The following is a 112,408-nucleotide window of genomic DNA, read 5'->3' on the forward strand; positions in this document are numbered from 1 at the left end:
ATCTCCTTATTTGATATGGTTAGAAATTATGTCATAAAATTGTGAACCAGTTTGGTATAACACATAAAAGCTTCAACAAACTTTCCGGAAACTGAAACTTGCGAAAGCCGAGCGTAAATATTCAAAGAGTTCACAACATGACAACGTTATTCGTGAAATAATGTGATATTTTGAGTTGCCTACATTTGTAATCATATACAACTATTAAAGTTTAGTAATGAAATTCATTTTTATCAATTAGAAACTGACATCCTGGGCACGTTAGTTTCTCCCGGTTGTTTGTGTGGGTTCATGTTGCTCAATTATAGTTCAGTTTGTTTATTGTTTGTCTGCACGTCGTTAATCCATTAGACCTGGTATTCCTCCTGCAATTCTTTAACTTTTTATGTTTTTTTTAATATATATTCTCCCCTTCAAACGATTCAGTGCAATCTTTATTGTGAATGTCTATTATACTTGACCGATTGAGATAGGTCTTACTTTATTTAGTTTCATCGAGTATCGTGCAATATTTTATGATAGTTATATCTTGATGTGCAGCCCTGTCCACCTGAAGTGATTTTTACAGATTCAGTTCTCTTTAGGCTGCTGTAGTAGCCTGAACAAATAATGTTATTCATGCTTGTGCAGATGTCTTTCCGAAATCAGATACTATAGTTGTTGCTTGGACTTTTTTGTTTTTTCTGGATTTTCTGTACATATTGAACTACTGTTTGGCTGATAACTATACAATGAGGAGTTATAAAAAAGTTAAATAACAAACTCCTAGGAATTCCTTATCAAATGGAAAAATCAAAATCTAAAACACATCAAACGAATGGAAAACAACTTTCATATTCCTAAAGTGGTACAGACATTTCCTTATATAGAAAATAGCGGTTTAAACCTGGTTTTATAGCTAGCTAAACCTATCATTTGTATGACAATTGCATATAAACTGAGTTGGCGATACCGTTTTCTTATGACTTTCTTGTCGCAGAATAAGAATATTGGACATAGGAAAAATCAAGTAATTTGTTCTTGCATGTTATTTGCAGCAAAAGGGATATTTGTGACGGTCCGACACATTATTTTTAATACTAGTATTTGTTTAAAAGTTGTCTACTATTTATTGGTGTTTTTTTTTCTGTCAAAAATTATGAACGAAACCTTTACATGTATATCTCTTACTTTACTACCTCTTTGTTCAACTGATCAAATTATTTTAAGCTGATATATAGATAGATAAAAGATAGATGAATTCTTTGAAAAAATCCAAACCTATACCTTGCATTGAACAATATACAAACAATGTGCGATAATCTAATGTGGCACGTATTTTAATCTTAGAAAAGGGAAGGTATATCAAGTTTCTGTATACTAATATTGTTTCTATTGTGACCATATTTATTTTATCATTTACGCCGCGTTACTCGTTCAATGATAACTGCCGAAAGGAGTGGCTGATTTTGTATGCTAATATACAAACCCACCACTTCTGTTTGTGCCTGTCCCTAGTCAGGATCCTGCAATTCAATGTTTTTGTTTTTGACTGTATATCACATTATTTTTTCGTTTATTCATTTGGTGCATATATCAGGCCGTTATTTTTCCATCTCGTTTGAATTGTTAAACATGTGTGATTTCATGGTCTTTCCGCGCATATTGTGTGGAATGAGTTTTACTCATTGTTAAAGACAGTAGTGTGACCTATAGTTGTTAACTTTTATGTGATTTGATCTGTGGTGGCGAAAGGTCTCATTGGCAATCACACAACATCTTCACATTCTTTTAATGTATACCAATCAACAGAAATTGAAACACAATCACAGTTTGTCAAAATGTTTTAAATAAGGGCTGCTCATTCATTTTCTTGAGGTTCATATTTCCAAACATTGCAAAACATATATGTAGTGAACATTTAATCGCTCATGAAATGTTTCACTGAAGCGTTTGAAAACAGACAAACGGGTATGCGATTGTGGAATCAGCGCGGACTGGTCGTTTTATGTCTTGTCTTACGATGGGGTAACATCGACACAGAACAATGATTGAACCAGGATCTTTGGCTCTGACATGTATTGTGCATATATCGTAGTTTTACAAAGACATTCTACTTCTTTAACAAGCGTATGCAATTTCAAGGCTACAGTATCGCATATTTTAATCTTACATATACATTACAATCTGAAATTTTTACATGTTAAATTATTGATATCACCTACGAAGCTTGATACCGAACGAGGCGAGGCCAGCATTTCGTGACCTAACATATGAATTATTTGTTTTACCGATAGTGGTAATATTACACTAAAAACTGACATATTTTTTTCATCTAAGTTTTGTCATAAAATTATCACTCGGATATATTGCAAAATACTAGTAATTGCGTCGAAATATTCAGTTATATGATACAAAATCTGCTAAGACCCTTGATCGATATTCGAATGTAGTCTGTGACCTGGGTAGATAAAAAAAAGTTATGTTAACGGTATGCTGTGTTGCATGTTCCTATGCATAGATGTTTATAAATAGGCCCCGAAACTACAAATCACGCATATATGTCCTATGTGCATATGATATCGAAGTGCATGTACGTAATATTGAAGGCCAGAAGATATATAAACTTTTGAACAATTAAACGGGTCAATGACCGATTAAGCGTTTGATTAATTTTCACAGTTGAAGTTATTTAGTTTTAAGACATATAACAGAAAATTAATAATATGCAAACTGAACCCCACTTATAATAACAGTAACATATATTGGCCATGTTCTTTCTTTATTTTATTTTTTTGGGGGGGGGGGGGGGGGGGTATGTTTAACTTTGTCAGTTAGAAACCAAAATACACATGAAATCATGAATTTAAACGGTACAAAATTGAAATTGCACTGCACCAAATGTGCATTTCGACAATTATGTCTCTTCAGACAGTGGTGCTCGAGGCCAAAACATTTGAAAATTAAGAACCTACTACATACTTTGAAGAGATAATCAGCCAAAAGGACCTAAAGTGTAGACAAAACAGTACATGTGAGAAAAATTGGTTAATCAAGGTGCTACGAGCTCATGTAACTGATCCATGCCATGAGAAGCTGGTCTTCAAGTTATTTATCTTCCAAACGAACTTTCTTCTTCATCTTTCCCCACATAAGTTGTCTGACGCAGTTCTAAGAAACTGCAATCCCAAACGTACAAGATAAGATTTTTTTTAAAGATTTTTAGATAAGAATTGTAACAATCTAATCAAAAACCCCCAAAAAGGGCATCAATTTACAACATACAATATTATGCACAATCTGATTGTAATATATAAGTGAGTTTACACCATTCAATAGGGGTGCACGAATGGTATTTAGTTTTCAGTGGCATTATATTTTACTGCATTTTGGGTTTAAAATGTTTAACTGGGGTTTTTGGCTCAAACATGGAAGACTTATATATCATTAGTGGTTATAATTGTATATCGACCTTGATATGTTTATTATGTCGACTAAGTCTGTATGCACCCATTACAAATATTCTTTATATTACTGTTCACTCTCTCCTACAATGTTCTTTCTCAATTTGGTCTTTCCCTCGATGTAAACAAAGGTTTCAAGAATGAAAATTATTTAATGCGAAAAATACATATAAAGGTCGAGGTGTACAGGACACAAAAATTCTCTAAAAATACCGAAAATACGATCCCTTTATTGTAAATGACTTTATGTAGACCATTGCATAAATATATTTACAGCTAACAATTTGTATTGCACAAACATATTTACAGCTGACAATCCTAATATCATTTGTTATCATTGAGAACAGTGAACTTGAAAACAACAGCTCATCATTATTAATATAATACAAGATATGGTATCTTGACAGGATAACTGTTATCTACATATTTCACTAATCTTTCATAATCTGCTTTTAACAAACTTACATAACCTATAAAAAGGTCCTCTTTTGAACCCTTGTTTATTAAAACCAACATTATCCCTTACTGTTTGTCTGGAAATGAGATTTTTCCCTAGTTACTAAGTACTTGAAAAAGTTTTACTAATTTGCATATCTGACCCATATATGGGATCATTAGATAACTTCAATCATCATTTATCCAAACATTACATAATGAAGGATCATTTTAGCAGTGTAATTTTATCTTTTCAGGAGTTATAAAGAATCTTAATTATTATAGGGAGCTCTCCCCCCCCCCTCATTTTAATGTGTGTGTTTTTAGTAATGACACTGTCAGTGGTTGTCTTTACTCATATCTTCGTGTTTTATACGGTTAACTTAATGTTTTTGACTGTAGGGTGGAACTTGTATCAACAATTCAGGACATAATGTTGTTGATGTGCTTAGCTGTTTTCTGGAGGTCTTTTCTGATTTTCTTTTTTTTTTTTGTTGTTGTATGAACACCTATACATTTGGCATTTGCAAATATAAGTAATGTTGTTTTTTTTTTAGAATTGAGTATCTGATGATCGTGCATATCTATCAAAAATTTATTAAACTTTAGATATTTTCTTGTACAGTGATTAATATGGCTTGGAAGACAAACATGGGTATGCTGTAAGAAGATCATACAAATAATGCTTTCAAACTTTAAAATGTGTTGTTTTTTTTAAACCTATAGAGTGGGGCGCCCATATTCGCCGTTTTATGATTTTGAGGTGTAAAAACTTCAAAGGATAGCTGAAATGGAAGACATATACCGGTAAATGATATTATATAACAAATATGATTATTTTTTTTAAACTAAGACAAAATTGCGGCACCTACTGGAAAAGACCGAAAAACGGACAACGATTTTCGGCCAATTTCATGAAGAAAAAACACAAATTCAAAGAAGTATTTCAAAGTAATTCTTTGACTGTATGCCCCTAAATTTCAGTTCTTAACACCTTTTAAATGTCTGCTATTCATCTGTAATAAAATTGATTTGATCAATGTTGTTAAAAGCTGCGGTTATTTGATTTTAAATAGATGTGTAAAACGGCGTATATGTGTCCCCCATTGACAAAAAATCAGGAAATTTCAAACACCCTTCAAACTAACTTTTCAGATGATTATATTCAAACAAACACGTTTTCAAGCTTAAGAATATTTTGCATTTGAAGTTATCTTCATGTAGAAATATCAGTATACTTCAAAAACATTTAGACCTGAACAGAAACTGTAAAAAACATGAAAAGATGTGGTGAAAATGAGCACCCCACTCCAGTATGCCATCTTTTTCAAAAAAGAATATCACAAAAATTCAGAAAAATTCATCTTATGATAGATAAAATTCCCCAGCAATCAAGGTACCACTCACACCACATCTTCCTATATCTATGTCTTGATGACCTTAGCTAAAAAAATAAGTATCCCTCATATCTGAACAAAGGTATGCATCAGAGATATCTGCATAAAGGTTGAATGTATTAGTGATATCTCCTCGTAGGATACATGTATCAGATATCTCTGGTACCAATATTCTAAGGTATAGTTTGCCATGGTGTAACTGACAATCTATGAGGGCAATATAGATGCTAAATCATCAACAAAGTACCCCCCCTCCCCCCCCAAAAAAAAACAACAAAAAAAACCAAAAAAAACACAAAACCCAAAAAACAAACTTTAAAATCAAGATTACCGGATATCACTCCTAAACAAGGATTATAATTCTTGGCCTGAAAAAAAACCCCAACCAAAGTACTTCCATGATTACATTTGCTTCTTCATAGCTTATTTACTACTGAACCATGTATGGCATTTATTCAAGATTTTTCTTTACATAAAAATAGCCCTTTTCCAGATTTACCTTTATCAGTTACTCTCAAAGTTTCTAAATCTATCAAATGAAATTAAGAGAAGTTATAATTTATGTCAGTACCATAGAACTGACTAATAAGCTGATGATATCCCAGAGGACTATCAGTCCACCAGAAGCAGTTTAGACCAGTTCTAATAAAGGAAAATAACACTTTAAGAATTACAAATGTATGTTACACTCTAAGCACTTTCTGGATAAACCTTCATCAGGAATGCTCTTACCAAAACAACTTAAAGCCAAGGATGTATGAGTATTTATATATACTTTTGGAGCTGACCTAAAAGGGACCTTAAAAGCTCAGTCAATTTCATCAAATTCATCAAAAGACTAGGTAAACTTTTCTGATGGAGTTGAGCTTTAACTGCAGCAATAAATATAAATTGTTTCACCTTATCATGTTCTCATAAATTCAAGTCAATTTCTGAAGATTTCAAGTTTCACATTTGACTCCTGAAATAAAGTAAAATCACAGACATGACAGACATTTTGACTGTAAGGAGGTGTGGTTTGATTGCCAATGAAACAATTAACATAAAAACAAGACACAACACATCAAAAATAAGAGTACAGGTAGTTACTGAAAGATAGTTTGAAACCAATTACAAATAATAAACAATTCCTTTTCTCCCACACATAAGAAACTAGAGGCTCTCAAGAGCCTGTATCGCTCACCTGACTCTATTCGGTTTTTGAAATCATATAAAATCATTGGCTACTAAGTAAAAACACTTGGTCAGCACCTCATAAGGAACATTTATGCTATTTTTGGTTTCATTCCATTCAGTGGTTCTCTAAAAGAAGTCATTTGTATGCATTTACCATAGGGTCCTATGTTAAACTAAGTCCCATGCTGGCAGCAATCTTGGATGATGGATCGGCTACAAAGTAACAACACTTGGTCAGCACCTCATAAGGAACATTCATGCTATTTTTGGTTTCATTCCATTCAGTGATTCTCTAAAAGAAGTCATTTGTATGCATTTACCATAGGGTCCTATGTTAAACTAAGTCCCATGCTAGCGGCAATCTTGGATGATGGATCGGCTACAAAGTAACAACACTTGGTCAGCACCTCATAAGGAAAATTCATGCTATGTTTAATTTCATTCCATTCAGTGGTTCTCTAGAAGAAGTCGTTTGTATGCATTTCCTATAAGGTCCTATGTTAAACTAAGTCCCCCGCCGGCAACCAACTAGGATGATGGATCGGCTACAAAGTAACAACACTTGGTCAGCACCTCATAAGGAACATTCATGCTATGTTTGGTTTCATTCCATTAAGTGGTTCTCTTAAAGAAGTCATTTGTATGCATTTCCCATAAGGTCCTATGTTAAACTAAGTCCCCCGCTAGCGACCATTTTGGATGATGGATCGGCTACAAAGTAACAACACTTGGTCAGCACCTCATAAGGAACATTCATGCTATGTTTGGTTTCATTCAATTTAGTGGTTCTCTAGAAGAAGTTCAAAATGTAAAAAGTTAACGACGACAACGATATGCCACAGACGCCAAGTGATGAGAAAATAAACAGCTGCGCCATGAGCACATGATACGCCCGACATCTTGTATGGAAGTTTTATGCAATAATCATAAATAGTTTCTGAGAAAGTTTTAAACAATAACCATATATTGTTTTTGAGACACGGTGGGACATGTGAAACCCCCCCCCAACCCTGTTTTTTTTTAAAACTAAATATCACTAAACTAAAATTTTGAATCAAAACCAAAAAGTATACAGATCTTTAGATTAATATAACAAAGAAGTGTGTAAAGTTTTAAGCAATAATCATAAATTATTTTTGAGATACGGCGTGACATGTAAAAAAACCTCCCCTGTTTAACAAAATACTCAATAACTCAAAAATGAAATTTTGAATCATCACCAAAAAGTATACAGATCTTCAGATTAATATAAAAAAGACATGTGTAAAGTTTTAAGCAATAATAATAAATCATAGTTGAGATATGGTGCGACATGTAAAAAAGCCCTCCCCCTTTTTACAAAATACTCAATAACTCAAAAATGAAATTTTGAATCATCACCAAAAAGTATACAGATCTTCAAATTAATATAACAAAGACATGTGTAAAGTTTTAAGCAATAATCATAAATCGTTTTTGAGATATGGTGCGACATGTAAAAAAAACCCTCCCCCTTTTTTACAAAATACTTAATAACTCAAAAATAAAATTTTGAATCATCACCAAAAAGTATACAAATATTAAGATTAATATAACTAAGAAGTGTTAAAAGTTTTAAGCCATAATCAAGAATTGTTTTTTGAGATACGGTGCGACATGTGAAAAAAAACACCCCCCTGTTTTAGTTACAAAGTGCTGTAACTCAAAAAGTTTTAATCTTATTTTCACCAAAAAGTATACAGATCATTTGACCATCATAAGAAACAATTATGTAAAGTTTCATGAAATTTGGATAAGTCGTTCTCAAGTTACCGTGCAACATGTTTGCGCCGGACAGACAGACGGACGGATGGCGGACATTTGTATACCATAATACGTTCTGTCAAAATTTACGTCCCGTCAAAATTTTGACAGGCATATAAAAAGGGCCAAGTGAGCTAAAAATCAAGGACTTTAACTCTTGAAATGACTGAAAAACAAATGACTGTCTATCAAAGAATACAAAGTGATGGCAACAGGCTATTTGGCTAAAATAGACAGTATAGGAGACAGACTATGTCTAAAAAGAATAATTAAATCTCTATTAAGCATAGGGTATTTTATTATAATTTGTTTGTAATTCATTTTTGGTTATCACAGCAGGTCATGAATTTCTTTAAAACGCCATGGATCTTTATGTCATCTTATGCCTTTGGCTACCTTCAAAAATAAAGTAAGTAGTTTCAGTGAAGTTATGTAAAGCTCCATAACAAAAATAATAAAATTTGTATCTTTTCACTTAAAAACTAAGGCTAAGATATTTGATACCATTTGTCAGATTTAAGAATCATGTGCATAACTTTAAGTTTGAATTATCTAAGATTTTACACCACTTTAAAATATTAACACTGTAATTTTTTCTTTTCCTGTTGGTTATCAAGCTATATGTGAATTCTGGGATTTCCCTTAGATGCATTTATTTTTTGAGGATCAATGAGTACAAATTAAGTCAATCTTATAATCTATTAGTATTAGAAGATGTGGATTTTGTGGTTCATTCCAGCAAAACTTTCAGTTATTGTCAAGATGAGAAGGTTTATCCTTTGTATGTTGTCACATACATATCCACTCTGTACCCTCTTTTCTCAACCAATTAAAACTATAATTATAAAATTAAAGCATAACAATATAAGGTCACCGCTGTTAAAATAAGAACAAGTTATGTATGTGCTTACTTGTGTTTCTTCCTCACAAATGTTACCATTAGGTACTGTTTGTTTACGTTTGTAGGTTCTCCTGTGTTTACTGTCTATTTCTGTCAGGTACCAGGTACCAGGGAACAAATGGTCTGTAGACTGAACTGGTGTGTAGGGAGCTGTTAGTAATAAATCACTAAATTATTACAAATATACAATCATTAACCAAAGCTCTTTTCAGAAACTTTTCCAGGAATCATGATTTTTGATACTTAGAAATTTGAAGCAGATTGTTTCCCTTGTTTTGCAGTAGAACTGCTTCACTGCAATACAAAGTTACAACAGAATATCATCCAATATTTTTCACTATTTTTTCATTACTAGTAATATTGCTAATGACTGCATGCCTGCACAGAAAAAAATTTAACAAGGGGATAATGTTCATTTAGTGGCATAATATCTTAACCATTGAACAATATTTTAATCTTTTTAGAGGAGCTGGAAATGAGCATTGAGGTATAGAAATAAACCATGGGGAAGGAATATTACTACAGGCAATGGGTCCTATCATATTTGTGTGAATTCCTAAAATCCATTATAAAAATAGATACATTGTTTTTTTTTTTGCTTTTTAATGAGGTGTTAGTTTGAATATGCTTTGGAATCTTAAGCTTCTCTTGTTAACAATGAATTTGACCAAAATGGTCTTTATTATACAAATGGAAGGACTGCCTCCATAACTTAAAGTGTTTGTGGTTAATTTTTCTAGATTACTGAAGAGTGTTATAGTACAACTACATCAGAGAAAAAAAAAGAGCAGTAAAATTTATTTAAATTACAGAAAACTGAAGGACGTTGTTCTGATGTAACATTTGTCAACATGTTGAAGAAAGCTTTTTATTTTTACCCGCTGTCATAAAAATCTGAAAACAACTGTGCTAATGTGTGTGCATGTGATTTTTACTAGAGGCTCTAAAGAGCCTGTGTCGCTCACCTTGGTCTATGTGAATAATAAACAAAGGAAGCAGATTGAAAATTGACTACAAAGGTCAATAACTCCTACAGGGGTCAATTGACCATTTCGGTCATGTTGACTTATTTGTAGATCTTACTTTACTGAACATTATTGCTGTTTACAGTTTACCTTTAACTATAATAATATTCAATATAATAACCAAAATCAGCAAAATTTCCTTAAAATTACCAATTCAGGGGCAGCAACCCAAAAACAGGTTGTCTAATTCATCTGAAAATTTCAGGGCAGATAGATCTTCACCTGATAAACAATTTAACACCCTGTCAGATTTGCTCTAAATGCTTTGGTTTTTGAGTTATAAGCCAAAAACTGCATTTTACCCCTATGTTGTGTTTTTAGACATGGTAGCCATCTTGGTTGGTTTGCCGGGTCACCGGACACAATTTTTAAACTAGATACCCCAATGATGATTGTGGCCAAGTAACAAATAATTTGGCCCAGCAGTAACAGAGGAGAAGATTTTTCTAAAAGATAACTAAGATTTACGAAAAATGGTTAAAAATTGACTATAAAGGGCAATAACTCCTAAAGTGGTCAACTGACCATTTTGGTCATGCTGACTTATTTGTAGATCTTACTTTGCTGAACATTATTGCTGTTTACAGTTTATCTCTATCTAAAATAATATTCAAGATAATAACCAAAAACAACATAATTTCCTTTAAATTACCAATTCAGGGGCAGCAACCTAACAACGGAATGTCAGATTCATCTGAAAATTTCAGGGCAGATAGATCTTAACCTGATTAACAATATTACCCTGTCAGATTTGCTCTAAATGCTTTGGTTTTTGAGTTATAAGCCAAAACTGCATTTTACCCCTATGTTCTATTTAAAGCCATGGCAGCCATCTTGGTTAGTTGGCGGGGTCACCGGACACAATTTTTAAACTAGATACCCCAATGATGGTTGTGGCCAAGTTTGGTTAAATTTGGCCAAGTAGTTTCAGAGGTGAAGATTTTTGTAAAAGTTAACGCCGGACGCCGGACGACGCCAGACGCCGGACGACGCCAGACGCAGGCCCGGGACGCCAAGTAATGAGAAAAGCTCACTTGGCCCTGTGGGCCAGGTGAGCTAAAAATGGGTTACTAATGAATAACATACATATTGGGGTAGGAGAGGTCCTGATTCGGAAATCCCAGACTTAAAAACATGAAATCACGAGGTCACGATTTAAAAAAAACCCAACCCACCAAAGACCATCCAGACATTTAAAAAAAAGAATTTCTGAAATACCGAGCTTAAAACACCCGATCCTTGAGTCCTGATAAAGGTCCTTCCCCCATCATACATTTATTTAATGAAAAGGTCACCATTTGGTCAACTCTCCAAAAATAATTTCAGTGACACTATCTGTTGATATGCTCAATGTATTATATTAATTAATAGTACATGTAAATAAAACAACTTTTTGTGAAGTGTTTACTTTCTGAAACTGGGGGAAACCATCTTTCGTATATCTACTGATAACTAGATAGGTCAATATAGGTGTGTTTATCCACCTTCATAAAAGGTTACAAGCTAGGCTGTAACTATATTTTGTTGAAGGCTTTAGGAAAAATTAAATATGATAAAAGTCAATGACTAATATGTAAAATAAATCTATTTAAATGTTTACTTCAAAAGTGTATATATGCCTGAAGTGTTATCAAGCACTTGATCCTAATATCCTTTCAAATATAGGTGGAACATCTCAAAGAACATTTTATGCCAAAAAAAGAAACTTTATGGATTTTTCTTGACTTATTGATGATAAAAACAAAAAGATGAATTCAGGAAAATATGGTGTTACTTTTAACAGTTTATCTCTCCATGTCTAATATAGACTTTTTGTGCTGATGCAGCATAAAGCAATCACCAATCAATCATAGTTTATCTTAAGGGCATACAATTCAGTTACAGGGGGAGGTAATGACGTTGCTAACGTAAAATGTTATTTTCGCGACGTCAAATGGCGACTTATCGGGAAAAGATGCATTTTTCGACTGATTTTTATCATTCAAACTGATTTAATTTGAAAATGAGTTCATGGACCCCTATTTTTTAAAACAGTAATTAGTTTCATTTTCACTGGGGTAAAGCTGATGACCGTAACTGCATTCACGGTCATCCCAAGATGACGGACGAAAAATTAGGTCAGTTTCTGTATTGTCTGTTAAAGTGTTTCTATATCATTTTCTTTACAAATCATACATTGAAACGATGTAAATTTATAAAAGAATCACTTGGAAATCACTAATTACTTCCGAGAAATGTGCATGAAACGGGAAATTCGATTTGAAAAAATCTTTAAGATGACCGTAAATCATTATCAAAATATTTTCAAGATGACCGTAACATAAAACAAGGATGACCGTGATTGGTAAAAAGATGACTGTAACTTGTAAAGGATGACCGTAATTTGTAAAGACTGACTGTAATTTATGTAGGACGACCGTAACTTTTATAGAATGACCATCAATTCTAAGAAATATCCGTATTGTATTCAAAGCTTTTTTGTTGAGTTTGTCGATCTCAATTCGGACTCGGTTAACGGATATAAATATGTTTCATACATTTCTTTTTTTAAACTATAATATAATTGGCCATATTTTGGATTTATGACAATGATAGTTAATTTGCATATTTCTCGTTAACAATGAAATATTTATTGAAAACGACGTTAAAATTTTAACACAAATTGACAGCGATACGACGAAAATTTGAAGAAATATGAATTTGTCCCTAGTACACGGATGCCTCATCTACACTATCATTTTCTATGTTTTGTGGACTGTGAAAATGGGATAAAACTGTTATTTGGCATTATAATTAAAAAGATCATACCATAGGTAAATTGTGTACTAAGTTTCAATTTTATTTAACTCTAAGCTGGACAAACGGACAAACAAACAGACCAACGGACGAACATCTGCACAGACAAGAAAAACTTAATGCCAATAAATGGAGCATTAAAAACATTAATAATACATACGAATATTTGGTAATCGAGTCCATGTGTATGGTTTCAGAGGAAGCATATCAAAATCTTAATTTGTCTTGATATATGCAGGCGGAGACACTTTTGAAATAGAACAAAAGAATGGAAGCTCTTTGTTTTTTGAGAAAGCGATAAATGTTTACTGTAATGTTTGATATAGTAACAAAATTTTAAAAAGTTAATAGAAACAAATAAAAAGACAATTTTCTTCTCAATTACGAAGTGTTTTATTTTAAAAACACCATTTGCATAAGTTTTCAATGTATCTATTACATAGTAATGCAAAACAATAAAATATCAAGTCGACGACATGTGTATCTATAAATTGGATGTAGAAAATGCATAATCTGATTTATTTTTATTTTTTTACCACGGACGGAGAACATATCAATATTTTAGTTCAAAAATGTTCATGTCTGCCCTTCCATTTTGTGAATCATGAAAAAATTCCCCAAAATAGGTAACGATTGTATCGGAAAGAGAAAGTCGAGTGCACCTTTTTATGTTAGGGCATGTTTGGTGTATATTTTGTCTTACAAAGCAAGAGTATTTGATATAGCATCTCACTTCATATTCTATCATTTTTATATATCAAAGCTACAGGTTGATTTTATAACGTCAAAAAATCACAGTACGAAAAGATGAAATATATCGGTCAAGTGAAATACCTATCTAATGAATCACAAAAACAGAGTAGGTGTGTTCGAATAGCTATTTTTTTCTAAACGTACTTGACGTCAGTCTTTTAATTTGGATGATGAAAATGGATATCTTCGAAAAAATATGACTTTCTTGTGTGTGATAACTAGGGTTTATAATCTTCAACAACTGAAAATGTTTAGTCGACCCTTCCACAGCACGAAATATTTAATTAGAATTTTTTTAAATGCTTAAGAATTTTTCAAAATTCCACCTGACATCCGAACAGACAATATTTTTAAGTTGAATCAATGCAGACAAGATCATTAACTGATGCTCATTAGCTAGTAGATACATTTGTCTTTTAAGATATAACTGATATATAACGATCGATCGCAATGGTACTATCATATGTATAAATTTATCAGTTTTCAAGAGTAAAATTGGCAGAGCGTCATCCCTACAATGGCTTCCATTTCTACGATTGTGAGCATGAACTGGCGTAATGGGGAGACAATTTTGAAGAAGTAGAATCCTGACTCACGGTATGAATAACATTTCTGTGTATATACAAATTGACAACGTTCCGCCTTGTGATACGCTATTCGTACTTGTAGTTGTAAGACTATTTTAAGGATCTACTTTGCTGGAGCTTACCTTCACTAGTTTAGTCGTATAATGTTTTCTAAATATTTCTGTTATTTTATTTGCACGACAAAATGGAAGACTATATAATATCAATGGGTTTACATGCATTGAAATTTTAAAAAATATGTATTTATTATATGTCATAAAAAGGAATCCCAGAAATAAAAAAAATCTTCTGTCGAGCAGTTGGAGGCTGTGCACCGCATTTTTTTTCATTATACTTGTGAGGTGTCAATTTATCGCGCTTTTGTAGCATGTCATTTTGTAAAGTCATTTTAAAACTTAAACCCTCTACTGTAAAAAAGATACATATTATGGTAATCTTTGCATTTGAAGCACGACTTATTTTCTTCTACCTATAGGATAATACTCTCATATTAATATGTTTATACCAACACGATTAATCATTTGATACAAAAAGGTTGTTATATAAATACGGATGTTTCTTAGAATTGAGGGTCATCCTTTAAAAGTTATGGTCATCATTTACAAATTACGGTAATCTTAAAAGTAATTACGGTCACCCTTGTTATGAAACGCTGATTCTGTTACGGTCATCTCGATTGTGATTTACAGTCATCTGAGCGATTTTTTCAAATCGAATTTCCCGTTGCATGCACATTTCTCGGAAGTAATTAGTGATTTCCGAGTGATTCTTTTATAAATTTACATCGTTTCAATGTATGATATGTAATGAAAATGATATAGAAACACTTAAACAGATAATACAGAAACTGACCTAATTTTTCGTCCGACATCTTGGGATGACCGTGAATGCAGTTCCGGTAATCAGCTTTACCCCAGTGATTTTGCAAGGAGAGTATGTGAGCCAAATTTTATAAAACTGTTAATAGCGAAAAAAAAAAATTTTTGATAAACATACAGCAAAAATTGACGTTTTTTCCTCTATTCATGAACATTAGGTAAATATGAATAATTCCTGAATAAAAATTGCATAATTTGTAATGATACTTATAAAATACAGAAATTACCGATTATTTAACAAAAAACAATTTGTGTTTATCTTTTAAAACAAAAAAGTTATGCCTTTCTTTCGAAAAAGAAAATATGGACACAAATCTGAGTTTTGAGCAAATATACCAAATTTCGACCTCATTTTATTCAAAAAGTAGCAGATGAAGGTACATTTTTTATTATATATTTGATTTAATCAGGTCAAAAATAGCCTATATGCAAATTTTCAGTAATTTGTAAATACAGGTTCAAAACTGTATCGTATGCCCTTAAACAAAGATTGTGTTACACTCAATTTCATTGAGAGTGTAGCTTAATAAGCGGGAATATCTTTGGTAAGCTTGCTTGCTAGCTGAACCGTGAAGTCATTATTAGGTAAGGTATACTACCCTCCTTTCGAAGTAACCTAGTCCTACAGACAGATAGATTGGTTATCAGTCGGACTAGTCTACTCTAAGGAGGGTAGTTTACATAACCTAATAATGACTTAACGGTTCAGCTAGCAAGCAAGCTAACCAAAGATATTACTTTTAGCTATACACTCAATGAAATTGGCTGTAAGGGTTCTAAGGATCCTTTGTCTTGTCTGTCTACTGGTGAATCCAGTATATCAGTGTAAAGTTGATATTTTGATTTCATATAAATTTTTATTAAGGTTATAAATGTTGTTGCATTAGGATTTCATTTCATTATTTTGAACTATTTTGTTTATAACCAAAGTCTGTATCTAATAATTTGCTTCCATAAAAACTTAGTTAATGTATATTTAATACAGATAAATGAAGAAATTGAAAATACTCTGGATTCTGTCTTCTACTATTAAAAAGCTTCCGTCCCAGAGTAATACAAATTCCATGAAGGTTTGACTAAGTTTTAGATGTCTGAAAAACTTAATAATTTTGCTTCAGACATTACTTCTTAAAGTTATATGTCTAAATAAAATAACCAGACTGTATCTAAATGCCAACTGCAAAGAAAGACTAAGTCTTTCTATCAGTAAATTATGGATATTAAAAATGTGTAAGTGTTCTGTGGAACCCAGTGTCTAACCTATTTTTGTTGGTAGTTGCAGGCTCATCAAAAATGAGGAAAAAATTTGATAAAAATATTCCTTTTAATACTATCTTTTGATTGTAAGAAGCTTCTGTCCAAGTTTGGTAAAAATTCAGGAATCTAACAAATGATTTAAAATGTTTAACTGCTCTGTTTGTAATACAAACTGGAAGAAAAATTAAGTCCATTAATAAGTAAAACGTTGAAAACCAGGAACAACATTTGTACAAAGTTTCCTGCTAGATACTAGCTTTTGATCACAAACAAGCTTCTGTCCATGTTTGGTACAAATCCAGGCTAGTCTAAGAAAGTTATTAAATTTTAAACTCTTTTAACCACAGAGTGAATTTCCTGGCAGAAAAGTCAATTTATAAGTAAACTATGGAATTTTTTTTTTTTTTTTTTTACAAAATTTACTTCTGCACATTGTCTTATGATCATAAAAAAGCCTCTGTCCAAGTCTGGTAGAAACCCAGGTAACTTTAAGAAAGTAATTAATTTTTTAAAACTTTAACCATAGGGTAAATATTTGTGGACGCCACTGCTGACAATAAATGTAGGCTCAACAAAAATCAAACTATTGCTCCCTATGCTGCCCTTTGATGATCATTAAAAGATTTCTGTCTAAATTTCATAATATTCCATAAATGTTTGACAAATTTATTGACGTCTGAAAAAACTTTAACTTTTAGAGCAAAGAATGAAGCGGTCATCTACTTTTTAGTTTTCAAGGCTTTTTAACATAATTCACAATCTTTTTTACCCAACCTACACATTTCCGGTCATAAAAGTGACAGGATGATTGACTACTACATGTATCAAAACAACCCCTACTTCAATACTTTTTAATTTTAATCAAGGCTAATTAGTTGTTGGACAGCTGAAATCTGTAAAACAGGTAAACTATTTTCAGTACCTGTCATCGGGATTGTATAAATTGATCGGTCTATTCAAAGTTATTTTATTACATTTCAGCAGTAGCTAATTGATTTATTCTCAAAGATTAAAAATATTGTAAATACGTTTATAAACATGATTCTATGAAAAATTTAAAAAGGTTTTGAATGAAAAAGCGTTAGAACTACATTGTACAAACTAGAACATGTGTGCGCATGTGCTCAGGTGGGAAATTTAATTATGCATCCTACATTTCTTCAAAAATGCTTAAATTATCATTGATATCTGTATCTAACATTCTATTAAGTATTTTGTCCAAGAAATAAGGTGGAAAGAGCTTCTCCACTCAGTCGTGCTTTGTAAACATACACAGATTTTATCCATTTTTGGTCCATGTTTTACCATTGTCAAGTCAACATCCGGTATAAGGAAAATGTGATTTTAAAAAGGAAAGTAAAGTTTATGACAACCTCATTTTGCACAAATAAAGAGTCTAAGGCAGATATGAGCACGCTGATGTGCACACTTCGAATGATGCACTACCAATTAACAGTTAACTCCAGAACATCAAATTCATATCAAAGTAAAGTTTAATGTCCTTTTTTTATATATTTAATGTCAATCCTTGGGATGTCCATCTGATTACCATAATTGCCTTTTGTGACTTCGTCTTAAGGGCTTAAAATCGGGATCAGATATAAAATGTCCGGCTGGCTCAAATATGTTTTGGAAGCCCTACTACAGACTAAACCTAAATAATAATGCACTGACAGAAATTTATATCACTATGTCTCACTCTCAAGACAACAGACTTGACAATCAGGTACAAATTATAAATGATGAAAATTTAAAACAAATATTTTATGCTTTAATACCTGAATTATGAGTTTCTTCTCGCAATTTCATCATCTGTGAAAAGGTTTCTGGTGAACATTTTGTCCTTTTTTCCAGATAGGATTTTACATGAGAAACATTGTCTTTTAATTGTTGTAATGCAGATATCATTTTGTCCTCCTTTGTAAAATGAAGAGAAAACATGGCTGATGCTAGACCAGATCCATATGAAAATAAAACAATCCTCTTTCCTTGTAATTCTTCCAGTGTATGACTGCAAAAAATAAACAATTAAGACATTGATCAATTTATTTTGTGTATCTTGTGAAGTACAAAAGGGAAATAACTCCAAAAACTATCAGATCCACATGAAAAATTTGTAAAAACACAACTACATCTTATGATTATTGACTTATTCTATTATTCTATTTGTTTCATTTATTTCTAATGTAGACTACCGCAGACTTTTGTCAAAGGAGTTTGTTAACTAACTCATAATTTTGAGGAACAAAAATCTGAATCTTTTCAAAAGCACAATGTTGTGAAGTCTAATTTAAATGTGTTTCAGTTTAAAATAAAATGTGATGTCTTTGAGACATCATAAATGAAGGTTACTTTCATTATAAATGTATTTTTTCTCCTCAGAATTCTGCAAATTTTATGATTGTTTTCTGAAAAATTAACATTATTGCAATCCTTTCCCTGTGAATATTCTTATACATGATACCAGATTCTTCATTTTCAACCAAAATATAAAAAGGGCAAAGGTAGTGCCACATATGAAATCAGGAAAAAGGATTCAAAAGGTTCACAAATTTCAAGAAAAACAAGAATGTGTCCATAGTACACTTTTGCTCCACTGTCACTATAATTTTTTATGTTAAGTGGACATTGAAATTGGAGTATAAACTCTAATTTTGCATTAAAATTAGAAAGATCATATCATAGGGAACATGTATACTAAGTTTCAAGTTGATTGGACTTCAACTTCATCAAAAATTACCTTGACCAAAAACTTTAACCTGAATCGGGACAGACAGACCGACAGATGGACGAACAGATAAACGAACAGACGGATGCACAGACCAGAAAACATAATGCCCCTATCCTATCGTAGGTGGGGCATAATAAAGAAAATGGAATTTAATCATGTTTAAGGCTAATAATCTTTTCTTTTCCCCATTAATAGATAATGTTACATTTATAATTCAATATACAAATAAAAACTATCAAATGAAAAGAAAAAATTTATAAAAAAAGAAATTCAACAATTGATGAAATGTTTTAATTGTCAGATTTGAATTGTCAGTTGATGAGGAAAATATGTTGATTGATGATATAAATCATGCATGCAGTAAGCCACCAACAGATTAATCATTTAAAGATGGAAGTTAGCAGAGAGTGTAAGTTAACAATCCTGGAAACACTTAAAATCAGATTTAAAGTCTACATGGAACTACTATATTCTGAATTATGACAACACATGTACTCTATGGAATAAGTCATAGGACTTTAATAATTTGGTACACCTTTCCCTGATTGAGACCTACTGAATAAGACTTATTCCTGGTTTTGTACTAACATGAGCAAGACAACAGGTGCCACATGTGAAGCAGGATTAGCTTTCCTCTCCAGAGCACCTTAGAAAGAAGTATTATTTAGGTGGAGTTTGTTTTGATCAGTCTGTAGTTATATGTTGTGTTTTGTGTACCGTACTGTTGTTTGTCTGTCATTTTCTTTTTTAGCCATGGTGTTTGTCACTTTATTTTTCGACTTTGATGAGTTTGAATGTCTCTTTAGTAGATCTTTTGACTCTCTTTTTAAATATCATAAGAGATTATTTTCTCTATAATATATCTATCAAAATACTGAATTTTTCTAAAATATATATTGCCAAATCAGAATGTGAATGAAACAATTTTTTAAAGAAAAAGATCTGTTGGTTAACCCTTTCCTCCATTGAATTTTTTTTTTGGCATACTTGATTCGCATAGGATTTTTCAATATAATGCTGTAAATGTGCTTTAAAGTATTAATGCATTGCAAAAAACAAATATTTCATCAAATAAATTAAAGTCGGATATTCCTATAATATTCCTTTTCATATTGGATACAAATTTTATTAAGTCTATTGCAGACACTTTGTAGTCAAAGCGTTTTAACTGAGGTACTACACAAGCGTCAAAAGGCGTCATTATGGAGTAAAGGGGGTGGCGTCAATAGGCGTCACTATGGAGGAAAGGGAGGAATATACTAAAACATGCATACAAATACATATAAAAACTCAATACCTTAAAATATAGGACACCAGTCCTCCATACACTGAGGATGTGTACATGTTTCCTACTTGGTTTGCCAGCAATAAGGATGGTTTTGTTTTCTTCTCAAACAAGTCTTGACTAGATGACATAAAATCTTTCTCCAAGTCTTTATTAAATATAGAGTTTTCAGGGGTTACATCTCTGTGAAAAGAAATAATAATTTTCATGAAATTTATATCTTTTGATTTTTTTTTATACACACATGACTTTTTGTATTGTGTCTTTTTTCATGTGAAGGATATTTCACTTTCATTAATACAAACTAATGATTCCACTGATTGCATGTCAAAATGAATGGGCATTCAGGTTTGCAGTAGCTGAATGAATTTAAATATAACGTATCCTGTTTTCACAGTACTCACAATGTGATAATTTTTTGCATTTTAGAACGTGAGATGGAAAATAAACACTACATATATTTAGTATATACATTGTAAGCAGGGACAAGTCATGCAATGAGGATAATCCATCTGTGTAAATACATATTTCATTATAAATATAACCTTCAGCAGAATTTTATTTTTACACTTTTCCTTCTAATAAAACACTTTGTGAAGCTTCTACCATACCGACACAAATGTATATTTTCTGATTTCTAAGAGGAAATAACACATTGCAATGTGCACCCAATAGACATACATTTATGCCAAAACTGTTATCAATAGCATTACAAATGCTGACAAAGGTAAAACATACAAGACACCTGCTAAAAGCTGTACAAGCATTTCAAATTAATAAAGAGGTGTAACCTCATACTCACAATAGAGAAATCCTTACCCTAAAACAAATCTTACTGTACAGTTTGATTTAAATTATAAGCATACCCAATTCTTTAAGTTATAATTTCATATACCAGGACTTACCAATGGGGTTAAGCTCTATTATAATTTCCTTATTTCTTATTTCATGAATTTAAAATTAGTGTATCATGCTTTCACTATATCATTTTGTCCTATCCTGCTAATACAATTGTTAAAATATAAATCCCATTTTTATCCCCTGTAAAAAAAACCAAATGGGTAGCAGAAAAGTTGCAAATTGGAACCACAAATAAAGAGCACTTTTGCAGTCATATAATATTTTTGCAGTCAAAAATAACAATTAATTATGGTGTATAATTGCTTCATTGCACAACTAGCAAATCTAAACAAGCAACCTTTGTGATAATTCATAATTACCTATATTTTTCAAGGCCATAATATCTGTTTGTAAAATCTGGATCAGGGTCATCCCAAAAGTCATTTAACATCAGTCTGGCAAAGGACTTCTGCACAAGTTTACAGTATGGAGAATGAAATATAAAACTATCAATGGAATCCACTAAACTTTTATTGTCTAAAATAGAAAATACATAAACTTTTGTTAATGTTTTGAGACAACCAACAATACAAATCACTGAGACTTTTCAAAGGACACAATATAACATTCAAATAGTAGCATTAGCATGATTAACAATGGCACCTTACTCTAAAGTTTACAAACAACATTTCTAAACTTGATTATATTTTGACATAAAAATATCCTGTATATAAAAATAAGATGTGGTATGAATGCCAATGAGACAACTCTCCACTAGATACCAAATGACATAGAAGTAAGACTATTTTCATTTTCTTTTACATCAAATCATAGAAAAGTAGAAACTGAATTGATGTTTTAAATTAAATAAAATATGTAATAAAGAAGCATTGCAATTAAAACTCAAAATTTCTTTAGTGATTTATTAGTACGTCCAATATCAAAATACACCAAAATTGCACTTGTGCAACTTGCATTACAGCTGTCAGTTGAAAAGTTTTGCAAAAATAAATACACACATTTTTTTAGAATCTCCAATTTCATCTTGTGCAATTGATTACATAGGCTTTAATCAATGGGAGAAGATGTGAGATTTGCAAAACTGGACCTAAAATGATTTAACATGTAACAGTTGTGGAACAAAATTCAAAAGGATTTCAAATCTTTATCAAAGAATAAATAAAACATTAATAATTGCAATAAGAGTAAACATTTATTCTATCTGTGAAAATATTCATATTGAACTTTTTATAATTCTTCAGAAAAATCAACGTGAAATAAATGTCTTAAAATCAAGGGATAATACTCATATCTTGAGGCAGAGTATTTATTTGGATTATTTACTTTTATTGAAAAAGGGACATTATCATCCCTCATTAAAAAAAATTATTCATAAGGTGATATGTATAACCCTAAGGTTCTCTACTGTTACATTGTAATATGATTTAGTGTTAGTGAAATGTACCATATTCATACTTATATACATAGCACTTACCACTAATGCCCATTTTCTTTGCTTTAGACTTATACATATGATAACATTTGTCTAAAGCATTAACATAACATTGTACAGATAACTTCCCGTCCACAACAGGATATTCTGATGAAAGGTCTGGTTTGTAGAAATCATACGCATGCTGCATGTATATACTTCTTACTCCTGAAAAAATATACTGTAGTTAGTAATTAGAACAGATTCAAATTAAAATGCAGATCTATACACATCTTAGGAAATGATAATCCACAAAAAAAATCTGCATTTCGATTACATTGTATCAATCTTAATTATCTCCCCTTCATGATGTCGAGCTTGAATTATGTTGGTGACATCTGCCATTGGTATACTACCTCTATGTAAAGGTTTTTTTAAATCAATAAAAATTTATAGAGAGACAGCTGGTCTAGGTTATTTCATCATACTCAAGATAAGGGAATCAGTGTTCTAGCTAAGGCTAAAGGGACAAGTGTGCAAAGTTTTAAAATGAAGGGTATACTTCAGCACAAGTTTGTGTCAGAATTTGAACAACTTGATTATGTTTGTAGACAAAACATTAAAAGAATGGAATTATTGAATTTAATTTTAGTGGAACAAAAGTATGTAATGTTGTTTCTAATTCTTACTTTATTTATCCCTCTCCTAACCTGTTGATAATATTTATTTACTCTTAATATTTAATTAATTTTCACTTCTGTCCAATTCGTCTGAAAATTTCAGGGCATATATATATTGAATTGAATAACAATTTAACCTTGTCAGATTTGCACTAAATGCTTTGGTTTCAGAGTTATAAGCCAAAGTCTACATTTTACCATTATGTTCTGTTTTTAGCCATGGCGGCCATCTTGGTTGGTTGGCTGGGTCACCGCACACATGTTTTAAACTAGATACCCTAATAATGATTGTGGCTAAGTTTGGTTAAATTTAGCTCAATAGTTTCAGAGGAGAAGATTTTTGTAAAAGATTACAAAAATTTACAAACAAGAGTGCACACGCTGAAATGTCTCGCCTTCTTTACTAATCATTGATATTATGTTGATAGTCCTAAGTATAAAGCTTTATTCAAAACTGTCACATAAACTTAATATTAACCAAGATAACTTAACAAAGACCAATGAACCATGAAAATGAGGTCAAGGTCAGATGAACCATGCCAGGCAGACATGTACAGCTAACAATGCTTCCATACAACAAATATAGTTGACCTATTACTTATAGTTTAAGAAAAATAGACCAAAACACAAAAACTTAACTATGAGCAATGAACCGTGAAAATGAGGTTGAGGTCAAATAAAACCCGCACGACTGACATATAGATCATTTAATATTTCCATACACCAAATATAGTTGACCTATGGCCTATAGTATTAGATTAAAAGACCCAAACTCAAAAACTTAACTTTGACCACTCAACCATGAAAATGAGATCAAGGTCAGATGACACCTACCAGTTGGACATGTACACCTTACAGTCCTTCCTTACACCGAATATACTAGCCCTATTGCTTATAGTATCTGAGATATGGACTTGACCACCAAAACTTAACCTTGTTCACTGAGCCATGAAATGAGGTCGAGGTCAAAGTGAAAACTGTCTAACTCCTTAAGAGGTCATCTGACCATTTTGGTCATTGACTTATTTTGTAGATTTTACTTTGCTGAACATTATTGCTGTTTACAGTTTATCTCTATCTATAATAATATTCAAGATAATAACCAAAAGCGGCAAAATTTTCTTCAAATTACCAATTCAGGGGCAACAACCCAACAACTAGTTGTCCAATTTATCTGAAAATTTTAGAGCAGATGGATCTCGACTTGATAAACAATTTTACCCCCATGTCAGATTTTCTCTAAATGCTATTGTTTATAAACAAACCGAAATATGTGTTACTATATGTGGTTCAGGTTTTTATTTTTTTAGATTTTTTTGTGTCTATCGCAAATTATAAAACAATTGCATTAATACTACAGTTTGTAGTTGAAAAAACATCCTTAACTTCCTTCACAATTTAAAATACTGATACCTCTATGAAACACCAGAGGAGCATTTGGTCCCAAAAGCATAGCTACTGCACCAGCACCACCTGTGCATCTAGCATTTCCTGTGGCATAAACTGCAATATCACCTGCTACAACCATGGCATAACGACCTAAAATAATAATAATCTTAAGCCTCAGAATAATACTACTGTAATTATATAAGTACATGTATATCACAAATATCTAATTTTGACTTCTTTTCCTTATCTTGAAGAAACTTCAATAATCATTGGTTGTAAATATAATATAACAGGTCTTCAAAAAACATTTTTTTTTCTAATATTTCTTTGGTGAGTACGGTACATGTAATTAGAACCTTAAATAATTTTACATTGGAAAGCCTGACAGACAATACATGTAATAATAAATAGTACAGAATATTCTGTGTATTAGGGAGAAATTAAATCAAAGTGATAATGAATTCCAATGTGCTTAATTATGAAAATAGAAGAAGAATAAAGGGCTGTGCTTTAGCGCATGATACACCCGTTGCTCTTTTAACAGGGTTGGCAAAGTATTACCCGCCCGGGAATTCCCGGGTGGGAAAACCCGGGTTTTCCCGGGCTGGGCAATTCTCCCAGAAATTGGTAATAGTGGGCAATACTGGGCAATATGATTTTCTATGCTTATTTTAACACTAAATAGTAAAGACTTGGTACAGTTTCATAATATAACAGCTAAATATATACTTTTTATACAGATAACCATTGACAGTCATTTCTAGAAGATTGAAATGTCAATTTCATTCTCTTCTCTATTAATTCTATATGTAGGCAGAACAGAAGATTTGTACATTTAAAGATACCTTTTTAATTACCAAGCATTGTTTTAATAATCCAAACCTTGAAACATGCATTTTATTGCAGTGTTTAAGTGACTTGTTAATTTTATTTGTCATACATTCATATACATGTATTGCTAAATAAACACCCTAAGGGGTCATGCCAATAAAACTTATAGAATTATAAGGGCTGATTATTGTTACATAAACAAATTTGTGTTCTAATCTAAATAATTATTAATTAGTGACATTATTTAAATGTTATTTTTCTTACATGTAATTGTTAATTCTTAATAGGAGTTATATTTATTTGAAAAAAAAATTGTTTTTGCTTTATATTTGCAGTTTGCCAATCTAGACAAAGGCTAAACAAACAAAATAGGGTGTAAATATCTTATTAAAAGTATTAAATTTGTGTTTATCACTGGGTCCTCTTTAAAATTCAGACAAGTATTTGATATTACCCAGTATTGCCCAGTATTACCCACTAAAACCCGGTAAAACCCGGGTTTTCCCAGTATTTCCCACTGGGCTGGGCAATACTCATAAAACCCGGGTTTTTGCCAACCCTGTCTTTTAACTTGTCTTTTATGCTTTAAATGAATTTATATGATCAACTAGAAATAGTGTGAGCCCTGTCAAATACCCCCCCCCCCAAATAATAAATAAAAATGCACAAAGAAAATGGCACTATTAAGGTCAATAGATATAAACAATTTATCAAAGTTGCATAAAATTTTGTGAAAGTGTTAGTTATTGTCTCAAAATTGGAAAATCACCCCTTTTTTAAGCATAAAAATTCATAACACAGAAATGTAAAATCTGTAATTTATAAAAATTGAAAGGGAGCTTACATCAATAGATATAAACAATTCACTAAAGTTTCATGGAAATTGGTGAAAGTGTTTTTGAGTTATTGACCGAAGTGTGGACGACAGACAGATGGACTGACAGACGGACGGACGGACGGACAGACGGACGGACGGACGGACGGACGGACGACGGTATACAATAATACGCCCCGTCTAAAAAATGACGGGCGTATAAAAAATCAATCCAATTTCCATCTGTTCAATGATATGATAAATGGTGACAATTTTACAGAGCATATCTTATACTTATAAGCAATCAATAAGCATGAATTGAAAACATAATAATAAAACACCATTGAAACTTCTTTTTTGATGATTGGATCTCTGTCTTTACATGCAGTGTACATGGTTGATGATATAATAATCCTAATACTACATGTACTTTACATGTATATTATAAATGTGTAACTCAAAACATCAAATTGCAGCATTTTAATAACATGCTCAGGTATATTTGTCATGTTCATTTTAATAAACAAATACATATTTCTCTAATTCTATGGTAATATATCCCTTTCCAAACCAATTGTATAAAAAAAGTTAATCAACGTGTGGTTGCAAGTGATCTCAGAAGATGATTGGCTGAGTCAAAGGGTCATAACCTTTCTCAGCACCCTGAATTGATCAAATTGTTCTAACAGGTGTTAATGAAACTGACAACTTCATGGAAAGTAAAAGGCAATCGAAGGGGATTTTGGTTTAGAAAAGAAGAAATTTTTTCTTTTAATCATTAGAGTAACAGATTATTACATAGCAACACATGGATTATAGGATTTATCCAATTTTGATAGTTAAATTATAAATTTTAAAGTCCTCGTCGAGGCTCGGACTTTATCATCCTTCCCTATGCCTATATCACCCTCCTTGACGCTCAGTAATTCTCGTATCAAGACTTCAAAATGAGACCAGGCATTATCAGCAACGTAACAATGCGAAAGGAGACGTTATCATGCTTGCTTTCGTCAAGCGTAAAACTGTCTTAGGGAGAGAAAAAAAGACCATTAATAGAAAGATAAACAGATAACCAGGTTTTCTATGTATAGATATTGTAAAATATCAGCTGCTCAACACAATGTGAAACTTATTAGCTCGTTCGCTACGCTCACTCACCAAAAAGGTTCACATTGTGGCTCGCGGTTGATATTTTACGATATCAATGTGTAGAAAACCCAATAATCTATACATCTCGATTGGATAAGTCTGATAATCCTTTTGAATCAATGTGATAACCTACATGTATATTTATATAATTTAAAGTTTTTTTAATTTTGACACAAATGTATCAGGTTTATATAAAGGTTAATACCCCTTATAAATGAACTTCTGCCAAAAAGAGGCCGTTGTAATTAGCAAATACATTTATGTATAGTAATACAACAAACTTATTCATCCATAAAGGGTATTGGCAATACTGCTCTATAAACTGTTTCAGTTAAAAGACATTATTATATAGCATACTGTACCAAAAATTTAAAGCTTATCTTTTTTCCCATTATATCTAATAAATAATTACATTTAAAATTGTATATTGAGTTCGTAATCAGATTTTAATTTGTACAAAATATGTTGTTTAAAAGGCTTATAACTGGTGGTAATACATATACATGTACTAGTCAGCCAGATGGTTTCCTGTAAGTTTTTATTGTGGATTTAGCAAGGGTTTTTCTATAGCAGTTTGTCAAAATTTTTGACCAGTTTGCCCCATTAACAAATATTATCATTTTCAACAGAATTTTGAATGTACTGCAAAAGATGGGAAGAATCACTTATATTAAATTCAGAGCAAATATCTTATGTCAGTTGGCGTTATTTTGCTATATTTACATCTCATATACATGTACATGTAATACATTGTACAAATGTACATGTACATGCTAGGAAATTAAAATTACCCAAGACAATTTTAAAATATTCAAAGTTTAAAAAAAGAGTCTATAGCTACTACTAGTTATCATATATATATTTACCATCCCATGAACTGGATTCTATCCAGTTGATAGCATTAAAAAGAGCTGAAGTTCCTCCAAAACAAGCATTTGTTGTATCTATGCCTTCAATGTCATGATTCCCACTCGTTTCAAACAACTGCATTAATACTGTTTTAACACTTTTAGATTTATCAATAATGGTCTCTGTACCAACCTCCAGACGTCCAATGTCATTGTAGGAAATATTGTTCTTTTCAATTAAGGTCTGAACAACTGTAAGACAGAGTGAGTTGATATCTTCCCTGTCTGAACAGAACCCCATCTTGGACTGTCCAAGTCCAATTGTGTATTTTCCTGTTGATGCACCATCAAAAGTCTCCAGTTCCGACTGGTCCACATATTGGGAAGGGAAATACACTTCTATGGCGACTATTCCTACATCTTTAGGCCAATTGTTCTGATCCATTCTCAAAGTTATATGTTAAAGATTTGACCTCAAATTAACTTTTCATGTACTTAAACATCTTTCAAAACTTTTCTGAAATAGGAATTATTTGTTCAATTAAACAAAATTGAATAAATTTTATGTTTACATAAAAATATGAATTTATGACCATTATAACTTAAAATAAAAACAGCAAAGAATCTTACAATGAAAAATTTAATCAATTCAGAAAAGTCCTTTAACTAAAAATCTGAGATAAAAAATGAGATAATACAGATACACTTTATATATTTCATATTTTTTAGAATGTAACAATAAAGTTAAAGGACAATTTTCCTACTGAAATGTAAACTTAACAACTAAATTACTGTAAATTCAGAAATTTTTGTGTGCATTTATTATTGTGATTTTGTCATTTAATATGGACTAAAATACAATTTTAATTTTTTGCGATATTGAGAAAATCCTGTTTAATTCATATACAAAATTATAAAATGGGAGTTTTAATTATTGCAATTATAACCCTGTCACATTTTTCGCAATAATAAATACATCGCAATAATTTCTGAATTTATAGTATCTGGATGAAAACCTGTTGAGTTGAAACTTTACCAAGTGTGGCTAAAATAATCAAGCCCTACATGTACTTCATGCACATGTGTGTAGTTTTTTTTGCTTGTCTTTTTTTCTTCATATGACAAGTAGGTTCGTAGTTGTTGATAAGTAAATGTATATTGTTTGTTCAGGTGTTATACAGTTCTCTTAAATCCTGTTATTGTATTATTTTGTAAATATCATTAGATAATAATAAACAGGATAAATTATTTCTGTTAACATTGTGTAACTTATCCTTTTTTAAGTTTACTCTTTAAATGTTCACAACAATAACAATATTTTTTCATTTAAATACAAATCTGTTGATTAATCCAGATTTGTACAAATGTATTGTTATCAAACATTGCACATAAACTAAATACACTTAAACAGACATTTACAATGCACATATAAAATGTTAAAATATAAGTACACTCCTGCAGTTAAATCATTTATAAGCATTATGAATTACTGTTAATTAAGAAATTTTGTGTGCATTACTGCAAATTTTTAAAAATGGACAACATATAGTCAAAATTGCAAGATAAAATATTGTGCTTTCAGGAAAAGCTGTGAGGTATATATAAACATGTAGATATATTTATCCAATATTTGATGCATGCTAAAAACCTCGCCGCAATTTCTACCTACTTCATTATGCTTAAATAAAACGGGTGAAAAGTTGTTTATCATCATGAATCAAATAATATGAATTAGAAACAACCCCATTACCCTCCACATATTTAATTTCTAAAATTAATTTTATTATAAATCAGGCTGTTGTTGTTGTTTTTGTTGTTTCATATATCAGATACATGTACATGAGGTAAAATCTTACTAGCCCAAAGTACTTTCACAACTTAGTCAGACATCCCATTTACAAAGTAGCACGTCACAACTAAGCTCACATATTCCCATTTTAATGTGTTTTAGGGTTAATTTTGACAAACTATAGAAACATTTGATGTCATTTCAGTGACCTTGTGCTCATTTTTTAATCAAACAATCAGTTCAAACACATATGAATCTATTGAGGGGTAAAAAAAGATACCAAGACCATTGCAAACAAACATTAATCTATAACCTGTTATCTTTAGTTTTCTGAAAACCCTCCAATGTCGGTCATGGTCTATACAAGGAAATCACTAGATCAGTTGATGTTCAAGGTGAAGCTAATTTGTCATTTCAAATATTCATGCAAGCTGTTTTTTTAATTTTATTTTTAAATAACACCAATTTTACTACAACATTTATAGTAAATATTTGACACTACACTTTTATATCTATATGAAGGACTCCTTTTAAATGCATGTAAAAATGATGTAATTACTAATTACATGGATCTACATTAACATTTCAGTATCCAAATTCCAGTAATAATATCTGAGTAATAAACTTAAAATTAAATGTGACTGCTTTTGTCGACTTCACCTCAATAGTCAAGTCAATTCATGTGATATGTTTTTGATACAATATGATGCCAAATCATTCTTACCGATAAATAACACGCTAAAAGGATCAAATTCTCTTTACCTGTGTTATTTTTGGACTTTTAAAATAAACATCCACGAGGTTAAAATTGAACCCGGAAGTAAACATAATAATATACTATACTGTTTGTATACGGATATGGCAACGAAAACAGTACACCAGTCAAACAGCCCTTTTTACGATGATTGGTTTATGACCGGTCACGTGTATCAAAATTCCAATAAAATAAAATACTTTGTGTATAACAAATCATATAATTTGTGTATAAGGGAGCTACCATTTGATTTTTATGGGGGGGCTAGGATGAAAAATTTTGTCCTGCTTTTTTTTTTAAGTTGTAATCTCTGTCCTGCCTTTTTATTTTTTACTCTATTCGGTCCTGCCTTTTTTTTTAATAGTTTATCCTGACTTTTTTTACACAAATTGTCATCCTGCCTTTTTTTTTACCAAGTTGCTCATCCTGCCTTTTTTTTTTACTCAAAACTCCTGTCCTTCCTATTTTTTTCAAATTTCATCCTAGACCCCCCCCCCCCCATAAAAATCAAATGGTAGCTCCCTAACAAAAGATTTATGTGTTTCATACAATTAATAATTCCAAATAGTACCCCACCCCTTGTAGATCTAGGTATCTAACGTTATAACAATTATTTCTACAAGATTATTTGGGGTAGATTGAGTTAATTGTTTTGACTACGCATAATATATTCGAAATTGGATATAAAGCAAGTCTGCAAAACAATAATTGAGACCATTATTTCTAAAACTATATTAGCTTGGCCGAGTAGATGTCAATGATACAAAATGTAAATTAATTTACTATCAAAATTATCTGGTAGGCCTACATCGCAAAAGTATTTGCCACTGTAAATTCTGCAGTTATACAAAACAGGGACTTTCTATACTAATAGAAAGTCCCTGTACAAAACATTCAATGAGACAAATCTAATTTTTAAAAATTACCGAAATTACAAAAGATTTGTATACATATGTAGTTTATAGTTCGTGTTGCTTATTCTTTAGTTTTCTATGTTGTGTCATGTGTACTATTGTTTGCCTGTTTGTCTTTTTCATTTTTATACGCCCGTCGTCTTTTAGACGGGGCGTATTATGGTATGCCGTTGTCCGTCCGTCCGTCCGTCGTCCACACTATAATCGGATAATAACTCATAAACACTTTCACCAATTTCCATGAAACTTAAGTGAATTGTTTATATCTATTGACGAAAGCTCCCTTTCGGTTTTTTTTAATTTCAGATTTTAAGTTTGGGATTTATGAGGCTTTTTTCATAAAAAAGGGGGATTTTCAACACTTCGGACAATGACCATGAAAATTTGGTGAATTGTTTATATGTATTGATGTAAGCTCCCTTTCAATTTTTATAAATTTCAGATTTTAAGTTTTTAATTTATGGGGCTTTATTCATAAAAAAGGGGGATTTTTAACACTTCGGACAATAACTCAAAAAGGCTTTCACCAATGTCTATGAAACTTTGGTGAATTGTTTATATCTATTGATGTAAGCTCCCTTTCAATTTTTATAAATTTAAGATTTTACATTGCCGTGTTATGAATTTTTATGCAACTTTGATAAATTGTTTATATCTATTGACCTTAATAAAGTTTGACGCATCTATCCCATTGAACTAAAGTGGAACGCATCTATCCCATCGAACTAGAGATAAAGGATACTACAGATACAGTGAAGTCGGCTTCATATCTTGACTTACATCTAGAAATTGACAATGAGGGTCGGCTGAAAACAAAACTTTACGACAAAAGAGATGATTTCAGCTTTCCAATTGTGAACTTTCCTACTTTCCAATTGTGAACTGACATGAATTGTCATTGATATGGTTATATTTATAAATTTACTGTTAACAAATTTTTGAATTTTTTGAAATACTAAGGCTTTTCTACCTCAGGCATAGATTACCTTAGCTTTATTTGGCAACACTTTTAGGAATTTTGGTTCTCAATGCTCTTCAACTTCGTACTTTATTTGGCCTTTTAACCTTTTTGAATTCGAGCGTCACTGATGAGTCTTTTGTTAACGAAATGCGTCTGGCGTATATACTAAATGTAGTCCTCGTATGATGAGTTTATTTCCATTTCTAAGTAGCAACATTCCAGCAGCACCTGCATACGGGGTATATATCTCTATATTGATACGATATTCCCGTGCTTGCATTTCCTATCATGATTTTCTTGATAGAGGGTTGCTGCTCACAAGAAAGCTATTAAACCAAGAGTTTCAAATGGTGAAGTTGAAATCATCCCTTCGTAAATTTTACGGACGCCATCACGAGTTGGTTGATCGTTATGAAATAACCGTTTCACAAATGATGTTCCTTAAGTTGTAACTACAATCCCCTTCCCTTTCATGAATGTGACCTACCGAATAAGACTTTTTACCGGATTTGATATCACATAAGCAACACGACGGGTGCCACATGTGGAGCAGGATCTGCTTACCCTTCCGGAGCACCTTAGATCACCCATAGTTTTTGGTGGGGTTCGTGTTGTTTATTTTTTAGTTTTCTTTGTTGTGTCATGTGTACTATTGTTTGTCTGTTTGTCTTTTTCATTTTTAGCCATGGCGTTGTCAGTTTGTCACCATCTTACGGTGTTTATATATCTCAACTTGTACGATTCGCTCGTGTATGTAACAATGTTTTAGATTTTAACGAGAGAAATTTATGTATTACTGAAAAATTATAACACCAGGGTTTTCGATATCACAAACTAGTCAAAAAATTTACTAAATTTTATCATCGGTATAAAGACATCATTCGTAAATATAGCTCAACATGCAAACTTCTTATACGTTCAGGTATTTCACATCCAATTTTTTATGGAAATACTCTTTATAAAGCACAAAGGTGTCGGTATTTACCTCAGAAACTTACAAAACCTTTGAATAGACTGATTAAGAAGGGATATAATTACGATACTGTTGTCAAGTCATTAAAGATTGCATATTTTGGCGTTAATATTGAGTCTCTGATAAGGTCTTTGCATCGGAACTAAACACATTTATTCTAAAAACAGTTGTTGGCATGACACGGGTTATGTTCTACTCATATATGTTATGATGGTATGATACTAAACCCCTAACGGGAAGGATTGTGCCTGATGTTCATATGCTGAAATCTTAATCTTTCAGTCAGTTTAATTGAAGTCTGGAGCTGGCATGTCAGTTAACTGCTAGTAGTCTGTTGTTATTTATGTATTATTGTCATTTTGTTTATTTTCTTTGGTTACATCTTCTGACATCAGACTCGGACTTCTCTTGAACTGAATTTTAATGTGCGTATTGTTATGCGTTTACTTTTCTACATTGGTAAGAGGTATCGGGGGAGGGTTGAGATTTCACAAACATGTTTTTATCCCCACCGTATTTTTGCGCTTGTCCCATGTCAGGAGCCTCTGGCCTTTGTTAGTCTTGTATTATTTTAATTTTAGTTTCTTGTTTACAATTTGGAAATTAGTTATGGCGTTCATTATCACTGAACTAGTATATATTTGTTAAGGGCCCAGCTGAAGGACGCCTCCAGGTGCGTGAATTTCTCGCTACATTGAAGACCTGTTGGTGACCTTCTGTGTTGTTTTTTTTTATTTGGTCGGGTTGTTGTCTCTTTGACACATTCCCCATTTCCATTCTCAATTTTATTGTTTTAGATTTATGAGTTTGACTGTCCCTTTGGCATCTTTCGTCCCTCTTTTTGACACAGATACCAGAGTAGACTCTTACTGTGTTGAAGTTTCAGCAATGACAAACAAGACCACTAGAACAGCAAGATTTCCTCTTCTAACCAGAGTTACTAGAGCAATGTGTTGTGTACCAAACTCCAATGCAGATTGTGAGAGTTTCAGTATGTCCAGGTTGATACACATTGAACACAGGACATCACTGGACAACTCAACACTCTGTGCCTACTAATATCATAAACTACACAAAGACTTTTTGAAGTTTCGATGAAAGCATGTGTTGCATACAAAAAAGGCTGGAATAAGTGTTTAATGACAATATTTTGTAGTGCTGACCATTTTAATCTTCAACAGCGCTCTTGGCCACCCATTTCCTTCCTGTCCTGACATCAACATTTGCTTCTTCCACCTTGTCATCTTTACTGTCTCTCAACATCATGACTTGTCTGGTTTTGGTGACTTTAAACTCCTCTGTAATAAAACACAGTGGTAGGTGAAGTTTTGAGCTGGTGCTGTACACACCAATGTTGCTAAAACTTTTTGGAACACCAAGCCATTTGCGTAAGTGTCTGTTGAACATCCTTTCTAAACTTTCGACTTTGGTTAGAGGTACTTCGTACACCAACATAGGCCATGTTATCAATGTAATAATCCATGCTGATAGCACCACGCCTTGTTCTTCCCAGGTAAAACAGACTTGTTAATAGTGTTCATCCACTTTCCAGCCTGTGATACCATCTCATCTACACTTTCTCTGTCGTTCAAGGAGTCTCTAAACAACTTGCCCAAGTTTTTGACAGGTTTCTCCATGATTGTTGGAATGATATCTTCTCCAATTCTGATTTTTCTATTCTGCACCTTTCCTTTCTTTAATATAAGACTCCTCGACTTTGAAGGATTGAACTTCATTCGTGCCCAGTCTATTAAGTTCGCCTTGTAACATCCACTTGCCTTCAAGGACTGACTTTGCTGTTATGGTCATGTCATCCATAAATGCTCTTGTTGGTGGCTGACTGACCTCTGCTGATTTTACTAGTAGATTCATTGCTGCTGAGAAGAGAACTACTGACATATGGTACATCCTGTAACGATTCCAACTTCTAGCCTTTGCCTCGCTGTTATGTAGTCTGCAACTGTAAACTTCATTATAAAGTTGTTAAAATAGTGCTGAAGCATTTCTCAAATCTTTCCAGGTATGTGATATTTCCAGAGGGTTAACTCTACTAGCTTGTGTGGTATACTTCCGTAAGCGTTTGCTAGGTCTAACCACAGGACAGTAAAATCGCCTTTGTTCTCTTTGACTTCCTGGATAATCTTTGTTAAAACGCTTGTATGTTCAAGGCACCCTGGTACTCCTGGCATTCCACATTTCTGGACTGAGGTGTCAATATAGTTGTTCTCAAGCATATATGTTGTTACCCGCTTCGCTAAGATTGCAAGACAAACCTTTTCCTCCACGTTGAGAAGTGATATGGTCCTAAACTATTTCAGCTCTTTATATATAGAGTCTTCCTCATTGGGAATAAAACAACCACCTGATTTCAACCACTCATCTGGTAACCGATATCTTCTCCATATTACCTTGATAAGTCTCCATAGTTGTTTTGCGAGGTTTGGACAGTTCTTATAAACTCTGTATGGAAAACCGTTTGGTCCAGGTGCTGATGCTGCTCTCGCTCTTTTCAAAGTTGACATCACTTCATGAAGTTTGGGTTTTGACATTATCTCTATTGTTGTTTCTTTTGGACTTATTAATCTATGTTGGTCTCCAAGATCTTTATTTCTATCTGGATCACTGTGAGTCTCTCTCAAATATTGTTCAAACTCCTCTTTTGGGCAATCTAACTGGCCTGAACTTTCAACTCCTAGAAGTTTCTTTACAAAGCCAAATGGATTAGCTGTAAATTGTGATCTCTTTCTTGCTCTTTCCCTTCGGTTCTTTCTAAGGTTCTCTGCTCTCCTCAGCGTTTGAATTCTCTCCCTGTTGATATCTCGAGTTATTAGTATACGCATAAAAAGTGGTTGGACTGAACTGAAGGACTGCAACGTCACATTAATTTTAACCAATGAAATGTGCTGTTGCAATAATGTACTCTTCAAAAAAGAAAATACAAAAGAACTAAGGTTAATAAATAGAACAACTATATAGATACGAAGTTACTATACACATCTATTCATTAGTATTTATGAACAGGTAGGTTCTGTAGATAGATATATAAATATGCACGAATATGCATCTACTACAATGACAAAAAGGGAGGATTGTCTTTGTAAATATGTTTCTGGCACATATCCATTAATTAATCCCGAATGGCAGTGCACAAGGACTTCACTTCACTCTCCCAGCTCATAATTTAGCTGTTCTTTTGATATCGGCGGAATTTTCGCCCATTCACGTTCCAGTGGAGGATCAAGGGGAGAGGAGGGTTCCAGGGGTTGGAAACCCCCTTTTTGAAACGATCTATGCATTTGAATGGGGACATATAGTTGGGCCCCCCCTCACCTTTTGTCATGGGTTGGAAACCCCCCTTTTTTCCCCTGCATTCGCCCCTTTCATGTTTGCATCCAGTGCGGATCCAGGATGGGGGTTCTGAGGTTGGACTTCCCCTTTTTTGGGACAATTAATGCATTTGAATCGGGACATGTAGTTGGAACCCCCCTTTTTAAATGGCTTGATCTGCCCCTTGCATCCTACATTCAAACCCAAAGTCTGTTCACGCCCAAATTTTATTTTAATTATCCTATACTATGAAATACAAATTGCACATTGTAATGTCATATTTTATTTGTTTTGTAATAAAAATGATCGGCTCAAAATTTTATTGGTTCTGTTTTCTGGAAAGTGTATTGTTATAAATCTTTTTTTTACCGACACATGCAGTAAAATGTAGTAAGATCATTATTATTATTATTATCTATTGAATTCATTTTACGCACACATGAACCACTTTTGATATGTGTTAAATTGCTAGTTGATCCCAAATTTTATAAATAACGTTTAAAAATATCCGGTTACAGCAAGAGTCAAAACCTAGTTATCTATGGCACGCCGTTTTTATATTTATTCAAATTTGAAGATATTTTATTTATTTAACAAGATATCTTATTAAGTATTAAGATATGTTTAATTTTTATAAGATATCTTATTTAATTTGAAAGTAAATAAGATATCTCTATTAGCAAATGATTAGTTTATAAGATATCTATATAAGTTAATAAGATATCTCTATTAATTAATAAGATATCTTATAAAGTATATAAGATATCTTACTTCTTTATAAAGATATCTTTTAAATACATACTTTATAAGATATCTTATTAATTAATAGAGATATCTTATAAACTAAAAGAGATATCTTATCAACTTATGGAGATATCTTATATATTAAATAAGATATCCCTATAAGTTAATAAGATATCTCTAAAAGTTTATAAGATATCTCTATTAGTTTATAAGATATCTCTATAAGTTAATAAGAGATCTCTAAAAGTTTATAAGATATCTCTATTAGTTTATAAGATATCTCTATAAGTAAATAAGATATCTCTATTAATTAATAAGATATCTTATAAAATATATAAGATAAAGATATCTTACTTCTTTATAAAGATATCTTTTAAATACATACTTTATAAGATATCTTACATGTATTAATTAATAGAGATATCTTATAAACTGATAGATATATCTTATTAATTAATAGAGATATCTTATGAACTAATAGATATATCTTATTAACTTATGGAGATATCTTATAAAGTAGATAAGATATCACTATTGTTAACTATATAAAAGATATCTTATATAGTTAATAAGATATCTTATAAATTAATAAAGATATCTTATATTTCAAATAAGATATCTTATATATTTAATAAGATATCTTTATAAACATTTTAATAAGATATCTTTATAAACATTTTAATAAGATATCTTTATAAACATTTTAATAAGATATCTTTATAAACATTTTAATAAGATATCTTTATTAACATTTTAATAAGATATCTTATTTAATAAATCAAATATCTCAATTAATATATAAGATATCTCATTTTGTTATTAAGATATCTCAATTAGTTTATAAGATAACTTATTTAACTGAATAAGATATCTCGAAATTGAATAAATATAATAACGGCGTGCCATAGTTATCATTGAAAAAACTCCAAATTATCTTCCCTTTAACAAAAATGCCTTTTTTTGGCATTAAAAATGAAATATTTTTTTTAGAATTAATAATTCTATTTAATTTTTAATAAACATGTATTCAGTAGAAAAGTATACATTAAATTGACCAATATCTAAAGGAGAAAGAGGAGTCTAATGATGAGGCAGTTGAGCCTCAAGTGGCAGATCCAGAACTTATCCTAAAGGGGGGGGGGGGGGGCTCTGACTGACCTAAGGGGGCCCTCTCCAGTCATGCTTCAGTGATTCCCTAAATATTCAACCACATTTTCCCCACAAAAGGGGGACCCAGTCCCCACCTGCCCCCCACCTACCCCCCCCCCTCCCCCCCCCCCCGGCCCCTGGATCCGCCTAAGGCCTCCAAAGAAGGTATTGTTTTAAAGTAGAAAAGGCAGTTCTAAATCACTAATTTTAATCTTATTTTACTTGTTGCAGTCCCATTATAAATAACATGGAACTTTGTACCCCAGTTACCTGCCAATTTTTGTTTTGTATACAAACATTTTAAACCTCATCTGGTCAATGAAAAACCATTCAGAAAATATCTTGATTTCTTTTGCTCAAGTAATTATAGTTTTATTTTTTTATGGTGTTTAAAGAACAATATTTTAATCATATAATAATATATATATTGCAGAAAGTCAGAAAAGATGCTCTAATCAAGAGAAGAAAATGTCAATGTTATAGTGAAAAGGGTAAGCTATTCTTTTTTTTATTTAATATCACAAGAAAAATTTTGCCTGCTGCATATAATAGCTGAAAAGCTGATACAAATACAATCTTTCAATTAGTTTAATTGAAGTCTGAAGCTTGATTATCAGTTACTGAATAAATCAAAAGCTCAAACATATTAAACAAATGAATAACCATACCACTGAACCATATGCCTATTATTTTCTTAAATTTTTTTACTGTATGAGTTATAGTTTTCGTATAATTTATTTATAGGCTAGGACTTGGATGAGTCTGTTCAGAGAAGAAGAACAGCCAAGTTTTATATGTATGTACTTAAAGGGCAACCAAATAAGATTTAAAGGTTAGTTTTTAACTTGTGTACTTATCAAAAATATTATATAATTTCTTATTATTTAACATAAAAGGATAGTATATAAAAAAAAACACTTAAAATTGTTTGAATAATGATTTGTTTACAAATAGACCATCTAAGAATTGAAAAAAATATGTTATATGTCAAACTGCATTTAAGTTCTACTGCTTTTGCAATTTTTAATGGAGTCAATTACGAATCTCATTATTTTGATATCTTAAATTTTGAGTATAGCAATAAGAGTATATACGCCCTCAGGTATGATCATAAATGATAGTTTTTTATTCATACTATATTCTCTCTATTAATTTAAATGAGCATTTGGTATTGATTATTACTCAATAATCATTTCATTTCTTTTTCAGTATCCAGTAAAGGTCTTACAAAGATAGATGATATTTCACTGTTATAAAGTAAAGGGACAAAAGCTCAGAGCAGCTATATTATAATGTACCATCAGTGCTCTTTCAACAGCTGCATATCAATAAACAGATAAACATATGAACAATTTATTCATGATAAGGGATATGCCCTTGAAATAACATTTTATAATATTTTGTGATAACTTATTGAAAATGTGAGACTCGATTTGTCAGAATTTTGATATAAATCAAGAGTTTAAAATGATCTTGGTCTTGAACATTAAAAAAAAAATTGATTTGAAAAAAGTTGAAATGTTAAGCAAAGAACAATAACAATTTGCTAAGGAGAGAAAATTATGGATAAAATAAGAGATATACAACAATGCAATAATTTCCAAAACTGATGGAGAACTGCAAATTGAGTTATAGTCCTTTATGCAACATTTTTAGCTGTATTAATTTGCTTCCAATCATGTATTGCTGTTATGAAATATTTCTGAAGTAAAACTAGTGAAAATGTTATCAAATATATAAACTCTGTATTATGAATGAGATTTTCAGTAAAACTGAATAGATTTTAAATTTAGGAAGCTTGTAAAACAATGGAAGATTTTGTTAAAAAATATTTGAAATCATGAATTATAGATATGTTAACAAAGTAACAATCCTTTTTCATCTTTCAAATTTCGAAAACAAGTTTCCAATTCATTGTTTCAATTTCCTAATGGCTAGTCTGATTGTTTCTTTATAATTTGGTATAGATTCAAAATTTAGAAGTAGAGCTGTTTTCGAGGTGTTTCTGACCATTACCAAAATAGATATATTCCCTTTGTCTATTTCTTGATTTTTTATGATGTGTATATATTGTGTCTGACAATTTTGCATATGTGAAGAATGACATTTATAATGTATTCATATTTTGACCAAAAAAAACACATTCAGAAATTATTTAGTACAATTTTGTAACATTTGTGAATTGTGAAAATTATTAAAAGAACTTAAAAATCAATCTGTCTCAACATTTCTGTACAAACATCACCAGTCCTTAATATAGTACCTAGAACATCTACTTTCCTTGGTCAGTGATATGTAAAGATAAGATAGACTGTTGTTAAGTTAAAGGACCTAGAACATCTACAGTCCATGATCACATAATATATGGTATGGACTGAAGGACATTAATATGTAAAAATAGGATAGACTGTTGTTAAGTTAAAGGACCTAGAACATCTACAGTCCATGATCACATAATATATGATATGGACTGAAGGACATTAATATGTAAAAATAGGATAGACTGTTGTTAAGTTAAAGGACCTAGAACATCTACAGTCCATGATCACATAATATATGGTATGGACTGAAGGACATTAATATGTAAAAATAGGATAGACTGTTGTTAAGTTAAAGGACCTAGAACATCTACAGTCCATGATCACATAATATATGATATGGACTGAGGGACATTAATATGTAAAAATAGAATAGACTGTTAAGATTTAGGACCTAAAACATCTACAGTCCATGGTCACATAATATATGATATGGACTGAGGGACATTAATATGTAAAAATAGGATAGACTGTTGTTAAGATTAAGGACCAAGAACATCTACAGTCCATGATCACATAATATATGGTATGGACTGAGGGACATTAATATGTTAAAATAAGATAAACTATTGTTAAGTTTTAGGACCAAAAACATCAACAGTCCATGATCACATAATATATGATATGGACTGAGGGACATTGATATGTAAAAATAGAATAGACTGTTAAGATTTAGGACCTAAAATATCTACAGTCTCTGATCACATAATATATGATATGGACTGAGGGACATAAATATGTAAAAATATGATAGACTGTGGTTAAGTTTTAGGACCAAGAACATCTACAGTCCATGATCACATAATACATGTATATGATATGGACTGAAGGACATTAATATGTAGAAATAAGATAGACTGTTGTTAAGTTAAAGGACCTAGAACATCTACAGTCCATGATCACATAATATATGGTATGGACTGAAGGACATTAATATGTAGAAATAAGATAGACTGTTGTTAAGTTAAAGGACCTAGAACATCTACAGTCCATGGTCACATAATATATGATATGGACTGAGGGAAATTGATATGTAAAAATAGGATAGACTGTTGTTCAGTTTTAGGACCAAGAACATCTACAGTCCATGATCACATAATATATGGTATGGACTGAGGGACATAAATATGTAGAAATAAGATAGACTGTTGTTAAGTTAAAGGACCTAGAACATCTACAGTCCATGATCACATAATATATGATATGGACTGAGGGACATTAATATGTAGAAATAGGATAGACTGTTGTTAAGTTAAAGGACCTAGAACATCTACAGTCCATGGTCACATAATTTATAATATGGACTGAGGCACATTAATATGTAAAAATAGGATAGACTGTTGTTAAGATTTAGGACCAGGAACATCTACAGTCCATGATCACATAATATATGGTATGGACTGAGGGACATTAATATGTAAAAATAAGATAAACTATTGTTAAGTTTTAGGACCAAAAACATCAACAGTCCATGATCACAAAATATATGATATGGACTGAGGGACATTGATATGTTAAAATAGAATAGACTGTTAAGATTTAGGACCTAAAACATCTACAGTCTCTGATCACATAATATATGATATGGACTGAGGGACATTCATATGTAAAAATAGGATAGACTATTGTTAAGATTTAGGACCAAGAACATCTACAGTCCATGATCACATAATATATGATATGGACTGAGGGAAATTGATATGTAAAAATAAGATAGACTGTTGTTAAGTTAAAGGACCTAGAACATCTACAGTCCATGATCACATAATATATGGTATGGACTGAGGGACATTAATATGTAGAAATAAGATAGACTGTTGTTCAGTTTTAGGACCAAGAACATCTACAGTCCATGGTCACATAATATATGATATGGACTGAGGCACATTAATATGTAAAAATAGGATAGACTTGTTAAGATTTAGGACCAAGAACATCTACAGTCCATGATCACATAATATATGATATGGACTGAGGGACATTAATATGTAAAAATAAGATAGACTGTTGTTCAGTTTTAGGACCAGGAACATCTACAGTCCATGATCACATAATATATGGTATGGACTGAGGGACATTAATATGTAAAAATAAGATAAACTATTGTTAAGTTTTAGGACCAAAAACATCAACAGTCCATGATCACAAAATATATGATATGGACTGAGGGACATTGATATGTTAAAATAGAATAGACTGTTAAGATTTAGGACCTAAAACATCTACAGTCTCTGATCACATAATATATGATATGGACTGAGGGACATTAATATGTAAAAATAGGATAGACTGTTGTTAAGATTTAGGACCAAGAACATCTACAGTCCATGATCACATAATATATGATATGGACTGAGGGACATTGATATGTAAAAATAGGATAGACTGTTGTTAAGTTAAAGGACCTAGAACATCTACAGTCCATGATCACATAATATATGGTATGGACTGAGGGACATTAATATGTAAAAATAAGATAGACTGTTGTTAAGTTAAAGGACCTAGAACATCTACAGTCCATGATCACATAATATATGGTATGGACTGAGGGACATTAATATGTAGAAATAAGATAGACTGTTGTTAAGTTAAAGGACCTAGAACATCTACAGTCCATGATCACATAATATATGGTATGGACTGAGGGACATTAATATGTAGAAATAAGATAGACTGTTGTTAAGTTAAAGGACCTAGAACATCTACAGTCCATGGTCACATAATATATGATATGGACTGAAGGACATTAATATGTAGAAATAGGATAGACTGTTGTTAAGTTTAAGGACAAAACATCTACAGTCCATGCTCACATAATACAAGATATGGACTGAGGGACATTAATATGTAAAAATAAGATAGACTGTTGTTAAGTTAAAGGACCTAGAACATCTACAGTCCGTGATCACATAATATATGCTATGGACTGAAGGACATTAATCTGCATTTCCATTGTCAAAATAGCGGGACGTTTTATTTGTCTAAGTTGCTCGTCTCTCAACCCACAAGAATTACAAGATACTTCACAAGAACCTATTAACGAACATCTAAAGATTGAGTTTGCTGCACTTAATTTGGTCCCATGAACAGAGGCTGGAATGAACTTTTGTCTTGGAAAAGATGTTCAGTTAAGCTTCTGCAGTTCAACCAGGGTCTTTCGTTAAGAATTTGGCCTTTCATCAACCAGTATCATATGAAGTGACATTCATAATACCACGATTTAGATATTTTTCAAGTCTTGTGGACAACTGTTACAGTAACGAATAAACGAATAACCTATGGTAGAAAGGAATTTTTATAAAAAAAAATATATATAGTTGTACAGTTCATGTTTTGAACAATAAATGCCCTAATAAACTTGGAAAAATTGTTGAGGTAGGAGTACAAAGATAAGACACCTTAAGCGTGAAACTATTCTTGAAAATAAAGACCGTAACTACCATGAAGACAAGGGCCCAGGCAACTACCTCACTAAAATTTCAACATTGGCCTTCTTTCGTGTATTTTTTTACAGTAAAATACGAATTATAGTTTTTTGTTGTTCTGTCTCAAATTTAATTTCTATATCTTGTCATCAATATAACTCGGCATCTAAACGGTCGATGTTTCTCGAACAAACACAATAAAGGTAATCATCATGATTCTCTGGTTAAAGCAGGCTCTTGGAGGTAAGGCCAAAAGCAATACTGAAGGTGAGGAAGTCATTTTCTCTATATTGAAATAACCAATGTTGTAAGTGATCACAAAAGGGTAAATAGTTTTTGTATTGTATATAACTTCATTGGAACTAATCCAAAAACTATAAACAGAATGACAAATCAAGTACTGTCGAGCTTAATGGTAATGCGTTCGGATTCAAATAACGTTATAATATGATTTTAGAACAGCAACCATTTGCCAATAAAGAAATAAAATCACCTACATCCACATATCTACAGAAAGGACCGAACGTGTTTTTTTTATTTCAAAAGATAATTCTATAAATTTTTGCACCATACATTTATTTTATTGAACTCGCAAATCTTACTGACTTTTGCGTAAAAAATTGCATGTCCGGCGTAACATTTCAGATTAAATCAAATGCATTTCTTTATGTTCCGTTGTTATTTAGCACATACAATCTGCGAAATTTAGTGTATCAGTTTCCTACTAGATTTAGATTATAACATCATACCCGTATGTTGTATTGGCTGAAATGTGAAGCAAGCCTACAACGAAATATTCAGCAGAGGAACCTGTTAATGAGTTTTAAGGAAAGTTTATCAGAACTTCAGTTTTATTATTATCCATATAAAATAATCAAATCATATTAAAACTATACTCAATAGAAAGTGCAGAAAAAGAAAAAAAAATTCAAAGTTTCAAATATATAAAAAAACTTTTTCTTGAAGCAGAATTTAAAAAAAACCGAATGTCTAGCCACTATGTCCAAACCGGCGTTATTTTTGTCCAGTCCTTAGGTGAAACATGTTGTATTAATACTAAATGTGCATTTAGAAACTGATTAGAATCCGAGTTACAATCGGTAATTATCTTTCTATAAAAGAATACTTGATTAAGGTTGAAACTTCGATATAAGTGAATGAAATGTGCTGTCAGAGTGAACATGAACTGAATAGTCATGAAACATTTGCCACTGGACATGAGACAAAAATTAACTACCAATCATGTATTCACAAAGCAACAAACTTTCTGTAATTATCGGTTGTCTTTTAAACAAACCAAATAAACATGCGACATGAAAATAAATCTATCAACACACTCCATTTCTCTAGACATGGACACTGTTACAGTAATGTACTTGTTTTCATTATTTCTTTTTACCAGTACATTTTTGGCTGATTCTTTACGGAGAACACACCAAACTATACAAAATTCTGTTTGGTTCACCCCTATTTTAAGTGTTTAATGTATTTGCTTTAAATAATTCACTCTTCAATAAATACAAAAATTGTTGCATGAAGACACACAAAACTCAAATGTTCTTCCCAAACAAATTATGTAGGTACCACACCGAATCAACTTAAAATCTTACATACAAACTTTTATTCAGTAAAACCTAATTGGAGCCTTAGGTTTATTATTTCCCTCCTTCGGGAGAAACACATAGTAGCGTATCGCCATGTTAGTTATTCGACAAAACTTAAAAAAGTGCATTTAGTTTTACAAAATGTTCGTTACTCGGCACCTCAGTCAGATTTTCTGAATTTGGTTTGAGTAAATATATGCCATTATTTCCACTAATACCAACCAACCTTGATATTCCTAAGTTGCATTACCTGTTCTCAATCATTCAATGGACAAGGCCAATGAGTTTTGATATCTATTTAAAATTAAAGTGGGAATAGAATTATGGTCACTTTTGCCTTTACAATTGGCAGTAAACCCTAGGTGCATGGGACGTCCGTTTGTTTGGTCGAGGTATATAATTTTCCACAAATGTCAGTGTGTGACGTTTTATTCGATGCCTCGTGTAGAGAGAGTATCAGGCTCTCTGCAGGTTATGAAATATTGCAACAAATCAATGAGGGGTGGTCGGTAGCCTTTTGCAAGGCAAATGTTTGTCCCTATTCAATATACGTTTATCATCCAGCAGCACTTCAAGTTTCATTGACCTTTTTCACCCCGGATGGTATCTATTATAGTACCTGACCGTTTTATTTATTGTTAAATTGTTTACACATGTTATATTTGTCACTGGACATTAAGCAAATTATAATATTTTAAGTACTTCATGAATTATGTTATTCTAACTATGAAGACTCACAGGAGGATAAGTTTTAACTAATGATATTATTCTCTTGAAATAAAGATAATGTATTTCTTTGTTCATTTTTCCTAATTTGCTTTGTCTATTATATGCCTTTTTCAGCTCATCTGGCCCACCACTTGGCGTCCTTCGACCTGCGTCGTCCGTTATCTTTTATAAAAACCTTCTCCTCTGAACCTACTGGGCCTAATTCCAAATTCAACCAAATTTGGCCACAATCATCATTTAGGTATCAGCTAGTTTAAAACATGTGTCCGATGAACCGGTCAATCAACCAAGGCGGTGGCTGGCATGGTTAAAAATAGAACATAGGGGTAAAATGTAGATTCTGGAATATATCTCTAAATCCAAAGGATTTAGAGCAAATCTGAAATGGGTTTAAATTGTTTACTAGACCAAGATCTATCTGCCCTGAAATTTTCAAACAAATCGTACAACCCGATGATGGGTTGCTGCAACTGAAATTTTAAGGAAATTTTGCAGTTTTAGGTTATGATCATAAATATAATAAAAAAATAGAGCTAAACTGTACGATCTACAAAGTCAAACATGACCAAAATTTTCAATTGACCACTTGATTTTTCTTCTCCTTTGAAACTACTAAGGAAAATTTAACCAAACTTTGCCACAATCAGCATTATGGTATCTAGTTTTAGAAATGTGTTTGGTGACCCTGCCATCCAACCCATATGGCAGACATGGCTAAAAATATAACAAAGAGGAGAAATGCCGTTTATGACTTTAATGTCTGAAACTAAAGCAAAAAATTAACGGTTGCATTATTTCATGCATCAATTAATCAAATACAAATATCAGGAAAGCTACACAGGCTCTTTGTAGCCTCTAGTTGTGTTTCCTTGTTACATGTTTGTTGTTATAGAGATTATAACACACTTTTGACTATTGTACCCCTATTTTTGACATTTTTAACTATCATGTTTGTTTTAAAATGTTCACATATTGTTGTTAATATAGTGAAATTTTATACGGCTGTCACCCAAGGGAGAGGTTCAGAGAATATGTACATTATGTAATGAGGGAATAGGGATGAGTTACAGTACATATATTGTTCATCTGTAAAAATACTGATGCAACTGCTCTTAAATCAACGTTTATACCAAATTATTAGGTTATGAATCCAAGCAAGAATATATTTACTGGCTTGCTGTCTATATGCAACGTACAAGTTCAAAGGAAATTATGAAATATTTAAACTTATTATACCAATTGTCCTTTGTGATATACTATGTATTTATGTTTCGTCTGTCCTGTCTCGCTATGTATTATCTCATGTTTGTATATATTGTCCTCTTGTACATCTGTATGAGTCTGAGGTTATGAATAAAATCTTCAAAAATCTTGAATCTTGAAACTATATCTATAAAACCAGATTTAAACTACCGTTTTAGAAGGAAATGATTTTTTCCAAGTCAGGAATAACATGGAAGTTGTTATCCGTTCATTTGATGAGTTTGGGCTTTTAATTTTTCCATTTGACTAAAGACTTTCCATTTTCTTCGGGGTATGGTATTTTCTTATTTTACTTTCTATATTGTTCAATTATATCCGTGTCGGACTAATGGGGTGTCAGAATAATGGGGTTTCGGACTAATGGGTGTCGGAATAACGGGCTGCCCCGATCAAGGGCCAGCCCCGTTATTCCGACACCCCATTTTGGATCAATCTGTTCTATGATCGGGTTGTTTTCTCTTTGACACATTCCCCATTTTCATTCTCAATTTCTTACGGATAGATTTAACTGTTTCAGTATATCTCTGACAGTCAAAGACATATATAATGTGTATCTAGGACTGCTGAGTTTGTCTCCCCTTGATGTACAACACTGTCTACGGAAAGATTGAACTGTTTCAGTATATATGTCTGACAGTCAAAGACATATATAATGTGTATCTAGGACTGCTGAGTTTGTCTCCCCTTGATGTACAACACTGTCTACGGAAAGATTGAACTGTTTCAGTATATATGTCTGACAGTCAAAGACATATATAATGTGTATCTAGGACTGCTGAGTTTGTTTCTCCTTGATGTACAACACTGTCTATGGAAAGATTAGACTGTTTCAGTATATTTCTGACAGTCGAAGGTAATCTATATATTAGTCACATTGATGCTCTTGATAGTTTTCTGTTCGGTGTGAGCCAAGGCTCCAGGTTGAACACTGTACAATGACCTATTATGGTTTACTTTTACAAATTTTGACTAGGATGGAGAGTCATTTCATTGGCACCCATATGACAGCTTCTAATATCTGATAATACCTTGATAATTAGCTTAAAATGTGTTTTGTGATTTTATTTCAATTATTCATCATCAATTTCTTTGTCGGTTTAAATCTATAAGAATATTTCTCAACACCTTACTGTTTCTTTAAAGAGATATATTATTAATTTGTATATTTTGACTAATTTGATACATTCCAGAATAAAGTCACATGTTTAACAATTTATTCAAAGGTTGACTGAAAAGGGCAAATTAAAAAGTGATATATTTGTTGACTTTAATTGTTCTTAAACTGTAGTCTAAAATGCAGATCTATTTGATATTTTTTAGTGTTGGATGATAGATTGTTCCAGTCTTGTATAGTATCATAAACAAAGCTGTTTTTGAACAGTTTTTAATATTTGGTATAGAATAATCAGTATGTGCAGCACTTCCAATATTATGATTATTCAAATAAAAATTTTCACATAAAGACTGTGTATTAGATACATAATTTAATCAAAGTTGAGTAACTTAATCTTTTACACATAGCATATTAACATTATCTAAAAATCACATGTAATTCTAAACCCTGGACCCAAACCAAGGAAGTATCTCACCAACTTATTCTATACAACTTGCAATTTTCTTGTTATCCCTCAGCCCACACTATTATACCATGAAGAACAAGATTAATCCAAATAGCATTGTATCGGAGTCGATGCCAGAGTCATCCTTGATATAGTATGGAAATATTTGGCATTCTATAGAAAAAACTCTATATTGTAACACAGTAATTTTTTTGATGTTGGAAACTATTTGTTCACAATATTAAAAAATAATAATCATGAGAACTCCTAAATATTTGATAAAATCTGACAATCTTATAAGGTGATCATTACATTTTACATGAAAATTGATATTTTGTCTATTTTTGTTTTTGAAATGCTGTTTTTACTAGAATAAAGAGTGTATATCTTTTTATCAACTATGTGGAAATAATGTCTGCATTTTTATGAGTATGTTAATAAATAATCAACATAAAAAAAATCATTTATGTCTTAATCAATATTGATTGACATATCATTCATATATGTTAAAAATTACAGTGGTCCAAAGATACCTCCTTGTGAGACAGTTCCTGTGCCTATCATGGATTCTGAATATTTAAATGTACAAATTAAATTCTATCAATAAGGTAAGATCTTAAATGGTCTACAGATTAGTCTACAGATTGAACACCCATAACTTCAAGTTTGAACATAAAATATTCAACAGATAATATAAATATATACTTTTCAAATTCTTGGTTTTTATCACATTGAGAGATTTACCTTTTAGGATTATTAAAAAACCAGGGACTTTAAGGTGGTATCTAACACTACAGGGAGATAACTCTGTAAAATCAGCTTAACATTTTAATTACGTGATGTTGTAAAAGAATATTAAGCTTCTCAATGATCAAAATTAGTGTTTTGTCAAACCAGTGTAGTTTGTCTGATATAATGTTTGGTTAAAATTGTTTGAAATTCTGAAATTTTTGTCAAAGGGTCAAAGTAAATACTTTGTCAAAATTTTAAGAAAAGTAAACCAGCCAAATCAATTTCAGTGAAGATGTTGGATACCATCTTAAAAAATTATTGCAATTATTTTATCAAGATATAAAAAAAAACAGACTAAAGATGACATGGTCAACATTTAACCATATTGTTGTAATCTTATGATGAATGATATTGATAAATAGTCCTGAAAGTAATAGATGTGTGTTTTTGTTCATTACATACTAAATAATAAATTGATAAAGAGTCTAAACAGTACATTTTGTACAACCAATTTATCTTTCCAATGCATTGTTGTTTTTTCCGCATACAAATAATTTAATATGGTTAAAAAAGTTATTTCTTGTCATGTATGACACTGTATCCTTCAGTTTTTTTTATCTGGCTATTAAATTGTTCTACCACTTGGCTGCTTAGGTCTTTGTATTGTGGAAAACTTCTCATTTCATAGCTATCACTGCAACCTGCAATACAGGATTATAGTCCAAAGTATAGAAATTGAATGTGCTTCTGTTGACAATATAATAATGAATGTGATTATTTGAAATGTACAATAAGTCATGTTTATGCTATGATGAAGCTGGCTATATTGATTTTTATTAATATATTTTAATGAATTTCAAGAACAGAATATAAATTTCAGCCATCTTACATTCAAATCATTTAACAAATATTTAGCAAGTAAGCATGAAAGTGAATTTAAAAAGTAAAAGAAAAGAAATAGCTTATAAAGCAAAAATATATTATGACAAAACAAGTGCTTTTCAAAAAATGTCTTGGGCTAAGGCTATTAACTTACCAAAATGATTATCCCAATGAAATCCATCAACTTTGAACTGTGTATTTTTGAAAAAGTGTGGATCACAATTTAAGCAGTATCAATGAAGATTGCAGGCATTGTCATAGATGATGAGTTCAGGAGCTGAAATAAAAAGTCTAGCTTTAAACATACATTAGATTAAAGAAATGAGTACCACATTTTGCAAATTACCTTCCAATTTTCAAGCATTGGGATAAATAACAACAATTTCTAAAATTAACATATCATATTGCATATAAATACCTACAACAAATATATTGTTTGAAAAGCAGGTTGTGACTAACATTTAATATGAAATGGAATATTAATTTGTATGGTGTAAATAGGTAAACATAGAAGGGAGATAATATTTACAGTCCTACATACACATTTTATATGTAGAGAAGACTGATAACCTTAACAAGAATCTGTAAATAAGTAAACATAAAAGGGAGATAATATTTACAGTCCTACATACATATTTTATATGTAGAGAAGACTGATAACCTTAACAAGAATCTACAAACAGGTAAACAGAGAAGGGAGATAATATTTACAGTCCTAGATACATATTTTATATGTAGAGTAGACTTATAACCTTAAAAAGAAACAGTATATAGGTAAACAGAGAAGGGAGATAATATTTACAGTCCTACATACATATTTTATATGTAGAGAAGACTGATAACCTTAACAAGAATCTACAAATAGGTAAACATAGAAGGGAGATAATATTTACAGTCCTACATACATATTTTATATGTAGAGAAGACTGATAACCTTAACAAGAATCAGCAAACAGGTAAACAGAGAAGGGAGATAATATTTACAGTCCTAGATACATGTTTTATATGTAGAGAAGACTGATAACCTTAACAAGAATCTACAAACAGGTAAACATAGAAGGGAAATAATATTTACAGTCCTAGATACATATTTTATATGTAGAGAAGACTGATAACCTTAACAAGAATCAGCAAACAGGTAAACAGAGAAGGGAGATAATATTTACAGTCCTACATACATATTTTATATGTAGAGAAGACTGATAACCTTAACAAGAATCTACAAACAGGTGAACATAGAAGGGAAATAATATTTACAGTCCTAGATACATATTTTATATGTAGAGAAGACTGATAACCTTAACAAGAATCTACAAACAGGTAAACAGAGAAGGGAGATAATATTTACAGTCCTACATACATATTTTATATGTAGAGAAGACTGATAACCTTAACAAGAATCTACAAATAGGTAAACATAGAAGGGAGATAATATTTACAGTCCTACATACATATTGTATATGTAGAGAAGACTGATAACCTTAACAAGAATCTACAAAAAGGTAAACAAAGAAGGGAGATACTATTTACAGTCCTACATACATATTTTATATGTAGAGAAGACTGATAACCTTAACAAGAATCAGCAAACAGGTAAACAGAGAAGGGAGATAATATTTACAGTCCTAGATACATATTTTATATGTAGAGAAGACTGATAACCTTAACAAGAATCTACAAACAGGTAAACAGAGAAGGGAGATAATATATACAGTCCTAGATACATATTTTATATGTAGAGAAGACTGATAACCTTAACAAGAATCTACAAACAGGTAAACAGAGAAGGGAAATAATATTTACAGTCCTACATACATATTTTATATGTAGATAATCTTGATAACCTTAACAAGAATCTGTAAATAGGTAAATACAAAAGGGAGATATTATCTACAGTCCTAGATACATATTATACAGGCACATTTGTACTTTTGACATTAACAATAACCTTTACATATATAGTCAGGCATACAAGGGAGATAATATTCACAGTCTTAGAAATATATTAAAAAATTCTGAAAGTTAATGTGAATTTTTGAATGCAAATAATGTGATTGGACCTTTACCAGAACCTTTAAACACATATAGATATGCAAATCCAGATTCAAAATTGTGCCTAGACTCACAAGGATATTTATCTTGACATTATCATTGAAAAGTAGATTTAGATCTTTCTGTTAAGTTTTTTTGTAAATATCAATTTTTATGTATACATGTAAGTGTCAAAAAGGTGGTTTATATCAATTTGATAAATGTCTTTTTAGCCTTGTGAGTTTCGTCCCTTTCTAAAATAAACTAATGTAAGTTCATATGCAATTGGGACTCATCAGTAGGCATTGCATATGATTTCAAAAAAAAATATTGAAATGTATTTATATACTTTGTATGTATGTTCCTCGCAGTTTCAATATTAAAATTTAAGGGGCTATAAATACAGATTTCACTATTTTTTTGGTGTAAATGAATTTTATCTTATTCCCAATCCAAAAAAAATAAATGATGTATAAAGGAACAATAATATTAAACCTACTCTCTTCTTTAAATTATGAGTGTAAAAAAGGATAATAAAATTTACTGTATATTATGCAAGTTATGGCAGATGTTAAATAAGTGAATTAATCATATTTTACTTCAAATAAATATTAATATATCTGACTGTTTCGTAGCTTTAAGATAGCATAAGTAATATCAATTTCATTCAAACTCAAATTACATTGTTAGCAAGTAAAGATCTGCTTTGAAACTGCTACTACACTCTGAATCTTCACTTGTGCCTTCACTTCCACTTGCTTGTTTCATTTTTTACTATTATTTAAACTTCCTTTCTGTAATCTCTTACCTAGCAGCACCTTTGAAGTATCCAGGGGATCCTCTCCTTCTCTAATGAAGATTTAAAGCCATGTTCAGTTTTAAATCTAGTTTTCTGAAAATACAGTTTTTAATTATATATATATTTTAAGTCTTACTAGCATAATAAAAAGAACAAGTTTTTGAGAGTATTGGGTGGCAATACACAGGGCTCACACTACTTCAGAATGATAGGGAGAAGCTACTTTTCTTTTAAAAATTGAGAGGGAAATAGGTGAGATTTGAAAAAGCTTTTGTTTGCTCACTGCACTACACTACAATCATGACAATGTTGTATATTTTTTACTATTAATACATTAAGGGTCATTCTTTTACTGTGGATTCATTATTATTCGTTGGATACCTTTTTCGTGGATTTCGTGGGTACAGGTGAACCACCAAATTATATGTCAATGAATAACAAATTTATTATAGGTTCGTCTGCAAAGTTTGACAAAACCACGAAATCAAATATCCACGAACATGCAATTTTTTCTCAATCCACGAAAATTGATACCCACGAAAATAAATGAATCCACAGTATATTGTTAAAATTGTACCTGGATATACAATTAAAGTAACTGTTGTTTAATTTTGTCATATCAAGTGTTTTTGTAAAAAAGGCAATTAATTATAAATATCTTTCAATAATAAAAACATACATGACATATAACAAAAACGAAAAGAAAATTGTTATATCAATTAAAAGTCAATTGAAAAACTACTATGTTATCATGTTCATGAAGCAAAGTATTTTTCATTAAACAAGAAACAACAGTTCAGCTCTGACATTTTAATATATAGATTTTACCACTGCATCGAGTGAGATAATATATTTATCCACTCCAGACAGTTAAATTTTCAATTTAAAATGTGAGGCTCGCTGAGCGTTTTTAATATTTAAATTAAACTGTAGAGAGTGAACAAATATGGTATTACAGGAGATTTGGTGGTGGAATCTGTTTCTCTTTTTGATTTTCAAACAATATGCAGGCAAATGTATTCCTTCTTTATGAAAAATCTGCAAAAATATGTGTTCTTTCTATGTGACGTCATCAGGCATGGTGGTCTTTTTTCATGCTGTCACAATAGGAAATTTAAAGGAAAGCAAACAAATCCAGCGTAATAATCGGATTTTAACCAATGATGAACTGGGATCAAATGAACCACACATGAAATTTGGTATACAATGAGTTCAGAGGGGATAAAGTCACGAAGAATTAGAGAAAGTAATTTATATTAGTGTAATTGTCCCAGAGTTCAGCAACTTTAACTTATAAGTTAAAACAATACAATGTACATATAAATGAAAATATATATGATAATCAAGAAGATCTATAAAAAAAAAATTATATGCGTGAAGAATGCCTTATTTTTTTCTTTTGGGATCAATTTTAGTCTATCATCAGTGCCATTCTTGTGTTTGTAGTCCTTATCCCAACTATGCAGATTTCAGTTAATGTTAGTCCTTTTCCAATGAAATCCCTACAAGATCTGTAGTTGTACAACAATATGCCCAATAACTTGAATAGCAGCCCCAGACAAAGAAAAATTATACAAAATAAACAATGCTGTTTTGATCTGAGCGTCACTGACGAGTCTTATGTAGATGAAACGCGCGTCTGGCGTATTAAATTTGAATCCTGGTACAAAATGAGCGTCTGGTGAATTAAATTTTAATCCTGGTACATTTGTACCTTTAATAACGATTGTACATGATATTGCGAAAAAAATGTGACATTTTTATTGCAAAACATGAACAACAAATTACTTCTTGGAGTGCGAAAGTGAGTTGGGCGCGAACGGACATAATACCTTCTGACATACACCTTTATATCACTATTAGCCTTCCCAGCTGGCCAACCTGGCCGCTCGACCTTTTGACGCATACAGCAATCACTTTTCCATTGTGGTGTCACATATTTTGTTTTATGACGTCAAAAATTTACGGGAACCTGTGTGATATCCAGTAATGGCGGACAAATAGCGATAAGGTGTATTGACTCAAGATGCAGGATTTAATGCATCATTGAAGAACACTTAATAGCCTTCTGCTGTTGTTTACACTTTAGTGTGGTTATTGTCTCATTAGCATATTCCCATTTCCTTTCTCAATTTTACTATCGGGAGAATTTTATCAGGGAGTTGTTTACAAAGCAAAAAAACACGGTCATATATTATTATTACAATTAATTATTTTTACATCCAATGCTTCCTTGGAGTCAATCCACAAATTATTTACCTTCATTTCAGCTTGAAACCATAAAAGTCAATAGGTGAAGTTACTTTCTTATTATATCGTTTTTCAAATTCAATTTAAAATCAGTACTCGATAGTTCTATTTATTAACCCAAGATTAAAATTCTTATTATTTTATCTCACCTCTGAAGAGTACATAATTGCAACAGCGAATTTCATTGGTTAAAATCACTGTGACGTCGGAATCCGGGTCCGTTCGCCCTGATTCACCTTCGCCATACTACGTGTTCGCCCTGATACCTGTTCGCCCAGGGTCCATTCGCCCAGATTTTTTTTTCTTTCTATTTGTTGTCCAGTCGCATAATTTTAAGTATTTGAACAAAATATGTTAAAGTTTGTTAACAAATTGACAGAATATTTATATTGCCGCAATCATTTTGTCATTTTCTCTTTGATTTACAGAGTAGAATTGGTATACAATGTATTTCTCTTTATTAATATTTGTTAACAAAATAATTGTATTCAGTCAATCATAAATGTATGCAGTATAACTGAGACTAGGACTGTCTCCGAGTATAATAATGAACTTGTAAATCCGTTTCATGATTTACAGTTCGTACATCATTGTGTTTATTAATTTCAAGCTGAATATTTTATCAAAACAATAAAACGTTTGATTTTTATTAATAATCCATCAAAAGTCAAGTATCACAATATTCAGTGATCCGAATTATTTTGTCATTGAACAATTAACGATCCTAAACAAGCCATAATCTTTTAAATATTTTCCCGTTTCCATAAATTTCAAGAATATATACGGTAACCATAGAAATATCTGAATAAGTTTTTTCAACTTCAATGCCCTGCATGAATATCATTATTTTTTAGTAGGGCGAACAGACTCTCTGGGCGAACTAACTCAGGGCGAACGTACCCAGGGCGAACATGTTATTAGGGCGAACGATCCCGATACCGTGACGTCGCAGTCCTTCAGTTCAGTCCAACCACATATTTTACGCTTGCTAATAACTCATATCTCTGAGCTTCTGTTTATGTACCTCTGCTTTCTTGTAGCACTTTGTTAAGTTGCGTTGTTCTCTTCTCAGTTTTGCAATTTCACCGACTCTTCTGTTCTCTTTCATCACCTGACTTTTACCTTTCTTCTGTTCTTCATTTCCAAACCTGTCTTTCCCCATTGCGTAGATAATAGTACGCATTGCTTTACCTTTCTGTCTTCCTCTCCTACCAGTGCTGATTGTAACACTTTTGATGCATCTTCGTCAAACTGGACCCACTCTTCCTTTGAAGCTACTGTTGGCCACTTTATCCGTAGTGTTGGTGGGTCTCCTTCTTTCTCTTGATGTTTCTCTCCTTCTTTCCCTTGGTGTCTCTCCTTCCCGTTGACTGTTAAGATCCATTCCTAACTGATCATGAGCTTCGTCTTCTTCTATGACTTCCTCCTCTTGTACATGGAGGTGTTGAACACTGTGGTGTGTTTCCTGGTTCATCTCCTCCTCGTTCTCATCAGGTTGCCCTTTGCGTCGTTCAAGAATCGGTGTCACTGAACAGCCCATCTTTGTGCGATGGATATTAAGTCCTTTCTAATTCTTACATATCTTCCCACAACTACAAACCCTTGATGTGTCCATTTCCTGTCTCGTTGTCCGTGTTTCAGTTCCAGTTGTTTCCGTTGTCCCTACTGTTGGTCTTTCCTTGTTGTCACCATCCTATCCATGGTTGCCAATTAGTCTTTCCTAATAATCACTGGAGTCTCCAGATGTGTGAATACCTTAAATACAGTGTTTCCACTGCTCAGCTGGTTCCATCATCAGGTGGATCCCCTCTCCTCGACTGTTTCGGCGCTGTTCACGACAATCTCCATGGGGTGCGCCGACTGAGCTGATCAGGCTCAGCCAGGAACCAGCTAGCTCTTCCACTGCTCTTCCATCTACCTCCATACCCAACCAGAAGCTTCCTCTGCCTGTCTCTGCCAACTCTTCCTACCAAGCATATGTAACTTAGTACATTATACTTAAGCCAAATTTAACATTAATATATCTTTTACGTTAACGTTGTTATGCTCCTTGTGTATTATTGGTATGTATTGTTTATATCGCCTTTAAATGATAATACACATTATTAATATGTCATCTACCTTGTTAATCTTTTCATAACAAAGGTTACATGTATATGCACTAGTATATAGAAATCAGGCAGCATAAATATATGGACAACTCAAGTCATTTATTCTTATTTCTTTTTGATAAATGCAGTGACAATACAAATGAAACAAGCTTACATCTTTTTAAAGAATGAAACATACAGAATCAAAACAGTGTCAAGTATACAAGATACAAACCAAAGATGATCCTGAATATACTAGTACATGTAATGTTTTCCATTGGATATTATGCAAATAACAGTATTAATATAATGTTTCTTGCAAATTATGAATAATCATTGGTCAATCAGAATTCTTGATTCATTATGTTTTTGCTTTATTAGGTAAATTTTCAATAGCATATTGGTCAACATCATATGTATCTGGTCTACTGTTGGTATGTGTGGTCATCATACATTGGTCACTTAAACAGGACTTATTTTCATGGTTTTGTGATTTTGTCTTTGGTTTTAGGAGGCATTTGAGTCAGTTTCTACATTTTCATGGACGTACAAAGAACTGTCATTCCCATGGGAATTATCTGTGCTCCTCATCTTGTCCACTAGTTTTTATCATTCATATGAGGCTGATTTTAAACTTGAGCTTCTTTATAGGAAGAATGACAAGAGAGTAGGATTATCCTACACATTCACAGATGCTTATAGATGAGCAGGAACTGCTTACCCTTTCTGAGCACCTAAGATCACTCCTGGTTTTGGTGGGATTTGTATTGTTCAGTCTTTTATAGTATTCTGTTGTTTTTCTTTTGGTCTTCCTTCAATTTTTTTTCCAAGTCATTGTCACAACATCTTAAAAAACCAGATGCTCCGCAGGGCGTAGCTTTATACGACCGCAGAGGTTGAACCCTGAATGGTTGGGGCAAGTATGGACACAACATTCAAGCTGGATTCAGCTCTAAATTTGGATTGTGATTAAATAGTTGACACAGCATAGGTTTCTGACACAGAATGAATGTGTTCTAATGAAATTATTTTTTTTGTTTTCTCTTAGAGCAATTCACTATGCTGTTGAATATTATTCCTCTCAAAAAAATGTTTGAAGAAATTTTCTTTTTATTTATGAAATTTCAAATGAGAAAATTGAACCCAATTTTTTTAATCACATCCCCCTTTCCCTTATTCCAAAACTAATCTCAATTAAAATTTCTAATGGAGTTTGCAACAATTACTACTCATTTAAATACATCATAAAATGTTAAGATGTAAAAAAACTGCTTGTTATCACTGAATGGTAAAGATTATTTTAATTTATCAGTTGGTAGTAAAAAGTGAATGTATATATAACAAAGATTTAAGTTGATTCTGGACAAAGAAAGATAACTCCAAATAAAAAAATTCTTACAATTAGATATTTCTTGCTTACTATTCTGGACAAAGAAAGATAACTCTAATTAAAAACAAAATTGCTATTTCACAATATTTTGCAATAAGATATTTCTTGCCATTGCGCAATACTGTGCAATTGAAAAGACTTGCTATTGCACAAAACTTAATATAAATTTAGATCCTGATTTGGACCAACTTGAAAACTGGGCCCATAATCAAAAATCTAAGTACATGTTTGGATTCAGCATATCAAAGAACCCCAAGATTTCAATTTTTGTTAAAATCAAACTAAGTTTAATTTTGGACCCTTTGGACTTTAATGTAGACCAATTTGAAAATAAGACCAAAAATGAGGAATCTACATACACAGTTAGATTTGGCATATCAAAGAACCCCATTTATTCAATTTTTGATGAAATCAAACAAAGTTTAATTTGGACCAACTTGAAAACTGGGCCGATAATCAAGAATCTAAGTACATTTTTAGATTCAGCATATCAAAGAACCCAACCGATTAATTTTTTGTCAAAATCAAACGAAGTTAAATTTTGGACCCTTTGGACCTTAATGTAGACCAATTTGAAAACGGGACCAAAAGTTAAAAATCTACATACACAGTTAGATTCGGCATATCAAAGAACCCCAATTATTCAATTTTGATGAAATCAAACAAAGTTTAATTTTGGACCCTTTGGGCCCCTGATTCCTAAACTGTTGGGACCAAAACTCCCAAAATCATTACCAACCTTCCTTTTATGGTCATAAACCTTGTGTTTAAATTTCATAGATTTCTATTTACTTATACTAAAGTTATGGTGCGAAAACCAAGAAAAATGCTTATTTGGGTCCCTTTTTGGCCCCTAATTCCTAAACTGTTGGGACCTCAACTCCCAAAATCAATACCAACCTTCCTTTTGTGGTCATAAACATTGTGTTTAAATTTCATTATTTTCTATTTACTTAAACTAAAGTTATTGTGCGAAAACCAAGAATAATGCTTATTTGGGCCCTTTTTTGGCCCCTAATTCCTACACTGTTGAAACCGAAACTCCCAAAATCAATCCCAACCTTTCTTTTGTGGTCATAAACCTTGTGTCAAAATTTCATAGATTTCTATTAACTTAAACTAAAGTTATAGTGCGAAAACCAAGAAAATGCTTATTTGGGCCCTTTTTGGCCCCTAATTCCTAAAATGTTGGGACCAAAACTCCCAAAATCAATACCAACCTTCCTTTTGTGGTCATAAACCTTGTGATAAAATTTTATAGATTTATATTCACTTTTACAAAAGTTAGAGTGCGAAAACTAAAAGTATTTGGACTACGACGACGACGACGACGCAGACGACGACGCCAACGTGATAGCAATATACGACGAAAATTTTTTCAAAATTTGCGGTCGTATAACAAGTTTGAATGTCCCCTTGGTACCTTTTGCCTCTCTTTTTCAAAAATTTAATAAAGTTAATTATAAGTCTTACAACTCATGTCTCATTTATAGTTCTAGTCCTTTCCTACCAAACAAAAGTTAATTATAAGTCTTAAAACTCATGTCTCATTTATAGTTCTAGTCCTTTCCTACCAAACAAAAGTTAATTATAAGTCTTAAAACTCATGTCTCATTTATAGTTCTAGTCCTTTCCTACCAAACACATCATTACTCAGAGACTGTTTGACACAAATCTTTTATACTTAGTAAGAATTAATAGCTGTCATATTATCTTTATAGATATAAGAAGATGTGGTATGAGTGCCAATGAGACAACTCTATTCTTTATTTAAACAGCACAGGATATTTTGCTATGGTGTAGCCTTCTAGTTATCAATTCATTTTAATACATACTACAAACAGAATTCTTTTATATCATCTGTTGAATATAGTTATAATATCAAAGGTACCAGGATTATAATTGAGTATGCCAGATGTGCGTTTGGTCTAGATAAGAATCATCAGTGATGCTCTTATCAAAATATTTATAAAACCAAACAAGTACAAAGGTGAAGAGAATTGAGGATCCAAAATTCCAAAAAATTGTGCCAAATAAGGCTAAGGTAATCTACGCCTGGGATAAGAAAATCATTGAAGCTGTACCAGAAGATAACAACCATCTTTTGATGTTCATGACTCAAGCATGTAAAAGTACAGGATGGCAAGCACTTCCATCAAATCAATGAGTTGATAGACTGTACCAGCCAAGTGTGACATAAATAAGGGACAAAATCTTTTAATCACTGAGCAGTATCACAGTTACTCAGTTTCAAGTGTGAAGCAGAATATGCTTGCCAATCCAAAATAACAGCCATTGATGCTGCAGGCAAAGCAACACCAATATATTGCTTCCTCGACTATTGTCACTGGCACGATAAAAACATCAGTGGTAAAATATTATTAGTTATCAAAAGTACCAGGCTTATAATTTAATACGCCAGACACAATTTTGTCTACATAAGACTCATCAGTGACGCTCAGATCAAAATAGCTAGAAAGTCAAACAAGTAAAAAGTGTATTTTTTAGAAAATTCCAAAAAGTTGTGCCAAAAAGGGGAAAGGTTAGCTATGCCTGGGATAAAATAATTCATACTTTTACAAACAGTAAATTTTTAACTAGAGGCTCTAAAGAGCCTGTGTCGCTCACCTTGGTCTATGTGAATATTAAACAAAGGACGCAGATGGATTCATCACAAAATTGTGTTTTGATGATGGTGATATGTTTGTACATCTTACTTTACTGAACATTCTTGCTGCTTACAATTATCTCTATCTATAATGAACTTGGCCCAGTAGTTTCAGTGGAAAATTGTTAAAAATTGACTGTAAAGGACAATAACTCCTTAGGGGGTCAATTGACCATTGCGGTCATGTTGACTTTTTTGTAAATCTTACTTGCTGAACATTATTGCTATTTACAGTTTATCTTTATCTATACTAATATTCAAGATAATACTGTGGATTCATTTATTTTCATGGGTACCAATTTTCGTGGATGAAGGAAAAATGACATGTTCAAGAATATTTAATTTCGTGGTTTTACCATAGTCTGCATACACACCTATATAAAATCTGTCATTCATTGCACATTTTATTTCGTGGTTCACCTGTACCCACGAAATCCATGAAAAATGATATCCAACGAATAATAATGAATCCACAGTAACAAAAAACAGCAAAATTTCCTTAAAATTAACAATTCAGGTGCAGCAACCCACATTGGGTTATCCGATTTATCTGAAAATTTCAGGGCAGATAGATCTTGGACCTGATAAACAATTTTACTTCATGTCAGATTTTCTCTAAATGCTTTGGTTTTTGAGTTCTACACCAAAAACTGCATTTTACCCCTATGTTCTATTTTAAGCTGTGACGGCCATCTTGGTTGGATGGCTGGGTCATCGGACACATTTTTAAAACAAGATACCCCAAAGATGATTGTGGCCAAGTTTGGATTAATTTGGCCTAGTGGTTATAGAGGAGAAGATTTTTGTAAAAGATAACTAAGATTTACGAAAAATGGTTAAAAATTCACTATAAAGAGCAATAACTCCCAAAGGGGTGAACTGACCATTTTGGTCATGTTGACTTATTTGTAAATCTTACTTTGCTGAATATTATTGCTGTTGACAGTTTATCTTTATCTATAATAATATTCTAGATAATAACCAAAAACAGCAAAATTTCCTTAAAATTACCAATTCAGGGGCAGCAACCCAACAACGGGTTGTCCGATTCATCTGAAAATTTCAGGGCAGATAGATCTTGACCTAATAAACAATATTACCCACCTAATAAACAATATTACCCCATGTCAGATTTGCTCTAAATGCTTTGGTTTTTGAGTTATAAGCCAAAAACTGCATTTTACCCCTATGTTCTATTTTTAGCCATGGTGGCCATCTTGGTTGGTTGGCCAGGTCACCGGACACATTTTTTAAACTAAATACCCCAATGATGATTGTGGCCAAGTTTGGTTTAATTTGGCCCAGTAGTTTCAGGGGAGAAGATTTTTGTAAAAGTTAACGACGACGACGAAGGACGACGACGAAGGACGACGCCGGACGCCAAGTGATGGGAAAGCTCACTTGGGCCTTTTGGGCCAGGTGAGCTAAAAATGACCATATAATTGATATTCATGTCAACAGCAAAGTGCTGACTACTGGACTGGTGATACCTTTGGGGACAAAACGTCCACCAGCAGTGGCATCAACACAGTGGTGTAAATAATTATCAAAGGTTTATAATTTAATACGTCATTGATTATCATAAGTCTAAGAGAAAAAGACCAAATGCATAATAATATGATTTTGTACCAAAATTATTTTCTTGGCAAACTCTTGACATAGCATTATTTATAATATATTTTGAACTTGACCTGTAACTTGTCATGATCAAACAAAATACCTAATATCAAATCAATATCTTCAAGCACCAAGAAAAAAAGTGTAGGTAACTGATATGCCAGTTTGACGGATGGACAAAACGACGGAGTGCACACCTAAATTTCCTTTTGACTTCTCTGTAGGGGACTAAAAAGACTTGTGGGTGTACAATGAGACTGACAGACAAGAAAGGATTACCTCAAAATGCAATTATGTGACATGACACAGTAAAACACACTTAAGTCATTTCATGTTTATTTTATTAGAGAATGAAATATATTATTACACATTTCGTATATTAATAATTTATCTATTTTTTAAAACTGCATGTTTCTTGTGAGCATCTACTTTCTTATGGCCCTGTTTATCTTCTATTTTCTTCTTTCGTAATAGCCTTTTATGTTTTGTCCTATAAGCCTGGAAATAAATATGAGTTACAGTAAAATAATTCTAAAAAGTTTGAACAATTTCAGATTGGCAGGAAGGTGTTTTTATTAATAATCGATTCGAAATTTGTTGAAAACAGAACATCTTTTATATTAATCGTTGTTATACAAAAAATAAAAAATAAATCATTCTCAGAGTTTTGCATGGCAAAACAGTCCCCTACCAGTTAAAAATGTAATTTACTGGAACAAAATACTAACTTAATCTAGAATTGTCATGGTGTAAAAATACAAGATAAGATAATTAGTTTTTATCAATTGAATTATTTCATATTTTTCATGTCAGGGCCTTTTATAGCAGACTATACAGTATGGGGTTTTCTCATTGTTGAAGGCTGTACGGTTGCCTACACTTATTGCTTACATCCACTTCATCTAAACTTTGGTGGATAGTTGTCTCATTGGCAAGCATACCTTATCTCCTTATTTTTATTATAAAAGCTTACCTCAACAAGATCTGCTCTTTTTTGTAACCATTTATCTTTGACAACTTCTAGATCATCCTGTCTACAAAACTTTTTTATTCCTTCTGCAGTATGAATAAATAAACAGTAATAAAATATCTCCAAAAAGACAATCATATATTGTAAATATTTAATGAGCTATAGATTCGAGACATAGATTTTCATAAAGTTAAAGAGAGAAAAAAAACCAGAAAAGCTTCTGATGAGTTTTTTTTTTACACAAAAATGAATTTTGATGTAAAAAAATAGAATGTACACTCTGCAATGTCTTTCCTGCTTCCTTGACCCATTGAATTTATGTTGAAAGTCTTAAAAATAAAGAGTTTTCTGCATATATCACATATATACATAACATTATAAACTATCATTTATATACCGTGGATTCATTATTATTTGTTGAATACCAATCTTCTTGGGTTTCGTGGGTACAGGTGAACCACAAATTCATATATTCAACGAATTACAAATTTTCTATAGATTTGAATGCAGACATTGGCAAAACCACGAAATCAAATACTCATGAAAATGTAATTTTTCCTCAATCAGTGAAAATTGATACCTACGAAAATAAATGAATCCACAGTATAATGACATGTACCCCATATAATCATTCCATACACCAAATATAGTTTACCTACTGCTTATAGTATCTAAGAAATAGCGCTAATCATGTAACTTTAACCTTGATTATCGATCCATTAAATGAGGATGTTATTATGAGGTCGTAGCCAATTGAACCCTGTCAGACAGACATGTTGATTGCAATGAACCCAAATACTATCTAAAGTTATAAGTGAGAAATTCACATAAAAAATTTATAAGAATACTGAAGGGGCTATTGAAATGCAAAAAATGTGGAGATGAAATGTCCCCGCTTGCATATAACTTTATACAGGGACATTACACAAGAAAAGTAAAAGTGACCCTTTCTAAATATATACTTGACCTAAGATTTGTGTATAAGTTTCATAACATTTGGTTGATGAAAGAAAACAGCAATTTTTCCAATTCTAAAGGGGCACAACTCTAGAAAGATAAAAGTGACGAAAACAAAATTTATCTTTAATTTGTGTTTTGTGGTAAAATGAATTATGTATCAGATTTATATGGTTTATTTGAGGCAAACTAATGTTAGAGAATGAAAACAAAAAAGTTATCACTATTTCCAATTGTAAAGGGCATAATTCTAGAATGGTAAAAGTGAAGCCTAAAAAAAACTCAAACTTGATCTGTGTTTCATAACAAACTTAAGTTAGAGAAGAGCAATTTGAGAACATCAAAACATACGACAGACAGACGGTTAAGGGTAAAACTTAATGCCCCTCTGCTAAGGCATAGACATAAAATGTCTTGCAATGTGTAATTGATTTTGAAACAAAAATTCAACCAGGTGCTCCACAGGGCACAGCTTTATATGACCGTAGAAGTTGAACCCTGAACAGTTGGGGCTAGTATGGATACAACATTCAAGCTTGATACAGCTCTGAATTTGGATTGTGATTAAATAATTGAACCAATATAGGTTTCTGACATAGAATGAATGTGGTTTAAGAACTTTAACTTAATTTTTTTTAAATTGGACATTTACCTTTTATGGTTCAATATCCAAAATCAAAATACATGGTTAGATTCGGCATATCAAAGAACCTCAAGAATTCAATTTTTGAAGAAATTTAATATTTACATCGATTTGGACTCACTTGAAAACTGCGCTAAATAATAAGTACATGTTCAGATTCAGCATATCAACGAACCCCAAGAATTCAATTTTTGTTAAAATCAAACTAAATTTAATTTTTGACCCTTTGGACCATAATGCAGACCAATTTGAATATGGGACCAAATATTTAGTTTCTAAATACACAGTTATAATAGCCATATCAAGAAACCCCAATTAATTTTTGAAATCAAACAAAGATTAATTTTGGATCCATTTGGCCCCTATTCCTAAACTGTTGGGACCAAAACTCCCAAAAGCAATCCCAACCTCCCTTTTATGGTTATTAACTTTGTGTTTAAATGTCATAGATTTCTATTCACTTATAATAAAGTTATTGTGCGAAAACCAATAAAAATGCTTATTTGGGCACTTTTCAGCCCCTAATTCATAAACTGTTCGAGAGAAAACTCCCAAAATAATTCCAACCCTCTCTTTTGTTATCATGAACCGTTTGTTAAAATTTCATAGATTTCTATTCACTTATACTTAAGTAATTGTGCAAAAACCAAGAAAAATGCTTATTTGAGCCCTTTTGGGACCCCCTATTCCTTAACTGTTCAAGCCAAAACTCCAAAAATCAATTCAACCCTTCCTATTGTGGTCATTAACCTTGTGTTTCAATTTCATTGTTTTCTATTTACTTATACTTAAGCTATTGTGTGAAAATCAAGAAAAATGCTTATTTGTGCCCTTTTTTGGCCCCTTAATTTCTTAACTATTGGGACCACAAACCCCAAAATCAATCCCTACCTCCCTTCAGTGGTATTGAACCCTCTCTTAAAAAATTATAGAGATCCATTCACTATAACTAAAGAAATGGTCTGGAAACTAAATGCATCTTCGGACGACTACAAAGACGACATCATACCATTATACAATGCCAAAATTTTTTTTGCAGTCGTATAAAAACTACAGATATCATGGAAAAATGATACCTTACCTAACTCTTGCAAGAAAGAAAAATAAACTCATAAAAATTCAAAAGCCCAATACAATCAACTTGATACTTATTGGAAAACTAATAGTATAATGAAAACTCTCTGACAAATTGTTTACAATCAGTAACAAAGCTCTTGTAAGGGAAAAAGTGAATGTATGGTGAAAATCTCATTTAGTCAAATCATAGGGTATGATGGTCTACATGAATAATAACAGAGTAAACTGGGTTACAAACATACAAATTTTTAAAACATTTTTAAAAATATCATTTTCACTGTAAATTCAGAAATTATTGCGTGCATTTATTATTGCGATTTTGTCATTTTAGACTTAAATGCGATTTAAATTTTACGATTTTGAGAAAAATTCTGTTTAATTCATATTAAATATGTTTAAATTATTGCGTTTACAACTCTGTCGCATTTTTCACAATAATAAAAACCTCACAATAACTTCTTAATTCAAAGTATATGTTAAACAAAGTTCAAGTTGTTTCCTTCTAATCAAAACAAAAAGCGAATAACAGTTGTTGTTACTAGGAACAATATATTGTTTGTTTACCATACCAGTTAGAATAATATCTTACCAGATATTCTTTCATCATTTTCTTGGAAGAAAAAGAAGGATTTTGCTGAGCTAAAAACAACAGGTTCTTTCTCTTTTATGTCTTCATCACTGAAATGTTAAAAAGTTATAAATACATATACTAAATGATTAAAATAGAAATTTGAGCAAATCAAAAATTTGTGCATGGTTTGGAAAAATACATGTTTGCAAGTCTTGATTGATTTTAATGCAAATGTTTAAAATGAATTTCTAGATATCGGACAACTTGACACTGACAATATATCAAAATTTAAAATTTTTGTAAGAAATGTTTTGGTCATTTGTAAATAAATCTTGTTTTTCATTTAACCCTTTCAACGCTATACACGGCATATGCCGCGATGACGTACGCCGTTCGCCACTGCTATTCGCGGCATATGCCGCAATGAAAAAGGATTTTTCATTAGGACTCTTAAACCATTCGGTTTTCATTCGGGTTCTCTCTAATTTTCACCGTTTGAATCTAGGATATGCAAGGTCTCATTTTCGCTTGAAATCCCGACAATTTTTATAGTAAAATCATGCAGTAGAAGGAAAATAGAAGGAAAATAAAAACAAATATTTTGACAAATGCAAATGGCGGAAATCGGAAACGAAGCTGTAAATATGGAAAAATTTCAGCATTTCCTTGGCGAAACTATCAACGAGGATTAGTTAAAAGGTTTCTTGTTATCTCAATGTGTTTATTACATTAAATTCGTGTGGGAAATATGATTTGATCGATCATTACGAGACGTAGAAAAAGGGGGGAAAACGGAGGTTGACTGAATTTTTTTAGGACGGAGCTATTTATTTGTGCCACGATTACATAAAACCTTATGTATGGTACAATACGCCACGGAATCGGGCAACTGGTGTCTTCTTTACAATATGGCAGATAAAACAACAAAATAAATGAAGACTAAAAGTACTTTTTATTCAAAATTCAACACAAATGTAATAAATTACACCTTTTACCTGTTAATTACCTGAAAACGCAGGTAACCTGATAAAAATTTCAGTAAAATAATTGCCTAACATTACAGTTCATGCTCTCCTGAGCATTTTTCATGCAATAAATTTCTCTGTATCTCATATAATAAAAAAGATACAGCAGTCTGAAAAGGAAAATACTGTTCTTATGAATGAAATAAAAAAAAATGCAGCAGCAGCAGCCATTTTTCTATTTTTTTGTGTAGCGTTGAAAGGGTTAATAAAACTGCCACTCTACATTAAATGGTCTCTATAGGGTTTTGTTTTAATTCTCATGGGGATATCAGGCTTATGATGCAATCAATTTTGACTGTATTAACACCAGCCAGGATACTACAATGAATTGACCAAGCTAAATAATTTACTTTGTTATTTAATAACTTTTCACCATATGCTATCTTCTATTTGTTTTTAAAATCATTTTTGTTGTTGTTTAAAACAAAGTGGTGTGAGTGCAATAAATTACTAAGTACAGAACTTGTTTAACAAATACAAGATAAGATAATGTTCATGCCAATTTAAACTTATAAAATGAAGATCAAGTCTTCTTATTAGAAGGGTTTTTAAAACCCAATGATGTATTCCCATTTGATAGTCAGAAGAAAATGGATCTTTTTTTAAACTACTTTTATTCAAATTTTATAATCAATTTCCAGATCAAATTTATGGTCTCACAAATGAAAGAAACTCATTACATTTCTTTTCATTTAAATTCAAAACCTTGGCAAATTTTATTTTATTTTTTTTATTGTATCAAAACATTAATGCTGATAAACAAGTGCTGCATGTCTGATTAATATGCTGTGTCTTTTGGTATGAAAATGAATGTTAAAAAAGGGGAGACAAAGTCCTGAATTTCCAGTTACAAAAAAAATTATTGAAAAGAGTACTCAAACCTTCATTTTGTATAATTAAGTTTGAATATACAGATTAGAAAGTTTTGTATGAAAAATGAGTGCATTCCAAACAATTTCAGCTACTGTAAATTCAGAAATTATTGCAAGCATTCATTATTGCAATTTTGTCATTTTATACTAAAATGCAATTTAAATTTTTGCTATATTGAGAAAAATCCTGGTTAATTCATATAAAAAAATTCAAAATGCGAGTTTAAATTATTGCCATTATAACCCTGTCACATTTTTCGCATTAATAAAAACATCCCAATAATTTCTGATTTAACAGTAGTTACTAACCTCATGGAGACATCAGAGTTATCATTCCTATCACCCCTATCAGAATCACTGCTTTCATCATCAAACTGCTGTTCCCATGGAAACAAACTGGATTTGTGCTGCAATGTTTTCATACCACTATCTTCTGCTATAAAATTTTAACACAATGAAAAATTATTTAGTGGAATAATTAATTGTGCAGAGAAGATTAATATATTTACTACAGGACGCCAGATTCAACGATTGAGTTCTTGGTGATGTTATTTGGCATTTTAAGCGAGTGAAATTCTTTCAACATGTGACATAGAGGATTTTACATTCCAAATCAGACCAATTATGTTTTGAATTTACTAAAAAAATTTAAACAACATTTTTGAAAATAATTATTTTTAGAGGAAACTGGAGACCTCAATCACACACTTGTATAAATATTGCACACATTCAATCATTGATGTTCTTAATTGGGGTTTGCTGCAACAGAAATGCTGTTAAATGGTTTAGTTGACTGTTTAGCAATATCTACCACACAGAAGACCAATTTATGACCTTGCTGACATTAGCCATTGATGTCTATTCTATAACATTCAACAAGAAATGTCGTGTTAGATTGCTCATAATGCACTGATTTTCAAACTTGTCTTAGACGTTTCAGATACAAACCTTTCATATTCGTTTATTTTAAAAATCACTGGCAAGAACTGTACACATTAAAGCACGAAAAAAAAGACCTGCTGAGGCCCTGCATTTATTTGTCCCCAGCACCATATTGCCCAGGAAACAAGATAATATGGCAAAAATAATGTGTTTTGTAGTACATTTTTTCTGCTTTTTTTCCCTTTCAGGCCTCCATTTTATTCTTGATTCCTGGATTCACAACATTTATAAACATTCACTCACCATTCTCATCATTTTCAATATCTTTTTCCTTGGAAGTTCCAGTGCCAAATGCTGATAATAGAGAAAATCCTTTTGGTTCATCTAAATCTTTACTGCTTGGTTTAAATGCATCTTTTAGAGAATCAGAAACTTCAAAAAACTTATCCTTGCTAACTTCTGGCAAAACTTCTTCATTTTCTTCATTCTCAGTGACTTCAGCATCTTTCTTCTTTTTTGATGACTTTCTGAAAAAGAAATATTCAGCTTAGTATATTTATATTATGTAACTTAAATAATTCTAATATCAGTAAGAGTATCTTGTAAAAATCTGAAGTTGTTGAATGAAACTTCTGTATGATGTAAATCATTATTCTGCTCTTATCTTTGCAAAAATACAGTTAACTCTCGTTGTCTCGAACTCGGTTGACTCGAAATTTCGGATGAGTCGAAGTTTTCACGTGGTCCCGAACTTTATTCCATACAAAAGAATGTAATTCGACTCCTGATGAGTCGAAATTGGATGAGTCGAAATTTCGGTTGAGTCGAACTAAATTTACTGTCCCAAGGTTAACAAAAGCATTCAAAATTCATTTTTTATCTCGAACTAATACACATATGTCAAAACATGACCTCCGGGATTTAAATGGATTGGAGACACAGGCACTTGTCTCAGAATTTTTTTTCCCTATAAACCTTATTATAACACAAGGTACTTAACTTGCATTTTAGAAAAATGTTAGGTGGTGACGAAGTTCCGTTATATGCCGCTTTATAGGCTGTCAACCCCTCTAAAGCTTGTTATATCGTAAATCTAAATTGATTTATCTATACAATGGTGTATAACATGCCTACATTTGTTGTCCGAATCATCCGTAGCAATCCTACCAAAGCATGTCAATCGTAATAATTTTGCAATCGGCTGAAGAATTGGCAATAAACGCGTCATGCTCCTTGTATATCTCGGTTTCCGATTGGTCAATTCTATGGGAAAGTCTAAATGATTCTCGGAGTTATCTGATCTTGTTTCATTTCATACGTAAAGTCAAGAGAGAGTCTGAAAGGCATTGACGTCATGGGAAAATTTGTAACTTATTAGACATACCACAAACAACACTTCTTAGATTTTTTTCACGGTATATCATACAATTTTACTAACTGTATGATAAGTTCTATTCATACGAAAACTAACAGTTTTTTTTAAAACGATGTTTATAATAAATCATTTACTGCGGCCGTTTATTGCCAATTCTTCAGCCGATTGCAAAATTATTACGATTGACATGCTTTGGTAGGATTGCTACGGATGATTCGGACAACAAATGTAGGCATGTTATACACCATTGTATAGATAAATCAATTTAGATTTACGATATAACAAGCTTTAGAGGGGTTGACAGCCTATAAAGCGGCATATAAAGGAACTTCGTCACCACCTAACATTTTTCTAAAATGCAAGTTAAGTACCTTGTGTTATAATAAGGTATATAGGAATTTTTTTTTCTGAGACAAGTGCCTGTGATTGGAGAGTTAATCTGACAATACACGTGTAATTAAGTTTCCGGTCACTGACCACTGTATTGATTTATGACATGCTATTTCCATGAGTGTTTACCTAAGATTATCTTTTATAGATTTTTTATAAATAATTAGTGAGACATTGTTAATGTTCATGAAAAAGTATTTTTAAATGTTTACAAAACAATTAATTTGTGATTCACGCTAATGAGCTTGGGTGTGTATAAAGTGAGGATTATGGCTTCCGTTGATGATCACCCAAAAACTACCCAAACGGCGTCTTTAATCTTGTTATATTTTCTTTTGAAAAGAAAGAGTGAGATAAAACAAAATGAATAGAAATCAAATTTTTCTTAAATCTCTTGTATCCGAGAATAAACAATTTTGTCTGCTATAACCGACCTGAATATCGAAACTATCGATTGGAAATTACTCTCTTGGAAAAGCCATAGGATTTATTTTTAATTGAAACAATTGAATAAGTAAAAATAATGTCATTATAATAATAAAAGACTCTGACATCTGATACTAGAATATCGATCCCCTTGTCATATTCACACGGATTTATTTTAGCTTTACCAAGCTAAGCAAGAGTTGTGTCCCCTAGATTGTCGAACTTCCGGTGTTCTTTGAGTCGAACTACGTGTATCTCGAAATATTTCTCTGGTCCGGCCGACTTCGACATAACGAGAGTCGACTGTAGTAAAATTATATGATCATTTAAAAAATAATGTTAAATTTATTCATAACTAAATAAGATTGTATATTGTCGTCATTTAAATCATTAAATGTCATTTGTGGTGGAACTAAGACATCAAGTCTAATTCAAACCAGCAATTAGCAAGTTTGCACAGAATCCTTAGTAAAATAAATTATTACCAACAAACAGCCTAAAAGATTGTGTTACTTATAACAATGTTTGTGTGGGACATTTTGTTGCAAGATTCATAAAAGGCTTTTGCTTGCATCTAAATATGAACAAAAGATCTTAAAAGGAGGCTATTTTGGCCATTTTTGCAGTTTTTTTCTATTTTACAAGAAGTATAATGATCTAATTTAAATATGTATTTATGTAAGTAAATCTATGCATTCCATATTTTCTTTAATTCTCCATATACTATACTTATTATCTTAGCTTTTTTCTCCTATAGTCTATGATGCGAAGGATAACTAGTGAAATTGTATTTTCCTATAAATTTAAGGTAATATCTCCACTTAAGATATAATATATACTTTAAGATATAATAGAGTATAAATTGAAAACTACGTTCAAACCTATGATTGCTTTGGATAAAATCCGCAATTTTTATAAGTGTGCATGTAAAACAAATTTCGTCGTAGAAGGGTTAAATACAGCACAAACAACATTTTCCAAAAGACCAAAAAAGGTGAAACAGTATATTTATTTAAAAAAAAAAAACGCATTTGACTAACAGGTCAAACAACTGATGTTCTTTAACCCTGCTGACTGCCATTGGCGATTGCAAAATAAAATTGATCATAAGATGTAACAAAACGGATCTTAATATAAATTTAATACTAAACAGAAAACAATTAACGTGTGGCCACAATGTTTTGCCACAAACATAAGGTGTCAATAGTTATTTTGTACACCAGATCCAGATTTCGACATAAATGTCTCTTCAGTGAGGTTAGGAATCGAAACGGTATTTGGAAGGCCATACAAAATGTACCCTCATTTTTAGATCGACTCTTGAATTTTTAGAGTCAATATAGGATGAACGGATCATATAAAGCGGAGGGAAAATATGATACAAGCCCAAACGAAAAAATATAAACAAGTCTAAATATACTTAAAGTTCAAGTAAAACAAGAAAAATCAAGAAATTTAACAAAATATACACATTTAGACATAATTTGTTGTCATGGTGACGTGTATAAGTAAAATTTGTTTTTATTTTCTGACCCTTAGGGTACTTTGAACAAAGTAAAGATATACATTTCGCTGACCTCCATTAATAATGGACAAAAAGCAATAAGGTGTACTGGAATGATTCTCACAATGTTTGAGTTGATAGTATATTCATATTTTTGAATTTATGTTACAGCTTTGTTGATGTCACCCAGATCAGCTTTGTGTATGGTCATTTTCTACTAATAATATTTAATTTACTTGTCTTTCTTTGGTTGACTTTCCACTTGCACTTCGTAGTGTGTATGGTCTTCTCTACTAGGGTCAAAATGTAAAGCTGATACATCTCTGCAATAGATAAAGCAAACTATATACATTTATCAAGTAACCAAAAATAATTTGCATAATGGGAGACATGATTAATTTCACAAAAATATAAAAATTTAAACTTTCATATGAATATGAGTAATGTAATTGTTCATGGTTTCAAAAATCCGAATTCTTCTTTTATATAAAATATAACAGTTAAAATATGTTACTTTTTGTATACCAAATTTGCCCTGCCACTATCCAACAGATTGATTCTTACTCCATAACTTTGTAAAACAAACGGATGGTATTAAGATACATATATACACACAACTTCTTTCCTAAGGTATTCAGACTTGATTTTATAAAATAATCAAAGAGCTGAATAGCTCTGAAGGGAAAGACGACCCTTGTTTCTATTTAATTATTTTTTTTGGAAAAAGAGGGGGGGGGGGTTATCTTTTGATAGTCTTCATATATAGAATGAAAAAGAGAACAGCTCCAACATGTAGAAAAGTTGACAATATTAAAATCAATTGTTGTTTATGTAATTTCATTTCAATTTGGACCAATGGAACAGATCTGCATCTTCTAAATCTAAACATTTGATTAAAGTTGATAGTTAATTATCTAAAATTCAACTGAATTCTGTCATTTCACAACAACTACAATATTTTTTGAAATATTGATTTTGATCACTGAACTGCAGGCTAGGGCCATTTTTCATTTTTTGTGACAGTTCTCTTGGATTTTTAAGTTTTTTCTTAAGAAAGTGTGGACTGAAAAATCTATCCAGTTTTAAATGTCCATTGTTAAAGTTCCCAGTTACAAATCTCATCACAGGGAAACAGGTACAAATAAAAAAACAATATGATTGATGTAAACTGTGTGAAGCTTGTTTCCAAATCCTAAATTTGAAATATTTGTATTTGTCATGAATAAATATGTTTAAACTACAAAATGCAACATTTAAAAAAAAATTTTTTTTAACATTACAATGATTATGTAGGTACACAAAAATTTAGTTTTAATGGAAGACTACTAATCCAATGAAATGTCACATTTTAAGTGTTTAAATACATTAACTTTTATTTAAGTGGATTACTCATCAATTGAGGTGCTCCTGAATTGGAGGAAGATTCTTCAAAACAGAATTTTTACAGAAAAAAATAATAAGATCGTTTCTGTCCCCTGTAACCTCACGATCTTTGTTTACTAAGTTGTTGACCTACAAATTAAAGTATTGCATGTTGATGTTTGAATCATCAAAAGCAAATATTATTATGTTTAGATTAAACAAATACCAATTTGTAATTAGTGCACGATCTCTGAGAATGATTTAAATAACCAGTGTCAGAAGGATATCCCTGCTTCTTCCAAGAATGACGTCACTATAAAATACAATGTAGGTTGGATATATTTAGAATATCTCGTCTTATAATTTTTAGGGATTGTAAAAGAAACGTAAATAATGTAAAGGGAAATGTGTAAAAAAGTGTTTACAATCAAACTATTAATTTCTAGGTCTCCTTCTCTTCAATCTAAATAAGATTTGTTTGGGGGTTTTCCACACTATAAAAACAAAACGAATGATGTGAGGGAATGTCACTCTGGTCAACCCCATAGGGGATTGACGGCTTGAAGCTGTCTTTCCCCAAAAAATCTACTGAATAATATGAAAGTATGCTGATGGATCCAAACCAAGAATCAAACAAGTAAAACAAAAATAAAAACTATACCTAAACAGTTTTCCTTTCCTTTCTGGTTTAATTTTGGTACCAACAACTTGTTCTAAAATTTTCAATGATTTTGCTCTCTCATCTTCCTCTGTTGGTTCTGGAACATCTACAAACACAACATTTATTGTTATCTGCTCAGCAGCTCTATATATAATTCTGATTATTAACATCTACAAACACAACATTTATTGTTATCTGCCCAGCAGCTCTATACATAACTCTGATTATTGAATATCTACAAACACAACATTTATTGTTATCTGCTCAGCAGCTCTATATATTATTCGGATTAATATCTACAAACACAACATTTATTGTTATCTGCTCAGCAGCTCTATACATAATTCTGATTATTAACATCTACAAACACAACATTTATTGTTATCTGCTCAGCAGCTCTATACATAATTTTGATTATTGAATATCTACAAACACAACATTTATTGTTATCTGCTCAGCAGCTCTATACATAATTTTGATTATTGAATATCTACAAACACAACATTTATTTTTATCTGCTCAGCAGCTCTATACATAATTCTGATTATTGAATATCTACAAACACAACATTTATTGTTATCTGCTCAGCAGCTCTATACATAATTCTGATTATTGAATATCTACAAACACAACATTTATTGTTATCTGCTCAGCAGCTCTATACATAATTCTGATTATTGAATATCTACAAACACAACATTTATTGTTATCTGCTCAGCAGCTTTATACATAATTCTGATTAAACACTCTCAGTCCCATAAATATAATATGATATTGATAATAGAATTACTTATAGACAAGAAATAGGCTGTCAAATTGACAGCAAATCCGGTTTCCTGTATTTTGAAAGTGCTTTCTGGCTTGTTTGACCTGTCACCTTCTATGTGTCTATTTCACAATCTATGAAGGACAATAACTCCTGAACAGAAAAAGTGTCCATACAAACATTGACCTCTATTTTTTCATAAGAAACAATATATATTAAAATTCGAAATGTATTGATAGATCAACTCATTTTCCATGTATCAAGAACAATAACTCCTTAAATGTAAAAGTGAAAATTCACAACATCAAACCTGACGTTAATTTTGCAACAGTAACAAAAAATTTTGAAAGCATTCTTTGAACAGTTCATAAATTCTTGTAGAGAAACTATTAGTAGACCTCTGTTCACTGTACAAATTAATAACCAATTTAAGAAAATGGACTAAAATGAATAAAGAATTAATCAACAAATAGGCTGTCACAACGACAGCAAACCGGATTTATTGACATTTATTTGTATCCTGCCAATATCACAAGAACCCTTAAACTGATGAACGGTGAAATTGAAAATCGTCAATATCAAATTTGACCTTCATTTTGTCATCAGTATCAACATATTAAAATTTGAAAAGCTTAGGTTGAATGGTTCAGGAGTAAATGCACGGACACGACTGGAAAAGCCATTTTTCAATCTTTCAAGAACCATAACTCCTAACGGTAAAAGTCAAAATCATCGTTATTGAACTTGACCTCCATTTTGTCATCAGTAACAACATATTAAAATTTGTGAAGCTTCGGTTGAACAGTTCATGCATAAATGCACGGACACAACTGGAATTGTCATTTTTCAATCTTTCAAGAACCATAACTCCTGAATGGTAAAAGTCAAAATCGTCATTATTGAACTTGACCTTCATTTTGTTGTCTGTAACAACATATTAAAATTTGAAAAGCTTTGGTTGAACGGTTCATGAGTAAATGCACAGACAACATTTGGTTGTTGCCCGCCCGGCCGCCGTACATCCCCAAATCAATAACCGACATTTTTGTCACAAAAATCCGGTTAAAAACCTAATGCTACTAAAACTGATAATTTGAGCATTTTTTCATTTACCGAAGTGTGGTGAGTTTGATACCTGTATAAAAATTCATTTCTATGATAAATAAAAATAAATAGAGACAAATCATTGAAAATCTGATAGAATGAACAGAAAAAGTTCTATAATTTTACATTTTTCATTGCTTATTTGCTTAAAATTAATGTCAAATTTGTCACATATCTGTTTTTTTACTTTTAGATAATTTTTATGTTTTGGAGTAAAGTATGACATTCATTTTTCTGAACTAGTGTACATTTTAGTTAAAGGGCCAGCTGAAGCCCCCCTCAAGGTGCAGGATTTTCTCTCTGAGTTGAAGACTCATCTGTGGCCTACAAAGCCCTACATCAGATTAGATTTTTCAATAATTTTCTAAATAATAATCAGGTACTTTAAGCAGACTTGAAGTTAACCAATACTCCAGTTCTGAACTGTTTTATTTACTGATTGTGTCATAATTTTAATAATAAATAAGATAAAATTTTCATACATTGTAAAGAAAAAGAAATTTGCTATAGTTACATGTAAATCAAATGTGATTTGAAAACATACCTTCTTCCATGTCTTCTTCTTCACTATCTATGAATTTTTCATCCAGTTTAAATCTATCATCATTACCATAGCGCGACTGTAATTCCATTCTCTACAATTTACATAAATAAGTTTTAAATTAAGAAGAATGCAAATTTTTACATTTATAGCTAATCTTACAAAGCAAATACAGAAAATTAAAAAAAAATAAAAACTCATATTCTTTTCTTTTTTATCAAACAAAATGGAAGATAACCAAATATAATCAACATTCTTACATCAATTTATAAGAGGGGTAACACTACAAAACTGATGTGGGAATAAGGGTTTTAATGAATAAAAGGGACAGGAAATTATGAAATTTACTTCTTGTCTTAATTCTAAGGTGATGTTATTCAAATCATCATTGAACCTAATGTTAAAACTGAATTTTACATCTTGAATGACAACAAGGATTTTAAATAAAAGTGTATCTGTCATGTCACAAAATATTAATCTTGGCACTCTCTCTCTGCAAAGCAAAACAAAGATTAAGAATAGCATTTTAAACACAGTTCCTTTGCATTAATAGTTTTTCAACAACACACAAGGACTTTGTAACATGAAAAACAATAGCACTTTAAAAGAATTTTGCAGCAATCAACAGCTATTTGATAATAAAATTGAGAATGGAAATGGGGAATGTGTCAAAGAGACAACAACCCTTTTTTAATGTATCCCACAGAATATTTCTTTGAATTATCAAATATATAAACTCTTTATTTGCATTATCCTGAATGTATATCCATATCTCATTTTATTGATATCTACAATAAAGGGAAAACTTCTCTCTCATTAATCCTAGTGTATTAGGGAAAAGAAGTCCATAGAAGATGAATGAAAAAACTTGTAAAATTCCAAATTCAACTATCTTTGATTATTACCTTGTAAAAAAATCCACAAGAGTCACTCATTGAAAGCTTCAATTATTTTGTTGAGACATTTGCGATCCTGTTTTGACAAAACTTGTGGAAAACACTTTGTATTGAAGACCGTATGTTGAACTATAATGGTTTACTTTTACAAATTGTGACTTGGATGGAGAGTGGTCTCATTTGCACTTATACCACATCTTCTTATATCTATCTATATTTTGTGAAATTAAATTGAACAGCAACCCACCTTTTGTCCTGATCTGCCTTGAAACTCTGGTCGTATTTTGAACATTTTTTCATCATTTTCACTATCTGTTGATTCACTCTCTGAACTATCAAATAATGTTGGAACATTCTTCTACAATACAAGTTACATAGAAAGTTAGTAAACAAGTACAGAATAAATATTTTATTGGGTGAAAAGTATTCAAAATTTTTAAAATTCCAGCACACACATTAATCTGTAAGCAACACCATGTGAACAATCATTATATGTCCCTATAAAAGGATAAAAAAGCTGGATTATAAAACTTGCACTAATATCAAGGCATACTGTCACCAAAAAATCATTTGAATTCCTTGACAACAGCAGCCATTTTTATTATTTTGTTTTGCAATGTTTTTTTCTGTTGTTTGTTTACATGTGAAATATTGTTTTATGCTTTGGGATTTTTATTTAGAGCCTACTAAATGCAAAAGTTAACTAAGCAACATATTTTTCATTATCAATTAGAAAATGTTCCTCAGTGTATTTCAAACTTGCAGAATATTCAATTTTTATTCCTCTAAGAAATCTACAGTAAATATTTAGTTTATCATAATATATATTCTTCAAGTATCTTTAATTCTTCTTTGATTTTTTTTACAATGTTACTGATATGAAAAAGCATTATCATACAAAGTCAATGTTATTGAATTTGAGAATAGCTTGCATTAGTCTATACAATGTTGGGGCCTGGGGTCTTGGTCATAAAACTTTGCTCAGTACTCAGAGTACAAAATTAGTGCTCGAAACACATAATCCAGTATTTTGATTGGTTGATTCTTGGGTCTGAGTACAAAAATCGTGCTTGAAATTTTTATGATTGCAAGGCCAGGTAATTAAAGATTTCACAATTCCATAAGTAATAAATACACTCATCATAAATACCAGGATTGTCATTTTGTAAATGTGCCAGATGCACATTTCGCCTACAAAGGACTCATCAGTGACCCATCGAATCCAAAAAAATAACATGCAAAATAACTGATTTTATATGACACTGTATGCTAAATTTTAGAGAGTGTCTGATCAAATTGGTGTGTTTGTTTAAAAGTTTTACCTTTTCAAAAGTTTTACTGTTTACTGCTTCCTCAAAATTACTGTCATCTGTAGAATCCTCTTCTTCATCACTACTTGCATTGACCTCTGAGGCGATGCTATCACTATCACTATCATCAAATATTATCTTCTTGTTTGACCTATTGGAAGCATCCTAAATATTGAAAAACAAAAAATACTTGCAGACTTAAGGGTTAGTTAATCTGATAAACTTAATATTTGTTAATAAGAATACTTTTTGCTTTGTCAGCTGTAAAAAGTTCTGCCTCTTCTTTAGGAGTTCTGTATTTTTGTTATCATGTTTTTTTTACTGTTTATATAAATTAATCAGTGTTCTGTCAAGTGTCTTCAAATACCACCTTGAAATTATAGAAACACATTTATAATACATCCTTTGGTGGTACACTGAATTAACTTTATCTTTTCAACGTTATATTTTATCTTATTTTTTTTTAAATCTGTAACTTATGATGCTTTTTTCCACCAGGTATTAATTTCAACTTCTTTCATCAATATCATAGAGACATATACATAAAAAATAAATATGGATAACTTTTTAACTTCTTAAACTGTTCAAAAAATCTTCAAAATCACAAAAAAGTTTAAACTTAAAACATTTCCTTCTTTATATAAACCTAAAATTTGGTTCCCCAGTCTGTCAGAATCCTAAAATTTAGTTCCCCAGTCAGAATACATGTAGTACTCATTCAGGTATTTGTATACTTACAATATTAGCCAAAGCATTTTGAATGGCAGACTTTTTAGCAAGGGTTTCCTGTTGTTTCTGTTTCAAAGATTCTAGTCTTTTCTCATTGATGTCTTTGTTAGATTTCTTTTCTTTTGTTGTACTTTTACTGGACAAATTTAGCTTTTCACTCACTTTTCCCTCTAAACTGTCATCATTTTTCACAACAGACTTGGACAATTTTTTCTTTTCTTTCGTTGTGCTTTTACTGGACAAATTTTGTTTTTCACTCACTTTTCCCTCCAAATTCTCATCATTATTTACAACAGACTTGGACAATTTTTTCTTTTCTATCGTTGTGCTTTTACTGGACAAATTTTGTTTTTCACTCACCTCTTCATTTAATTTGTCAGCATTATTCACAAGGGACTTGGATACTTTTTCCTTTGCAATATCTTTTCCCTTTAAAATTTTATTAGTTAAATCATTTTGTGAATTAATTAAAGGATTACTGTCTTTTGTTTTATTTACATCTTTATCAGATTTTCCTTCAATTCCCGATTTAACATTCAATGTAGAATATTCCAGAACTTTATCTGTCTTTTGACTAGAATTTTCTATTTTATTCTTTTTCATAGATAGAGTTTGTTTTTCAGTTTCTTTTTTACTCACTTCCTTAGCCTTCTGTGACTGTTTCATTGCAAACTTTTCAAAATCACTATCATCGCTGTCGTCTGCTGAATAGCTATAACTAGATTCATAACCTTCAGGAATTTCTCCTCCAATCAAACCACTAGAATATTCATTTACTATTGATCCATCAATTTTCCCAGAATTCTTTCCTTTAGATGAAAGCAATGGAGAAAACTCAAAAACATTGTTAAACATACGATCTGAATCATCTGTGGGTGACATACATTTTGACTTATTTATTATTTCATCAGTATCTGCAGATGATGCAGAAATATTTCCATCATCATCTTCAGGAAGAACAATTTGTGATGGCTTTTTTTGTGATTTCTTCATATCTTTTAGCACCAAAGGTGTAGCTGGACCTTCTGTTTCATTAGATTTATTCTTTTGAATCACTATGTCATCTTTTTTACTTTTTGCATTTATATTTTTGTTAGAATCAATAACTTTAATATAAGTACTTTCTAAACTATTTGCATCCTCGCATTTATCTGATTCTGTGTTTTCATACAATATTTTAGTTCCTTTAAATGGCTGAATCTTGGGTTTTGTCTTTTTTTCCTGGACATAATTACTTGGAAGTTTGTTCTGAGTATTGGATCTCAATTTCGATACATCAATATTTTCCACTGGGTCTTTTGGAGAAATTTCACCATTTTGCCTGATTTTGGATTCAGCTATGTCAACACTACAAGAAACAGTTTTGTTAATGCTGTCATCCGAGTCACTTTCATCAGAAGATTCTGGAGTAACTTTTTTTGAAAATGACCTTGACCTTGAATCCTTCAGTGATGTATAATAAGAGTCTGAATCAGCGTCATCACTGTCAAATGTCTGACCAAGTGGATCTACAATGGCATCCCCAGAAACAACCTCAAAGTCAGGTTCTTTATTCAAGTTTAAATTTATTTCAGTTTTGTCGTTTAAGTACTTCTCCTTTAGTGCCTCAAAATCATATTTCTTCTGCTTGTTCGGTTTCTTGGTCCATTTTGGGAATTCTCCCTTTCGTTTTCTGTAAATCTCGCTATCAACATCCTCCATTTCTAAAGTAAGAATTTTTCCAGTTGACACAGTTGAAGTCTCTTCTTCTTTCATTCTTTTTACATTGTGGCAAAACTTTGAAGGGTCTACTTTTAACACTTAAAAATGGTTAAGGAGAGAAAATCTTGAATAAGAATGGCCATATATCATATTACATTGGAAATGACTTTAAACTTTAAAGATGTAAATATTGGAATTTAGTGTAGCACACAGGTTTCATCAATCAACTTATAGCTGAAATAATTAAATGGATGATTGTATAACTTAAAATCAAGACTAAAGGTATGAAAAGCTTAAAATAAAATTATGGAGCAATACTTATGAAAATAATTCCCTGTTTATGTTGTGTGGAGCTAAAAATCTGATCAACCAAAATCTGCAAATTATATTGAAGAGTATAGAACATAAATAGAAAACCATCATAACACTGGGGTACCACATCACATGAATTTTTTCTTGGAAGATCTTATCTTCTACACTTCTAATTTGAATAAAATTTAACTTAAGGTAGTCTTTTAGACAAACATTTATTTATCTTGTGTATAGGTGATGATAAATTTTTTAATATAAATATTTAGTTTAAAAAGTTCGTGTAATCCCTGATGCAATAAAATACATTTGCTTCAAACTATATATATATATAGGAACGGATTGGTGCCAACAAACATTTGCACTCACAATTCAGGTTGGTGGTTTGAGAATACAATGTCTACAAAACTACATCCTCTTTAATCATGAGTAAAAAAATTTAATAAGGATATTTTTTTCTTGTCTTTATTCCTGATATACACGACTGGTAATACTCTCCCATACTTTCCAACAACCCAGTTCTGCAATACACAAATCATATCTCTTTCAGTATAGACAAATTAACACAAGGTACATAATTAACAAAATATTCTGTGTATATGTCAATAAGACAGAGATCCAATGCCAGTATATATGTAACAAAAAGAATAGATATCTATATGATGATGATAATAGATTGGTGATCACAGCCAGTGGCAAATATTACATGTATATGTAAATGAGAACTTGTTAATGCAATATGAATTTGAACCTTGCTTAACACCAATGTTTTTTCCTAAAATTCTGAATAAACTCCAAATTCAATTAATACTCAGCTTTAGACTGCTGAGCTAATTTTTTAACGTTCTCATTCAGAAGGTAATCCATCAAACAAAGATATGTCACTCTATCTAGAACCATCTTATTGACTATAGGTCTACCCAGTGGGGGATTAAGCCATTTGAAAAAGAGGGGTCCCAACCCAGGACAAAGGGGGTTCCAACTATATGGCCCCATTCAAATGCATTGATCGTCCAAAAAAAAAAGGGGGGGTTTCAACCCCGGAACCCTCCCCTGGATCCGCCACTGGTCTACCAGTCTTTCCTCATACTACAAGACCACTGAGGGAGTTGCAATATATCTGTAAGTCGACATTGTTTGTATTCTAGTTCTTTGTTATATGACAATAATTTGTCCTATTTAGAAATCATGCCACATTTTTTTATTCAAATGATCCTTAACAACAGCCAAGTGTCTTCACTACAAGTTTTAAATAAGTTTAATCTAGGTGTAGGAGCAAGTTATTAGTTTAATAGACCTAAATGTTTATCCATACCTTCTCCCCTGGAACCTTTGTACCAGGTACACAGCCTCTCATTTCAGCAATTGATGGATCAGGAAGATTTTCATAAGGATTATGATATTCAACGGTATCATGCATAGGTTTTCTAGGTTTCTTTTCCTCCGAAATAAATCCATTTTTTCTTTCATTCTCCAGTCTGAGAAACACCAAAATATTTATATCATAATTTTATTGTACATTCATGACATTAGCATGAATTTTTTTTTGGTAAATTAAAATATTTGCAAGGAAAAATTATACATGATTAACTGATCCACTTCCATCATTAAAGGAGTAGGGCCGAATTTGGCCTCAAATTTCAGGTTCAGCTGACGAAATATTTTGACCACTTTTTAAACACTTAGTGTTTATTTTTTTTGAATCAATAAGTTTATGTGATAGATTTTAACTGATATGGTCATAAAAAACATACAGATTCAAGCTGAAATATGAAAAATCTATCAAATTTGCCGGAAAATGTCACTTTTCGGATGGTTTTTGTAAAAAATGAAAGTGGCTACATCCGTGTTCATCCTCAACCTTTATATATATTATGTATTATCATAAAATACAACTTACATTTCAATATTAAGGATTAACACGAATGCGGCCACTTTTGTTTTACATGAAAACCGTCTAAAATTTAACTAAAATGCTAGATTTATGAAGATTTCAGTAATTAAGCATGACTTAGTGGTCCTAGTACCCAATATATGTGCATTGTATCGTCAAAAACAGCCCATATTTATGTAGCAGAAACATTTTACTGTCCAATAAATAACTGAAAGTTTACATTTTAACAATTTTGTAAAACTGCTATATTTTGGGGCAAAAAAAGGGTCTTACAGGACCTACTCCTTTCTTTTTTGATTTTGCAAAACCTGTAAATACAAATGCTGATTTTATCTATTCAAGCCTCCATTGTTGTCTATATTAGTTACTAAAGAAGACTAATGACAACAGTCCATCTGAAAATTAATTGTAAGTAATGTCTAAATAAAATTGTGAATGGAAATGGGGAATGTGTCAAAGAGACAACAACCTGACCAAATAAAAAAACAACAGCAGAAGGTCACCAACAGGTCTTCAATGTAGCGAGAAATTCCCTCACCCGGAGGCGTCCTTCAGCTGTCCCCTAAACAAATATATACTAGTTCAGTGATAATGAACGCCATACTTATTTCCAAATTGTACACAAGAAACTAAAATTAAAATAATACAAGACTAACAAAGGCCAGAGGCTCCTGACCTGTCTAAAGAAGGTATCAGAAGATCATGGTACCTTTATTTTGTAATGTTATTTCTAACCCCACCACTGTTTGCAAGCACAACTTTTATATTGGTAAACCTCAAACCTTGTTATAAAATTCTCTTTTGCCAACTGTAACCTTAGTTCTGATCCTTTCCATTTTGTCTTGTCATACAAGGATATACCTAAATATTGTATTAAAAAAGTTATTATTTCAAACTTTCAAAAACTAACTGCTGCAGATCATTATGGGTCATCTTTTTGAATAATATTGTTGGAACACATAAAAAAAAATCATATCTTATTTACAAATTTAAGACTTACCATGTTCCTTAAAATACTTTAACATACATCTCATAATTGAATATTGTCCTGAATATGCATGAAATATTTGCCACTGGACGTTAAGCAACCAACAATCAATCAATCATAATTGAATAAGACCAGAGAATCCTTCAAACTGATGTCTGTGTGTGGTACAAAAAAAAATATAATAAGAAATATGTCTTTTGGGAGAATTAATTCTAACAAGAGTAATTATCATTAAAGTGGATTTCTTTTTTCTTTTAAAAGTTTTAGTTTTCTGTTTGCTTGTCCTTATACCTTCCCTGAAAATTGATACATTTTGTAAACCACAGATTTCTAATATATCACATTTGATAAACTATGATTGAATAAAAAGACTTACATTTCTGCAAATTTTCAGGTGTAGATTTTACATTTACATATGCAAATATCTTGTCTGGAGCATCTGAAAATATATTTTAGTTAAATTTAAACTTTTGAATAAACAACAAATGTACATTTTGACCTATATAACTGGAATTCTGTAAATTTTGGCAAAAATAAGCTCAGCAGTTAGTTCTCCCATACTGATATGATTTATAACATACATGAACATTTCTTAAATTGACAATCTTTAAATTTATTAAAATTATACCAAGAAACTATGGAGCAAAACTCCCTCATCAAATTTGATCTTAGATGGATTTAGCTATCACTTTTAAGTCATATATAGCTCTTTACATTTTTGGGTTCTTTCAAATATTTTTCTTTGACGACTTTGAGTGTTTCTGATGAAAGTAAGTCCAGAAAAGCACTACCTAAATGCAATCTGGTATATAAATTTCACAATAAAAAATAGATCTTCATAATCTGTCTCTAACATACATGTATATGTAAAACCACTTTTCAATTCAGCAGGAACAAAATATTCCCCTAAATTAATGTGCATCTTTGTACACATTTAGTGTACATGTAGTAAAAAAATGCTAACTTATATACAGTATAATCATGATAATTAATGAAAAACAGTGAAAGGAGGAAATACAGGACAACTTAAAAGTTACTGTACTTCAATATGCATTTTTCATTACAAAATGCAATGACAAAACATAATATGGAAAAATACATGATAATAAATAATTTATACTTGTGTTGTAAATTCATAAGAAATGAATTTTCTTCTTGAACATTAATTACCATCAACTTTTTTCTTTTTAATCTGCACATTTAAAACTTCACAGAATCTTTGAAAGCGTTCAGTTAACTCTTCTTCTTTTATTTCTTTTGAGAGGCCACCAACAAATATCCTTTTGGCATCACTCATCTCATCTTAAAAAAATTATATTAACATCACATCAATACACAAAAAAGTTTGAACAATTAGAACTTCTTTATGTTATGATTGTAAATAATACTCAGTATTATAAAGTGTTTTGGTGAAAACAAAAAAAAGACAGAAACTGTAAGAAGAGCTAACAAATACTCCCCTCATAAATTTAGGTGTAATACCACCAAATCATAGTATGTCACATTGGGTTGTACAATATATATGAATAATGAACGAACAAAAATATTCCTCTGAATTTGACAGTTGTGTGTATTTACCTAGTCCAAATAATTATGACGTCTTAAAAGGCGATTTTTTTGTAATGTATTGATGCCTTACTGTATGGCATCTACAAATAAAACAAAAACATTTTCAAGACATTAATATTAAGGCGTCGTAATAAAAAAACAAACTTTCAAGACGACATAATAAATTTTGACAGTGGACAAGTTGGTTCTAGAGCTCAATGCATTGTATGTTATATATATATATTATGTATAATGCTGACTTAAAATAAAATTAACTAACTTACTTACTAGAACTTGGCTACATGTACATTTGTAAGTGAAAATCACCTAGGGGAGGATTGGGATCCCGCTAACATGTTTAACCCGACACATTATGTATGTATGTGCCTGTCCCAAATCAGGCACCTGTAATTCAGTGATTGTCGTTTGTTTATGTGTTACAAATTTGTTTTTTTCGTTCATTTTTTTTATATATATATGGCCGTAACTTTTCTTGTTTGAATTGTTTAAATACATTGTCATTTCGGGGCCTTTTATAGCGGACTATGCGGTATGGGCTTTGCTCAGTGTTGTAGGCCGTACAGTGACCCATAGTTCTTAATTTCTGTGCCATTTTGTTCTCTTATAGACAGTTGTCTTGTTGGCAATCACACCACATCTTCTTTTTTATATCTATATTTTTGACACTAAATATGTCACTAACAGACAAATGGCAAGACCAACACCTTTGCATACATAAAGTATTGAGTTTTTTAACCCTCTTGCTGCCGTTGAGTTTTAAAGGTTGCATTTCGTGTGCCAGAAAATATGACAGCTCAACGTCTGTGACGTCACATGCATAACAATGACAGCATTTTATATATGACATCATGCCATTATGACCGCTACTTTTGGGACCCATTGAAGAAGAATATTATCATGTTTAAATTTAGGTCTCCGTTTTAATTGAAAGAGATATACAGCAATGATGAGAAGCTTGTGTAAATTAAAACATGGACATATTTGTCCCTCAGGCACAAGAGGGATAAATTATATTTAACTAATAGTTTAAAGAAGAAGATATTATGCTAACAGACCAAGCAAATGAATAAATGTACTACATTTATTCATTTGCTTGGACAATCTGTAGCCTACTATAATTTTAAAGAGTCAAGCATTCTTCTTCTTCTTTAGGATTCTAGCAATCCTTCAATTATTGAAGATTATTAGGCGATGTCGACTATAAAATTTATAAGTTACACTAATTTAACAACAAAAAACCAAAAATAACAAAATCAAAATATCAACATAACGTATGTACATTTGAAAAAAATAAATTGTGATAAAGCTATATACATTTGATAACAGAATAGTTAGGGATAGAATATGGGGATGAGAGCAGATTCTGAGATCATACTCTTGAATCCCTCTACTGTACTGCATGATACTATTTGTTGTGGCAGATGATTCCAATTTATAACCATTCGTGGATAAAATGAATATTTATAACTGTCTTTAGATGTTTGTATTTGCCTAAATGAGTGTGGATTGCTATGTTTGTTTCTATTGTCAAGTGGGATCAAAAGATTATATGTAGCGACTGCAACAATTTCATGAATAATTTTGTACAAGAAAACAAGTCTGTATTGTAAACGCCTAATTTTGAGTGGGTACCAATTTAGGTCTGTCATCATTTCAGTAACTGAGCTGGTGTTATGGAAGCGGTTGCATGAGAAGCGTGCTGCTCTTCTCTGAACTTTTTCAATTTGTAGAGTTTGTTGTTTTTGATGTGGGTCCCAAATTGTTGAGCAGTACTCTAGTTTTGGTTGGACAAGAGCTTTAACTTTCGGTGATGCTTTTTTTTAGGTTTCAATGAATAAATCCAAGGGACTGGTTTGCTCACAGGAGGTTGAAATCCTATCAATGAGGGTCTATAAATATGTCAACTCGACTATCACAGTAGAGCTTCTCTCGTGTTGCAGCATTTTATTTTGGATTTTCCCTTAGAACTTTTTTATTGAATTGAAAGATTTGGCAACATCAATATAACTGTTATTTGAAAAGTTAGGCCTAACTATTTTGTAGAGACAACTTTTTCTAGAGAGTGATTGTGTAATTTATAAGTAAAGTCTAAAGGTTTGCGTTTTTGAGTTACACTGAGAAATTATTATGTTGCACTTGCCACTTATCAGGGTGTTGCACTTATCAGTATTGAAGTAAATAAGGTCAATACCGAAATTCTGATAACTGTATAAAATATATCATTTGGGAGGAATCTAAAAATGCAGAAAGCGCTGCTGGTTGAATTCTTTTCTTAGTAGCCTGTGACTTCAATGTGGTTCTACTAATGTAAGCACGTGTAGTTTCCTTTTTAACAAATGTAAACAGGAAGTAAAATTTCGTGTGTAGTATCAAAAACGTAACGGAAATAAAAACGCGGGAAGTTCGGAATTAAAGGTGTCAGACCACCAATTAAAAATCCCTATCTGTTCAACCAAATTTTGCAATTTTCACAGCTTTCTAAATATTTTACCTTAAGTTTAACTTCATAGAAACCAGGTATATCCTGAATTGTACATGTATCAGCATTCTACATGCCAATTTTCACCATACCTTTAAAGCCTTCTAACAAATTAACTGACCATCAAACAGAGATACTCAAAAAAACAAACCTGGTTTTCTGAAAATCTAAAATTAGTATACTATGGAGCGCATTAATCCTCAATTTTTATTGCAAACTCATAGACAAGTAAATTTTGGCTCAAAATGATCTAGATATATGTCTCTTTCACCAAAAGTTTCATTTCTGCATGTTTGTTGGTTAGTTTAAGTAAACAAGTACATCAAAAGCACTATTTTGTGTCAGAGTAGGGCTACTTTTACATACGTTCTAAATTGGAGGGAGTAATTGGTGGTCTGACACCTAAAGAGCAAAAAAAGTTGATCAGAAATCTTTTGTTTTGTTTATTCTTGATCCTTAGTCAATTTGAAGTTAAAAACATCCTTTCTGAGCATAATGCGACTCATATTACAAATTTCACAGCTCAATTTAAACTGACTGTAATGTAAGCCTTTGATAGAAAATACTTGAAAATCTCATTTTGGACAAGAGGAACATAAACTTTCAATATCAAGATCAGTTTTTGTTGATTTATCTTTGTTTGTTCTACTGCTTTAAAGACTTTCCACAATTTTTACAATGAGTTTAATAAAAAAATCCAAGGTATTGAAGAGTCAAGGAATATTGACCCCCCTTTTTTACACCTGGTGTCAGTAATGGAACTATTAACTGATCAAAAGTGCCGTCATGGCCATTTAACTGTTTTATTTACTATCAGTTAATAAAATTTAAGGTATAAAACTTCCATTTGGGATAATATATGAGATTTTTGTGAGTTTATGCAGTATTTATAGCAGGCTATGTTAACTGTCATATACATAGTATGCCGCAATGATATAAGTGGTAAAAATCAAATAATTTCATCAAATTTTCATGACGACAACTTTTTTGGGGTAGTAATCAACCCTTGTTTAAATGTTTAACACCACAGAACCAACTTACTGTGCATTTATAACAATTTAGAACAATTTTTATATGAAAGCATATTGTCAGGGTAGGAAAAGCTAAAAATAGCACACATTCAGGTTTAATGCTCTAAATTTGCAATTTGTGACTTTTTGCTCCAAAAAAGATTAAAATGTGGCTACTATTATTTCAAATGATCAGTTAAGACCAAAAAATCAATTATTTTCTGAATTTTGAGTTTCACCGCATTTCTCTTAAAGGTGTCAGACCACCAATTAAAAATCCCTATCTGTTCAACCAAATTTTGCAATTTTCACAGCTTTCTAAATATTTTACCTTAAGTTTAACTTCATAGAAACCAGGTATATCCTGAATTGTACATGTATCAGCATTCTACATGCCAATTTTCACCATACCTTTAAAGCCTTCTAACAAATTAACTGACCATCAAACAGAGATACTCAAAAAAACAAACCTGGTTTTCTGAAAATCTAAAATTAGTATACTATGGAGCGCATTAATCCTCAATTTTTATTGCAAACTCATAGACAAGTAAATTTTGGCTCAAAATGATCTAGATATATGTCTCTTTCACCAAAAGTTTCATTTCTGCATGTTTGTTGGTTAGTTTAAGTAAACAAGTACATCAAAAGCACTATTTTGTGTCAGAGTAGGGCTACTTTTACATACGTTCTAAATTGGAGGGAGTAATTGGTGGTCTGACACCTAAACCTTTTAAAGAGTTTGAAAGACAAATACTTATATACATGTACAATGATTGTTACTGAAGAGAAGGACAGGTATGAATTACACAAAAATGAGATTTAGTAAATAAGAACCACATTTGTTTTTAATAGGAATAAAGAGAAAGTAAACAGATCCATGATAAACATAATTTGGGAAAGTGTGCCAGGACCGACTTTGACATGTTTGAAGAAAGAATTTACTTTACTTTACCACAGGCACTTGTTTCTGTCAACAGGTCATGTGGGGTTAACATGGTTTTCGTTACACACCTGTATACCTTGACATATGCTGCGGGATATGATGGGACATCACACAGGTTCCCATAAAATTTTGAGGTCATAAATATAGAATAACCATACATTATGTATCTTAAAATTGTTCTAAATGATGTATTTTGGGTAAAAAACTTCATTTCTTTATTTGAAGCGGACGACAACTGCCCAATTTTATTCCTCAAATACATAAACGAATTCCCAGAATATTTACAACACAGCACCTTAAGATTATTTGCCGATGACAGCATCATCTATAGAAATACCAAAAACTCAGATGATGCTGCCAAACTACAACAGGATTTAAAATCAGCGGCTCAATGGAAAAAAAAGACTGGTTAATGTCATTCCATCCAGACAAATGCTCCATACTAAGAATTACACAAAAAAAGAAACCAGTCAACCATAACTACATCCTGCATGGTCACATCCTCCAAACTGAAACAGCTACAAAATATTTAGGCATAACCATCCAATCTGATCTAAAATGGAATAAATACATAAATAATGTAACAACTAATACAAACTTAATTTTTTAAATCGTAACCTTAAAGTTTCATCCCAAAAAATCAAAGAAAGGGCATACATGTCGTTAGTCAGACCTAAGCTTGAGTACAGCTCTTGCGTCTGGGACCCTCACACCAAAAGTCAAATCAACCAAATTGAGATGGTCCAAAGCAGAGCTGCTCGCTACACATGTAATAAATATCACAATACAAGCTAGCTCTGTCTCAAACATGCTTGATCACCTACAGTGGCCTACATTAGAACTGAGACGTATACGAACAAGACTAGTGGTATTCTATAAGATCATACACCAACACATAGCAATTACCCTAAATATCTTCTTGTTAAATCAGACAGTAGAACAAGACATAAACATACCAACCACTTTAAACAAATTCAAACAAATAAAGATTCATACAAGTTTTCATTTTATCCACATACAATAGTACAATGGAACCTACTTCCTACATCAGCAATCCTTTGTACAACAGTCGATGGCTTCAAAGAGCAGATTTCTATATCTGCTCTTTTACAAATATTCTAAAATCTGCATAACATGTACATAGTTTTAACAAGAAATATACATAGGATAACAATCCACAAAAAAAATTAAATCACTGTTATATTTTTACTTTATTTATTTTTTCTAAGCACCAATGCAATGTAACGTAATATTACTGCAAATTTATTTCTTTTAAATTGTAAATAAGCCACGCATGCAACGGCACGTAATAGTCAGAGTTGTGACTGAGTGCGGAAATATGAAGATAGATACATGAAGATAGCACAGCTGCAGTATATTACAAAATATCTGACGCTACAATGAAAAAGTAATTGTTGTTTGACATTTTATTTTTAATTTGAAAGATCATATGACTTTAAAAACTCCTTGATCATGTTGATATAGGATAAATCTAGTCATTGAATTTTTTCTCTAAGTGAGAGGAGAATATTTAATTAGAAATAACGATGAAAATGTACATGATGCATGTATATACATGTAGTAAGTAATACTTGTTCTTTTTTTTTAGATATTCAGAAGAAATAGACATCCCACATGTCCCAGCAGAACAAAAATCAGCATCCCATAAAAGTTTGATCCAGATTACACAAGAAAAAGAAATAAATCAGCTTGAAGAAGAGATCAAAATTTTAGAAAGTTTGCTTCAGCAAAGAAAAGAATTACTTAACAAGCATTTTGAAAAGAAACAGTGAGTTTGTTATGTTTAGAATAGTAATGCTATGACCTTTCTTGTAATTATTGACATGACTGCAGATGGCCTGAAATAATTCCTACTCACCTTTTGTGTTGGATGTTGTTGGTTCAATCCCAGACTAAGATCGATTGAAAGACTTTCAAATGATATTTCCTGCATCTCTGCATTGGATTTAGCATGTTAGAGTACTTGTAGGGAAAGTTAGTGTCTTAGGCAGCAACCATTTGATTTTTTGGTGGGGGGGATGGGCTTGGGGCTATGGTTTGTTTTGGAAAAAAAAAGTTTGTTTCTAGTTTTTGGAGAAAAAAATAATTTGTTTTTGATTCTGAGAAAAAGAAATTGTTTGTTTCACCCTCAGCTGACACTATATGTAATGCTAAAATTGAAAGAAAATTGTTTTCAACTTGTCGCAAAAAAAATTGTCCAGAAAAAAAAACATACCCCCCCCCCAGAAAATCAAATGGTTGCTGGCTTAATATTCAGACATTGTGAAGCCATACAATTAATTAATACAAAATACTATTTTGCTGAGTGCTATATCATTTTATGGTAACTAAATGTGTCTATGCATTTAAAGACTACACTAGATGCATTATTCTTTATTGAAGTGACATGCTTATAAGAAATACAAATATTAAAAGTGCAAAAAAGTCTCTCATCTTACAAATGTATAATATCCATGTACATAAATTTAAAGAGAAATTAAACAAATTCGAACTCAAGATATGGATAACTCTGTGCATAAGTTTGCTATGCCTTCTTACTTATTTTTACTCCATTACTCTAGAACTGTAGTAGTAAGTGTGAATTCTCACAATTTGCCAATTTTACCTTTAACATGTTTAAGTTAATATCAAAATTTGCAAAAAACCTAGAAAAATTAAATGTATAATTATTTTTTTTTAAATGTGTTATTTCTTTTGAGTTACATTTATGTACATTTTCATGCATTTAAATATACATGTATCTAAAATAATTCTTACGTTTTGTTGATAGCAATGTTGATAAATCCCCAAAAACAGTAGAAGATTACAAAGAGGAATGTGAAGATATCCAAAGGAAGGTTAGTAAAAACATAAAATGGGATCATGGTTAAATATCTGTTATCTCATGCAACTTCAAATAGTAATATTATTGTGTTTTATACCCCTTTTTAGCTCACCGGGCCCGAAGGGCCAAGTGAGCTTTTCCTGTCACTTGGCTTCCAGCGTCGTTAACTTTTACAAAAATCTTCTCCTCTGAAACTACTGAACCAATTCAAACCAAACTTCATCTGATAAAATGCAGTTTTTGGCTTATAACTCAAAAACCAAAGCATTTAGAGCAAATATGACATGGGGTTAAATTGTTTATCAGGTCAAGATCTATCTGCTCTGAAATTTTCAGATGAATCAGACAACCCATTGTTGGGTTGCTGCCCCTAAATTGGTAATTTTAAGGAAAATTTTACTGTTTTTATACGACCGCAAATTTTGAAAAAATTTTCGTCGTATATTGCTATCACGTTGGCGTCGTCGTCATCGTCCGAATACTTTTAGTTTTCGCACTCTAACTTTAGTAAAAGTGAATATAAATCTATAAATAGGAATTAGGGGCCAAAAAAGGGCCCAAATAAGCATTATTCTTGGTTTTCGCACAATAACTTTAGTTTAAGTTAATAGAAAATAATGAAATTTAAACACAATGTTTATGACCACAAAAGGAAGGTTGGTATTGATTTTGGGAGTTTAGGTCCCAACAGTTTAGGAATTAGGGGCCAAAAAGGGACCCAAATAAGCATTTTTCTTGGTTTTCGCACCATAACTTTAGTATAAGTAAATAGAAATCTGAAATTTAAACACAAGGTTTATGACCATAAAAGGAAGGTTGGTAATGATTTTGGGAGTTTTGGTCCCAACAGTTTAGGAATAAGGGGCCCAACTTTGAATAATTGGGGTTCTTTGATATAACTTTTGGTCCCGTTTTCAAATTGGTCTACATTAAGGTCCAAAGGGTCCAAAATTAAACTTCGTTTGATTTTGACAAAAAATTAATCGGTTGGGTTCTTTGATATGCTGAATCTAAAAATGTACTTAGATTATTGATTATCTGCCCAGTTTTCAAGTTGGTCCAAATCGGGGTCCAAAATTAAACTTTGTTTGATTTCATCAAAAATTGAATAAATGGGGTTCTTTGATATGCCAAATCTAACTGTGTATGTAGATTCCTCATTGTTGGTCTTGTTTTCAAATTGGTCTACATTAAAGTCCAAAGGGTCCAAAATTAAACTTAGTTTGATTTTAACAAAAATTGAAATCTTGGGGTTCTTTGATATGCTGAATCCAAACATGTACTTAGATTTTTGATTATGGGCCCAGTTTTCAAGTTGGTTCAAATCAGGATCTAAAATTATTATATTAAGTTTTGTGCAATAGCAAGTCTTTTCAATTGCACAGTATTGTACAATGGCAAGAAATATCTTATTGCAAAATAATGTGAAATAGCAATTTTGTTTTTAATTAGAGTTATCTTTCTTTGTCCAGAATAGTAAGCAAGAAATATCTAATTGTAAGAATTTTTTTTATTTGGAGTTATCTTTCTTTGTCCAGAATCAACTTAAATCTTTGTTATATACAATATACAATGTTTATTCACTTTTTACTACCAACTGATAAATTAAAATAATCTTTACCATTCAGTGATAACAAGCAGTTTTTTTACATCTTAATATTTTATGATGTATTTAAATGAGTAGTTATTGTTGCAAACTCCATTAGAAATTTTATTTGAGATTAGTTTTGGAATAAGGGAAAGGGGGATGTGATTAAAAAAATTGGATTCAATTTTCTCATTTGAAATTTCATAAATAAAAAGAAAATTTCTTCAAACATTTTTTTGAGATGAATTATATTCAACAGCATAGTGAATTGCTCTAAGAGAAAACAAAATTTTTAATTTCATTAGAACACATTCATTCTGTGTCAGAAACCTATGCTGTGTCAACTAATTAATCACAATCCAAATTTAGAGCTGAATCCAGCTTGAATGTTGTGTCCATACTTGCCCCAACCGTTCAAGGTTCAACCTCTGCGGTCGTATAAAGCTACGCCCTGCGGAGCATCTGGTTGGTTATTATCTTGAATATTATTATAGATGGAGATAAACTGTAACCAGCAATAATGTTCAGCAAAGTAAGATTTACAAATAAGTCAACATGACCAAAATGGTCAGTTGACCCCTTTGGGAGTTATTGCCCTTTATAGTCAACTTTTAACCTTTTTTCGTAAATCTTGGTTAACTTTTACAAAAATCTTCTCCTCCGAAACTACTGGGCCAAATTTTACAAAACATAGCCAGAATCATTATAAGGCTATCTAGTTTAAAATTGTGTTTTGTGACCGGGCAATACAACCAAGATGGCCACAAGGGCTAAAAATAGAACATAGGGGTAAAATGCAGTTTTTGGCTTATAACTCAAAAACCAAAGCATTTAGAGCAAATCTGACATGGGGTAAAATTTTTATTTAGGTCAAGATCTATCTGCCCTGAAATTTTCAGATGAATCTGACAACTCGTTGTTAGGTTGCTGCCCCTAAATTGGTAATTTTAAGGAAATTTTGCTGTGTTGGATTATTATCTTGAATATTATTATAGATAGAGATAAACTGTAAAAAGCAATAATGTACAGCAATTTAAGACTCAAAAATAAGTCAAAATGACCAAAATGGTCAATTGACCCACTAGAAGTTATTGTCCTTTATAATCAATTTTTAACAATTTTCATAAATTTGTAAATTTTTACTAACATTTTCCACTGAAACTACACAGACAAGTTAATTATAGATAGAGATAATTGTAAGCAGCAAGAATGTTCAGTAAAGTAAGATGTACAAACACATCGCAATCACCTAAACACAATTTTGTCATGAACTGTCTGCTTCCTTTGTTTAATACACATATACCAAGGTGAGCGACACAGGCTCTTTAGAGCCTCTAGTTTATTACAGGGGGCAATATGTTTTCTGATCTGTTCATCTGTTTGTCCCTCATCAGGTTTGGGTTAATGCAGACCTTGGGTATGTCATTTATAAAAAAAAAAATTGATTGTGTATTGGACAGTTAACAATGGTTAAGCAGACCACACCCCTACCTCCTTGAAAAAAACCATAAACAAACAATGACAACAAAACACCTGAACTAGGCATATAGTCCAAAAAGCCTGACTTAACTGTTGGTACAGGCACTAAATGTAAAAGGGTTCAACCAGTTTAACGAAACCTTTCATTTTGCCTATTTAGACATATTTTCTGAAAGTGAAACACTATTATAAAAAACCTGCACTATCCAGATACCTATGGGATGACCACTAACTTGATCAAAGAAATAACATTTGGAAAGAATGCATATGGTTAAAATTGACTACAGGAAGCCAGAGCTAAGGTACCCACATCTATTGGTTAAATACTGCTGCTCAAGAATTATAATCTGATACTTGTAGCAGGTGTCATCAGTCATCCAGAAATATAGTCTTTATACACTACTAGCAAGCAGAGAGGTTTTATTTTATCAGTCATGCTTGTTTACATATAAGTCTTACCATACCATTGTAGAAATTAATGTTAATATTGTAAATAGACAATAATAAAGTTATAGCAAATGTTAATTTTGTGTTTTGTAGATTGAGCTTACAACAAAATTAGCAGGAATATCAATTCAAGAGCTGACCCATAATTCATTAAAATCAGGTATATTTACTGTGACAGGTACTTGCAGTACTCATGTATAAGGCAAATCAAATATAAATGGTATTGCTATAAAGCTAGTCCTTGATGATATTACATGTACCTATACTTTTGAAACAACTAATAATACACTTAGAGTGCCTATGGTCACCAACTACTGGACTGGCAAAAGTCAAGAGCACAATTATTCTTTTCTATCATTTAATATAAAAATTGAAAGTCTTATGTGCAGTCACTTATTTACTTTATGTTTAACATGTTTAAACTTATCATAATAAATAACCTTTAATTAATTTATACAAACGTGTAGTTCACAATTATGTCCTGAACTGTATTTGCCATGTAAGGCAAGACATTGGTATGAAATTCTGCTAGTTGCACAAAATAGTTGTTCAAAACTTTATATATCTGAAAGTAGAAGGTCTACAGCTAATATTGTGTATGCAGATGCATTTAGTTCTATATAACTGTTTTTATGTTAATTGTATTCTAGGTGATATTGTGCGATATAATCTGAAGGGACAGTGTATGGACATTTCATTTAAAGTAGAATTTGAATGCCTAGAAACTGTAAGTGAAATTATTTTTTGTGATAACATTTTCAATGCTATTGGTATTATATAAATTTGTTTATTGACATGTGATTATTTTTCCATTTTTGCCTGTTTGCATATGTTTTTTAACCCATTTTTTTTTTTTTATCTTTGTAGTTTGTTTTCAAGCTGTTTTGCCTTGTGATTTTGATATTCAAGACCATACAATGGAAGAATGATATTGACAGTATTACTTTTAAAACCCTACTTCAAAAGTTTCAACTTGCTGTCTGTCATTAAATGTCATGTTTTAAACATGTTAAATTACATGGGATGTTATTTTCATACAACCAGCATGTGGCCAACTGTAATTTTTCCATTCTAGATTGTTTCTGCTTTTAACATATTTTAATGAAACAGCTTGTTGGTCTATGGATCTGTGCTGCACATTATCATACATTCAAGAAAAACATGCTGGCAATGTTAACATGTGCAATATCTGGAATAATTTGACCATGCTTTTCATGCCCCACCTACGATAGTAGAGATGCATTATGTTTTCTGGTCGTTTGTCCGTCTATCCTGCTTCAGGTTAAATTTTCTGGTCAAGGTAGTTTTTGATGAAGTTGAAGTCCAATGGATCTTTTTAATTTTAATACCAAATTAGAGTTTTTACCCCAATTTCAGGTTCCACTGAACATAGAAAATGATACTTCAAGTGGGGCATTCATGTACTGGTTTTTTAGCTCACCTGGCCCGAAGGGCCAAGTGAGCTTTTCCCATCACTTTGCGTCCGGCGTCCGTCGTCGTCCGTCGTCGTTGTTAACTTTTACAAAAATCTTCTCCTCTGAAACTACTGGGCCAAATTGAACCAAACTTGGCCACAATCATCATTGGGGTATCTAGTTTAAAAAATGTGTGGCGTGACCCGGTCAACCAACCAAGATGGCCGCCACGGCTAAAAATAGAACATAGGGGTAAAATGCAGTTTTTGGCATATAACTCAAAAACCAAAGCATTAAGAGGAAATCTGACATGGGGTAAAATTGTTGATCAGGTCAAGATCTATCTGCCCTGAAATTTTCAGATAAATCAGTCAACCCGTTGTTGGGTTGCTGCCCCTGAATTGGTAATTTTGTGGAAATTTTGGTGTTTTTGGTTATTATCTTGAATATTATTATAGATAGAGATAAACTGTAAACAGCAATAATGTTGAGCAAAGTAGGATTTACAAATAAGTAAACATGACCGAAATGGTCAGTTGACCCCTTTAGGAGTTATTGCCCTTTATAGTAAATTTTTAACCATTTTTCGTAAATCTTAGTTATCTTTTACAAAAATCTTCTCCTCTGAAACTACTAAGCCAAATTGAACCAAACTTGGCCACAATCATCATTGGGGTATCTAGTTTAAAAAATGTGTGGCATGACCCGGTCAACCAACCAAGATGGCCGCCACGGCTAAAAATAGAACATGGGGTAAAATGCAGTTTTTGGCTTATAACTCAAAAACCAAAGCATTTAGAGGAAATCTGACAAGAGGTAAAAATGTTTATCAGGTCAAGATCTATCTGCCCTGAAATTTTCAGATGAATCAAACAACCCGTTGTTGGGTTGTTGCCCCTGAATTGATAATTTTGTGGAAATTTTGGTGTTTTTGGTTATTATCTTGAATATTATTATAGATAGAGATAAACTGTAAACAGCAATAATGTTAAGCAAAGTAGGATTTACAAATAAGTGAACATGATTGAAATGGTCAGTTGACCCCTTTAGGAGTTATTGCCCTTTATAGTCAATTTTTAACCATTTTTCGTAAATCTTAGTTATCTTTTACAAAAATCTTCTCCTCTGAAACTACTAAGCCAAATTGAACCAAACTTGGCCACAATCATCTTTGGGGTATCTTGTTTTAAAAATGTGTCCGGTGACCCGACCATCAAATCAAGATGGCCGCCACAGCTAAAATAGAACATAGGGGAAAAAGGCAGTTTTTGGCTTATACCTCAAAAACCAAAGCATTTAGAGCAAATCTGACAGGTGGTAAAACTGTTTATCATATCAAGATCTATCTGCCCTTTAATTTTCAGATGAATCTGACAACCCATTGTTGGGTTGCTGCCCCTGAATTGGTAATTTTAGGGAAATTTTGCTGTTTTTGGTTATTATCTTGAATATTATTATAGATACAGATAAACTGTAAACAGCAATTATGTTCAGCAAAGTAAGATTTACAAATAAGTCAACATGACCGAAATGGTCAATTGACCCCCTAAGGAGTTATTGTCCTTTATAGTCAATTTTTAACAATTTTCATAAAATTTGTAAATTTTTATTAACATTTTCCACTGAAAGTACTGGGCCAAGTTCATTATAGATAGAGATAAATGTAAGCAGCAAGACTGTTTAGTAAAGTAAGATTTACAAACACATCACCATCACCAAAACACAATTTTGTCATGAATCCATCTGCTTCCTTTGTTTGATATTCACATAGACCAAGGTGAGCGACACAGGCTCTTTGGAGCCTCTAGTTTATCAGTTGAAAATGCACAATGTATATTGCAAGTTGTGATTGAATTCTGTTTGTTTAATGTCCAATGGCAAACATTTCATGTATATTTATGACATTAGTTAATTAATTGTGCTGATTTAAACTAAAACTACAACAAACTGGATTACATTGTATGTATTAAAGATTTTAAAGCCTAATAAAGGCTTAGCTCGTAAACCAAGGATGGTTCAATATTATGATTATTAACCTAAACCCCAAATATTAATCCTGAAGATCTGAATGTGACATGGTGCTCCCTCTTCCATTCACCCTCAAAATTTTTCATGTTAAAGTACAAATGTACATAATTTATTAAAAAAAAAATCATTTATGAAAAGGTTTTTAAATCCTTTACATTCATATATAGATGTGAGTATTGTTCAACAATTAATATAAGAAATGCATCTAAGGGAAATTGCAAGTTGTGATATATTGGCAGTTATAATAATTCTATTTTTACATAGAACTTTAATGGTATTCTCAGTTTGCATCTAATACAAATTACTACACATTTTAATGGTAGAAGCGTCATAAATATGCATGAAACACTCACCATTGAACATTTAAAAAAAATTATTCTCTGGTAATCAGTCTATCAATCAAAAGTAAAACATTTGCTAGAAGAAATTAAAAATTCTTGTTTAAATTAATTGCATTATTCATCTTGTACAAAACTCATTGCATTTATATATCATCTTCTATATATAATAACTGTTCCTGACAATATTTTGTCTTTATTTTGTCAGAATGAAGATGACAACAGTTTAAAAATAACTAAACTGGATATATATGTTCCTGAAAATATACAGGATGAATTACAGAAATGTCTAATCAGGTAAAGATCAGTCAAAAATATACAGAAACTAAAATATCAGTGAAGAGAAGACATGCAATAGGTGTACAAAGACCACCCCAAAGTAAAAACAAAAACAGGAAAATCATCTCAGGAAATTAGCAATGGAAAGCATATAGCTCAAACACAAGAAGACATTTAACTGTAACCTCACTTCACAAGAAACAAACTCTGCAGTTAGTATAGGTCTTTTAAAAATAATCGTTGTAGCTTAAACTTCGAAAATCACTGTGCTAATGCCTGCATCACTCTGTCCAGCTCTTTACAAAATTTCATGTATCACAACCTTGTGACATCAAATATGCTTCCTGTTTAAATGGTTTTATACTAGTTATTGTATGGGCCTTTTATAGCTTGCTGTTCTGTGTGAGCCAAAGCTCCGTATTGAAGACCGTACTTTGACTCTTTAGTGGTTTACTTTTATAAATTGTGACTTGGATGGAGAGTTGTCTCAGTGGCACTCATACTACATCTTCTTTTAAAAATATATGCACATTATATTTGACTTTATCGCTATTTTGTGCATTTTTTCTTTTGATCTTTTCTTGTGACCATTTTTTATATCATGCTACTCAGTTGAGATGGAATGTTATCGCTAGAAAATAAGGAGGCATGTGGCGTTGCTAATGAAATTGACAACGTCGTTATAGGTAAAATAGCAATAAACAGATTATCATTGGTCATCTCAACGATAATCAATTAGTATCAATAGAATACCTGATAATCCTTAAATTATTAGACAATATCTTGATCTCAAATTGATTGTAACCTTACCAATCAACATGATAAAGGGCAATCTAGTTTGTTGTGATATGCATGATAATTGATGTCTAAAAGAGTCATCTGGATTTTTACATTGTTTTTTAAATAAATGAAAATAAATATGTTTAATAGATCTAATCAGCAAAAAAATTGCAATTGAATAGTTCTATATAATGTTTGTTTCTGGATTTCAGCATGTCTGAGGACAGATCTATTTGGAGTTTTTTCCAGTTGATTGTTCCATACTCTAGATGGCACAAACAAAGAATAAAAACATTTCAACATTTTGTTGACAAATATCCAGATTCTGTTAAAGTGGAGGAGGAAAGTTTCATTCCATATCTAATCATCAAAAATAATACAGTGTCACAAGGGTAAGATATTTAAGTACATTTGTATTTCATGTCCTCAAAATATAAAAGAGAAAACAAATTGTTGTCTGAAGGTGTCAGACCACAAATTAAAAGTCCCTATCTGTTAAACGAAATTTTGCAATTTTCATGTGTCAGCTATACAATGTGATGCGTTTTCAGATTCATCACTCAGCAACTACCTGTTTAAAAAACACTTGTATCATTTTACACATGATAGCCAAGTTGAAAATTTTCGTCACATTTTTTCACATTTTTCTCAGGAACTACAACACAAGAATTTCTGAAATTTGGTTTCAGGGTTTATACAAGTCAGCTATGTGATGTGTTTTCAGATTCATCACTCAACAACTTCCTGTTTAACGAACACTTACATATTTTTACACTATTACATGTAAAATTATTCCCTTGCAGTGGGGGTATCATCAGTGAGCAGTAGCTTGCAGTTTCACTTGTTATTTATGCTTTGGTTTGTATATTTTAGTCCTGTTTTTTGTATCAGTTGGAAGTTTGAAGTAGACCAAGTTTATAGAGCTAAGTCAAGATTAACACTTTCAATGAAGATTCCTGATTACAGTAAGTAACTTGTTGGGCAAAACATTTAACTATATTTTGATTTTTTTTTTGGCAAAGGAGGGGTTTTGTACTTTAATAGTTATCAATGGTACCAGGCTTATAATTTCATATGCCAGACGCATGTTTCGTCTACATAAGACTGATCAGTGATGCCCAAATTTAATTTACAATTTAACTATAAAATAAGAAGATGTGGAATGATTGCCAATGAGACAACTCTCCACAAAAAACCAAATGACATAAAAGTTAAAAACTATATGACCGATGTACATCCTTGAACAATGAGCAGAACCCATGCTGGTTAGTGAGCTATAAAAGGTCCCAAAATGACATATGAGAAGACTAATTACATAATTATGTACAAAATAATAGGAAAAACAAATACCTAGCTCTGACTTGGGACAGTCTGACAACAAGCCTTTTACTACATCTATATCTTTTAACCAATGTACTGATGTTGTAGAATTTTTATCTCTTGTACAGAAGAGGGGGTTATTATTTGCTGTTACAATCCCTCTTCGTTCACATGAGTTTAATGTTGTTTATGTTAAATATAAAAACATTGTTTGAGCTTTATTAAGTCTGTTATTTATTTTGTAGTTGAACAGCAAGATAAGGACCAAACATTACAGAGATCCACAGAAAGATTTGAAGACACAGTAGAAGAATTAGGAATTGAACATGCCATTGAAACTATTATTAAATTAGCTTCACTTTGTAAAAATTAGATATATTTGGATAAGACTACATTGTTGCTCTAGTTGTAGAATTGTACAGATAAATAAAAATTCATGTTATTGTTCACATTGTCTTTGACATTAATTAGTTATGTCAGGTTTGATTTTGACATTATTTGCATTTACTACTCAAAATTTATGCTCTTATCAAAATAATTTGACAATTTCATAACCTTGCTGTTTATAGAGAACAAACATTCGCTATGTATATGTTGTTTGATAAACCCAACTTGTGAAGGAACTTATTTTCAATTCATACAAAATAACAACATTATTTAAAAAAAAATCTTTTTCAGAAATAATTTGGCCAGCTTTATTTGATTTTTTTGCAGAATATGTTTTTGTCTACCTGCCTCAAAAGATCATTAACAAACTTGATTTGGTCAATTTAAGAGGAACCATTACTAGTAAGAAATATATTAAGTATGCAATTGTATAACCCATGGCATATTCTATCACCATGGAAATTAGTTGGCCTGTAATAGTCCATTGTTCATGGAAATTAAACAAAAGGGGACATAACTCTATTAACAGTCAGCTGAAAGATTATTTCTACATATAAACTCTCATTAAAGTTGTACATTGAATTGGTTCAACTATATAATGTCTGTTAAAAAAATATGATTGTGGCTTATGTGAAGTATATAATACTCCAAAGCAAATAAATTTTGATTGTATGGAGGTCAATGTTCAGCAATGTTTCCAGACCAGTTTATTTAAATTGATGGACTGACAGGAAAAACTCTAAAAGGTTGAATTTTAATCAAATTTCAAAATATGAATTTGCTTGACACAAAACCTTTTGAAATGAATGCAAGGTCTAAGGAGAAATATATGTAAATTGTGGGCGTGTAACATAGTTTCCCATAAAACAAGGGAGATAAATAGTATAAAAGTGAATTTGTATGATTTTAGAAATGTGTCGTAGGGATGCACATGATTCCATACTCACCACCTTGATAGTATTGTGATAGCTTGTTCCCCTTAAGTGCTTGAGGTCTTAAGTTGGAAAAGGTACATGCTGCAGTCCAAAGACTGATCATTAAGCATCCAATCATCATCATCATTTCATACATTACAAGTTTTGTGAAAATATAGAAGATTTAGAAAAAGAAATCTGTACCTATGTTTTGTATCACAGATTCTTGTAAAATGAGTGGAAGTTATGCTAAAATTTTGCAATGAAAGTTAGTTATCCTAGCTATAAAATATTATAATTTTTAGTAATATTTTGTATTTGCGTACCTTGGAAAGTCCTCATGCCCGTCAGACAGTTTTCACTTGACCTCGACCTCATTTCATGGATCAGTGAACAAGGTTGAGTTTTGGTGGTCAAGTCCATATCTCAGATACAATAAGCAATAGGTCTAGTATTTTCGGTGTATGGAAGGACTGTAAGGTGTACATGTCCAACTGGCAGGTTTCATCTTACCCTGACCTCATTTTCATGGTTCAGTGCTTATAGTTAAGTTTTTGTGTTTTGGTCTGTTTTTCTTATACTATATGCAATAGGTCTACTTTATTTGTTGTATGGAATGATTGTAAGGTGAACATGTCTAGCTGATAGGTGTCATCTGACCTTGACCTCAGTTTCATGGTTCAGTGGTCAAAGTTAAGGTTTGAGTTTTGGTATATTTTTCTAATACTTTATGCATTCGGTCAACTATATTTGGTGTATGGAAATATTTTATGATCTATTTTTTTTTTTATTTGACCTTGACCTCATTTTCACGGCCCAATTCTAAGCGTTAAGTGTTTGTGTTTTGGTCTGTTTTTTCTTAATTTAGAAGCAAAAACTCAACTATATTTGTTGTATTGAAGAATTGTTAGCTGTACATGTCTGCCTGGCATGGTTCATCTGATTTGACCTTGACCTTATTTTCATGGTTCATTGGTTAATGCTGAGTTTATGTGACAGTTGTAATAAAGCTTTATATTTAGGTCTATCAACATAATATCAATGATTAGTAAAGAAGGCAAGACATTTCAGTGTGTTAACTCTTGTTTTCTTATATCTCAAAAAATAGAGCAAATCTAACTATGTAGAAATGTTCAATAGGTCTACATTTATCAGCCATGAAATTTCCAGACACATCTACAAACAGAGTGTTGGGTTGCTGCCAATAAATTGGTAATTTTAAGGAAATTCTGCATTTTTGGTTATCTTGGTTGCTGCCACTAAATTGGTAAAATTAAGGAAATTCTGCAGGTTTTTTTTATTATCTTGAATATTATAATCGATAGAGATAAACTGCAAACAACAATAATGTTCATCAAAGTAAGATAAACCAAAAAAATTTATTTGACCAATATTTGCAATTGACTCCATTAGGAGTTAATGCACTTTAAGGACAATTTATCGTTTGTTCCTCTGTCCTGTTTCAGGTTAAAGTTTTTGGTCAAGGTAGTTTTTGAAGTAGTTGAAGTCCAATCAACCTGAAACTTAGTATATATGTTCCTTATGATACGATCTTTAATTTTAATGTCAAATTAGAGTTCTGACCATCATTTCTTGGTCCACTGAACATAGAAAATGATAATGTGATGTATCCCCTGTACTTTGGACACATTCTTGTTGGCTTATATCTTAATAGAGGAAATTTATTCGGGGGTAATAATGCTCAACTGGTCAAGGTTTATCAGCCCTGAAATTTTCATACAAACCGAACAACCCATTGTTGGGTTGCTGCCACTAAATTGGTAATTTAAGAAAATTTTGCAGTTTTTCGTTAATATCTTGAATATTATTGAAGATACAGAGAATCTGTAAACAGCAATACTGTTTAGCAAAGTAAGATCTACAACTAAGTTTATAGGATAAATGTTAATTGAACCCTTAAGGAGTTATATAAAAAAGAAGATGTGGTACGATTGCCAATGAGACAACTATCCACAAAAGACCAAAATGACACAAACATTAACAACTATAGGTCACCGTACGGCCTTCAACAATGAGCAAAGCCCATACCACATAGTCAGCTATAAAAGGCCCCGATAAGACGATGTAAAACAATTCAAACGAGATCAGTAACGGCCTTATTTATGTAAAACAATGAACGAAAAACAACTATGTAACACATAAACAAAAGACAACCACTGTATTACAGGCTCCTGACTTGGGACAGGCACATACATAAATAATGTGGTGGGGTTAAACATGTTAGTGGGATCCCAACCCTCCCCCTAACCTGGGACAGTGGTATAACAGAACAATATAAGAACGAACTATAAAAATCAGTTGAAAAAAGCTGAACTCATCAGATAGACAAAAAATACAAGTGGATGTGGCCGGGTTGACCTATTTACCATTTACATACAATTTTTCATAATATGTTCCTCTAGTTTGCTTACTTTTAAAAAAAATATCCTCTGAAACTGCTGAATCGATTCAGCAAAACTTGGGCTGAATGAGTTTAGAGTATCTGGAATAAGTTTCTGCATTTTATTTCCTTGTACGTCAAGAAACATAGCCTAAATAGTTAAAATGGAACAAACTAGGGTAAAATGCATTTTTTTGCTTTTGAAGAAAATATGACATATATACAAAGAACATCTAAATGGCATTTTTAAGTCGCTTATTAGTATATATTGAAAAGCAAAATAATAATCATTGATGTAAGATCTTAGTAAAAAAAATGCAGGTGAGCAATTGAGTGCCTCTTTTATACCTTGTATCAATAAGTCTGAATCGAGTGAGAAATAAAAACAGGATTCATACCACGTTCTGCTAAGAGATGACAAATAACTCAAATTAAATATTTTCTAACTAAGGTTACATTTGGCAGGCTTATAATACTTTTTATTCATATAAATATGAATCTCTTGTTTATTGGGAAATACTATATACTATTGTGTTATCCACTTTTCCTTGAAATAAGTTACTTAGAACAAATTGGGTTGTCTATCTTCGTTTGTAAGTAAATCCTTGAGTTGGTCTTTATAGATAATACGCTGAGGACAGCTGCTGTAACTTATATGTATTCCTCTGACTACAGTCTGAGACTACTGTGTTATATATAGTAGTCTGGGGATCAGCTACAGTCAATATAGATGGTGTCAGTCATTAGCTCATTGAATCGCTATAGAAAAGAAGATAATTGCAGAATACCCTTGTGTCATGATTGCAAATTTCTTTTTGTGTACCCTTTGTTCAATAGATATGGTGAGTTGAGATCTAAAACACACTAAATAAATGCTGTCGCGTAGTATATTCATTTGTTTTTTTCCATTTTTAACCTCACAAATATTCAGCATGTGAGCATGCAGTAACCTTGAGATCGGTTTATTTTATTGGGAAAATTAAAGTGTTGATATTTAGGCCTTCAACTTGGCTTTAACTCTTATGAATTAGTAACATATGTATGCTTACAAACAGCATACTATTTCTGTGTCTGACAAGTGCCTTACAAAACACCTCTCCAAGTTACATTTTTTTTCGCAAATAACAATATCGGGCCTCAGCTTTACACGAAAATGCGGCCCACTCAAGAGGTACTGCAAATGATGTATTTCAATTATTATAGAAAGTCCCTGATTTCAGTGAACAAGATTGGTAAAATTCATATCTTAGATACTTTAAGCAATAGATCTACTATATTTGATGTAATGAATGATTGTAAGGTGAACATGTCCAACTGACAGGTGTCATCTGACCTTGACCTCATTTTCATGGTTCAGTGGTCAAAGTGAGTTTTTTTTTTTTTTTTTTTTTTTTAATACTATAAGCAATATGTCAACTGTATGAGAGGATTGGAAGCTGTATATGTCTTCCTGCCATGGTTCATCTTACCTTGACCTGATTTTCATGGTTCATTTGTCAATGTTTAGTTTTCTTGGTTAAGTCTGTTTATTAGTAAATATAAACAATAGGTCTACTATAATTAGTGTATTGAATTATTGTAAGGTGAACCGGCTTACATGTAATTTTCGTTTGGTTGATATGACTTTGACCTAATTTTCTTGGATCATATTAAATTTAAGTGATACTTGTAGTTGTGGCAAAGCTTTATATTTAGGACTATCATGTTTCGTCCCGATAACCATGTAATGTTTGCCGTTGGACATTATGGGATGATACATCATCATTATTAACAAATCATTAGATATGAACAACCAACTGGTTTTAACAGGAGCAATACGACGAATCTATTTAGAGGAATAGGAGTTTCCGGAGCACCCGAAGTTTTTGCTGGTGATCATGTTGCTTGACCAATCATGATTTGTTTATGTGTGGTCATATATGTCACAGTGGACTGTTTTTGTCTTTCCTTCTTAAACCTTTGGTTATGGCGTTGTCTCTTTCTTTTCAACTTCTGGGGTTTTTTTCATTTTCGCTACAGTTCTGTCTTTATCCACAGTTTTTTTTAGTTCATATTCTTTAATACTAGTTTTCTAGTTCATTTTGCGCGACTACCTTTAAATTCTAAGTTGATAAAGTAAACAAAAAATACAAATTTCGAATATATTTTTTTTTGCTATCAACCCTTGGCATCTTAACTTTTTCTACTGCAGTTTTCAAGTCTTGACATGTGATTTTCTTTTCATTCATAGATAATTTTTAGTTTAATCTTTCTATGTTTATAAGTAAGGGAGAGTCCCGATTGATGGTAGCGATATAAACTCCAGAACTAAGTGTAAACAAACTAACAATATGACAGCAAATGTGAAATAACGTTACTTACTAGAATATACACAACTCTGTAAGATTAAGAGGTAAGCTTAACCTACAATATTTGTTTCATGAGGTCTTGAAACGAACGTAATCCACCAAATAAATATTTCTTCATTAAAATCCATAAAACATATGACTTTTTCAGGCTAAGCTTAAAAGTATATCAAATGTTTTGATTTAGTTTGCTATTCTGTTATCACGAAATTTCAATACTTCAAAAGATCAAAGGATCCGCTGACCAAACCTTGTCGAAAAGATTATCGATATTTGGAGATTAATGTTGCAATTTACATCAATATTTTCTCAGACACGATTTTCAGTGTTTTTCCAATCGTCTTGATAAATTGTGTATTCCCCGACACTGTTTAAAGAGACTTTATATGATAATAGTTATTTAAAATGTTAACACTTAACAGTGTTTGATCTATACTTAATTTTAAGACACGAACATAGCAAATTGTGTATATACAGTGAGTAAGCATACA

General features: G+C 31.7%; 3 protein-coding genes and 2 long non-coding RNA genes across 9 annotated transcripts; 2 read left to right on the forward strand and 3 right to left on the reverse strand.

Moving 5' to 3' along the window:
* Nucleotides 1-8,513: 8,513 nt before the first annotated feature.
* Nucleotides 8,514-31,049, reverse strand: LOC134725096 (hydroxymethylglutaryl-CoA synthase 1-like). Of its 3 annotated transcripts, none has more exons than XM_063588651.1 (9): nucleotides 30,981-31,049; nucleotides 28,448-28,946; nucleotides 24,812-24,937; nucleotides 22,782-22,946; nucleotides 21,667-21,823; nucleotides 20,459-20,629; nucleotides 18,209-18,441; nucleotides 9,145-9,284; nucleotides 8,514-8,629 (listed from the first exon to the last, which is right to left on the reverse strand). In XM_063588651.1, the coding sequence occupies exons 2-9, from the start codon at nucleotides 28,872-28,874 to the stop codon at nucleotides 8,609-8,611; spliced, it is 1,440 nt and encodes a 479-aa protein (XP_063444721.1). In that variant the 5' UTR covers nucleotides 28,875-28,946; nucleotides 30,981-31,049; the 3' UTR covers nucleotides 8,514-8,608. The 3 variants fall into 3 exon arrangements, with proteins under 3 accessions (XP_063444721.1, XP_063444711.1, XP_063444700.1); XM_063588641.1 differs by having other exon boundaries at nucleotides 30,943-31,032; XM_063588630.1 differs by lacking the exon at nucleotides 30,981-31,049 and adding an exon at nucleotides 30,532-30,553.
* Nucleotides 31,050-36,751: 5,702 nt separating this feature from the next.
* Nucleotides 36,752-41,255, forward strand: LOC134708215 (uncharacterized). Its single transcript, XR_010105817.1, has 4 exons — nucleotides 36,752-36,841; nucleotides 39,474-39,531; nucleotides 39,785-39,872; nucleotides 40,250-41,255. It is a non-coding gene; the product is annotated as an uncharacterized LOC134708215 (long non-coding RNA).
* Nucleotides 41,256-49,848: 8,593 nt separating this feature from the next.
* LOC134725110 (uncharacterized) lies at nucleotides 49,849-56,760 on the reverse strand. The gene is made up of 4 exons (XR_010108518.1): nucleotides 56,642-56,760; nucleotides 54,392-54,475; nucleotides 51,707-51,829; nucleotides 49,849-51,371 (listed from the first exon to the last, which is right to left on the reverse strand). It is a non-coding gene; the product is annotated as an uncharacterized LOC134725110 (long non-coding RNA).
* A 7,961-nt stretch (nucleotides 56,761-64,721) lies between these two features.
* LOC134725116 (nucleolar protein 8-like) lies at nucleotides 64,722-91,276 on the reverse strand. Of its 2 annotated transcripts, none has more exons than XM_063588677.1 (17): nucleotides 91,111-91,276; nucleotides 88,521-88,652; nucleotides 87,727-87,789; nucleotides 87,145-87,223; nucleotides 85,784-85,946; nucleotides 84,921-84,989; nucleotides 82,468-84,258; nucleotides 81,742-81,894; nucleotides 80,667-80,777; nucleotides 79,527-79,617; nucleotides 77,113-77,218; nucleotides 75,326-75,412; nucleotides 71,698-71,921; nucleotides 70,822-70,945; nucleotides 68,634-68,722; nucleotides 65,371-65,453; nucleotides 64,722-64,895 (listed from the first exon to the last, which is right to left on the reverse strand). In XM_063588677.1, the coding sequence occupies exons 2-17, from the start codon at nucleotides 88,645-88,647 to the stop codon at nucleotides 64,785-64,787; spliced, it is 3,471 nt and encodes a 1,156-aa protein (XP_063444747.1). In that variant the 5' UTR covers nucleotides 88,648-88,652; nucleotides 91,111-91,276; the 3' UTR covers nucleotides 64,722-64,784. The 2 variants fall into 2 exon arrangements, with proteins under 2 accessions (XP_063444747.1, XP_063444740.1); XM_063588670.1 differs by having other exon boundaries at nucleotides 70,822-70,948.
* A 1,860-nt stretch (nucleotides 91,277-93,136) lies between these two features.
* LOC134708217 (centromere protein P-like) lies at nucleotides 93,137-106,319 on the forward strand. Of its 2 annotated transcripts, none has more exons than XM_063568604.1 (9): nucleotides 93,137-93,203; nucleotides 94,961-95,140; nucleotides 96,143-96,209; nucleotides 99,804-99,870; nucleotides 100,361-100,437; nucleotides 103,700-103,788; nucleotides 104,763-104,942; nucleotides 105,424-105,515; nucleotides 106,116-106,319. In XM_063568604.1, the coding sequence occupies exons 1-9, from the start codon at nucleotides 93,178-93,180 to the stop codon at nucleotides 106,241-106,243; spliced, it is 906 nt and encodes a 301-aa protein (XP_063424674.1). In that variant the 5' UTR covers nucleotides 93,137-93,177; the 3' UTR covers nucleotides 106,244-106,319. The 2 variants fall into 2 exon arrangements, with proteins under 2 accessions (XP_063424674.1, XP_063424666.1); XM_063568596.1 differs by having other exon boundaries at nucleotides 94,961-95,139; nucleotides 96,139-96,209.
* The last annotated feature ends 6,089 nt before the right edge of the window (nucleotides 106,320-112,408 follow it).

Source organism: Mytilus trossulus, chromosome 1, assembly GCF_036588685.1.
Source record: "Mytilus trossulus isolate FHL-02 chromosome 1, PNRI_Mtr1.1.1.hap1, whole genome shotgun sequence".
Taxonomy (NCBI): Eukaryota; Metazoa; Mollusca; class Bivalvia; order Mytilida; family Mytilidae; genus Mytilus; species Mytilus trossulus.

Excerpts from the sequence above, each read along its gene's own strand:
- LOC134725096 (XM_063588651.1), bottom strand. The coding sequence starts at position 28,874 with ATGGATCAGAACAATTGGCCTAAAGATGTAGGAATAGTCGCCATAGAA. Across the intron at positions 24,938-28,447 it reads AGAATCCAGTTCATGGGATG|GTCGTTATGCCATGGTTGTA; the intron begins GTAAATATATAT and ends TTATTATTTTAG. Across the intron at positions 9,285-18,208 it reads AGAAGAAACTCATAATTCAG|CTCCCTACACACCAGTTCAG; the intron begins GTATTAAAGCAT and ends TATTACTAACAG.
- LOC134725116 (XM_063588670.1), bottom strand. The coding sequence starts at position 88,647 with ATGAGTGATGCCAAAAGGATATTTGTTGGTGGCCTCTCAAAAGAAATA. Across the intron at positions 84,990-85,783 it reads CAAAGGTTCCAGGGGAGAAG|AACTGGGTTGTTGGAAAGTA; the intron begins GTATGGATAAAC and ends TGTGTATTGCAG. Across the intron at positions 68,723-70,821 it reads AACTCTGATGTCTCCATGAG|TGATGAAGACATAAAAGAGA; the intron begins GTTAGTAACTAC and ends TTAACATTTCAG.
- LOC134708217 (XM_063568596.1), top strand. The coding sequence starts at position 93,178 with ATGATTGTTACTGAAGAGAAGGACAG. Across the intron at positions 99,871-100,360 it reads CCATAATTCATTAAAATCAG|GTGATATTGTGCGATATAAT; the intron begins GTATATTTACTG and ends ATTGTATTCTAG. Across the intron at positions 104,943-105,423 it reads AATAATACAGTGTCACAAGG|TCCTGTTTTTTGTATCAGTT; the intron begins GTAAGATATTTA and ends TGTATATTTTAG.